This window comes from Simochromis diagramma, unplaced genomic scaffold (genome assembly GCF_900408965.1).
Source record: "Simochromis diagramma unplaced genomic scaffold, fSimDia1.1 OVJJ01000514.1, whole genome shotgun sequence".
In the NCBI taxonomy this organism is placed as follows: Eukaryota; Metazoa; Chordata; class Actinopteri; order Cichliformes; family Cichlidae; genus Simochromis; species Simochromis diagramma.
This window is the reverse complement of record NW_024387346.1, coordinates 2,876,286-2,991,411: the sequence shown is the minus strand read 5'-3', so window position 1 is coordinate 2,991,411 and position 115,126 is coordinate 2,876,286. Positions and strand designations below refer to the sequence as shown.

At 40.9% G+C, this 115,126-nt stretch overlaps 3 protein-coding genes and 2 long non-coding RNA genes across 7 annotated transcripts; 1 reads left to right on the top strand and 4 right to left on the bottom strand.

The window, feature by feature from the left end:
• Positions 1 to 518: 518 nt before the first annotated feature.
• Positions 519 to 1,403, bottom strand: LOC120718356. Its single transcript, XR_005692459.1, has 3 exons — positions 1,225 to 1,403; positions 852 to 1,062; positions 519 to 663 (listed from the first exon to the last, which is right to left on the bottom strand). It is a non-coding gene; the product is annotated as an uncharacterized LOC120718356 (long non-coding RNA).
• A 12,276-nt stretch (positions 1,404 to 13,679) lies between these two features.
• On the bottom strand, positions 13,680 to 24,811 carry LOC120718331 (CD209 antigen-like protein D). 2 transcript variants are annotated; one of them, XM_040006829.1, is made up of 6 exons: positions 24,659 to 24,811; positions 24,458 to 24,559; positions 24,255 to 24,359; positions 23,519 to 23,661; positions 14,482 to 14,585; positions 13,680 to 14,113 (listed from the first exon to the last, which is right to left on the bottom strand). In XM_040006829.1, the coding sequence occupies exons 1-6, from the start codon at positions 24,717 to 24,719 to the stop codon at positions 13,960 to 13,962; spliced, it is 669 nt and encodes a 222-aa protein (XP_039862763.1). In that variant the 5' UTR covers positions 24,720 to 24,811; the 3' UTR covers positions 13,680 to 13,959. The 2 variants fall into 2 exon arrangements, with proteins under 2 accessions (XP_039862763.1, XP_039862762.1); XM_040006828.1 differs by having other exon boundaries at positions 24,458 to 24,811.
• A 4,222-nt stretch (positions 24,812 to 29,033) lies between these two features.
• On the bottom strand, positions 29,034 to 40,665 carry LOC120718333. Its single transcript, XR_005692449.1, has 3 exons — positions 40,653 to 40,665; positions 38,306 to 38,312; positions 29,034 to 29,270 (listed from the first exon to the last, which is right to left on the bottom strand). It is a non-coding gene; the product is annotated as an uncharacterized LOC120718333 (long non-coding RNA).
• hydin (HYDIN axonemal central pair apparatus protein) lies at positions 37,812 to 94,339 on the top strand. 2 transcript variants are annotated; one of them, XM_040006825.1, is made up of 93 exons: positions 37,813 to 37,969; positions 38,840 to 38,944; positions 40,813 to 40,938; positions 41,634 to 41,753; positions 42,050 to 42,184; positions 43,364 to 43,563; positions 43,835 to 43,959; positions 44,501 to 44,702; positions 44,885 to 45,059; positions 45,688 to 45,787; positions 46,057 to 46,175; positions 46,473 to 46,696; positions 46,864 to 46,931; positions 47,047 to 47,288; positions 47,683 to 47,783; positions 48,446 to 48,581; positions 49,644 to 49,808; positions 49,904 to 50,056; positions 52,063 to 52,301; positions 52,417 to 52,714; positions 52,823 to 52,966; positions 53,433 to 53,576; positions 54,117 to 54,209; positions 54,457 to 54,671; positions 55,384 to 55,558; positions 56,170 to 56,379; positions 57,338 to 57,520; positions 57,679 to 57,853; positions 58,273 to 58,403; positions 58,681 to 58,808; positions 59,143 to 59,279; positions 60,941 to 61,068; positions 61,176 to 61,289; positions 65,018 to 65,098; positions 65,231 to 65,380; positions 65,525 to 65,764; positions 66,097 to 66,226; positions 66,339 to 66,461; positions 66,676 to 66,846; positions 66,980 to 67,153; positions 67,867 to 68,039; positions 68,301 to 68,375; positions 68,536 to 68,719; positions 68,830 to 68,971; positions 70,315 to 70,441; positions 70,520 to 70,613; positions 70,739 to 70,830; positions 71,335 to 71,454; positions 71,753 to 71,914; positions 72,076 to 72,270; positions 72,403 to 72,603; positions 72,769 to 73,001; positions 73,094 to 73,276; positions 73,448 to 73,567; positions 73,652 to 73,811; positions 73,892 to 74,064; positions 74,260 to 74,458; positions 74,573 to 74,666; positions 75,083 to 75,176; positions 75,268 to 75,433; positions 75,516 to 75,598; positions 75,808 to 75,954; positions 76,118 to 76,208; positions 76,711 to 76,915; positions 77,098 to 77,330; positions 77,430 to 77,578; positions 77,741 to 77,936; positions 78,107 to 78,203; positions 78,678 to 78,917; positions 79,014 to 79,156; positions 79,678 to 79,902; positions 79,996 to 80,156; positions 80,433 to 80,527; positions 80,685 to 80,904; positions 81,033 to 81,233; positions 81,312 to 81,438; positions 84,156 to 84,321; positions 84,839 to 84,986; positions 85,099 to 85,306; positions 85,412 to 85,633; positions 86,542 to 86,711; positions 87,933 to 88,131; positions 88,835 to 88,987; positions 89,069 to 89,239; positions 89,466 to 89,575; positions 89,707 to 89,929; positions 90,729 to 90,938; positions 91,060 to 91,223; positions 92,173 to 92,323; positions 92,404 to 92,634; positions 92,761 to 92,985; positions 93,197 to 93,478; positions 93,891 to 94,339. In XM_040006825.1, the coding sequence occupies exons 2-93, from the start codon at positions 38,867 to 38,869 to the stop codon at positions 94,098 to 94,100; spliced, it is 14,895 nt and encodes a 4,964-aa protein (XP_039862759.1). In that variant the 5' UTR covers positions 37,813 to 37,969; positions 38,840 to 38,866; the 3' UTR covers positions 94,101 to 94,339. The 2 variants fall into 2 exon arrangements, with proteins under 2 accessions (XP_039862761.1, XP_039862759.1); XM_040006827.1 differs by lacking the exon at positions 73,448 to 73,567 and having other exon boundaries at positions 37,812 to 37,969.
• Positions 94,340 to 94,743: 404 nt separating this feature from the next.
• Positions 94,744 to 105,800, bottom strand: LOC120718332 (CD209 antigen-like protein E). The gene is made up of 6 exons (XM_040006830.1): positions 105,642 to 105,800; positions 105,427 to 105,528; positions 104,950 to 105,096; positions 102,267 to 102,409; positions 96,288 to 96,391; positions 94,744 to 95,628 (listed from the first exon to the last, which is right to left on the bottom strand). The coding sequence occupies exons 1-6, from the start codon at positions 105,718 to 105,720 to the stop codon at positions 95,478 to 95,480; spliced, it is 726 nt and encodes a 241-aa protein (XP_039862764.1). The 5' UTR covers positions 105,721 to 105,800; the 3' UTR covers positions 94,744 to 95,477.
• Between the last annotated feature and the right edge of the window lie 9,326 nt (positions 105,801 to 115,126).

Below are 115,126 nucleotides of genomic sequence, written 5' to 3'. Positions count from 1 at the left end.
CAGGTCGTGTGGTTATCCAGAGGTGAGCAGAGGGAAGCAGTTTCCCCCTGATGAGGTTTATCAGCAGCACATCCACTGAGGTGGACTTTCTAGGGTCAGTTAGGATTGTAGTTTTGTGGAAGTCCAGAGGAAGTCGACACTCATCCAGACCATCAAAGATGAAAACAACCTGGAAGTCTTCAAAGCTGCAGATCCCTGCTTCTTTGGTTTCAGTAAAGAAGTGATGAACAAGTTCCACCAAGCTGAACGTTTTCTCTTTCAGCACATTCAGCTCTCTGAAAGTGAATGAAAATATGAACTGGATGTCCTGGTTGGCTTTGTCTTCAGCCCAGTCGAGAATGTATTTCTGAGTTAAGACTGTTTTCCCAATACCAGTCACTCCCTTTGTCAGCACTGTTCTGATTTGTTCAAGTCGTCCAGGTGAGGCTTTAAAGATGTCTTCTTCTCTGATTGATGTTTCTGGTCTGTCTCGTTTCCTGGATGCTGCTTCAATCTGTCTGACCTCATGTTCATCATTGACCTCTGCATTCCCTCCCTCTGTGATGTAGAGCTCTGTGTAGATCTGATTCAGAAGGGTTGGGTTTCCTGCTTTAGCGATCCCCTCAAACACACACTGGAACCTCTCCTTTAGTGTAGATTTAAGTTTGTGAGGACAAATGGCATCTAGAAGTTTAAAAAACTGTTTAAAAAAATGTATAGACTATTTAAATTCCATATATCAACATTGTTATGTGTTGTTCTATGTATTTTGAAATTAGTAAATTCTCTATTGAACACCAGCAACTTAGATCTTTAGTGAAATCCAATTTTCATTCATCCAAATGTTTAAATCTTTATAGAAATCCTCTTACTTCTCTGCAGACGGTCAGCCAGCTCATCAAGCTTCATTCTTTTCGTGAAGTCCAGGGTGATCTTCACAAATGCCTCTCTTCTGCTGCTCCTCCTCTGTTCCTCCTCCTCCTCCCTCTGACTCTCTAAGCATTCTGGGTAACCTGAACTCAGAACCTTCTGGATCTTCTTCAGGTCGTTCTTCACAAAACTGATGATGGTGTCCTCCAGCAACTGGAACAAAATACTTTATGAGTGACCCAATCAGACTGAAATCATGGAGCCAAACATCAGATTTATGTTGGACATACTGACATTCCGATGGTCTACAAAGAGCAGCATGGAGATGACTGTGAACTCAATACATGTAAAAGTAGTTGTTGTACATGTACAGACCGTAAATATGGAGTCCAGGTGTGTTTGATGCTGCTGGGCAGACTGACCACTGGGAACCTCTGAGCTCTCCTGGTCCACACTGTGGAGGAATCATGAGGAATTAGTTCACATGAAATCTGTTCCCAGAGAGACAAAGACCAGAAAAGACACAGATGCTTCTAGTGAATAGAAATTAATTCTTAAACTATACAGGGAATGCAGAATTATTAGGAAAGTTGTATTTTTGAGGAATAATTTTATTATTGAACAACAACCATGTTCTCAATGAACCCAAAAAACTCATTAATATCAAAGCTGAATGTTTTTGGAAGTAGTTTTTAGTTTGTTTTTAGTTTCAGCTATTTTAGGGGGATATCTGTGTGTGCATAATTATTAGGCAACTTAACAAAAAACAAATATATACCCATTTCAATTATTTATTTTTACCAGTGAAACCAATATAACATCTCCACATTCACAAATATACATTTCTGACATTCAAAAACAAAACAAAAACAAATCAGCGACCAATATAGCCACCTTTCTTTGCAAGGACACTCAAAAGCCTGCCATCCATGGATTCTGTCAGTGTTTTGATCTGTTCACCATCAACATTGCTTGCAGCAGCAACCACAGCCTCCCAGACACTGTTCAGAGAGGTTTTCCCTCCTTGTAAATCTCACATTTGATGATGGACCACAGGTTCTCAATGGGGTTCAGATCAGGTGAACAAGGTGGCCATGTCATTAGTTTTTTTTCTTTTATACCCTTTCTTGCCAGCCACGCTGTGGAGTACTTGGACGCGTGTGATGGAGCATTGTCCTGCATGAAAATCATGTTTTTCTTGAAGGATGCAGACTTCTTCCTGTACCACTGCTTGAAGAAGGTGTCTTCCAGAAACTGGCAGTAGGACTGGGAGTTGAGCTTGACTCCATCCTTAACCCGAAAAGGCCCCACAAGCTCATCTTTGATGATACCAGTCCAAGCCAGTACTCCACCTCCACCTTGCTGGCGTCTGAGTCGGACTGGAGCTCTCTGCCCTTTACCAATCCAGCCACGGGCCCATCCATCTGGCCCATCAAGACTCACTCTCATTTCATCAGTCCATAAAACCTTAGAAAAATCAGTCTTGAGATATTTCTTGGCCCAGTCTTGACGTTTCAGCTTGTGTGTCGTGTTCAGTGGTGGTCGTCTTTCAGCCTTTCTTACCTTGGCCATGTCTCTGAGTATTACACACCTTGTGCTTTTGGGCACTCCAGTCATGTTGCAGCTCTGAAATATGGCCAAACTGGTGGCAAGTGGCATCTTGGCAGCTGCACGCTTGACTTTTCTCAGTTCATGGGCAGTTATTTTGCGCCTTGGTTTTTCCACACGCTTCTTGCGACCCTGTTGACTATTTTGAATGAAACGCTTGATTGTTCGATGATCACGCTTCAGAAGCTTTGCAATTTTGAGACTGCTGCATCCCTCTGCAAGATATCTCATTAGTTTTGACGTTTCTGAGCCTGTCAAGTCCTTCTTTTGACCCATTTTGCCAAAGGAAAGGACGTTGCCTAATAATTATGCACACCTGATATAGGGTGTTGATGTCATTAGACCACACCCCTTCTCATTACAGAGATGCACATCACCTAATATGCTTAATTGGTAGTAGGCTTTCGAGCCTATACAGCTTGGAGTAAGACAACATGCATGAAGAGGATGATGTGGACAAAATACTCATTTGCCTAATAATTCTGCACTCCCTGTATGTCAGGTTGGGTATCAGACGCCACCTCTCTGGGGACATCTCAGGCCCTCCAAGGTTTGGAGGCCTATCTCCCCCCACCACCACTTCCCCTGCCAGTGGCGGACTCCCTCATACATCGGTGCGTTGGTGGTTCTTTGTGCCTGGGGATGGGCGTCCAGGTACACACCGGCTCACTCCTTGGCGGCCGCTTATCGGGGCCTGGAGCCTGGGGCTCGCTCGGGCCACTTCGGAGGTGGGGTGCCCCTGGCCTCTCAGCCTGGGGCTCGGTCACTCAGGCACAGCTGGCTGCCGGCGGAGCTCACGGGCGCGTCACTGCAACGCCCCCTGGCTTCTGCTCCGCGGCTGCTGAGTGAGCCCTCATCTGGGACTCTCTTCAGCTCTTTCTGGGACAGTGGCGCGGCTGCCCCTCTGTTAGTCTTCCTTGGTCTCTTGTGTTCTGGGGGCCTCTGGATGTCTGGAGTTTTGATCTCCTCCATACCTACTTCATGCCCTGGAGGACGGGGCAGTGGCCCCCCCACACCCTCTAGCAGATCATTACATGAAGGAAACTTTTAAAAAAACAAGCGCGTCCATGCTCACAGGTGTACACACGGGTGATCACACCCACAAACTACACCCTTTTTGGCTCCTACCTCAAAGCACACTGTGTTCTGTTGATCTTATGTGCTGCACAATAATGTTTAATATTTAGTATTTACTGTCATATTCCCATATATCATTGTGATGTTGTTTATTCTATTACTCTTGTTCTCTTCTGCTTGTTTTCTTTTTTTTTTCTCAACAGGTGATCCAGGTGATCGATATATGCATTTTTTTCCTTTTTTCTTTTCTGCTCATTCTGTTGGTTTTTGTCTTTTGCCCTTCTCCCCCGTCCCTCTTCTCAGCTGTTTCTCTTTCCTTCTTTCTTTCTCCCCTTCTTTCCCCCAGTCAAGTCTGTCCCGTATTCAGCAAGTGAAAATAAAATAAAATAAAGGTGGAGGAAGATCTCAGCCTGGGCGTCTATTGTCTCATGTATTCTGGAAGATGAATGGATGGTGGGGTGGGTGCAGTTTTCTCTGTGGTGGGGTTGGGTGGACTGTCCAGGGCTCTGTGGAGCCGGGGGGCGCTACTGCACTGGGCCCCGGTCTGATGGGCCTGGGCCCCCTTTCCCTGGCGGGTCGCGGAGGGTGGGAGTGCCTACTGGGGTCAGCGGGGGAGCTGGCCCCAGGGAGGGGTTACCTGCCCCTCCCTTCCTTCCCTCCCCATCTCCAGCTGCCTCCCTCTTCCCGCTCCTCCACAACCACCCACACATGCAGGGCCTTGGAGTAGGGGTATGTCACCAGGGTGCAGAGGAGGCTACCCCCCCCTCTGTCCCCTTCTGGCTGCCTCTGCCTCAATTTTATCCCACAACTTAGACATTCACATTATTCACACTCTCATTACACATACATATAGGATCTTGGGGGTGGGCACAATCACGGAGTCCAAATTACCATCAGGGTGTATACCTCACCCCTGACGTCGTTGCCCACCTCTCAATTTTAAATACACTTAGTCATTGAGGGCTAGCAGGAGGGACTATGCGCCTACCTGCTGCTCCTTGGCAGGTAGCTCCATGCCCTCCTGGGTTTTAATTGCACCTTAGAACACATATGCATCAACACTACAATGAGCGGGTGGAGGGAGGTTTGGAGTCTTCTCCCACCCCCATTCTCTGCGGCCTGCTGGAGCGGGGGGGCTAGGAGGAGGAGTTGGCCGTCCGACTGCGGTCTGGGGTGTGGGGCCTCCCTGCTGCTGCGGAGTCGGGGTGGTCTGCCTCTCCCCACCGCAGGGAAAAGGGTAACATCACCTGGGTCTGGGTGCAATTCCCCCCTCCAGGGGCAAGGGTACCTAGACCCGGTTTGTAGAGTACGCTTGGGGAGTGTGATTGTGTGTACAGCGTCTCTTTATGTCTGTCTCCATGTTGGTTGAGTGTGGAGTAAGTGCCTATGAGAGCATGAGGGTGGGAATGGATGTTTGTGTCTGTGTGTGCCTGTATATCTGTGTCTATATGTCAGGTTGGGTATCAGACGCCACCTCTCTGGGGACATCTCAGGCCCTCCAAGGTTTGGAGGCCTATCTCCACCCACCACCACTTCCCCTGCCAGTGGCGGACTCCCTCAGGTGTCGGTGCGTTGGTGGTTCTTTGTGTCTGGGGGTGGGCGTCTGGGTACACACCGGCTCACTCCTTGGCAGCTGCTTATCGGGGCCTGGAGCCTGGGGCTCGCTCGGGCCACTCCGGAGGTGGGGTGGCCCCGGCCTCTCGGCCTGGGGCTCGGTCACTCAGGCACAGCCGGCTGCCGGCGGAGCTCACGGGCGCGTCACTGCAACTCCCCCTGGCTTCTGCTCCGCGGCTTCTGAGTGAGCCCTCATCTGGGACTCTCCTCAGCTCTTACTGGGACAGTGGCGCGGCTGCCCCTCTGTTGGTCTTCCTTGGTCTCTTGTGTTCTGGGGGCCTCTGGATGTCTGGAGTCTTGATCTCCTCCATACCTGCTTCATGCCCTGGAGGACGGGGCTGTGGCTCCCCACACTCCCTAGCAGATCGTTACATGGAGAAACCTTTGGAATGCAAGCATGCTGATCCACACAGGTATGCACACAGGTGTACACACGGGTATTCACAGACGCGGACTACAGCTTTCTTGGCTGCTGCCTCAAAGCACATTGTGCGCTGTCTATCTTGCGTGCTGCACAATATCGTTTATTATTTAGTAACTATTGATATCTATGACTAGCTAGTTTATTGTGATGGTGCTTTGTTTTCTTTATTATTATGTTGCTCTTTGTTGTTTGCTGTCTCCTCTGTTTGTTTGTTTTTTGTTTGTTTTTTCTTTCTCCATACAGGTGACCCAGGAGTTTTTTTTTTTTTTTTTCTCTCTCTTCCCCCCCCTTCTCACCGTCTCTTCTCCCCTTTGGTTTTCTCTCTTTCTCTCCCTCTCTTTCTCTCATTCATTCCCCCTGTCCTATTTATTAAAAAAAAAAAAAAAAAAAAAAAAAAAAAAAAAAACAAAAGACAAAGGATGAACTGAAGCTCTGCCATCACGTAAAAAAAAAAAAAAAAAAAAAGAAAATAAAATAAAATAAAATAAACAATAAAAGGTGAATCAAATGGACCATTACGGCAAGGCTGGGATGGTCAATTTGGTAAAGTAAATCCGTTGGGCATCTTTCTTTGCCTTTAGACAATAATTCTGATGGCAAAAGAGCCAAACGGGACAGGCCAAAAAAAAAAAAAAAAAAAAAAAAAGGAACGGCGCTCGTCATAGTTTTCTCCCTTGTGCACGAGATCAAAGAGCTCTGCTTGGTGTTTAATGCTTTTGCTGTTGTAGAAGAATAGAAGTCTGGGACAGACAGATCCATCAGGATGATTAGATGTTCCGCGGCTGTGCCAAACCAGCCTCTCCAACACCATGCCCTGAACCTGCTACTCCACCCCTCCCCTGCAGCTGAGCTGCCAACCACACCCCGTCACAGGACTATTGTGACTGTCCTGGAGCTTAAAAACGTCAACAAAGTGGAAATCCTACAAAACAAAGGATGTTCATTCGCTTTCATTTAGTCGACCCAACTGGGGTTATCAAAACTAAAGTTAATGCTAAGTACTGTAATCCAAATCTGACTGAGAGAGTTAGCAGGCCAGAATTTTTTTTAAAAAGCCACAAGAAAGCACTGAGACACTGGCTGACACACAGATGAGGAATCTGAGACTAAGGAGAAAAGGGAAAATATATACGTGTCACAGGCAGAAATACAGACACCAGAAAACCATTTTTTTAATGACTGCAGAGGTCTGTCATACACCTGTAGAGAAAGATGTGTTTCAGTGAAAACGTGTTACTTTTAAAAAAGAGAAAAAGTAAAGTAAAAAGTCCTCTGGCCAGGGCATGTGTTACCTACATGGGAGGAGCATGATTCCCCCAGGGGCCAACAGCCAATCAGTGTGCTCACCCGTTCTCTCCTTGCTGTGGCAATTAAAAGTGTAGTTGGAGAGTAACGCTGCTGCAGGCAAGTTATGGACTTGAGTTGAATCGGACTAAGGCAGGCAAGTGTGCATTCATAGAACCAGTAAGTCACGTTGGGAACGTATTTTATTTCTGTTACTGTTAATGTACCAATGTAGACATCTGTTACTACTGCCTTGAGTTAGCAGCTATGCTGTAGGAATAGGTAAGTAGTAGCCTGACTCCACAGGATATTCCTCATTTCTAAGTTGTTTCAGTTATTGTGGAGAGTTAATGTTCCCAAAGATTTTACCTGATGGAGTTACTAAGTTAGCATACGAATCAGTTCTTATTTATAAAGCCTGCGTACACATGGCAGCCTTTGAGTGAGCAATTGTGTCAGGAATGGACAACTAAATACTTTTTCACAGAAGTTCGGTCAAAGGCTGTATGTCTTATTTGCCAAGAAACAGTTGCGGTTTTTAAGGAATACAACATCCATCTGCCATCACTTTTCCACTAAGCATGCAAATTATGCTAACAACCTGTCGACGCAAGAACGAATGACTACCACTCAGAGATTAGCAGCTAGTTTGCAGGCTCAGCAAAACACCTTTATCCGACAAACTACCATCCAAGAATCAAGCACAAAAGCAAGTTATTTACTGGCATTCAAATTAGCAAAGGCCAGCAAGCCATTCTCTGACGGGGAGTTTCTCAAAGAGTGCATGGTAGAGACAGCAGGTGTCTTGTGTCCTGAGAGCAAGAACAAATTTGAAAAAATTAGCTTATCACGCAGGACAGTGACTCGCTGTGTTGAGCTAATTGACGAAGACTTAACTAGCAAGCTAAACAAAAAAGCGGAGTCATTTACATTATATTCCTCGGCACTGGATGAAAGTAATGACATAAAAGACACTGCTCAGCTTTTAATTTTTATCAGAGGGATTAATGATAATTTTGAGATTCAAATTCAAATTCAAATTTTTATTTGTCACTTACACAGTCATACACAGTACGATATGCAGTGAAATGCTTAGACAACTGCTCGTGACCTAAAGAAAAAAAAAAGGAAAAGGCTATGAATAAGATAGGAAATAAATATGAAAAATTAAAAAGTGTAAATTTAACTAGGAAGGAATAAAATATAAAAAATTAAGGTTAAAAATGAAATAACTGTACAACACAAATTAGAATGAAGGGTAAATTTAACTGGGAAAGAATAAGATAAATATATAAATTAAAGTTGAAAATAAAATAACTGTACAACAAAATACACAATACACAGTATAGAAATATATAAGAATGTATGAAGAAATATAAAAAAAAAATATATATATACACACAATAACAGCAGCTGTACAAGTATTAACTGGAAATGAAGAATATAGTGACCAGTGTTGTGCAATCCACATTATGTCTTGTGCAGTGCAAATATGCTTAAAGTGATTTAAGTGATGAAGTGAAAACAATGTCCAGAATGTCCAGTGTGTGTGTAAGAACTGTATGTGTGGGTCAGTACTGTGTGGTGGTGTGATTGAGAGACCGTATCGCCTGCGGGAAGAAGCTCCTCCTCAGTCTCTCTGTGTTGGTCTTCAGGGAGCGGAATCGCTTTCCTGACCTCAACAGAGAGAACAGTCTGTTGTTGGGATGGCTGAGGTCCTTCACGATCTTCCTGGCCTTGGTCCAGCACCGCCTGCTGTAGATTGAGTGCAGGTCAGGGAGCTCGGAGCGGATGGTGCGCTCAGCTGATCGCACAACCCTCTGTAGAGCTCGTCTGTCCTGCATGGTGCTGTTCCCGAACCAGGTTAAGATGTTTCCCGTCAGGATGCTCTCTATGGTGCAGGAGTAAAAGTTCCTGAGCACCTTGGAGGGCAGTTGGAAGTCTCTCAAGCGTCTGAGGTGGTAGAGACGCTGACAGGCCTTTTTCACCACGGTGTTGATGTGACAGGACCATGACAGGTCCTGCGTGATGTGAACTCCGAGGTATTTGAAGCTGTCCACTCTCTCCACTGGGCACTCGTTGATGACAGGGGTCTGGTAGTTCCTCTCCTGCTTAGTGCTGAAGTCCACTATCAGCTCCTTTGTCTTACTGACGTTTAGAAGGAGGTTGTTCCTCTGGCACCAGTTCTCCAGATTCCTAATCTCCTTCAGGTAGGAGGAAGAGTTTTTGGCCATTGAATCCCTAATGGGGAAAACGAGGTGAGAGGACTTGTATCACAGCGTGTCGGAGGCCACCAAGAGGCACAGCCTACCTTGGAGTACACTCGCCAACAGATGGATCGCCAAATCTGACTGGAAAAAAAGTCGGGTTGCTCAAAAGAATCCAGGACAGGGTAAAAGAGGACAACCCTGTGCAGGAGGTAATTTTTTTACACTGCATAATCCACCAGGAAGCACTGTGCAAATCTGTATTGCACCTTGATCACATAGTGAAGCCAGTTGTAAAAGGCATTAACTTTATTAGAGCAAGGAGACTTCAGCATCATCAGTTTATTAAGTTTCTTGAAGAAATTGACGCTGATCACCAGGACTTGCTTTACCACTCCAATGTCCGTTGGTTAAGTTTGGGGAAAGCATGTCAACGAGTGTGGGAGCTCAGAAAGGAGATTGTCTCATTTTTGGAGCTACTTGAGAAAGATGGTGTTTTTCCTGAGCTGACACAAATTTAGCTTTTGCTGTGGACATACTGGCACACATGAATGAGCTGAACATGAAGCTGCAAGGGAAAGACCAGTTTGTACATGAAATGTACACAAACATCAGGGCCTTTAAAACCAAGCTTGTTTTATTCTCAAAACAAATGTCACATAAGTCGTTCGCTCATTTTCCCACACTGGCTATGCTGAAAGAGGCACCTCAACATGTGAAGAAATACAGGAAATCACTGGATGACCTGCATGAGGAATTCTGCCGTTGGTTCTCTGATTTTGGGAAAATTGAAAAGCCACTTCACCTGTTGTCATGTCCATTCACACAAGACCCTGAAACAGCGCCATAGGAGTTGCAGTTGGAACTGATTGATCTGCAATGTGACACTGTCTTAAAGGAGAAGTTCAACTCTGTTAAACTGGATAAGTTTTATGCATCATTAAACGCAGCCAAATTTCCAAAGATCCAGAAGATGTCACAGAGGATGCTGGTGTTGTTTGGCTCTACGTATGTATGTGAACAGACTTTCAGTGTGATGAACAACAACAAAGCATCCCACTGATCCCAGTTGAGTGATGAACACCTCAGATCTGTTCTGAGAATTGCCACAACAAATCTAACACCAGATTTCGACGCACTGTCAAAAAAGGGTGATCAACAACACTGTTCCCACTAAAAGTGAATGTAAGTATTAACACTATAATGCCTTCTTAATGTTTTTCTTTGATATGTATGCATCTGGTGCTGTCCTGGCCCGTTTTGTAAATTTTAAAATTCAGTGTGGCCCCTGAGCCAAAAAGTTTGCCCACCCCTGCTCTAAGCTCTGTTTCTGGTATCTGGATCTGTCCTTTTGTAATCTGGTATGGTGTTCTCTGTAATACTGAAGTATGAGAAATGCTAAACAAGCAAGAGAGATGTTTATGTTATTTCTTATTTGTATTAATTACAGAACCACATCCTTACTTGCCAGCGAGAGTGTGTTTGATATGGGCTCGTGGCAAATAAAGTTCTTCCACTCTGACATCATTCCCCGTCTCTGACTGGATGTACAGGGAACAGTACCGAATCACGTTTCAGAGATAGTGGTCCAGGGCGTCCGCTATAACAAGTAAATTAGATTACTTTATGAATAAAAGAATTAAAATAACACAGGTAGCACCACATTCTTTTTCGCATCAGAAGGAGCTTTTGTTATTTTATGGTTTTCATCCCATTTGTTCATTTAGCAGTGAAAATAGCAGAGGCCCACTTGTGATAAGATTCTACATGCATGCATACAACTAGTGTCAGGAGTGATCTTGGTATACTAAGTTGAGAAAGTGGTATTACTATTACTAAAGTGATATGATTAAAATATGTGATTAATACATCAGAAAAGAAATCTGCCACCACACAGTGCAATGTCCAATATTAAACAGCGACTGGGTGATTTAGGTTCCTCACAGAAGTGTAACCTCACAAATCTAGGTGTTATTTTTGATGAAGCTTTTTCTCTGGAGTGAAACTTAAATCAGATAGTAAGAACCTGCTTTTTTCATTCGAGGAACATCTCAAAACTTAGATCTATGGTGTCAACAACTGAACTTGAGGTGATAATCCATGTTTTTGTCTCTACAAGACTCCACTATTGTAATAGTCTGTTTCTGTCTAAACAAGAAAAGGCTAGCTCGTCTACTGGTTGTTCAAAACTCTGCAGCGAGACTACTGACGCGCTCAAACAAAGGAGCTCATATTTAAGTCCCGTTTTAAAGTCGCTACACTGGCTACCAATCAGATTTAGGTTCCATTTTAAAATTCTAGTTTTAACCTTTAGAGCACTACAGGGGCAGGCTACTCCCTATATTGCTTATCTGACTTGTATACATACCCCTTCTCGTAGCCTGAAGTCATCAAATCAAAATCTTTTAGCTGTCCCCCACACTCATTTTAGAACTTGAGGGGACCGATCTTTCCAAGCTGTTGCACCCAGACTGTGGAATGCACTTCCTCTATTTCTACAGCACCTGGACTCGGTAGAGACCTTCAAAAAGCAGCTAAAGACAATTTTATTTCAAAAAGCTTTTAATTAGATCAGGGATTTTATGATGTATTTATATTGTATTGTTTTTTTTGTTGCCTCTCTTGTTAAGCACTTTGTGACATCTGTCTGTGAAAAGTGCTATATAAATAAACTTTTACTTCCTTACTTTGCGCAGTGGTAAACCAGATATGGTTTACCTTGAAATCGAAATTATTAAACAGTATGTGTGCTATCTTGTAAAAATTAAGGTATGATGGTACAAATGAGCAAAATAGATTATTTAGACAAAAACCACAATTTTGCAGTAATTACTAGGTTGTGATGTTATGGTATTTTTAGCATATTTTGCAGAAAAATATTTTTGCAGTAAAATTTTTTAATATCTAAATATTATGCCAAAAATGAAAGTTATATATTGCTTCTTGATTCATGACAATTAATTGTTTCCAATAGAGAGACATGCATTTTGGAGCAGGCGGTCTATTGCTGTTGCCATTTGGCAGTTTTTCATTGTAATTCTTACACACAAACAAAAGGACATGGAAGAAAATCCATTAATTAAATCAATTTTATTATACTGGTTATACCAGTGGTTTTTCAAACTTTGTAAGAGCTAAACATCAGATTAATTCAGTCCTAATTATACACTGCCAAATCACAGTAACAATCTCCTCAAGGCACTTTATATTGTAAAGTAAAGACCTTACAAGAGCAAAGGTTTGCTGCAGATTCTTTTTTTGTCTTTCAACTTAAGAAGTGCGCTGTGTTGGTCTAATGCATGTGTGAAATGACATTAAGGTTCCAGGAAGTGATGCAAGATAATGCTAAAATATTTTCCGAAATTTTAAAAAATGATTCATTATCAAAGTATTCTAAACAATAAACACATACATATAGTATTGTGCAAAAATCTTGGGTGACCTCACATTTCTTTATATTTTGAAAGGAAAATGGAAAATCTGTTAATTTACTGAAACAAGTCCAAACATACATAGTAATACACCATGTAAAGCAAAACTAGAATCTGACTGATTATAATGATGTTGAAAAGTAACATTTGGTATGGCAATGACTGCTCTTTAAACAGCCTAAACTCTCTTAAACTTTCATGTAATTTATTTAAGTAGTCTTCAGGAATAGTTTAGATTACTTGAAGGATTTTCCTATTGCCTGTAACGATAATCCCACACTGTATTGTGCTCTGAGGCTAATCATGACTGATATGGCATGCTGTTACTACAATAACAGTGTGTTTGGGGTCACTGTCAAAAAAATAACTTGTTGCCAGTCAAATGCTTTCCAAATGGCATTACCTGGTGGACAGAAATCTGACGGTACTTTACCATGTTCACACTTCCCTCAGTGTTGACAAATTCCTCAACATCACTGGGTGAAGTGTAGCCCCAATTCATGACAAAGCCTCCACCATGTTTTACAGATAGCTGTAGACATTCGCTGTTGTAGCTCTCCCCTGAATTAAATTTGGTTTCATCACTCTACTATACATACCACCACATATTTTAACTACAAACAGTAGATAGTAGATAGATCAATGGAAGGGCCAGATATAAGATATCTATATGTGACACATACTCCTTTGCATCTTTCCTTGACCACATAACAGTTTCCACTAATGTCAAGGAACAATAATTTTTTATATAGGAGGCACGAGTTAACTTTTTGGACTATTCAACCAAGACTGCCAGAACTATGTATGCACTGATGGCTGATCTGGGGAGTGACAAACAGGAGGGAAACAAAACACTGGTGAAAGTAACACAGATGAGAACAGTCGCAAAAACAGGTGAAAACAGAATCAAGAAGTAAAACTAATACAGGACGCAAATGGAAAAGAGGAAACATGCAAACGAGAAGTAACACAGGCATGAATATAAACACTCAATAACACAGAAATCAAATGGAGAAAGGAACAGAGAAAAACTGCAGGAAATAAAACTACCTCTCAAACTACCTAATAAAAATCAATATTTGAAACAAATGTGACACAACTGAAAGAATAAAGTAAAAAAAAATTTTTTATTTAAAGACTCAATAATAGTGTCAAAATAAAATAATTTATTGGCATAACAATGAAATCAAAACAGGGTTTCTTTTAATAAATGCAAAACTCAGAACTGCAAAGCTGGAATAAAAATATAAAAATAAACAGAAAACATAACCACCTATATTTAGCTCTGCTTGTTTTGTATAATGATATTCTCCTCTGACAGTCTCCACTGAAAGGAAAAATGCACATCAGCTACAACAAAATACATACAGCTACAACTCATCATTACAGAATACAACTAACCGAAATTAGAATATAGATTTATAATCAAAGCTTAAACACAAAAACATTTATGAATAGATGATCTTTAAGAAACTGTACAGTGGTTTGGTGTTTTTTCACATATCCACTTCAGAGAAGTTGAACAGGAAAGATCATTCCAGGACTTTTTCTTATCTTTTCTGACATGTACACAGTCTTCTTTTCCACCACCATCATCAGGTTGAGCATCTGCCCAGTACCTACCAAGCCAGTAACAATAACATCAGCTTATTTTTTATCAAGTTTAAATTCAGATGTTTGGTGTGGGTATGGAGGGTTTCATAGGAAAATTTCATATGACAGCCATTTTCTTTTAAGGACATAGCATTTGTTAAACAGGTCTTTACAAAGTATACAGGCAGACAAACCCAGCAGGACATCAGGTGTGATATAATATCTTGTTTTGACTAAGGTTGCCAAAACAAGTCATCATTTAGCTTTAAGCATTTGGCCTTGTAGTTTGGCTCAACCCGCTAATATGTTGACTCACCAATGAGGCATTGATGTGTAGGTTATCAAATAGATTAAATTTACTGAAAGTAATAACTTAACCAAAGTGAAGACTTACGTCAGACTTAGTGGAGTTCCATCTACCCATTTCCATGTTCCCTCCTGTTCTTTGTCATTCAAACCAATCCAAGCTTCTTCTATGGTGATTGTAGAGAGGAAGTTCTGTTTAACATGAAGAAAAAACATGCTATTTTAGTCTTGAACCACAATTTTAGCCTATGTAGTTTATTCCAATTTTATCAGGCATCTCTTTTAAAAATGCCAAACCAGCAATAATTAAAACTTTGAGTTTTCTCGCTACATGTTTCTTGCAACATTCTTCCTCAGCTCTAAATATACATTTTCTTAAAAGCTCATATATTAAGAAAATATTAGTTATAACTGTTGGGGTTATCTGTATTTCATCTGTATTATTGTAGTACAATATAAAGCGCTTTGAGGCAACTGTTGTTGTGATTTGGTGCTATATAAATAAAATGTAATTGTCACGGCTGGGGCAGCAGTCGTGTGATGTAGTGAAGGAGGACCCAAGTTGCAGACAACGGCGGTGATGCGAGTGAGTTTATTTACAGTGAACGATAATGAACTGAAGTGAGGATAAAACTAAAAAAACTAAACTGGGGAAAACTAATGAACAAACCTGAAATCATACAAAATACGGGAAAACAGCACGGAAAATGTAGGGAAGAGATACACAGAATAACACAGACGGAGCGACGTCGAGCAGAGGCAAACACACTATAAATACACATCAGGTAATGAGGAAATGACACGCAGGATGGACACAGCTAAAACTAATGGGCATAACGAGATTTCCTGTTTTACCTTCAAAGTAAAACAGGAAATTCATAGACTGTTTTACAAACACAAACTCAGAGATACGAACAGAACACCGGGAGAGGACACAGGTACGGATAACAGAACACTAAACACAAGAACCAAAACCCTAGGAACTAAGAAAACAAGAATTAACCCGAAACATAAGATGACACCAATATTAATCACAAAATGCTGGGTTTAATGACCCAGGGTCATGACAGCAATTGAATTAAAGTGAACTGAACTGAATTGAAGAAGTCACGGCCATCAAAATCAAAACCCAAGCAAGAGTGGTCATCAGTGCTAATGTATTATGTCAGTGGACTCTTAAAAGTGTTTGTTGATGTTCAGTGTTAGGCAGTAATGGAATACATGTACACACGTTCCGTATTTAAAATACAAAATATGAGTAACTGTATTCCTTTACAGTTACCATTTAAAAAGGCGACAATTAGAATACAGTTACTTTGTTGAAATAAATGTATTACACGGTGGTCTTTTCCTCTTTCATATGTTAGGCTATCCCCTCTCTATCTTCTTTCTAATTTTGGCAATTCTGCACATTGCTGGAAACCCAAACAAAACATGCAATAAGAGACCATAATGCAATCGTCCTGTTAATGTTGGTGGCATTACACGGTGGACCCGGAGCCAGCACAACAGAGCCAGCAGTGCACGGGCTGGAATGCATTTCTCACTTGGAAATTCTGACACACATTCATATTTAGAAAAGAAAGAGATGGGCGAAATCTGACCGTGCAATGCAAACCCTGTTTGCCAGCAACTAAACTGCTCTCAGCGTCAAAAGACTCCACCTTCAACCTAAAGAAACATCTGGAAGTAAATTCTTTGTTAGCTTATTGCAACTACCTTGTTTTAGTTGTGGTAGCTACCTGGGTTATGTGCCACTTCAGTATCTTCGATGTACTATTGCTGTGTGATTTATCGGGCAAGAGATGAAAACAGGGCGTTGTTGGAATGCTACTACGCAAGTAACCCTGGCGGAAGGGGTTACATGAATAGGATGAGGGACCTATGGATTCTTCGATACCCAACATCCACAATGACGGCGAAACAACTAGTAGCTCAGTGTTCCAACATTCGAAAGAAGGGACTGCTCTCACAGCTAGAGATTGACAAGGTACAACATAAAAAAAAAATGCCAGGATGCCAGGTCAGGGGGGGGGGGGGTTACCTTCACCCCCACCCGAGATTGGGTACCAAGCCCCAAGTGCGATAGGAGAAGGATTGTTGAGTGCGAGAGGAACTGACCTGAAAGATAGGATCATGGCCAAGCTTGAAACCTGGACCCCCCCCGTAGCCGGTTACCAAGATTATGTGAAGTACCCTCACAAGGTCTGCTAGATGATGTTAATACAGCACTACGGATGATACCTACAGCCACGATTACTGACACTAACAAACTGATCTACAATATGGCAGCAGTGATCAGTGAGATGCTTGGCTACAAGTTGAACAGCCACAAGGGGCAGTACCCTCCATGGAGAAGGAGGCTAGAAGCTAAGATCAAGGTAGCACGGAGGGAGGTTAGCCAACTATCGGAGTTGCAGAAAGGCGCGATGAGGAAGGTGCCTAAGGAAGCTGTCCATACCTGAGGCCTTGGAAACTGCCAAGCAACGACTCACAGCCTTGGCCAGCCGATTGAGGAGGTACACCAGAGAGATAGAAGGCAGGAGAATAAACCAGCTGTTCTCCACGGAACCAGCCAAGGTGTACTCTCAGTGGCAGGGGAACAATATGAGAACTAGGGGTGGGTTTTAATAATCGATTCATTGATTAAAATCGATTCTGGCTTGGATAACGTGATATCGATTCATTAAAATCCTGAATCGATTTTTTTATATAAATGTATTTTGCCCAAAATGCCAGAATCTCAGGTGAAACGTCACAAAATTTCGACAACCACCAAACATTTAAGACAATAAATGAGAGCAGGTACACGGCTTCTGCACAAAGACGTAAACACAAAGCGCGGACCCGCGGATCAGAATCAGTGAGATGTCGCCTTTCTCACCCGAACTGGACACGGTTGGGGCTGAAAGCCGACAGCTCGCTGATTCTGATGTTTCGGCGGGTCCGCGCTTTGTGTTTACGCCCCTTTTGCGCTGATTCTAAAGCTGTTAGTTTGATCTCTCTCCAAACAATATTGACTGAACCAGCAGCAAAAGAAGATCCAAACTACGCTTCACATAAACATCGTCATGGATTCCCTCTTACATTTGCTGTTTTGCTTCCACCGTGATAAAATCACATTTCATGCACAGCTCTCTCTCTCTCTCTCTCTCTCTCTCTACTTCAAGGACAGTTTCCCGTCTAAAAATCTGTTTTCTGCATTATTCGCTTGCTTGTTACGCACAAGTCTACCTCTGTTTACAGCACTGTCGGCCGCTGTTTTTTCCCTTTTACATACTTCCGAAAAGAAAACTAAATTTCTGCCGTTCAATACTGAACAAATGTAAACTTTTTAAAATTATACAAAATGCAAAAAGCTCAGCGGTGTCTCTAATAAAACCGCTGTAACTTCAGAAATAATGTTCATATGTTGATGAATGGTTTTCTTTCGTTTTTGATGTACTGCAGAATATTTTTTATAAAATCCCAGGCTAGGAAAATCACCTTCATGTTTTTCTGTGTTTTATCTTCAGCTACTAGCAGACACAAAGGCATCTGCTGTGATGCTCACACCTTTGATAAAGTCTCGAAAGTGTCAGCTTCCTTTTTATAGATACAAAAATATGTAAATGTACTGATCTAAATTATAATATTTCTGACTGTCTGAGGCAAAATTTCCCAGATTCAAATCGAATTGAATTGAATTGAATTGAATCGCTTCGAATCGAATCAAATCGTGGATCGAATCGATTCAGGACCTTGTGAATCGGAATCAAATCGATTCTAGAAATCAGTGACGATACCCTAATGAGAACAGCACCACTAAGGCTGGAGATGGAACAATACGGGAAAAGCATATGGGAGAAGGACACAACCCATAACGGCAATGCTCGTGTCAGTGGATCCTAGTGGATCTGAGGACAGACCACAGCGACCTCCCCGAACAGGGTCCAGTAACCATCACAGTGGCAGATATCCAAGAAAGGGTGTCCAATATGAAGAGTTGGACAGCACCAGGCCCTGACATGGTTCACGCCTACTGGCCGAAGAAGCTGACTGCACTCCACGAGCGCCTGGCAGCACAAATGAACCAGATGCTAGTTGACGAGAGACACCCGGAATGGCTAACCGAAGGCTGGGCAGTCCTGATCCTCAAGGACCCCCAGAAGGGACCGGTCCCCTCTAACTACCGACCAATAACCTGCCTCAGTACTACATGGAAGCTCCTGTCAGGCATCATAGCGGCTAAGATGAACAGGCACATGGGTACAGAAAGGGATGGGCAAGAATACCAGACGCGCAAAACACCAGCTACTGGCAGACCAAGCATTCAGCCGAGACTGCAGGACCAGACTGACCAACCTGTGCACTGCCTGGATTGATTACAAGAAGGCCTATGACTCAATGCCCCACACCTGGATCCTGGAATGCCTAGAACTATATACGATCAACAGGACCCTGAGAGCCTTCATCAGGAACTCAATGGGGATGTGGCGGACAACACTGGAGGCCAACCTCAAGCCCATAGCACAAGTCACCATCAAGTGCGGGATCTACCAAGGAGATGCTCTGTCCCCACTGCTGTTCTGCATAGGCCTGAACCCCCTCAGTGAGATAATTGACAAGACTGGCTACAGAAACAGACTACGGAATGGAGCAGTTGTCAGCCACCTCCTGTACATGGATGACATCAAAGCTGTATGCCAAGAGTGAACGAGACATCGATTCACTGATCCACACCACCAGGATATACAGCAACAGTGTTGGTCAAGTTACTTGAAAAAAGTAATCAGTAACTAATTACTGATTACTTCCCCAAAAAAGTAATCCAGTTACTTTACTGATTACTTATTTTCAAAAGTAATTAATTACTTAGTTACTTTTTAAAAACACGATTTACAACCTGAATAGGTGATAAAGCGATAGATCTTTCAGCCCAATTCTACTTTTTCTGCATAATCCATCATACAAAATGTAATCAAATGGAAAAGTCTCTTTTTAAAACTTGTTTTATTAGTTTTAATCTTTTAACTTTATGCATCAAGCAAAAATTTAATTATATGCACCATTCTCTGACTGGAAGAAATTTGTTTAATATTTAAACCTATTTTCTGCACATTCCAGCACATAAAATATATATATATATATTTGTGTTTACACTCACTCTTTCAAATAGATGCAAGTAAAACACAGCAGAAAATAAATAAAGTCAAAGACTAGCGGTCCTTTTGCTCTATTTTCACCTGTAAAGCAGGAGCAGGGTAAGCGGAGGTTTATCCTGGTGCAGGTGTGCTGCAGCGGTCAGTTGAAGAATCTGCGAGTTTCTCTGTGAATTTCCCATTACGTCGTAGCGCACTCGGTGCTTGCTTGGAAGTTTAGGGGGTTTTTTTTCGCTGTAAAAAGAAGTTTTCTTTCCATGCACAACGGACGCTAATGTTTTTATCACTTTTTATGGAATCAAACTTAAAGTAAGGTCAGTACTTCCACGCTTTAAACGCTGCATGCTCATACTCTCTCCTGCACTCGATATATTATCCATTGTTGATCTGCACACAGCTGTTGTCACGAACGTCGCACTCGCTTACGTCACTGTCATGAGACATTCTCGCAAAAAAAAAAAATCACGTTTTAGTAACGCAGTAACGCAGCGTTCCTACGGGAAAGTAGCAGTAATCTAATTATCGTTTTTGCAATAGTAATCCCTTACTTTACTCGTTACTTGAAAAAAGTAATTGGATTACAGTAACGTGTTACAAGTAATGCGTTACTGCCCATCTCTGTACAGCAATGACATCGGAATGTCGTTCGGGCTGGAGAAGTGTAGTCGGATGATAACAAAGAGAGGGAAGGTAGCCAGAACAGAGGGGATCAAACTACCAGAAGGCAACATTGCAGACATAGAGGACAGTTACAAGTACCTGGGGATCCCGCAGATGAATGGGAACCATGAGGAGGCCGCTAGAAAAGCTGCAACCACCAAGTACCTGCAAAGGGTCAGGCAAGTCCTGAGGAGTCAGCTGAACGGTAAGAACAAGATCCGGGCCATCAACACGTACGCCCTGCCTGTGATCAGGTACCCTGCTGGGGTAATAGGCTGGCCAAAGGAGGAGATAGAAGCCACTGACATAAAGACAAGAAAGCTCCTTACCATGCATGGAGGGTTTCACCCCAAGTCCAGCACCCTGAGGCTGTACGCTAAGCGGAAGGAAGGGGGCCGGGGACTGGTGAGTGTCAGCACCACAGTCCAGGATGAGACAACGAACATCCACGAATACATCACGAAGATGGCCCCAACTGACCGAGTGCTCAGTGAATACCTCAGGCAGCAGAAACCCAAGAAAGAGGAGGGAGACGAGGAACCATCATGGAAGGACAGGGCCCTGCACGGCATGTACCACCGGCAGATAGAGGAGGTGGCTGATATCCAGAAATCCTACCAGTGGCTGGACAAAGCTGGACTGAAAGACAGCACAGAGGCACTAATCATGGCAGCACAAGAACAAGCTCTGAGTACAAGATCCATAGAGGCTGGGGTCTATCACACCAGGCAAGACCCCAGGTGCAGGCTGTGTAAAGATGCCCCAGAGACAATCCAGCACATAACAGCAGGGTGCAAGATGCTAGCAGGCAAGGCATACATGGAACGCCATAACCAAGTGGCCGGCATAGTGTACAGGAACATCTGTGCCGAGTATAACCTGGAAGTCCCGAGGTCAAAATGGGAGATGTCCCCAAGGGTGGTGGAGAATGACCGAGCTAAGATCCTGTGGGACTTCCAGATACAGACGGACAAAATGGTGGTGGCTAACAGTGTTGGGAAGGTTACTTTTAAAATGTATTCCATTACAGAATACAGAATACATGCCCCAAAATGTATTCTGTAACTTATTCCGTTACGTTACTCAATGACAGTAACGTATTCTGAATACTTTGGATTACTTAATATATTATCATGCTTTTTACAACAACGTGAATGTACTATTGCTGTGTGATTTATTACTATTACTGAAGGTCCGCGACTCCGAACTGTAGTAAAGGGACCTCTAACTAATACGGCGGGGTCCCTGTCAGCTCGTAGCTGAAAAATAGCTTTACTTTGTTGTGTGGGTCAACTTTTCTTGCGAGAGACAGAGAGAGGCGTTGAAAGGCTGCTCCAACGGAACTTATTGTTTTCGGAGGAAAACACGAACACGGTGTACAGTCGAGTCTTAATAGCTTACCTACAACTGGGCTCGTCAGGCACTCTTCTTGGCTGAAGTGGTTATTATTATATTTACATGCTTCCAGCTCCCGTTTTTGCTCGATTACAACTCGTACCTTTCCACTCCCCTTTTTCTCCCTCCTCGCGCTCACAGACCCATAACGTGTATGGCAGTCCATTCTCCCTGCAACACGGACTACACTGCCTATGATGCTACATTCTTTAGAGCTATGCTTGTAGGATTCTGCCTGTTAGCTTAGCACAACAACAACAACGAAAAGGCGCTCTCTCACCCAGGAAACACACAGTCGCAGAGAGAGAGAGAGCGTCGCCCTGTAACCATGGCAACCGTAACGCTGCCGCTTGGAACAAAAGAACGTAGCTGTCAAACAAAACCCAAACAGTCCTGACCCACGACAAAATAAAACAGGAAAGTACCGCAGTGTAATCCATTTATTTCAACAAAGTAACTGTATTCTAAATACCACCTTTTTAAACGGTAACTGTAACGGAATACAGTTACTCATATTTCGTATTTTAAATACGTAACGGCGGTACATGTATTCCGTTACTCCCCAACACTGGTGGCTAACCAACCAGACATAGTGGTGGTAGACAAACAGAAGAAGACGGCCGTAGTGATCGATGTAGCGGTTCCGAATGACAGCAATATCAGGAAGAAGGAACACGAGAAGCTGGAGAAATACCAAGGGCTCAGAGAAGAGCTCGAGAGGATGTGGAAGGTGAAGGTAACGGTGGTCCCCGTGGTAATCGGAGCACTAGGTGCGGTGACTCCCAAGCTAGGCGAGTGGCATATTAATGATACATCTTTAGAGGCAGCCGATCGACCAAGATAGTGTGCATTTGTGAGTACCTGTTTGGATACGTGTGTGAACACTTGCGTGTGCACCTTTCTGTGTGAGTGTGCTTGTGTTCATAAGGTTTCTCCATTTAAGTATCTAATAGTAGGTGTGGGGAGCCACAGCCATGCACCCCAGGACATGAAGCAGGCATGGAAATGACACAGGCCTGGACATCCATAGGCAGAAGCCACAGAGGCTGCAGCAATGAGTCCACAGGCTCCGCCTTTGTTACACAGTAAAGGTGAAAACATGTATATTATTATAATATCACTCAAAGGGTTCTTACAGGTTACTCTGGCCTTAAAAATTAACAGATACTACAGCCAGCTATGGCAGAACAGACCCCACACCCAGCACAGGCCCGACAAAGCCAGGGGAGCCAGGACCTGCCAATCAGCCACCGGGAGTGAACCAGTAAACACCCAAGCAACCAGACACAGAGAACCACCAATGCACCAGTGTTGATATGTGTTTTTCTAAAGTACATTTAAAACAGGGGAGGGGCATGGCATCAATATGGCATCCTCTGCCAGATTACAGCTGGTGTCAGCATGAGAACCCTCAATGTCTACATGTAAAATTGAGAGGTGGGCACCAGCACCAGTGATAAAATTGAGAGGTGGGCACCAGCACCAGTGGTAAAATTGAGAGGTGGGCACCAGCACCATTTCATTTTCTTATCGTTGCCCAAAATTATACCGGTATTACCGTGAACGGTATGATATGGCCCAGCCCTAGTGCCCACCCCCAAGGCCCTATATCTAAGTGTCATGATAGTGTAAGTAATGTGAGTGTCTAAGTTGTGGAAAGAACTGAGGCATAAGTGGCCAGGAGGGGAAAAGTGATTTTTAAGGGTTTCATTCAATAGCAATATAATTTTTTTTTTTTTACACTAAGATACAATTATAGTTGTGTCAGGGTTTCCTGTGTAGATATGTGCTAAGTTGAAGACTGAAAGGTTGATAGAAATGCTTAATTTCTATTGAATACTGGGCAAAGCTATCTACATAAAATAATAGGAGTATTAACTTCAATATTCATTTACAAAACAATAGCTCACACATACATAAAAACTGTACCTGTTCTTCAGGGAAGTCAATAACCACCAGATATGTTCCTCTGTCTCTGCAGTCCTTTACGGCTGCATCCCAGGAACCAGAGCTTTCAGACAGGAGATAGAAGCTATGGTTGAACCTGGTCCATCCCGCAGGACATTTTTTATCTGGAAGAAATTACCAACAAGTAATTTTTCAGCAAGTTGGTGAATGATCTTTTAGGAACTTTATAACAATGCTTATTTGATCTCTGTTTAACACACTGTACTTTGTTTGTTTGTGTGATCACTTTGTTGATGAAAGCTGGACCAGATATAGTTGATCACTGATGTGCTTTTTCATTTGCCAAATGAGACTGCCCACAAATATAATGCCAGCATACTTGGAAGATAATTCTCCTGCCTCTTTGTAGTGCTGTTTAAGTAATGAAGCACACCAAAAGGCTGTGGCTAATTTCTAAGCCTAACTAATGTCTTTAAAGTGACACGTTTATGTATATTTGATCAGAAATAATTTTTCTTCTTGTCTAAAGCAAAGTGGGAGATCAATATGTTACTGCAGCCAAAATATGAAAAGCAACACCGAAAATACATCTGAACTAAATATAAATAATGGGGAAGCAAAACAAAATATAAGACTAGATCTACTTGTTGTGGATTCTTTTTTCTTGTTTTCTTTCTTTTTTAAAAAAAAAAAAAAAGGTTTATGTGTGTTTGTAAGTTTTTTTTAAAAACACACAACAACTCATACAATGACTCACTTTGGTTGAAGAAAAAATGCAGTCCCTCCAATTCTTCAGTCTTTTCAGTGAGATTGGCTTGAAGCAGGTCTCTCTCCTCAGTCATGGAAGAAAGCCTGTGACTCACTGCAGAAACATTTGCATTTAGGTCTCTCTCCTCACTCATCAAGAAAAAGAGAAGCTTGTGATCATTAGAACTGATATCAATGACCAACACAACTCACAGAGGAAACCAAGAGTAATAAGTCCAGCCAACAGGAAAACACTCAGCAGGCTTAGAGACAGAATAATAACCAAATACAAACTGCTCTTAGAGCTCCTTTGACCTGAAAAGAAAGGAAAAATAAACAAAATAGAGAACCTAATAAAATGTGCAACAGTTAAAACACCTCTGCTTTTTCCAGTTTCTGCCACTTCTTTCTTACCTGTGCGATTTGTTGCATGTGTTGGGTTGTCATGTTTCAGATTGACATAAATTTCCTCCATTGCATGAAAGGATGTTGATCATTTATGAGAGCTCTGCAGTGCAGAACATGTAAAATGTAAAAAGCCTCAAAGGTTTCAGTTACCGTATACTTTTTTTTTTAGAATCAGAGGAAGTAACCTATTGAATATGTGGTTTTGCAGCTATTCTACCACTGAAACTTGTGATGGCCAATTATTTTTTGGGAACTGTTAGTTACCTTCCGTGTAGCCTTCCTGTTCTCACTAGGGGCCCCTGCGTACCCCAACCTGTTCTGCAATGTGTGCCTTTTCTATTTTTTTTTTTGGTATACTATATCCCTCTTGATTGTATATGTTTGTTATTTATTCCTGTTGTCTTACTATTTATACTTTATTCCAGCCCAGCTGGTGTGGAGCACCCACAATTTTGTTGTACATGTACATTGGCAATCCGGTGTTGTGCCAAAAAGTGATTGCCTGGCATAAAGTGATTTCCAATGTTTTCGTGTGTTTTTTATGTGTAATATCGTTACGTATGCTACTAAATAGATTTTGGTGAACAGGTATTACAAAGGTGTTATATATAAAATTTAAAAAATTACCTGTTTCTCAAGTATCTTTGTAACTGTGTTATTGTACTTACATTATAATCAATCAGCTCCCTATTGTCCACTTAAAATATGTTTACAGAACTATTTTTGCATTTGTTGCAATTTAAGCTGTGTTCTTGGCCAGATTACTCTTAAAAGAGACATTTTTAAAGTCAACAATTTTTTTTTAAACTGCATAAATAAAGGATACACAAAAGTCACTGCCAAAAACTGATTGCGGCTTCTACCTTGTTACAGGAATGTTGTTTGTTGCTCAAGACGACGTGATATCGTTCATGAAGGATACATGTGACATATGTTTCACATATTATAGACCAACAAGTTATTTATAGCAGTTTAAATACAAGCAATCAGTTTTTGGCAAATACCGGAAATCAATTTTTGGCAGAAAATCTCTTTTTGGCACAACACCGGTCTTTAAGTGATGACGTGACAAATCCGGCTTTTGTGTTTTTAACATATTTTAATGCTTTGTATCTTGTTATAGTTAATCTCCAAAAGCCCCTACAAATAGTCAGTGATCACTGTCGGCCTCTCTCGGTTTTCATTACCGCTATTCATTTTAAAGCTCAGTTTTCAAACCCTTACGATGTAGCCCAGCCCATGCAGCAGTACCGTATTTACCGCACTATAAGGCGCACTTAACATCCTTTAATTTTCTCAAAAATCGGCAGTGCGTATTATAATCTGGCGCGCCTTATCTATGAATCCTGGCTGCGTTTACTGACCTTGAGCTGATTTTATGTGGTACACGGCGCTCAAAAATCTGTCAAAAAATGTTTTAGTAGGACTTTGCTAAGCTACGAAGCTGCACCGCTTGATGGATCATCATGGCCTTGCCATATTGGTCCATTTGATTGACCTTTATTATAATTATGAATTTATTTTATTTTCAGTTGCTACAAACGGGACAGACATGACTGGGGGATAGGACAGGGAGAAAAAATGAAAGAAAGAGAGGGAGAGAAAGAAAACCAAAGGGGAGAAGAGACGGTGAGAAGGGGGGGAAGAAAGAGAAAAAAAACAAAAACAAACAAAAAACAAAACAAAACACCTGGGTCACCTGTATGGAGAAAAAAAACAGAAGAGAAAGCAAACAACAAAGAGCAACATAATAAAAAAAAAAAAAAGCACCATCACAATAAACTAGCTAGCAGTAGATATCAGTAGATACTAAATAATAAACGATATTGTGCAGCACGCAAGATAGACAGCGCACAATGTGCTTTGAGGCAGCAGCCAAGAAAGCTGTAGTCCGCGTCTGTGAATACCCGTGTGTACACCTGTGTGCATACCTGTGTGGATCAGCATGCTTGCATTCCAAAGGTTTCTCCATGTAACGATCTGCTAGGGAGTGTGGGGAGCCACAGCCCCGTCCTCCAGGGCATGAAGCAGGTATGGAGGAGATCAAAACTCCAGACATCCAGAGGCCCCCAGAACACAAGAGACCAAGGAAGACCAACAGAGGGGCAGCTGCGCCACTGTCCCAGTAAGAGCTGAGGAGAGTCCCAGATGAGGGCTCACTCAGCAGCCGCGGAGCAGAAGCCAGGGGGAGTTGCAGTGACGCGCCCGTGAGCTCCGCCGGCAGCCAGCTGTGCCTGAGTGACCGAGCCCCAGGCCGAGAGGCCGGGGGCACCCCACCTCCGAAGTGGCCCGAGCGAGCCCCAGGCTCCAGGCCCCGATAAGCGGCCGCCAAGGAGTGAGCCGGTGTGTACCCGGACGCCCACCCCCAGACACAAAGAACCACCAACGCACCGACACCTGAGGGAGTCCGCCACTGGCAGGGGAAGTGGTGGTGGGTGGAGATAGGCCTCCAAACCTTGGAGGGCCTGAGATGTCCCCAGAGAGGTGGCGTCTGATATCCAACCTGACATATAGACACAGACATACAGGCACACACAGATACAAACATCCATTCCCACCCTCATGCTCTCATATGCACTTACTCCACACTCAACCAACGTGGAGACAGACATAAAGAGACGCTGTACACACGATCACACTCCCCAAGCGTACTCTACGAACCGGGTCTAGGTACCCTTGCCCCTGGAGGGGGGAACTGCACCCAGACCCAGGTGGTGTTACCCTTTTCCCTGCGGTGGGGGGAGGCAGACCGCCCCAACTCCGCAGCAGCAGCAGGGAGTCCCCACACTCCAGACCGCAGTCGGACGGCCAACTCCTCCTAGCCCCCCCCGCTCCAGCAGGCCGCAGAGAATGGGGGTGAGAGAAGACTCCAAACCTCCCTCCACCCGCTCATTGTAGTGTTGATGCATGTGTGTTCTAAGGTGCAATTAAAACCCAGGAGGGCATGGAGCTACCTGCCAGAGAGCAGCAGGTAAGCGCATAGTCCCTCCTGCTAGCCCTCAATGTCTACGTGTATTTAAAATTGAGAGGTGGGCAACGACGCCAGGGGTGAGGTGTACACCCTGATGGTAATTTGGACTCCGTGTATCGTGCCCACCCCCAAGATCCTATATGTATGTGTAATGAGAGTGTGAGTAATGTCTAAGTTGTGGGATAAAATTGAGGCAGAGGCAGCCAGAAGGGGACAGGGGGGGGGGGGGGTAGCCTCCTCTGCACCCTGGTGACATACCCCTACTCCAAGGCCCTGCATGTGTGGGTGATTGTGGTGGAGCGGGAAGAGGGAGGCAGCTGGAGATGGGGAGGGAAGGAAGGGAGGGGCAGGTGACCCCTCCCTGGGGCCAGCTCCCCTGCTGACCCCAGTAGGCACTCCCATACTCCGCGACCCGCCAGGGAAAGGGGGCCCAGGCCCATCCAGACCGGGGCCCAGCGCAGCAGCGCCCCCCGGCCCCACAGAGCCCGGGACAGTCCACCCAACCCCACCACAGAGAAAACTGCACCCACCCCACCATCCACTCATCTTCCAGACTACATGAGACAATAGACGCCCAGGCTGAGATCTTCCTCCACCTCTCCTGTATCTCCCCCTCCTGCAGAGAGTTCCTGAGGAGAGGAAAGCTCCTGCAAGGTGTGACAATCTCCCCCACCAGTTGAAGAGCCCCCCAGGTGGCTCGACACACCGGCGGCACCATGCGCCAGGGATGGGCCCCCATGCACCCACCCGCCCACAACCCCGGCAACACACAAACCAGGACCCAAGGCCCCGAGGCCCGACCAGGGCCCCAGCCCAGAGACGGAGCGCCCCCAGAACCTCACGCCCATCCCGGACCCACCCAGGGGCAGACAGGCTACCAGGTCAGTAACCCACGTCCGTCAGCACAGACCCTCCCCTAGCCCCGCTGCACGCAGCCACGAGGAAACAGTCACCCGAGAGCCAAAAGAGCCCCCAACCGGACATGACCGCTACCCCGGGTTGAGCCCCCCAAGGAAGATGCCTCCGGGGAACCCCCGACGCCCTAAGCCTGTCCCTACCCCCACACCAATCACAACAGTGAAGGCGGGACCAAACTATGACCCCCCACCCCCACTAGGTGATGGAGCTGATCAAAGGAGCCCAGAGCAATTGATCTGATGTGGTGGCAGAGGCTGTATCAAGACTAATGTAATCTAATAGATAATTTCTATATTGGTTAGAATTAAGATTGTTTTTATTTTTCCAGTTCATGAGGACAGTTTTCTTGGCTATGCATAGGGCAGTGAAAACCATATGGGCTATATTCTTTTCTGAAGTGACATTATCTAAGCTGCCCAACAAACACACTAAGGGGGAAGTTGGAATGTTACATTTCAGACACTTTGATAAGTCTTCACATATCTCGCGCCAAAACTGCACCGCTTGATGAATTGTCTGAGTGTTATGGCTACCATAGTCAGGAGCCTCGCGGCTCATAGTAATCTGGGTCCAAAACTCTGTCCACGTCAATAAAATGATCAGTGTTGCTGCTTTACCAGGTGTATCAATTAAGTTAAACATCCAGGCATCCATGAAAACAGAATTTATTAAATTAAACGGAGTTAGAAGTTAGCAGGAAGTTAGTAGATAGTTAGCTCGCTGGTTTTGCTAGTTACCTTAACCTTAGTGATCGCTAGCGACACCGCTATGTTAGCATACCAAAGCATAAAACTGAACCTGGAGAATGAACGCTAACCTTTTTCCACTTTTTTTGACAAATGCAATCGCCTGGAAAATTGCTGTAAACGGACCAAACTTCAGTAGGAGAGAACAACTGAGATAGTCCAGCCACAATATGAGGTTAGTCATTAATGTAAGATAAGATAACCTTTATTAGTCTCACACGTGGGAAATTTGTTACAGCAGAAAGTGGACAGCGCAAAGTTACATAGCAAAAATTAGAAAAACACTGGAATAACATATACTGTTGTTCCAGTGTTTATAGAGCAGCTACCAGAGAATTCAACATTAATGAATTAATGGTATGGAAATGGAGGAAGCAAGCGGAATGAGTTGAGTAAAGTTTGACTTTTCTGACTGATTTGTTTCGTTAAATGCGCTTTATAATGTGGTGCGCCTTATGTATGAACACAGACCCGTTTGTCGACAGTGCGCCTTATGGTCCCATAAATACGGTATATAAATGACTAACCTCGCATTGTGGATGGATTATCTCAGTTGTTCTCCTGACTGAAGTTTGGTCTGTTTACAGCACCCTGTCAAGCGATTGCATTTGTCCCTGACCATCGAGAATCCTCACGTTAACTTTTATCGAGTGAGAAAAAGTTAGCATTCACCCTCCAGACTTAAAAACTTCTTTGTCCCACACGCCATCAGACTGTTTAACTCCTCTCTGGAGGGGAGAGGGAGGGGAAACAGGGGGACAAAGGAGGGGGGAACAACTAAGCTGTAGTGCCTCTTCACCTCACTGTGCAATACCTTTTGTGCAATACCTTTTGTGCAATACCTTTTGTTAATAGTCAATGGTGCAATAGACCTCAATACTTGAAATGTGCAATTCACTTGTATTTTTATTCCTATTTATTCTATTTATCCCCTTCGTATATTTTATTTATATTTGTCTCTGTATTTATTTATATTTTTATATATATATATATATATATATATATATATATATATATATATATATATATATATATATATATGTATGTGTGTGTGTGTGTGTGTGTGTGTGTGTGTGTGTGTGTGTGTGTGTGTGTATATAATATTCTGTAACTTCTGTCGGTGCTGTGCTTTTTGGAAACCGAATTTCCCAGAGGAACCCACCCGAGGGATTAATAAAGTTTTATCTTATCTTATCTCTTATCCAGCTTCACTGTTTATATTATGCTGCTAACAAAGCTGTGTCGCTAGCGATCACGTATATATTGTTATATATCAGCTAGCCAAACTTTAGTAACCCTACAAAACGTCCCTGCTGTTTAGTATTCTGTCTTCATTTAGGTCGGAAGTGATAGCAGAGCTGCAGGTTTTAATTTGTTTCAGAATTCCCTCAGTCAGGACATGCTATATTGTATTTAGATGGACGCTGGCGAGCTAACTCCCTGCTAACTTCTAACTCCATTAAATGTCATAAATTCCATTTTCATGGATGCCTGGATGTTAAACTTAATTGTTACACCTGGTAGAGCAGCAACGCTGATGATTTTATTACAGAATTTAGACAGTTTTTCAACTCTCAGTGATGCCACAGTGATCGTTTGACTTGTGGACCTGCAGCAGAGTTTGGGCCCAGACTAATGACGTCAGACTTAAAGACCAGATAAAGGGTTATTCTATGCTATGTATTCCATTAGAAATCAGAATTAGTTCAGAATAGGAGTATTACACAACATATTAGGTTTCTTATGATTTTATTTGCAGTTCTGCTCCTGCTAAATTGCTTTAATGAAATATTAAACATTCAAAAATCTAAATTGTGGACATTCCCCTTTTAACCATTGGTTTGTCACGGTCTGCTGGTGGAGAGAGTGAGGTGGACCCAGGAGCAGACACAGGCAAGGAGGCGGAACTGAACTTTAAACAAAAGGCAAGCCTTTATTGTGGCTGATACAAAGGCAAGACAAAACAACAAGGATAGTGGCTAAACTAAACTGGAACTTAAACTGGTGAAACTAAGAACTGTGAAAACTTTGTGCTAAGACATGAAAGAACTATGAAACATATACAAGAACAAGCGACATGAACATGACCTGCACAGAGTCTTGAAACCTGGCATGACCTGAGGGATGAAACACACATGATGTGACACTGATGAAGAAACATGGGGCTTAAATACATTGAGGGATAACGAGGGGAATGAGACACAGGAGCAGAACACAGCTGGGAGTAATCTGACATGACAAGACCAAGAGGAAGTAAAACTCAATACACTGACATAGGGGACTTGACTAGGGGAGACAGCAACCATGGAACACAGAAACAGAAACCAAAAGAGGATAAACAATGACAAAATCAAGGTTCAATAATGATACAAAACTCAAAACACTGGGTCATCAACCCAGGACCATGACATGGTTAAACAGTAAAGGTAAAAATGTGTATTATCATAATATCACTCAAAGGGTTCTTACAGGTTACTCTGGCCTTTTTTTTTTTACAGATGCTTGGGGATGGCAAGGCCACCCTGGCAAGCATGCCTTCATCTAGAGCTGGGCGAGTCTCCTACCAGGCTCCATCCAAGTTCTGTTTGACTAATGGGTACTACTCATAGGATCAGAGACTTTAAAAGGAGAGCTGGTTCCAGACCTTCCTGTACTAGGGGTGCCTGGTCAAAATCCACACTTCAGAAAGAAACTCCATTAATAGTACAACTACTAAAATAACAATAAAAAGATTTTAAGTTATTAATGCCCCGAATAGAATAGAATAAAATAGAATAGCCCTTTATTGTGAATGTACATGTACAAGGAAATAAAGCTTTACAGAGTATTTTTGGTAGTTACTTCCTCTTTTCTTTGTCAGTGCTCCAAAATTTCCCTCAGCACAGCTATTCTTCAAGGGGGTTCCTACCACAACTACCACAAAGATATGTCATGGTGATCCTTTATTTTATTTTGACATGCTTTTGGTCTTGTATCACAGGTGCAAGTCGTGCATTCTATAATTACACACAAGCGTATGTAGTATGACTTCACTATAGTCTGTACACTTTTTGGAATCATATTTTATTATGTATCGTTTCTCTTTTCTTTGTTTCAGAAATCATATTCTGTAAAATTAAAAATAAATCCTTCACATTTCATTATTGTGCCTTACAGTTTTTTTTCTCTACATTTTTTGCAGTATTCTTACCAGTCAGTAATGTTTTGATAAACATATAAAGCCATTTGGTGTCTTAAAGTGGTGGTGAAAGGGTTTTAATTCTTTGGTCACAGACTGAGTTTATGTTTTGACATGTGAAAAAGGCTTTGCTTTGTTTTTGCATCTATTGCACAGGTGATTCTAAGTTATGTCATCTTTTATTTATTTTATCAACTTTTCTTCTGACGATGCTGTCTGTGTTGAGCGCTCAGTGGATCTGCGTTCGACTACTCCGCCTAGGCTGCACTGTCGACTGCAGATCCACTGAGCGCAGTGCAAGCTAGCAAGACAGAAGCTAAGCTCGTTGCAACATGGCAAATGCCTCAACGCTACCCAAAATTGAACCTCCCCCACCGTCATTCAGATCTGGCGTTTGGAACTATCTTGGCTTTCATGTGAAGCATGACCCTGATGGTAAGCGCGTCTTGGACAAAAGTAAAACAGTATGTCGGCTGTGCCACGCAATGCTTAATTGTTGGGAACTAGTGCGTTAGCGCAGTTAGCTTGTTAACGTGTTGACGCCGTCCAGCCCCATCCGCAGTAACTCGTTAACAGAGATTTGCCGCGTTATGGCGTTAATGTCATTTTAACGAGATTAACTCTGACAGCACTAGTGGGAACACAACGAATATGACTGCACATTTACGCCGACATCATTCTCGTGCAAAGACAAGTGGAAGCAGACAAAAACAACAAGCACGCATGCTACAAACTTTACCCGAGTCATTTAGACAGCCGCTAGCACATGATTCTCCTTATGAGGACCTAATATGTTTAATATGCTGCTGAGAATATAGCCCAGAAGAAGCGTATAGTATAGCTCTTATTTTGGAAAGAGCCATTTCTCTGTAACAAACTCTCTTTTCCAAAGATGAGTGATTTCTCGATCAGATAGATTTTTTATTATTATTTTGTTGTTTCAGCAACATTAAATTTAAAAACTGTACTTTTGAGTTAAAATATATATTTATAATTTTAATAAATGACAAATTAAAATGCATAAACATTTTTTTGTATCGAAAAAATTTCGAACCGTGACACCAAAGTATCGAACCGAACTGTGAATTTTGTGTATCGTTGCACCCCTAATGAGTAGGAATGGCAATTCATAGTTTCCATTTGATGTCACAGCTCCTGGGACATGCAAAAAACAGTACTGCAGTCCTTTCTCCTCCAGTGTAATTTACATTTATTTACAGCTGCCAAAAGGGCATATAGTATAGCACCAACATGTGAACATCTCTGCTAACCCTGACTTCAGGCCAACTTGATGCTAATTTACACTATAGAAATTATTTACCTGACACTGGAAAAAAAAAAAAAACCCTCAGTCAACGTTACCATTGCGACATGGTAACGTCGCAATGTAGTGCTTGCCTTTGCTTTAATGGTGAACAGTTTCTCGTTCTCCATCTCTGACATGACAGCATTATTTACAAATCCAGATAGAAAATACATGTAGCTGTCCATACTTTGAAATCTTCCATTCTGGCAGTAGTTCTCTACAAGATACACATAGATGTCACCAAACTGGAGCTCTGGGAGAGACACTGCCACTTTCAGGGGTTTAAATGAAGCATATGCCCAAGTTCAATAAGAAAGAGCTGTAAATGTCATCTTCCGGCTTTCCTGGGTGTTTCTATTCTCCACATCACAACCTTGTTTCAACATTTGCAATCTCATTAATGTCATAATTTTTCTAGCCCAATCACCTTCTTGCCTGCCTTTTTTGAATTAATCAGCCGCCAATTTGCATAGTTTAAATTTGCGCTCTCCATCATTCTCTCTTTCAGAATCTCATTCATGCAGCCCACCTCTTCCGAATCTTCACCTCACAGACACCTTAGTCAGAACTTCCAAACCTCAGTCTTTGTCTTCACCACCACCAGCGTCTAGACCAGGGGTCGGCAACCCTAGGCACACGTGCCACAGTTGGCACGTGAAGGGTTAACTCATGGCACGACAATAGCTGGACTGGCCATCAGCCCACCGGGCAAATGATTTTTCATTTTTATGGGCCAATAATTTTTTATTTTTTGTAACGGTATAAACAATGAAAGGTGGTCGATTGGCCAGATGCTGGCAGATGTATAAAAATACATCTGCCGGCCGCCGGTCCGAGTGTCAGGTAACCTGAACTTCAGCTATTTACCCTATCTTCTGCACTTAACACTGTTGGGTTTTAACACGTGTTCACCTTAAGGGTTGTTATTGATTTGAATGTTTGAAAGCCTTACAGTGGCAAGGTTAATAAATTTAAATAAATTTAAATTTAGACATTATTAGAGTTCTACCAATTGAAGGAGGCAGTTTAGCTCAGAAAATGTTGTTTTGCATGCCTTACATATAGGCCAATGTGTGGTTTTGATGTGTGGTGACTTGTATTGGTAGAATGCTATTTATGATATGCTCTGTCTCTGCCTTGTAAACCATGCTGTCATTTCAGTCGTTGATTAACCTCATTCCTGTTTTGGTATATGCTTCTTTTAATTTGTTATCTTGTTTTATTTTTATTACTCATCAGTCATATTTGGGTTCACAGGGTTTAAGTAAATTATTTACATTGTTTTAAAACATATTCTGTGAAACATAACCATTTAAATTTTTATTGTTGTTTTTATTGTTTTTAACTTGTATTGAGTCTTTTACCTGTATTGCTATGTATCGCTTTTATTTGATTTATCTCTTTAGTTGTACAGCACTTTGTATGAAAGCGCTTTATAAATAGAGTTATTATTATTATTATTATCCATCCATCCATCCATTCACTCCCGCTTATCTAGCAATATCTAGCAATCTAGCCTATGTTCGCTAATGTTAACATAATGAAATTTGGGCATCCTTGGGGCCTCCTACAAAGGGCATAATCTCATCTTAATATTTACATTATTAAGTAATCCATCCACCCATCCATTTGTTTCTGCTTATCCTTTTCAGGATGCTGGAGGATGCAGGTGCTGGAGCCTATCCCAGCTGTCTTAGAGTGAGAGGCGGGGTACACCCTGGACAGGTGGCCAGTCTTGTCGCAGGGCTAACACGGAGGGACACAGCCATAGACAACCAATTGCTCTCACATTCACTCCCACATTCACACCTATGAGCAATTTAGATCAATCAATTATCAGGGCCGTGCAGAGATGTTTAAAGGGGCGGGTGCTCAAAGCTAAAAAGGGGCACATTGAACCAGGCTGAATAACAACAACACACATTCATCAAGAATCGAATATGGGCAACAAGGCAAAGCAAACGTAGCCTATGTTTTACCTGATGGGTACAATGTTGCTGTTAAGGTGTTGCTGCTGCTCCTGCTGCTGATAGTGCTGGAGGGCAGGGCTGTGCTGATCTGAGACTGTAGACATTAAAAAGTCCATAGGAGAGATGGTAGCTGATTAAACAAGTGTCATGAGATAATAACAAAATGCAAAAATTGGTGACAGCGCTTGGAACCATAAGGCAACAAAAAACTGAGAAATAAACTAGACTGTGAATCACTCTTTGCTTCTCTTCTTCCTTCCATCCCATCATTTCATATATCACTCTCCACTTGCTGTCCATCTGAGAACAAGGCACAACTTGCTATTGCAATAAACTATTATTTAATTATCCACACTTAACAACTCTTACACTTAATCTATAATAAAATGATGACAGAAAAATGTTATAGAAGCAAAACATTTCAGTTGTGCTTATTATTTTTGTTTATACTGGAATACCTCTCCAACAACTGGTACATGTGTTAATGTTACCTTTGCTCTTTGTAATCCAGCTGCTGAGGGATCCACTACCTTTAGTAGCCTCACACAGCTCCTACTGTTTCCTCCTCATGTCCTTACCAGCCATGTCTGGACAATGTTATATCATGAGTAATAATTAAAAAATCCATATACATAAAACACACACATGCACACACAGTGACATTTTAGACCTTTTTCAGAATACTGTATATACTGTGGGCACAAGTCTCCATCATGGTGCTGATCCAGAATCCTTCCCTTATTATTTATTACTAGAGCTACAATAATAAAGCAATGAGGGGAAAAAAGTAATAAATATGAAATAATGTATTTATGATGATTCCATTTGTTTCACTATCCACTCTGTGCAGGGAGAAAGTTTATTACATTTTTAAACTGTAGAGATACAATAATTTTGCTGCTGTAAAAATCAGCATTTTGTCTTATTTAAAATATAAATCTAATATAATCTGTTTCTTAATGTATGTTCTTTAAAATACAGCGTGTGTTTTTTAAAATATTATAATAATGCATAATTATGTGGACATGCATATTAGATCGTTTTTTAGTGAAATATAATCCCTCCAGAAAGGCAGGAAAAGCCCGGAAACTTACTTTAAAACTAAATATGTTCTAAATACTTTAAAACTAAATATGTTCCCTAAAACGGTGACAGAGCTACAGACCCATGACAGCCTTACACAGGTAGCCAGCAGCTATGACCAACACTACTTGTGCAGTTAATAAAAGGACAGGTAATGTTTGTCACGCTGTTGCACACACAGCACGCTCGTTTGTTTCAGTTCGTCAGTTGCAACAAGACAGCTTACCAACGTGCACGTAATAAGCTAATACTCCTGTGTGCTACACACTACAGTGTACGCTGTACACCTACTTACTGGTTTTGTCGCATCAGTCTGTGTCTCTGAGTTAACTTGTGTTTCTCCTACAGCTCCGGACCGCAAAAAATGCGCGTGCTCTTTGTGAGCTCGTTCCCGGCTCGTAACCAGCGCGTTCTGCCGTCAAGGGCGATCATTGGTTAAATGTGATCATGTGACTGATGCAAGCCAGATCCTTTTATTTAGCAAAACTGTGATTAATCGTTAAATATTATTGTTGAGGGGCACAGACAGGACTCCGCACGCACACACACATAAAAAAAAATAATTAAAAATTAAAAAACAATTGCCTCAACAAAAGGGCACTTTGGGCACCCATCAGGAAAGGGGCGGGTGCTCAAGCCCCTTCCGCCCCCCCCTGCAAGTGCCTGTCCCCTATCCTATAGTATCCTATCCCCACTAACTGCATGTCTTTGGACGTGGTGTTTGATCATTTTTGTCAGTTTTTTCTTAGTTATATGCTTTTCTCCCTTCCTGGGAAAGAGAAAAGTGAAAACATATATATGCACTGTGACTGATTCAAAAACTTTACAACTATGGAGACTTTGAGTAACATATAAATAAAGCTCATAATAATGCTGAATAACAACAATTAAATATAATCACTTTTTAATCAATTAGTCATTTTACTTGCTTTTACAAACTTACGTGATAGTTGTTGTATTCAAAAACAACCATGTATGAGAAAGCCTGCTTTTTGTCTGTCACAGCTCGAGCCAATCAGCAGACCCTATACTGAGACGTTGGTGAGTGTGTTGCCACGACAACGAACCAAGACAACATTGACTTGCGCGCTGGTAACTGGGTGACAGAGGGCTTGATGTAAAGTAAAAAGTTCTTCGGCACGACGGTGAGTTCTTATTAAGATGCTTGTTTGTGCAGTCTGTTAAACGATCCATTATTAACATTAAAGTGAACGCATAGAGTTCTTACTATATACTATACTGTCCTATACTGTATGTACAACTACGGGATCCACGGTTTAAGTATTGTGAAGTGCTTAAGAGAGTGAGAATATAATGAAGTGCAAAACTCAGCGAACAGTACAACTGTTAACATAAAAACAATGCAAACATGAATAAAACAGCTAGGCTTTAGAGACTGTTTATGCTCCTCTTCTTCGTCAGTGCTCCAAAATGTTCTTATTCACACGGAGCACTGCACTCCGTCTAGGGGTTTCTTAAACTTACTAGCTAACACAACGACTTCTGAATAAATGTTATGTCGTGGTCTCGCTCTCTCTCTCTCTCTCTCTCTCTCTCTCTATGTATATATACCCCATTTTTTCTTCTTTTTGGTTAATCAAATGTTTCTACGGTCACATCAATGACAAATTTCCTTTTACTGATTCAAAAAACCCATATTTCATTAAACAGTCATGAGGCCATGCTGAGAAAGCACTTGATTTCTGAAATTGAATCTAAATCTTCAAATTACTGTACCCTAAGTATGTATGACATAAACTGAAGTGGACATGGTATACCATGTCCACTGTTTGCCAGGTCTCTCTTGGAAATGAGATTTTTAATCTCAATGAGATTTTTTTACCTGGATAAATAAAGGATTAATAATAATAATAATACAGAATATAGATTTCAGTTGTTAAAGACACACCCTAATGCTACTTCTGAACCTGATATGATAACTGAAACATAAAAAATGGATGTCTAGTTTATGACTCCATGTGTTCTCTTGTGTTCTTCTGTTTCCTTTCTTGCAGGTGATTTTGCCATACAACATATTCAGAATGAGCGTCACTCAGGTGAAGAAAAAGGCGTCCCTGCTATGCAACAATAAGCGTGTGAAGGAGGGGAAAACAAGGAGGGTGAGGTTCTAACTTGCATTTTTTTCCTTTTGTCTCTGTAATTTTGAAGCTGCTTGCAAGTTATGTTGTGAAATATAGCCATATGACAGCTTTCAGGTGACAAGGAAATGAAGATGTTACAGCAGATGTCAGAAGTGGGATTTTCTGACAAATAAACAGCATTCTATTTTCTTGTCACCTACTTCTTGCACACTGTCCCATTCTTTTTTAAATAATGCTTAAAATGACACGTTGTCCTAATAATCACTTTGGCTTCTCATAGGGAACAAAATTAATTACATGACTACAGTGTTTTGTTGCATTGACCTCAGCCTAACCATTTTAGCTCTCTTCCACTTCACTTACAATTTTCTCAGGTCAGAATGTGGAATATTGAAGTCCATACTTGCTTACTTATTTGGTAAGATTGTTAAAAAGAAAAAATTAGGCTCATCATCAGTGTGAGCTGCGCTGTTACACACCTGACAGAAACTAGGTACAATGTTCAGGGATGCAGTGGAGGGATTAACATTTTCTACTCTGCATTAGTTGTCATTTCATCTCATGCTCTAAAATATTTAATATTTTCAAAATAAGTGCATCCAGATAGTCTTTAGATTTTATAAAGACTTCAATCTGTGATATTTTGAAACTAAAAGACTTAGTTTGTTACGAGAAGCCACCAGTTTGCTTTGTTTCCGTTTAGATATTGGAATCCATCAAGATTTTAAATAGTCAGATTTCCAAAGTAAAAGCTCCCTCATTAGATATGGAAAATAACATGTTCAGAAATATAAGATAGGTAATGACAGTGTTAGGATGCCTGGGTCGTTGACCCAGGGGTTTTGAGTTTATTATATTATTTATACTTTCTAGTCTTTGGTTTCTTTGAGTTCTGTCTTATAGTTTATGTCTCTGTCTTCTCTAGCTGCTCTGTCTCCCCTGTCAGCTGTATCCCCTTGTCTAGTTCGCGTCTCTGTGTGTCCTTAGTGGCTATATCCCCGTGTCCAGTCAGTGTCTGTGTCTGCCCTGGTCCCACATCTCTGTTCCCTCTGTTGCAGTGCGTGAGAGTCTGTGTCTTTGTTCAGTTTGTGTTATGTGTTTCCTGTTTTACTTTGAAAGTCCATGTCTGATGTTAATGTGTCTGGTTTTGCTTCCCCTTGTCTCGTTAGGCCTGATTTGCCCCAGCTGTGTTTCCCTCCTGTTACTCATTCCCTGATTGCTCCCTCTGTGTATTTAAGCCCTGTGTTTCTCTGTGTCCGTGTCGCGATCTACTGTTTTCTTAGCTGTGTGTTCTGTCATTCCTCCGGTGTAAGTTTATTTTGATTTTTCCAGTTATGTTATATTTGAGTTTAACATTAAAGTTGTTTTGAGTTCACATCTGTTTCCGGAGTCTGCACCTTGGGTCCTATTCCTGCCTGCACACAGCCACACCTAACAGACAGATAATCAAATCAAATTGTAAAAACTATTCTATCTGCTGCAGATGCTCGTTTTTACAATCTTGTGGCATTTATCTCTCTAACTGCATAATAAAATGAATAATAATTATTATAATTATTAATGATAAAAGCATAAATATTGCATAAGAAGTTTTGCAGTTATGTTATTCATTTAGATTTAGAATTAAGCTAAAATCATTTTCCTTCAGAGAGACTAAGTGCAATTAGTTGTTTTTTTTTTGCTTTAGGTGCACCAATGACAGAGGATTATGTACAAAATACAATACCCAAAAAATGATGCACAAAATGAACATTATTTGAGTTTATGTATATGCAAGCATTAGAGCTGTAAACTGAGCTGTTTCAAGAGCAATAGCCTACAGCTCAACGCCTCATTACTGCTGATTAGGAGACCGTAAATAGGCCTGTGTTGCTGTGTGTTTGCAGGTGACTCCATCAGTTTTCTCCCAGGAGATGTTGCAGTCCACAGAGGAGCGCCTGAGTAACACAGCTGAGGTGCACCCACCTCGCATCCTGGAGTTGCTTGACCTGAGCGCCGCTCCACATCACAAAGTAAATGCCAGCTATAATTCTGTGATATCACACTAGTTTAAAAACTTTCTTCCTATTACACACAGTGATGCGGTATAACATTAACTGGGAACCAACAATAACAGTGGCAACAGTCTACCGTAAAAAGTGCAAATTGAAAGGGAGTTCTTATTTTTAAATATTTTCTTTGATATCACTTACTCCTGCCTAGCCTATTGCCTAGCAATATGTAGAGACTCTTGTGCTGCAGAAACAGCTCAGACCCTTCAGGTGAAGAACTGTAGAAAGGCCGAGGTTGAAATAATCAGGAATTTGACTCAATCACAGCACATTTGCCTGATCACCAGTCTGGTGATTTTTCACGCTCATCATTTGTAGAGTTGTTGCCACATTATATTTTCTCCCCATAATTGATTGTATATTTTAAAATTGCATCTGCACAAAAGCTAGGACTGCATAAAAAAGAGATGATTAATATTATTGGCATCATACTGTGTGTCCATCTTTTCACTGTTAATTAGGAAAATCATGTTTTCTTTTTACTGCTGATCATTACATCAATATGAATAAAAAGCTTGTTTAAATATTTACAAATATTATCATGTGTTTGTGCTCACAAACCAGCAAAGCAAATGCACTGTTCAATACGTATTTAGTGCAAAGTATGAGGTGAATTTGAAATCTAAAGCATTGTCTCTGTATGTGTGTTTGGCTAGGGTTCTTTTCCAGATATAGATCAGCCGCTTTTTCAGCCCTACCCTTCTGAGTTGGTCTTCCAGAATTTCTCTCCTGGACAGACCTACAAGTTACCATTGCTGCTTCTCAACAATGACAAGGTATATTAATCAATAAGAGTAATGAAGATCAAATAATTTTGAAATCAGCATGACTGTCAAGCCTATATTTGAATCAGAAACATTTGTGAAACAACACCGCTGCAGCATGACTATTTGAAAAAGAGAAAATATGGGGAGTGTGAAGAAAAGGTCATTGCTGACTGGAGGAAATCTGAATAAGATACCATGATAAGATACCATTTTCAAGCAATGATTAAAATAATCACTACCTTTGTCCTTCTTGCTGTGCTGGGTTTATGCACTTATCTACAGTTTATGTTTATTTTTTTGTTCAGGTTTCACGGCAAGTGAAGCTGGAGCAGCAGAACTCCGTGTATTTCAGTGTTTTGCCTTCAAGTGATGCACGCAGCAACGTTGCACCAGGAATGTCTGCCACTTTCACAGTCTTCTTCACCCCACACGAAAACAAGGTACAAGAGACGTTTGCATTTGATTGGACTTTGCAGCACAAAAACAAAGAAGCCTAGACTGAGAGAACAAAACACAAAGTCACAATAACCACATATAGGATGAGGATAACCTCATATGATCTTGTATAGCCTTTACCAGACTTTCTGCATAAATGTTTCATGAAGTCTCAGTTAGAATCAGAATCCACTAAAAAAAATTGTCCTAAATGTTGAATTTAACTAAATTAATTACACGTAAATTTTCTGTGTAATTTTGGTACGTAAATACAATATGAAATTAATCAAGAGAATATACTTGATTTGTATACATTTTCCTTAATATTTAATTATTTCAACAAATAACCTTCTGATTTTGTCACATATATAATTTAAAAAATGTTTTTTAATTATTGGTTCATGTTTATTAAGGAAAGAATCTTTTTTTTTTATTGTTTTAAGGGTTAGGACTCAAGTATGATATTTTTGGTTTGTTTGTTATTTACATTTGAATAACTGAGCAGCTAATGGAATAAACAGCTTGTTTCTCTCACCCCAAACCTGCAGCGTCAGATGGCTGCCACTTCCTGAGCCTCATTGTGTCTGTGGTTTCTTCCTGTTAGAAGGGAATTTTTCCTCCCCACTGTCACAAAGTGCTTGCTGATGGGGATTTCTCTATATTACTGTAGGGTCTTTGCTGCCTTGAGGTGACTGTTGTTGTGAATTGGCGCTATAAAAATTCAGTGTAAGAATCAAACTGGATAAAATTAATAATGGATTGGATTTATATAGCGCTTTTCAAGGCACCCAAAGCGCTTTACAATGCCACTATTCATTCACTCTCACATTCATACACTGGTGGAGGAAAGCTACAGTTGTAGCCACAGCTGCCCTGGGGCAGACTGACAGAAGCGAGACTGCCATATCGCGCCATCGGCCCCTCTGGCCAAGACCAGTAGGCAAGTAGGGTAAAGTGTCTTGCCCAGGGACACAACGACCAGGACAGAGAGCCCTGGGATCGAACCGGCGACCTTCCGGTTACAGATGCGAGTCCTAACCCCCTGAGCCACGGTCGCCCATAAATTGAACTGCTTGTATGCCCAAATTCAGTGGCACAAAATTATTTAACAACTGATATAATAAAGTATATTGAGTTTATAGAGTTTGTGTGGTTGCAACAGGCTTTTCTCCTTGTCTACACAGGACTACCACCATAGACTGGTTTGTGTGACAGAGAGGGAAAAGTTTGAAATTCCAATCCGGGCCATTGGGCCACGTGCCATTCTTGACTTTCGAGACAAGCTTGACTTGCCCGTGTGTCCTGTGAAAGCTTCAACTGAGAAGACTCAACTTGTTTGTAACGTAGGAAACAGCAAAGCCAAATTCAGGCTCCACACAGAGAGGTGAGAGTAAAACAGTCATTCTTGTACCCAGTGAATAGTTATTTTTAAAGTTCAGCTTGTGAAAACTGATTTGAAAAGCTCAGTTAAATACATTTAAGAAAAAAATTCAGAATCATAAGTGAACAGAAAACATTTTTTACCTACTTATCAAAAATTACATAATGGAGTCTTGGGTATACCTTTAACTAGACTTTACAGTACTTATTGTTGGGTCTAGTTAAAAGTTTGCTTTTCCTCTGTCAGTTTCTAAAACAGTAACCTATTATTGCAGGCCTTTTTCAGTGACACCTGAGTTTGGGGCACTCGATGTTGGCGAGAGTATGCAGGTGACTGTGGTTTTCCACCCAATGAACACAGGAAACCACAGGCAGGATCTGTTGCTGCACTACCATACTGGTGAGAAAACAAAACTGTGACACCAATGAGACTTGTGTTGAAGACTCTTCAAGATGTAACAGATAAATACACACTGATAAGGGGCTTGCGAGAGCGGTGCGTATGTGTTTGTTGGTTAGGGGGCCAGTGAAGTCAAAGGTGACATACTGTAGGTGATGAAAGAGAATATAGCCAGTCTTTAGGGAATGAAAATTCAGCTCATAATGGCTGTATTATATCACATTTCCTGCTTGGTATGGCTAGATCAGAGGGGTTGTTTTCTCTTCTCCCTGATTTCTTCTCATAGTACATGTTACATCTTAGTGACTTTGGTATACTGCCAGAATCTGGTATTTAGGAATCTCCTGTTGTCTTTCAATTAGACAAGAGTAACCCTGTTAAATTTCACTTAAATCCCGACAGTATTCCTCCATATTTTTACAAATGACTAATCAAAACAAAAATAGACAAAAAAGGTCTCTTGATACCTATTCTCCACCACTTATGTTACCCTGTGGTAACCAGTTACTAGGTCACAAGCACCATGATATCTTCTACTCAGGTGAAGATGTGTACATTAGCCTGCATGGGTCTTGTGAGGAACTGAACATCCACCTTGAACCTGACTCCATCTGGATGGAGAATACTTATGTCTCCCTGATCAGTACACGCACAGTGTCCCTCACCAACCACAGTGGCATCCCTCTTCAGTACTGCTGGACTGTGTGGCCCAGCCAACAAGAAGAGGACCTGAGCTTACTGAGGTATTTATGCATGAGCACAAAATGTATTTATTAGAGCATGTGTTGCCAGAAATGAGCTCGGGTACCCATCACATTCTTTCTGTCTTGTAGATCTTTGTCCTTGTACTGGCCTCTTTTTCTCTCTGACCCTCCTCATTTGCTATTTGTTATACTTTTCACTGTCTCTCCCTACTTGTCTCTAGGGAGGGCTCAGTGCTCCAGCAGAAGGAAGAAGTCGAGCTAGGACAGTTGCTTAAGTCTGACCCTGCAGGGATCCATTACCTCCCGCTGCAGTCCAGAGCCCCACAGGAACACAGAAGTCAGGATGCAAACGACTACCTCTTGGCCCTTTCACACTGTATAACTGTGGAGCCTCCGGTGTGTTTGTGTTTCATTGTCTTGTCGTGTGTTCACATGATTTTCCTCTTGCCAGACTGATTAGTTGAATACTTAAATGTCATTACATTGCCCATTGTTTCTTTTCCATCAACTCTAGAGGCAACAATGCCTCCTATAGTACGTCTGCATAATGTAATAGTTTTAAGTGGGGAGAAGGAACAGGAGCAACAGCACTTGAAATTTGTTGATGTTTCCGTGAATCATTTCTTGCAGCATGCTCTACCCTCAGAGCTGTATTATTGCTGTGAGAACAGAATTCTGAAAAGGTTGATCAGATCTGATGTTAAAACTGTCACACAGACTTTGTGATCAAGACTGTTTGCATATAACTTCTGTCTGATTCTTCTGTGACATTAGAACCACAGATTAGGGCCTTTCTCTCCAGAGACCTTTAGAAAGTATGAGCTGCTCTGTCTTCTGTCCCCAACTCAGCCCCATTCCCTGGACAAAGAGATAGACAACACAGAGTTAGGGAGGTCACCTGCGTGTGTGTGTATGTGTAGAGTAAAGCCTGACCAAAAAATCTGTCGTTTTCTTCTTCTTACGTTTTTGTAATGTTTGCATTTTGTTTCACTAAAGTAATTATTGTTGTCTTTATGTGTTTCAGGAGGGGGAAATATGGCCCAGCACCACAGCGAAGTTCACCATCATCTTCAAGCCTGAGGAGGCCAGACTTTATCAACAAACCATATACTGCGATGTCACAGGTTCCGGTTTCTCAAACACACACACATACAGCAGCAAAAGATAATAATTCATAATGTTATCAGTTTAATCAGTACTTTTTGTCCATTTTAGTCATGTTTACATTGTTAAAATATAGAGCAAAATCACAGAAACACAGAGGCAACTTTTAAACTTCACCGTCACATGCATAAAATCTGTGTGATGTTTTCTTTCCTGTGGCCCTACAATTTTCCTTTCTCCGTCTTTAGCTCTATTGTAACTCTTTCATCATGGCTGTTTGTCATCTTAGGATGTGAATCACCGTTACCCCTCACAGTCAAGGGCAAAGGCATGGGCCCTCAACTTGTGCTTAACTATGATGGGATGAACTTAAAAGATTTATTCATAGGTGAAAGATTTCGTCAAGAGGTAAGAAAAACCAAGCCAGTGTGAACACGTTATGTTATTCCCAGTATGGCTCTAATGTAGAATGCTTGAGCTACAACTTTGTGTGAGTTGAATTCAGCCTTGGTGGATGCACTGCAAGGTTATAGTTCTTATCCACAAGATAACAAAACAGCATATATTGTTAAAAAAGCTGTAAAATAAAATAAAAACAAAATCAAAAGTTTTTCTTTTGACAGTTTTAATGCACAAATGTAATGCTGAAAGATGAAAGATGATCAATATTGGGTATTTGTTCTCATACAAGAATTCATTCTTCAGGTGCAGTTGTCAAACAAAGGGCCAATTGATGCCCCTTTCAGGTGGTCAAGTCCTGACACCACTTTTGGCCGCTGTTTCTCCTTCAATCCCGAGGAAGGTGTTGTTCCCTCTGGCGCCTGCCAGATAGTGGAAGTATCGTTCTGCAGTCCCATTCTGGGTTCATTCTTTGAGGAGTTGCTGCTAAGTGTGGCAGGACAACCTCAACCACTGACCTTCACTGTTGGGTAAAGTTAGCAAGCAGCGAGCCAGTTCTCTGCCAGGACATTTACATGTAACACAGCACAAATAAAAGCTGACCCAGCTGTAGTAGTGGGTCTATTACACTCTCACTGCATATTTTCAAATCTTATTGTTCCCGAGGTTTCAAGGTTTCTTTGTCTCTTCTTTGCAGGGGTTCCGTCATTTGTCCCACAATCCACTTCAGTGTTTCAGAGCTTAATTTTGGGGATGTAGCCTTTGGTACATCACTTTTGCTCTTCTAGTTTTTATAACATATATCCAGAGAATAATGACAGACATCATCTTAATATTTTCACATTTTCTCATATTTGCTTCTTTTAATCTCCCTGCATAGGTTTTCCAGTAACAGTTGGTTGTGCGCTCTTCAACCCTTCCTTTGTACCTGTGAACTTCATCCTGCGTGTCTTGGGAGACGGGCTGGGCTCTCCTAGTGTTAGCTCATTCAAACAGATTTCGGATGAGTCACTGAAAGATTGGCAAGGTTATACTGCTAGAGATCTTCATCCATGCCCTGTGGAGTTCACGGTCAGCCCGGCAGCAGGCTCAGTGCGTAGCGTGTCCGATGTTGACATTAAGGTACAGTTTATTAACACCATCCCCGCCACTGACAAAATATTCCAGCAGTCAGTGTTTTCATGTTATGAAATCGTAGGAAAAAACCTCAAATATTCTGTTTTTATTTTTATATACATGTAAATTATGTAGATTATTTAGATAATATAAAAAATATCTGGGCAATCTTGAAGGATTAGTAAATCTCATTGACATATTTTGCTGGTTTAGAAAATAATCAGATCTCTAGCCAGCAGTCATCATCATGGTGGTTACCCTGTCGATACTGGGGTCTTTAAAGCTGAAGGTGACATTAATGAACTTTCCTTCCTTTCCTTTTAACCTTAGACACTTGTTGTCCTGTCTGTGTATTGGTGTATTTGTGGTCTTGTTGTATGTCTGTGCGATGTTTGTACAGGTCACACTGTGCTCCAACACAGTCAGGACATACCAGCTGTCACTGGTGGTGGATGTTGAAGGTGTTGGGGAGGAAATTCTGACTCTGCCTATAAATGCTAGGTACATAAACATGCTTAATGTCCAGACGTACTCAAATAAACAGCTATTGAAGTCATTTCTGTCACAGCAAAATGAATCTAACATGTCATACTGGGCCCATTTACACAGATCTTTATTCTCTATTAGCCTAAGACTGAAAATCTTTTTCCCTTTGAAAAGGGAAACGTAATAAAAAATGATGAATAAGAATGAATGGCCATCCATCTGATATAGGAAAATAGAATAAAATGTCTTTGTTGTGGTGTCTTGGTTGGTGGATGAGACCCATAAAATCCATGAAACGACATACATTACTATAATTTTTCTCATTTACTTTTTACTATAAGTAGTAGTTTTTACTCAGCTGTACTTGTCATTAGAGATTAAATGGAACATATTATGTTCATTACCAACTCTTCAAGTCAAGCATCCCTTAAGGATCCCAATTAGTAGGGTGAGTGTTAAGTAATCTCTTCTGTCATCTTTTTTCCTAAAGCAATGTAGCTTTTTTTCTTCCGGTAGTCTCTGTTGCACTTTTGTTTGTTTGCATCCATTGAACTTGAACTTGGAGGATTAATAGAGTTTAGGCATGATGAAGTGCAATTACACATCTTTTATTCTCCTCACCTTTTCCTTGTTTTTCTCCTGATTGTCTGACTTGCTTTTTTCCCCTTTGTTGATAGGTGTGTTGTGCCTCAGATTTTGGTGGATACTCCAGTGCTACACTTTGAAAGGTGTTTCCTCAATCAACCCTTCGAACAGAAAGTGCGGTTGACCAACCCCAGCAATTTGCCTGCCTGCTACGGCATGCTTGATCAGGTTGGATGGACCACCGGAGCAACAAAAATTATAGAGTTTACATGTTTTGGCAGCCACTAAAGTGTTTTACACTGTACCTTTCCTTTTCAATCAATATGAAGTTGGAGCCAGGAGAAAGTTAGCTTAGCGTAAAAATTAGAAATTTGATTTGGCAGATTTCTATATCAGACGCTGTTCCTGATGCAACTGCTAAGGGATTTGTGTCTCTTCCTTAGAACAAACTGGGATCTTTCACTTGTTAGGCAAATGTGTAAACAGTTACACTGTGGAGCCATGAGCATAAAGATTGGAAATGAGCAAACAAAAGAACTGGCTTTGTCTAAATATAATCAAATGGTAAATGGCCTGTATTTGTATAGCACTTTACTAGTCCCTAAGGACCCCAAAGCGCTTTACACTACATACAGTCATCCACCCATTTACACACTGGTGATGGCAAGCTACATTGTAGCCACCAAGACCTCTGACCACCACCAATAGGCAACAGGTGAAATGTCTTGACCGGCAACCTTCCGATTACAAGGCGACCTCCCAACTCTTGAGCCACAATCGCCCACAAGCAACATTGTGTCTGATTTGACTTCATCTTCTCAGCCTAATAAACAGCTCACTCTTCTTATTTTGGAACTCTGCGTGTGTTTCTTGTATTTCACTCAAAAAATGTTTATTTGGGATTAAGTTTAGAAAGTTATGTCAGGTGGTTCCACAAAACTGTGTCATGTAACTGCTAAGAAAGTGTTTAAGTTTTATTTGTGTTATTTTGCTTTGAATTGATTTGGATTTTTGAGACAAAGGGCAACAAAAGCTTTCGTTATATAATCAGTGACTGTGCTTCATATATATATAGCAGAGATGGATTCTTTGTGTACACATGCACTGAGGCAACTTGTGGGCGACCGTGGTTCAGGGGGGCGCTTTGGGTCCCTAGAAAAGCACTATATAAATGCAATCTGTTATTACACATGCACTGAAGCAACTTACCTAAACACATTTTGTACCAGATCTGTATGCTGACATTAAAACTTAGAATTTAGTTTTTCTTTTTGCTCTCCCTGTTTTCAGGAATATGAGGAGAATTCTTCGCTGCTTTTAGGCAGTTCTGCACCCAGAGGAGTGATTCATCCGGGCAGCTCCGAGGAGCTTCCTGTGTGTCTCCTAGCTAAGGCCCCTGGAATGCTGCATCACACAATACGTATTGCTGTATTTGGGAGCTCCCAGCCACCCCTGGTCAGTGGAACTGCATGTGTGGGAGTGCAAGTTGTGTGTAGGTCTGAATACCGGCATGGTGCTTATTCTCTAATCCTACTTCTGTTCTGTTTCAGGAAGTGGCCTTATCATGTATTGGGCACGGGCCACTAGTTCACATTCAAACCACACAGCTACACTTTGGCAAAATCCCAGTTCTGATGGACATTGGCAAAACCCTGCTCCTGTCAAACCACTCGCCTATTCCAGCTCACTTTACCACTCCAATGGTACAAACACTCACCCAAGAAAATAAAAATACCATTTGTGACTTAGACAGGCAGGCGCATACTATTTACTTCATATCTGTCCAACCATAGATCTGTTCACGTATTAGCAGTCCGACTTTCTTAATTGCTGTGATTGATCAATTATCAGTCTAATTGGATATGTAATTTATGAGCTAATGATTTTACTGCTATGGTAACTCTTGAAATAATTAGTTGCTGCTTAAATTTGAGAATGAGAATAAGGGGCTTCCTTTGCACTAGTCATTTTAAACCAAATTGTGACATTTTACCAATTTACAGGGAGTGCAGAATCATTAGGCAAATGAGTATTTTGTCCACATCATCCTCTTCATGCATGTTGTCTTACTCCAAGCTGTATAGGCTCGAAAGCCTACTACCAATTAAGCATATTAGGTGATGTGCATCTCTGTAATGAGAAGGGGTGTGGTCTAATGACATCAACACCCTATATCAGGTGTGCATAATTATTAGGCAACGTCCTTTCCTTTGGCAAAATGGGTCAAAAGAAGGACTTGACAGGCTCAGAAAAGTCAAGCGTGCAGCTGCCAAGATGCCACTTGCCACCAGTTTGGCCATATTTCAGAGCTGCAACATGACTGGAGTGCCCAAAAGCACAAGGTGTGCAATACTCAGAGACATGGCCAAGGTAAGAAAGGCTGAAAGACGACCACCACTGAACACGACACACAAGCTGAAACGTCAAGACTGGGCCAAGAAATATCTCAAGACTGATTTTTCTAAGGTTTTATGGACTGATGAAATGAGAGTGAGTCTTGATGGGCCAGATGGATGGGCCCATGGCTGGATTGGTAAAGGGCAGAGAGCTCCAGTCCGACTCAGACACCAGCAAGGTGGAGGTGGAGTACTGGTTTGGGCTGGTATCATCAAAGATGAGCTTGTGGGGCCTTTTCGGGTTGAGGATGAAGTCAAGCTCAACTCCCAGTCCTACTGCCAGTTTCTGGAAGACACCTTCTTCAAGCAGTGGTACAGGAAGAAGTCTGCATCCTTCAAGAAAAACATGATTTTCATGCAGGACAATGCTCCATCACACGCGTCCAAGTACTCCACAGCGTGGCTGGCAAGAAAGGGTATAAAAGAAGAAAAACTAATGACATGGCCTCCTTGTTCACCTGATCTGAACCCCATTGAGAACCTGTGGTCCATCATCAAATGTGAGATTTACAAGGAGGGAAAACAGTACACCTCTCTGAACAGTGTGTGGGAGGCTGTGGTTGCTGCTGCACGCAATGTTGATGGTGAACAGATCAAAACACTGACAGAATCCATGGATGGCAGGCTTTTGAGTGTCCTTGCAAAGAAAGGTGGCTATATTGGTCGCTGATTTGTTTTTGTTTTGTTTTTGAATGTCAGAAATGTATATTTGTGAATGTGGAGATGTTATATTGGTGTCACTGGTAAAAATAAGTAATTGAAATGGGTATATATTTGTTTTTTGTTAAGTTGCCTAATAATTATGCACAGTAATAGTCACCTGCACACACAGATATCCCCCTAAAATAGCTAAAACTAAAAACAAACTAAAAACTACTTCCAAAAACATTCAGCTTTGATATTAATGAGTTTTTTGGGTTCATTGAGAACATGGTTGTTGTTCAATAATAAAATTATTCCTCGAAAATACAACTTGCCTAATAATTCTGCACTCCCTGTAGACAGACTAATGATAAAATTATGTAGTCTCACTGTTTGGTGTAACATTTATGCACAAAAAATGCTGTTAACCTTTACTGTTGACTAGACTTCAACTTTCATCTCTTGCTCTCTCTTAATCTCTTATCTCTCAGAGTTCATTCATAGCAAACCTTTGCAGCACAGTTATAGAAAATGCTCCCACTTGATATTTTCATGCATCACATTTAGTGCTGGAACGACCTATTGGAGCTTCTACGCTGCTTTGTGTTTTTTCCTCAGCTCATGATGTTCACACTATGAATAGACTCAGATTTTTGTTTCTGCTTCCTTAGACCATCAGAAAGCCCTTTTGGCGTATTGAGCCCAGTGAGGGGGAGGTGCCACCATGGAGCCAGGTGGAGCTCAAGGTCGTGGTGCATCTGAAGGATACAGTTCCGTTTGAGGGCAAGTTAGAGGTTTCCATACAGGACAGTCAGCCACTCACTGTCCTCCTGTCTGCCACTGGCACTGGCACTACAATTGTCAGTGACAGGCCTTTTGGTCCCAGCCTTGACCTGGGCACCCACTTCAGGTAGAAATCCCATTTTCATAGACTAAAATGGAGCGTTTCCTAGTTATTAATTCACGATGTAGATGTGGATAATACGACACTGACACTATCCTTCGTCTTTATTCTACTTTGTAAGTCATGAAGCATACCAGTACCACTTCAAGCTCTGCAACCATGGCAAGCGAGTACACCGGATGTACTGGAAGGTCGATACCTCACAGCCCACTGCAAAACTCTGCAAAGGTGGCACCTTGCCCGACCAAAGCTTCCTACCCCCTATCTTCACTCCTAAACAGAGAGATGATGCAAGACGTGGATCTTCACTCCCTTCCAGCAGGGAGAAGTCGATGGTTAGCCTCAGACCGTCTCGTCTGGAACTTTTTCCAGGTGGCTCTGCTGACATGGTGCTGACAGTCTCTGCAGACTCCCCAAAGGTGAAATAGTTTGTTGCAAGTTAAAGGTTTGCGCATGCACTAAATGACATGATGTAGCATAGTAAGCAGCATAGAACATGTAAATAATGCTTCTTTTCGACAACGCAGGTTGTACGTGAACGTCTGGTGTGCTACGCTATAGTTGGCCAGCAAGGGTATCAGGAGAAAATCATGTCTGTAGACATTGCTTGTCGCTTTGTGGCTCCGCTGCTCAGCATTTCCTCAAAGCAGCTGAACTTCTACATAAAGAAGGTTAGTCTTGAGCAAAAGTTAGAAACATTGCCTTGTCTAGAATAAAGGCATATACTGAATGCTCTCTATTGTAATGCTCTGTAAGTTGCATGTATTTTTAAATATTATCTAAAGCCTAGTTAAAGGCTAAAGTTAAATATCCATAAGCTACAACTTTGATAGATAGCTATGTCAGTCTTACAGGTGTCCTTAATGCATTTCAAGATTCACAACCAAATGCCACATAGATGTTGTTTAGTTTAGGGATATTGTGACAGGATGTCTAGCATATTCCAAACTCTGTATAGTTTAGTGAAAGCATTTAGATTATTTTAACATTCAGATTTTTTGAAAATTACAATAGTTTAACCTTGTTAAAGACATCATTAGCTCACAGTTAACAGCTAGTTGTCGGTTAAACTGCAGCAGCTTCATTCCTGTCCTTTATTGTGTTTCATTTAATTAAGGATTTGTATATGTGTTACAGGTCAAAGGGGAGAGTGTGCGGCCCCTGTATGAGAAGCTGATCTTGAAGAACGTGTCCTCTCTGCCTGTATCCATGAAGCTGTCGCTCATAGAACCTTTCTCTCTGTGTGAGGCCTCAGGGGAGCACAGTACAGCCACCACTAAGGTGCACATTGTTGTTTGCTAGTTGTTTTCGTTTTAAGTTCCAAGAAAACAGATTTCCTGGATTCTCACTGTTCTGTGATATAGCCATGCACCAATGTTTGTGAACATTTTTGTGGAAACATGTTGTGTTCTTACTGTCTTGTAAATGGGCTTTCCTCCAGATTAATGTTGTTATTTTGTTTTTGTTATTGTGTGTCATGGATATCTGTATGTGGTTGTGGGACTTCACTGTATGTGCACTTCAAACAGCTCCATTCAAGATATACAGATATAGTAGTTCAAATTAGGGCATCCATAATATGCAATTCGAATTTGAATTTGAGGAATTGCACTTTTCTGTAGTGGTGATTGAATGATCCTGATTAGAAGGATAATTCTGATAAACTTGGGTCCCGTGGCAGAATTATAATAAATATTTTATTAAATGATTTCTTTCTTCCAGGTGCAAGACCATGCTCTGTGAAAGAAGTGCTCTTACACTGATTTGCCCAATATACTGAAGTGTTATAACTCCAATAATAGTCTTGTGTATTTTTTCCAGTCTGTGGTTTTAGGCGACAAGTGTGAGGCTGAGTTGTGGGTATGCTTTAATCCAGCTTTCTATAAGGATCGAGTGTCACACAATGTGGATGAGGTAACTATGATACATGCTGTTATCTTCTTTCAGTTGTGCATTTTTGAGCAGTGCTTATTCACCTGGATTTACATTCAAATTAAATAGGCTGGATAGAAGTAACATTTACTTTTGTTTATTTTATTTTTTTTACTCATTTAATGATCTAAAACTAATGTCTTAATTAAGCTATCAGATAATCCTTGGCTTTGAATAAATGTTCACTTACTAACATAATTTTTTCCCTCTTTCTTGAAATGGTTTTCAGTATCTTGAGGTAAATTACTTGGGACACCCACAGCAGGATGTAGTGGACCTGCATGCAGAGGTCCACTACCCCAACCTCGACTTTCCCTCCACCACTGTAGATTTTGACTGTGTGTTAAACTGCACAGAGACTCACAAAGTCATGACCATCACAAACTGTTCCCTGCTTCCTGTGTCCTATTACTGGACCTTTCTGGATGACCACATTAACAGCAGGTATAGTCACACAGAATCTGGCCAAACAGTATTAGAACATATATCACATTTATAAACCAGACACTGCAGTATCATGTTGTATAATTGTAAAGTGATTGTGTGATAAGTCTTTTAAACCCAGATTTGTTCTGTTTTAGATGTTATGTGGGTCAGAAACAGCCAGCCACATCACTTAAGAAAGAGATTATAGTGCTATTACTGTGTTAATACAGAACCTATTTGGATATTTATTTTGACCAAGTAGTCTAGTGTCAAGTTTGAGATCAAGTATCTGACAGCTAAAGCAAATCCACAACAGAATCATGTGTGTTTGTATAAACATGACCAAAACATTTCAGTGAGTTAACTAATTTCTAATATCTGTACTTGTTTTTAAAAAAAGAAATCTTGGATCTGTAAGATGCCAAAGTGAGGAAATATCCTAAATATTTTAACTTCAGATCTGAGTAAATTTCTCTTAAAGAGAGAGGAAATACAACTGCACGATCAACTGATTCTGATTTTAAAAAATGAAATAACAGGTCCACTTCAAGAAGATCTTGAATTTGTTTGGGTTTTTTTCCACCAAGATGCTAAAAGATAGTATCATATTTTTCCTACTTTGCAGAGAATTTTTCATATGTTCCATTTATTGTAAGATTCCAATGCAGTGATTATGAAAAATATATTTTTAAGTTTAGGGATGCTTTATTTGACTATTTTGCTCTTATAGAAAAACAGAGATGCTGAAAGGAAAAAAGAAAAAGAAGCAGAAACTTTCAGAAAGTCAACTGGAAGAATGGAGGCTCTCCTCTGCAACTCTTTCACCTGCCTTTTCAGCTCCTCAAACCCCCCTGCTAGCTGCAGATCAACAGAGCAGCACACAAGCTTCTGTTCGTGTGGAGGAGGTAAGCAAATATTTCCATGTAGGAAATTTCTTCTTTTCTTTCAGGCGCACGAAACATAAGCAGATTTGTTATCAAAAGAAACTAGACATAACATTTATGTCCAGTTACTTATGAGTCTTTGCTAAAATAATACAACAATGCCCTTAAAAAAGATAAAATTGTTTTATTGTCACAAGCCAGTTGTGTTGTGTTGTGGCGTTCCAAACAGATTACCAACAGTGCCCTCTGGTGGACAATCCATGCAACATGAATAATGGTTGAAGGGCATTTCTCCTGTTTTCCTCATTTCTTCATCCATGAATTTTCATAGTAGATTCATGGATGTAGTGAAAGAAGGCATGCAGAGGGTTGGTGACATGGTCCGCTGTGATGACGCTTAAAGCAAGCAGCTGAAAAAAAGAATAAATCATTTGGACTCTAGTTGCAGCTATGATTATGTTCTTCACTGATTCAATCATAAAATAATTTTTTTATAATCAAATTTCATTAGATTCTTGTCTATACATTGTAAATATTTTAAATGTATTGTCCACCATCTTTCAAAACTGAGATTCAGAACATTGCTGAGAGTAAAACCTAAATAACATCTGGTTTTCTCGTTGTGTGTGTAGGTATTTGATATTTTGCCGACACATGGTCATCTGCAACCTGGGGATCAGCAGGCAGTCACGTTCTCTTTCTACGGCCACGAAAATATCAGCAGACAGGTGGTCGCGCAGTGCCATGTAGAGGACGGGCCTACATATGAAATCATTCTCAGAGGACACGCATCAGAAATCAACTACACCCTTGACACCACCCATTTGGACTTTGGCCAGCAGGTGCGTATACAAGGCACCTTAATTCTTACGTTTCTTACGGGTATCTTTATTCCAGCCAGCTCCATCTCTCCAGTGGTTAAAGTTCAAAGTGTAAGTATTTGGACTCTCAGCTTAAACACTATCAATTTAAAATAAAATAATGAAATCTACATTAAGGTACCAAATCTCAGATTTAATTTTAGTACGTTTATATTAATATAGAAAGAACTGTGTGGAGCAGTTTTAACATGAAGATAACGATAAAAGGGCTCCCATTTGACTCAGAGCCTTATAATTCACAATAGTTTACATTTAAACTGAGGTGCAAAGAGTACAAATTTCTAAAGGTAATAATGAGAATACAATTCAAAACTGCTCAGATCCAAAGCATATTGCTTTGCAAATTGCTGTTAGACCCTTCAAGAAGTGAGTTGGGTTGACCTGTGTGAATGCCTAAGAAAGGGAGGAAGGGTCAAATGATATTCGCTGAAACATTCGAAATGACACCATGTGCATCTCTCAGCTTAGTTTTGAACACTTAGAAAGTTAAACACTGTATAGAAAGACTTACATTTGCCATATTTCTATACACCAATCAGGCCTAACATTATGACCACTGACAAGTGAAATGAATAACACTTTTAATTTTTTACATCATGGCATCTGTTAGTAGATTGGATTTGATTCAGAGTAACATGTTTTTGCTTGCCCTGCTTGGGCCCTTATGTGTAAAACTATCCTTTCTCATATTTTCATAAACCTTAAGATTAAAAAATTGTCCATTACGGTCAATGCTTTTTTTTTGAAAAACAAATTGTTTTCTCTACCAAATTCAGTATACTCGGTCACTAGGTGGAGTACTTTGTCTGTTTGCAGTAAGCTGCTTGACATGATCATTAATAAAAGTAAAGGTACAGTTAACTTTAAAAGGCAGAACAGTGTTTCCTCTCTCCTCTTAGTCTTTGTCCTTTGCTTCTAGCTTTTTCATTGTGTAGGTGAAGTTGATGTAACCCTGACAAATACGGGCAAGGTGGGCTTCAAATACAGTATACACCCTCATAGAGAGGAGGAGGATGAAGGGGTTGGTGAGAAGGAAGCACGGAAGATGAAGGTCTTTGAACATGAGGTCAGACCTGGTTGGCCTACAGTCATTCCTGCTCAGGTGAGCTTATGAGTTTGCCATTTCAATTGTGGATGTTCAAAGCTATTTTATCACGAAAAGGATGGCTTTCCTTATATGTGTGTGTGTGTGTGTGTGTGTGTGTGTGTGTGTGTGTGTGTGTGTGTGTCTGTGTCTGCGTGTGTGTGTGTTTGAGACAGGGTTACCTTGATGCAGGCATGGTACAGGTTCTCCGTGTACTCTACCTTCCGGGCATTCCTGAAGTGTTTAAGAAGAAGCTTCAGATGCAGGTGGCTTTCCTACCACTGGAGGAGATCACTCTGACTGGTGTGGGAGTGTTCCCCAGGATCAGCCTGAATTTACCACGAATCCTGTGTATGCACACACACACACACACACACACACACACACACACACACACACACACACACACACACGCACAGAGATGTGTTCAATCCAAAATCAATGAGCTAAAAGATGAATATTTCGCTCATTTAAATTTACTTTAAAATAGTGCTTTTGCTCAAAATAAATAAATGATTCTGCATCAGACAAAAGGGCTGAAAGTAGGACTTATAAATACATATGATTACATCAGTGTGTTACCATCTTATAGAACTATATAAGGATGTTGTCAATTATCCTTGTGAACTCATATTTCCCTTTTTTTCTCTTTAAACCAGTTTTGTTGAAAAGCATCAAGCTCAAACGGTCCATAATAGACCTCTGTTGTGATGACAGTTCTTGAGACACAAATTCAACTTCTTATTTCTGCACTGTGATTTCTCTTACAGCGGAGGAGTGTTATAGTGACGTGTTACAGCAGGCCAGAACAGCTGTGGAGAAAGATGGAGTCAAAGAGAAGCTTATATATGAATTTACTGTTCGGGGAGGAGCAGCAACAGAGGCGACGCGCACACTCACAGTCAGTAACTTCATATTAGTGACACCTCACATTTTCTATAATTTTGTTGAGGATTAAGAACAAAATACCTATTAATATGTATGCTGACTTGATATTGTGGACATGTAGGGAATTTATGAGGATTTGTAGGGAAAATTAAGCACAAATAAAATCCCTTATTGCAGAGGTATTTACAGTTGTAGATTGGTAAGGTTTGTTTGTTTCCTCTGTTGAGTTTTGAGTGTTTTTACCACTTCTTGCATCCCCTGCTATTCTCTGTTCTCTCTTTGACCTCTAGTATGAAGATCTGCTTCACATGGAAATCGAACGATTGTTGGTCAAAAAAAATGCTCTTGCTGTGGCTAATAACTTGCTGGAGACTGAAGAACCACAAGAGTCCTTCAGAAAGTGGAACAAGCTAATAAAGTATGTAAACACAACTACACACATGCATTGTGGTGACTCTGTTTTGAAGTGAGAACTTTGTCAAACTGTGCTGGGGAATTTGTGACTGTTTAGCTTTTTTTACTTTGTGCACTCTTGATACGATGTCATTATATCTTGTTGAAAGTCCACAAATCTATAATATAATGTATAAGATACTTCAGTTCAGTATACAAAGCAAAATTATATTTAGTAAAATTATAATACATATATTCTAAACATGTTTACAGACTTTAGTCTAGAGCAATAAGTTATACTGCTAACATGCTTGTTTGTGCCCAGTGTTTTATTCTTATTATTTAAATCTTTTTCCCAGGTTCCAACTCCCAGAGTACATTCTGGATTTTGGTTTTGTCATTCCTGGCAAAGTCGTGAGTCGTGCTGTGAAGGTCAGCAATAATGGATCAATACCTGTGTCTTTCCATCCCACTAACAAACATCTTGGGGACACAGGTAATGCAATGTCCTCCTACTTTTTCAGGTCATCGTCGCTTTCTCTCTCTGTTAGACTAATTTACAAGAACAAAAGGAAAATAAACTTGATCTCTGATAACTCTAGAACAAAGATGAGGTAGCTGAACAAGTGACAGTTTTACCTAAAACCCTTAGATCGTTAAAGAAAGATTACAACAAGACACAAGGTTACAATCTTGGATGTGGATAGTTTGTTAAAGGCAGGCAAAGACAACCTGTGTTTTTTAAAATGCTTGAAATAAGGATTAGTGGGGTCAGGTTCATTGGTGAATCTAAATTGTCCGTAGGTGTGAATGTGAGTGTGAATGGTTGTCTGTCTCTCTGTATTAGCCCTGCATCAGGCTGGGAACCTGTCCAGGGTGTACCCTGCCTCTCATCCTGTGGTAGCTGGGATAGGCTCTCCAGCCCCCCTGCAACCTTGACAAGGATAAGCAGAAGAGAATGGATGATGGATGGATGGTTGGATGGATGGATGGAATAAGGATATGTTTGGAAGTGTATTTAAGACAACTGGTGCTGCTTTAAAGCAGCATCAAGTATTGATTTCTTATAGTTGTTTTTTTCTAGCTTAGTGTGTTCTGAAAGAAGATAATAGTCAAAGGAGCTTGCAAAGAAAAGCGTCTGGACTTCTTTAAGTTGCTTGAAGACGTTTCACCTCTCATCCGAGAAGCTTCTTCAGTTCTAAGGTCAAATGGTGGAGGGTCCCAGATATAAACCTAGTGGGAGTTTCCCCCCACGGAGGGACAAAAGGACCCCCTGATGATCCTCTAATCGCCTGAGCCAAGGTGTGAAACTGGGTGTGGGTCCCCATCAGCCAGAGTTTCGGGTGTGTTCATTGTGAAACCTGGCCCCACCTTATCATGCGAATTCCTGATGTCAGATGGCCCAGGATGTGAGTGGGCGTTAAGGCGTCTGGGAAGGGATCTCAAAACTGGATTATAGATGGCAGAGAGTTGGTGTCGTAAACCCCCGCCTCTGTTCAAAGATGGTCGCTCACAGTGGACATAGATGGCTTCTTTCACTCCTCTTTCAAACCATCTGTCCTCTCTGTCCAAAATGTGAACGTTGGCATCCTCGAAAGAGTGTCCTTTATCCTTAAGATGCAGATGGACTGCTGAGTCTTGTCCACTCACATCCTGGGCCATCTGACATCAGGAATTCGCATGATAAGGTGGGGCCAGGTTTCACAATGAACACACCCGAAACTCTGGCTGATGGGGACCCACACCCAGTTTCACACCTTGGCTCAGGCGATTAGAGGATCATCAGGGGGTCCTTTTGTCCCTCCGTGGGGGGTTACTCCCACTAGGTTTATATCTGGGACCCTCCACCATTTGACCTTAGAACTGAAGAAGCTTCTCGGATGAGAGGTGAAACGTCTTCAAGCAACTTAAAGAAGTCCAGACGCTTTTCTTTGCAAGCTCCTTTGACTACAATGACCTGGATGACTGAGAACCTTCACAGACATAAAGAAGATAATAGAAAATGTAGATTTGTAGCAGTTTTGAAACCATCTTCATGTCTAAAGCTTTTGTACACAGTGGTGAATTTAAGTATTCACCTCAAGTATCATTTTTTTAAATTTCTCTTTAATTTAAATGATTTTAAAATAATTTATGACTCTTTTTGGTTCCTCACAGGTTTTACAGTAGACTTTGAAAGCATGAAGAACCAACCTCGTGATGAGACGAAGAGTTTCACAGTTAAATTTGACCCTCAAGGAGTCAACCTGGATTTGGGTTATACGAGTGCTATTCTCCCCATCCAGGTATACACAGGCTTACACCTGTACATGTCCACAAACTAAATTTGTGTCTTTTCACTCTCCCTCTATATTTCAATTTGGATCTAAGAGGATTTTCTTTGCTGTTACAGGTCGCAGGTGGTCCAACGGTGCAAGTGCGACTGTGTGCAGTGGTAACCATGCCAGCTGTCACAGTTTCCAGTGATACGATTCAATTTGACACTTTGCAGTGTGGCATGTGTCAGGTACACCATGATAACAATGGATGATGACTCTGTGAAAGTTCTTTTCTCTTCCTATTCCTTTCTCGTCTAATATTTAATTTGAAATACTTAGTAAGTCAAAAATTGCTGTGCCTTGAAAATATTTTCCAAGGCACAGCACATTTCCCCCATTCTTTCTTCTAATTCCACCATAATAAGCAACAAACAATACAAAAGAGTACAAACAATATTTGTAGTGTATACAAAATTATTACAAAAATCAAGCAAACGATAATAGCGATTCAGTTTCACCATCTAAGTGTATAAATAAGGCTCAAATATTTATATTAACTCTCTGTCTGCGTTTTTTTTTTTTTTAAGCTCTACTGTTATTCCATTGCATACAAAAACCAAATTCATGTTTCATCTTTTTAATCCATCTTTTATATACTTTGTGTATAAATTGAATTTATTTTCTTCATTTGTGATTGGACTAAAAGATGTAGGTAGAATCATATAACCATCCACAGTCAGATGATACAGAGAACCAGTGGGTACATTCATTCAAATATAGCACCTTTCAAGACAAAGATCACAAAGTGCTTCACAAAAAAACAATAAAAATTTAAAAACAAAAACAGAATAAAGAACAAGGTAACTAAATGCAAATCAGAAAGATGAGTTGGGTTTTTTTTTATTATAAGAGACCACTGAGTCCACAGAGCTAAAACTTAAAGGGAGAGACCTCCAGCATCTGTGTCCCATTCTGGCAAAAGCGCTGTGTCCTTTAGTTTTCAGCTTGTATGATGTACAGTAACTGTGTCCTTATCAGAAGACCTCAGGGACCTCTTGGGGACGTATTGCTGCAAAAGTTTAATGATTTAAGCTGGTGCTTGACCATTAAGAGCTCTAAAAGTCATAACCAGATGTCACAGTCTGTGCTTGCTGACCGTGTGGAGTGTGAATAGTGGACCCAAACGCAGACAAAATGAAGCATGGAACGTAATTTGGTTTTAACAAAAACCGAGCTGTTTAATATAGCTGATGGCAAAAATAAAACAAAGGGCAAGGTATGAAACTAAACAATAACCTAAACTGAGTAAACTAGAATTAAACATGGAAAAACCCTGAACACGGCCATGGAAAAATCTGGACACGAGGAACATGAATACCTGGAACATGAAACATGGAAAGCAGGTGACCTGACAACAAATGACAGAAAACTCACTAAATACACAGAGAGGTGACGAGGAGAGTGGAAACACATGGGGAACACAGCTGAAATGAACATGACCCCACAAGCAAAACTAAACACACTGAACAGGGAACATGAGACTGTCAAAACAAAAAAGGAAACATAGGGAGACGTAGACTGGGACACGCGAGCTTGACACAAGGGTCGAGGTAAGGCAGACATGAGAGCCAGAGAGAGGGAGTGAGGGAACACGAGAGAGAGGGAGGAGGAACATAACTCAGACACAAAGGATGAGGAAGACCTAAACACAGGGTACACGACAGACTCATACACCGAAGACATGACACTATGGACAATGTAGTGGGGACACACAGACATGGGAGGAACCTAAATAGACAAGAACTAAATAGAGAAACATAGGGTTCAAACATAGAACTAATAAAAGCATTGATAACAATTTCCAGTTTAGAGCATGATACAATGGTACTTAACCTAGAAATATTTCTTAAGTGATAAAAACATCTTTGTGTAATTTAAGTTTTCTAGGCTTAAAATGATTGCATTTTGAAAAACAATACTTAATTCATTTTAACCAGGTGAACATAAATTGAGCTGATGTGCAACTTAAAAAATCAGTCGAGACAAGAATCTTTTTGTTTCAATGAACAGTGAAAATCAGAAATGGTTCCGCCAGGTACAGGTGCTTAATCCTCAGGCTGGCTGAAACAGACAGAAAAACCTGAAAACATTTACAACATGCATGACTGACTTCAGAATGCGAAGGAAGGCATATTTTTCTCCAAAACATTGACTAAGAGATAATAGATCCTGACTGAGTTAGAACAGATACTAAAATACAGTAAGTAGATGCTGTGTGTATAAAACAGTTATTAACAGTTAATGAAAGTGGTTATTTTTATGTATTTAACAAATATACTGGGTCTGCTACTTTTGTGAGTGTTTGTTTTGAAAACATTAATGGGTTCAAACATGTTTGAATTACAGTGTGGCCTTAAGACAACAATTCTGATGGCTAAAGATCCAAACGGGACACACACAAAAAAAAAAAAAAAAAAAAAAAAAAAGAGTTGCAGTGTGTTCCACTGAGATGAAAAAAATATATGCAATTACAGTAAAATCTATTATTCAAAGCTAACCACATTTGCAAATTTCTCATCTCTATATTTCTTTTCTTGGACTTGAGCATCTTTATATAATTCACAGTCCTTAGTTATCATTACTGGGCCATGGTGCAGCCTTTCACATCATCTTTTATTTTAAATTTGCCTTTTTTACCAGTTCCCCCTTTAATTCAAGTTTCTTCTGATTGGCTGTTCCTCACAATTAACAGTTTTGAACAGCAGGTAGGCACAGCTGTCAAGCACAGAGCTCTAACTGGGCTCACTGTGGTGCCCTCCTACATATAGTTACCAAGAAATTTATTTATTTTTATTTTTTATTTTATTTATTTAGGACAGTGCATGTTAATGAACATAAATGTAAAAAAAAATTACATGAATGTAAACATACCAGATTATAGCCAAGGGCTAATTTCCATCTGTTATCCTTAAGCATAAAAAATAGACATAATAATTCATAAAAATTCATCATTCATTCATAATAAAAACTCCATCACCAAACTCACACATACACACCATTCTGTTCCCAAATAAAACATTAAAACTATACAACTTATACATGATCACACGCTTGATTTGTCCATAACCAGTTTTTAACCTTTGCCTTAAACAAATTGAGTGTAGAGCATTCTCTAATGGGTTGAGGAAGACTGTTCCACAGATGGCCACCCTGGACAGAAAGGACGTTCTGCCCAAATGCTGTCCGTCTGTAGGGTATAAACAAGTCTCCTCGGATTGTAGCTCGAGTGGTCCTGTCTGAGCTTTCTTTATGCCTAATGAACTGCTTTAGTGGTGGTGGAGCAAGCTAGTGTAAGACTTTATATATTAAACACACTCTTTTAAGTTTCACTAAGTTATTGAAGTTCAGTAATTTATGTTTTTTTAACACATGACAGTGGTGGTGGGAAGTTGTTTTTTTGTCAAGTAGTTTTAAACTTCTTTTATAAATGTTTTCAATAGTTTTAAGTGTTGTTGGACAAGCAAGTGACCAGGACGTCAAACAATAGTCCATATGAGAGATGATCATTGAGTAAAAATAAGTTTTTGCAACATTCATATTTAAATTATTACGTATATGATTAAAATTTCGATTATTAAATTTAAGTACCTGGGACACTTTATTTATGTGACTCTTGAAGGATAATGTTGGGTCTAGAATGACCCCAAGATATTTAAATTCTGGAGCTAATTCAAGCTCTACTCCATCCAGGAATATGTTTGACTGCTTCAAGTTTAAGGGGCGTTTTGAAAATTACATACAGACAGTTCCGGTAAATCAGTGAATTGTCAGACCTATACATTCGAACCTTTGGTATTCTAAAGCCATGAGTAAATCTTTTTAATTGAAACCAGTTTTAACTTGCAGTAATGCGATGTCATTATATTTAATGACATATTGTTGTGCAAAATGTAAGAATTTCTTTATAACCCAACAGATGAAGACAATACAGCTGCTGAACCATGAGTCTGTGCCGTGTCACTGGAGCATAGCTGAGGAGGTTAAGCCTTTTAAAAAGGTATGACTGTTGTTATTTTGTGGATAATATAAAAATGGAATCCACAGGCCATCTGTGTCGTGCCAAGAAAGATATCAGATAGAGAGAAATACAATAAATGTGATGCCTGCATTTGTTCTTGTTCTCACTCAGATCGATAAGTTCCTGCCCCTCTACAAGCGTAAAAAAGCCTTGCAGGAGCAGCGTCCACCTCCAGTGGTGTTTGAGATGTTTCCCTCCTCTGGTGTGCTGTCCCCTGGTGAACGGGTCAATGTCCACATAAAGTTCAAGCCTGCTGATGGGGTGAACTGCTTTTAATATTAGAACAATAACTGTTAGATATAATTAGTAGCATAACATCATACTGCTTAATCATGAAAAAGTAGCAAGAGAACGCGATATAAAATATGACAAAAGACCTACTGTTTTGCTCTATTTGTCTTTCAGTGTCCTTACAACAGACGGCTAGTCGTGCGAGTCACTGACAGCACCCAGGAGGTGTTCATCACAGCTCAGGGTCAGGGTGAGGATCCACATCTTGAGTTCTGCCCTTCGGTACTCGAGCTGGGCCCTTGTCTCCCTGCCAGCACTGATGTTGAAGCTGAGGTTACAGTGAAAAACCCCTGTTCTTTCCCCATTGAGTTTTACTCCCTGGAGTTTGACACACAGTATCTCCAGGAAGAAGAGGTAGCACTTTTTTTCTATAGTTTCAGAAATATTGTTGCAAATTTACTTTAAAATGAAGTGCATGATTTTTAAAGGCAAGGCTACAAGTGGTGTAGTAATATGAAGAGATTATGTGATTTCCTTTCATTGGTAAAATATGGCATGATTAAAAAGGCATCAGAGAAAGAGACAAAGTAGAAATGCTGTGCAATGCAATTTTTTCACTACAGTTAATCTCACACAGCTTTCCTGAATTAAATTATCTGTTTTTGTCTTTTGCATTATGTGGTGTCTCTAATAAGACATTTTTTTCTGGGTTTTTAACTGCCCTCTCTTCTCATGGTCACATGCAGATTCTGCGTTTGATGCAGGATTATAAAGACAACAGTGTGTTACTACTTCCTCCACGTGTCCCGGGAGAAGGGCTTCCCTCAGAACTGCTGGACTATTACAAGGAGTATTGCTCCAAGATGAAAGACGGAGGTATCTTTAAAGATACCTAAGCAGCTATTGATAATATACACACAGTTATGTCAGCACATATTTGTTTAAATGTCTGTCATAATGTCACTTTTAATCGATCTGTGTGCCCCAGAGCTGAAGGCAGGTACGGGTCATGACGATCAAAATGAAGACACCCAGGGAGGAAAAAATAAGCCTAAACTAGATGAAGACCACCCAGAAATTAGAACTACAGGTGTGAAACCACCTGAAATGTGTAAGTACAGCAAGTTTCTTCTTTGTTGGTTCTCAGTCATCCAGGCTATGATCACCTTGAGTTGAAAGCAACAGGACTTCTTTGTAATGTCCTTTAAGATGTTTCACTTCTCATCTAGCAGTTCATAAAAAAATGCCATCAATTTTCAGACTTGTGTAATTTTCTTTGCAAACATTATTTTGCTTGTAAAATTAACATTTAAATTCAAATTCAGTTTTCTCAGAATTGACCAGATTGGCGAGCAGCGAGAGTCTAAGACAGTTCGAGATGACCCCTATCTGCAGAGCAGTTGCCCGACATATGGGTGTTGACCTGTCACCTGAGGCTCTGATTGGACGCAACTGCAGAGGCATTGCTATTATCGTATATGGAGCCCCACTGACAGGTTTAAAAACACATTCTGCAATGAAAGAATTTAAATGACGATAGTGTATAAAACAATCATCCCCTGCTGGAGTCAGTTAACTTGATATAAAAGGTGTGTGTGTGTATGTGTGTGTGTCTCTTTTTTTTTTCAGATAAGAGCAGTATAGCAGCTGCTCTGGCACTTCGGTATGGAGCAGCGTGCCTCTGTGTTGATGATGTGGTTACAGATATGCTTTTAAATGGCACTTCACCGGTTAGCCTGACAGCCAGACAACTCTTTGACTTTGCTGCTACAGAGCATGCTCAGAAAAATGCTAAGGAAGCTGGTAAGCTGGAAGCTAGAAAGCAGCTTGTGATGGAAAAATGAGTAACACCTTTAACTGGTCATTTTCAGTTTTAAGTAAACGGTTAAGAGCTGGGCTGCAGCGTGATTCAGCTGTCAAAGGAAAAGAGGGTGCGACCTGGGCAGATTGCCAGTTTATTGCATGGTCTGAAAAAAGCATCATCTTTAAAAACCGTCCCAAAACACAGATACATGTTTTAAAATCAGAAAGGTTTTAATATGGTTAGAAAACTGAAATTAAATTATGAATTTATCGTTGGTGTGAACAGGTCAAAACAAAAGACACAAAAAATAGCCTGATATCAGCCAGCAATACCAACTCTTTATAGCCTGACTCTCACATCTGCAGCCAGGCAAACACAAAGAGGACAGAAGAGTAAACCTTCTCTATATGTGATTGTTGATCTTTATTAAACTGTTTTGTTTGTTTTTTCATTTAGCTAAACACATATTAATAGTTGTACTACAAAGTGATGAAGAAAATGTACACGGCAGTATAAAAACTCATCAGAATTTAGAAAATGGTCTAAAAATGAAAATTTCCTTGGGACTAAACCATTAGAACCTACACTTACTGTATCCTCTGCAGCAAATTAAATGAAGCTTACCCCCATCCTTAGAGATATTTCAGATCTTTTACAGTAAGGAAGGATACCATAGCAGAAGAGTAACTAAAAATTACCCACCTGCTACCAGGTCTGGTCATTGAGGAAACGTCTGGATCAGGACCCACAGCACCTCTTGGAGCCTCCGATCCAAATTCATCGCCTTTTATACTAAATACAGCCAACAACTGTGAGGACAACAGTAGTGAAAATGACTCCAAAGCTCCCCTGATGACTGAAAATCAACACATTGTCCATTGTCTGGTACATTTTCTCAAAGTATCTCCGTATCTGTTGTCTTTGAGCTTTTCACAGGACTTTATTTTGTTTGTTTTTACTTTTTCTTTCTGTTTTAATGTATTTCTTTTCTCTATGAATTGGTGGTCTGGTCCTTGCTTTGCAGTTAAATAATTCATTTAAATTTCATTTCCTTTACACCTCTATACAAAACTATTGTATAAACTGTGAATACAGAGTAATTGTTACTCATAGAAAACCAATTTATTTAGTGTGATTTTGCTTCAGGGAGGAGATGTGACCACACTGAGGAGTCTGTTGCCTGAGCATTTACTGGTTGATATCCTAGCAGAAAGATTTCAGGTGAGGTATTACATGGTGTGTATATACAGAAAAGTGCAAACTGAATAACTCTTAGCCAGTGCTGTGCATTAAATTGGCACAAATAAGGAATGTTTTCTCTCATGTTTCTCTATTTATTTTGTAATTCTCTCTAATGTTGGTGCTTACGTTGTGATTACAGTTAAGCGATTGTTATCGTGGAATAGTGATTGATGGCCTGGACTCAGCGTACACTCGGGTTCCAGCGAGCACTCTGCAGGTTGTTCTCAAGGCCTTAAGTAACCACAAACGCATCTATTTGGTCAACTTATCTGACTCTTATACAGCCCTGAAGGCACGGGAAAGAGCTCAAAGCGAAGCTGAAGGTAAAATATTTACAGACAGAAATTCTTATACCTGTGAAAAGAACTTATAGTTGTCATGTTTATGTATTGAATTAGATAAATGACCAAAACTGTGTGTGTGTGTGTTTCAGAGGCTCTGCAGAAGGAGAAAGCTGCCAGGGAGGAACAATGGCTGCAGGACATGGATGAGGAGGAGTATAATGCTCTGCCACAGGAGGTGAAGGAGCGCATTAACAAAAAACACAGAGAGGAATTCCGACAGCAGAAGTTTAGGTACTGACAATATTTATTTTTTTCAGTGAGGTTTTAATTTCTAGTTTTACCAAACTGCACAAAGTCAAAACTGATGTTTTAGCTTGATGAAATGGACACAGTCATCAATGGTATGATCAACATGCCTAGTGAGGCTCAGTTCTCTGGGTGAAAATGCCTTGTTGATGCCAGAGGCCAGAGGAGAATGTCCAAACTGCTTCAAGCTGATAGGAAGGCAACAATAATTCAGATAACCACTTATTGCAACCCAAGGTATGTAGAAAAATCGGGTCCGTCCTGCCTTGTATCAAGAGTTCAGGCTGACGGTGGTGTAATGGTATCAGGGGTATTTTCTCTTGTTCCCTAAGTACCAGCTGAGCATTGTTTAAACACCACGCACACACAAGCCTTTCTGATTGCTGTAGCTGTCCATGTCCATCCCTTTATGACCACAGTGACCACATCTGCTGAGGGCTGTTTCCAGCAGGATAACACACCATGTCACAGATCATAGAGCGTCTCAAACTGGTTTCTTGATGGTCTCCATGAAATTCATTTCATTTTACTCAAATAACTTTCCTAGTCACACAGTCTCTATCCAATATAGCAGCTTTGGAGTGAAAGCTGAATCAGATATGCAGCTGACAAATCTGCAGCAACTGTTTAATTCTGTCATGTCAGTATGGACCAGGATCTCTGAGGAATGTCCCCGAATCCTTGTTTACTATGTTATGAAGAATTTAGGCACTTCTGAAAGCAAAAGGGAGCCCAACCCAGTGATAGCATTACATGCCTAATAAAGTCATCATAAATGATAAGGGAGGTACAGAGTGGTTAATCCATGGAATACAGATGATTAAATTAAATTTCATATTTAAGTTGTTAAGAAGAAAAAGAAAATATAAACACAAATTATGAAAAATAGCACATTGGACTGATTAAGTTCTGCAGTGAACACTTCCAGTTTTTAACATTCGTCTGAAAGGTGAATTTTTAATCAAAATGGCATATTCAAATAATACAAACAATAATAAATAATAAATACATAATATTTGCTTTAACATTTATATCAGTAATGGTTTAGAATATGGCATAAGCCACTATAACCACATTTTGAGGTATTTGATGTCATTCATTTTCTGCTTAAACCAGTTATAGACTTAGATTTACTATATCTACCAGGTAATAAAAGCCCTCATAGTGATCATAAATATAGAGACTTGAAACTACTTCTTGCTTCCTTCTACATCCAGGAATATTGTGCACAGTTTTATTTATGCTGAGCATGCACAGTTTCACTCAAATACCAGGAATATATTCAAGTTCAAATGAAGGTAACTAAAAACAATTCACTTGTGTGTAAGGGAGCAGATGGCGAAAGAGCTGGAAGAAAAGAGGCAACAGGAAGAGAACCAAAGGTTAAAAGAGGTGGGTGGAAAGAAGGACATTAAAGAACCATCAAGGAAGAAGAGCTTGCTGGGGGTAAAGCAGGTCTGTATCCAGTCTGAAGACCAGCAAATACAGAGAAAAATTAGAGCACTGAATTAATTTCTCCCCTTTCCTCTGTAGTCAACAGGGGCATTGAATGTGCTAAGGGCGTCTTCTGTTAACGACTCCAAAGAGCAATTAGGGGACACAAGAGAGCAATGTCATCTAAATGAAGGTGCAGACAAGTGTAAAAAAAAACATGTAATATTTTATAAAATGTAATATAGAGTAAAAAATGAAACGGTTTATAGAGTGCAGCATAATCAGTTACTGAGTGACTTCTGGTCATTATTCCTACAGAGCATCATAGCAAAGAGGCCGATGATCCACAGAAGCAGACAGAAGGAACCACAGGTTCTCCTCAACCCACAGACACACTGGAGATAGACAAGGTAGATTAGAGCTTAGCAACGATGTCAACACACTCAACCCCAGTGCATTATTTAAAATGGTAGATATGTATAGCAGACTAATTACCTACTTTGTAACTTACTGGAGTTTTTATACTGCATGTTTGGGATACATTATTTCATAAGATTGTGTAATGTTATACAACAAATCAGATATGAGGAATGATGGAATAATAAATTGAGATGAGTTCTTACTATTTTAACAACATGTCTGATTTTTTTCAAGTATGTTTTGAATACTTACTTGATTTTAATTTGAGAAAAAAGGGATTCAAGAAACAAAAGTACTTCTTGTAGGCCTATCTGTTACTATGTGTGCTGTGAAATCTTCAGCTTCTCTTACCGGTACTTTAGTTTTTAAAACCACTCAATGAAGAATTAATGATTTACTCTGCAATCCAGTGTCTTGCATTCTGCACAGGATCTAATTACATTAAAGTATTTAATTTTGCTTTTATATCTAACATGAATCATGTTTGTTGCCAGAATACAGAAACTGTAAATGTGAAGAGTGCAGGAGAAGAAAAAGAGTTGAAAGATGGAAAACAAGCAGGGGAGAGGAATCAAAAAGACAGAGCAAGAAGACAGAGCTTACCTGCTGGGAAGGTTTGTACAAATATGCCATTTAAGGGCTCTTTGTTAAGTCAATAACATAAAATCTGAGGCCTGTATTACAAAGCAGGATTTAGTCCAAGTAACTTTGGGTCCAATCCTGGGTTTTCCATACTTCTCATTCAGATGCTTCGTACTCACCTTGGTAACTTATGCTGTAAACCTAACCTGTTCTGGTGCACATTATGTTCTACATTAGAGGTTAACAGACTCACATCATTGCCTACTAACCATTCAAGTGCCACCATTCCTTCATTCTCCATTCTCCATTGCTCACCATACCCCCATTCAGTCCCGGGTGGAGAACCTGCAGTCTAAGTTCTGTCAATACGAGGAGAGCCAAGCCCTGGTGGAGCATATCCTGCAGCACTGGGACCGGCGCCGGGGATTGTTGTTGGTCCCACTCCCCACTGAAGATGCTTTAGGGTCAGCTGAAGTTACAACAGAGAAGCAGGTGTGCTAGCTGGCCAACACACCTGGTGGTCCTCCACCAGGTGGCCCTCCAATCCCTCCTTTTTTTTTTAACTTAAATGTAAGACTGCTTGGAAAATTGGAAAGGTGTGCTATAATTCTTTATCCTTGTTTGAATCCAAAATATTTTTTCCATCTACACAGTCCTCTGCTGATAAGAAGAGCAGGAGAGTCAGTAACAAGCTCATATCACCTTTGCACAGTCAAATAGCAGGACTGTCAGAAGCAGAGAAGGCAGACGACAAGGCATCTCCTCTGGACATTCCATATATTGTGTTAAATGTAACAGAAAAAGACTACATGAGCATCATAAGCAGCTCTTTGCCTGCCCTAGATGAGGTATAGCATCATTTCACAGATCTTTCATTTTTATAAAATTATTAATTATGTTTCTGTTGAAAATGAAATTGTTCTTTCATAAGTTTAAGATGAATTCCTAATCTATTTTCTTTTCTGCTTTGGTCTCATTAGGTGTTGGATGATTTAGGGATAGGTCCTAGTGGCCCTCCAATCCCTCCTTCTGTCACCTTCTCTGTCGTTCCTTTTCCCAAAAAACGAGAGCAAGCTAAACTAGAACAGACCTGTTTCACCTTCCTGGTTCCTTCAGGGCTGGATGAAAAGGACAAGGACAAGAAAGAGGACGAGCTGCAAGCATCCGTTTTAAAGTTATCGGTAATGTCTATACAAAAAAAATCATTCTTAATTTGAGGCAAAATCTGAAACACAAGCAACTTGGACCTCATGTCCATTTAACCCACACAAGCTTATTTTGGTGTTAAAAGCATGAAATTTTAGGTTTTTAAGTCAGAACACTGTTTGTCTGCTGTTTTTGTAAAGGAAGAGGCAACAGGCTCTAAAGGTCATGGCAAGGCCACCATTAAGGACAGCACAGTGGCGAAGGACAAGGATAAAACGGGCCGAGAGATTCACAGGAGCAAGAAACAGACTTCCACCAAAACAAAAGCACAGGGACCAGAGCGTCTCGGGTCACGTTCACATGCCTCCTTCCACCCCGAGGACACTGACCAGGAAGAACATCAAGCAAGCTTGGAACAAAAACGCAGCCATATGTAAGACGTACTGCAGAATCACTAATGTTCATTAGTGTTTTTTAATTTGTTGTTGGTGCTGCTTGTCTGAATGTGTGCTTGTATGCATTTAGTCTGACAGCATTTCGCTGGGTTGTGCCAGCTGGCGGTGAGATGGTACTCAAGATCTGGTTCTACTCAGAGTCACCAGGAACGTTTAAACATACCTTCAACTTTGAGATAGTCGGGACCCGGAGACTCAACCAGCTCATCTGCAGAGGAGTTTCTACCTATCCTTCCATCAGCAGTGATTACACGTCAGTCTGCATAGTGTGATGAACTAATGTAGTGAAATAACTGCAAACGGGGAGGTTGTAGTTGGCGTGTTGTGTTCTGCCTCACTTTGTAAAAATCTAGATCTATTTTTCACAGATGAATTAAGTTTGAAGCTTTTTAATAGTCTGACTTTTTGTGTGTGATTTCCACAGGACTGTGTTTCCCCACAGTAAGAAAGTCTCTCAAACTAAAGAGGGGCTTCTGAAGACCTATGTAATTAAACCTGGATACTTTGAGTTTGGACCTTTGCTCTGTGGCAAGACCAGAGACAGGTGAGAGGCAGAACGATGGCTATAAATGGTTTCATGTGGTTGTGGCTTTCTTTGTATTTACAGATTCACGTGTGTGTTTTCTAGATACAAGGAAAACAGGTACCCCGAGAACTCAGAGAAGCTGGTGATTCACAATAACTCATGTCTGGAGGCTGAGGTCCAATTCAGTTTCAAGCATGATACGCAGGCCACCACATATCTGTTGGACCCCCCAGCCATGACCCTCAAACCGAACCAGAAACAGGTAGAAGGTAGCACTAATGCTGTCTGATAATTTTACTCTACTTTCTCTACTTACATTTAAATACTTTTCCACCCTACAAGGAGTTGACGCTTTGGTCGTACCCAACAAAAGTAGGACAAATGAAGGACGGCTTGATTTGCCAGATCAAAGACAATCCTGAGCTTGTGGTCATTGAGCTTTCGTGCTGGGGCGTTCGGCCAGAGTTGGAGTTGGAAAGCAAGCATTTGCACTTTGACAGGATTTTGCTGCACAGGTACCAACATATACCGCAGTAATTCAGGGAACACGGATAACTATTGCTCAGTTTACAGATTCAAAAGTGAATTTGAAAAAAAAAAACATGAAGAATTTTCTCAAAAGAAAGGAGCTTCATGATAAAATCCAAATATGCCACAGTGGATAATTTGGGATTTCTCTCTCTTCACCCAACCTTTTTTATCCTGCCTAGGAGGGACAGCCGCAGCATTATGATGTATAATAAGACAGCTCTGCCAGTGTCCTGGAGATTGCAGGGTGTGGAAGAGTTGGGTGATGAGTTCACTGTGCCACAAGATCAGGGCATCATCTCACCTAACTCTTCTTTCCCTTTGAGCTTGCGCTTCAGAGCCCGAAGGCCACTCAATATTAAGAGAATCTTACGTCTGGAGGTAGAGTACAACCAGAGCAGTACTCATGCTGTAGTTAATAAATAACATGAAATAAATGAATATATTATAGACATGTTATACACACAGAAGTACATCATGTGGAGTTTTTTCCAGGTAGCCGATGTGGAGAAAATCCTAGGTGTTGTATACACTGAAAATATTCAGGTTACTGCCGAAGCCTATGACGTGGACCTGGAAATCAGTCCAGGTACAAATGAAACAGCTTTTCGTTTAAATGTGAAAGTGAATGTGGGCCTTTTATTGATTTAAATGCAGTAAACAATCCGATTTTGACCATTTTGAACCTGCACTTCCATTCTCCACATTTTATGCAAAAGAAGGAGTCACATAAAAATGATATTTAAGTTGAAAAAATGTAACAAGGATGTTACAGTAACTGAAAATCCATCATACAGACATTGTTATATACATTTATATTTCCTTAAATAATGAAAATTAAGTAGAGCTGCCTTTTTATCATGAGGAAATATTTTTGTCACAGAGAACCGGCATCTAACGCAGCTGAGGACCATTAACAGATAGCATTGCAAAATGACTGACTGAGTGGGTGGCAGGATATAATAACCACCAATAATGTACTACATGCTCATGTTTCTATGTCAGATGGCTGTCTTAATTTTGGAACCATCAGAGTCTTTGAGGATGTCAGACTGTCTCTCAGATTGAAAAACCAAGGAAAATATGAAGTATCTTACAAGTGAGTTTAAACTGGTAGTTTTTGCAATATTTTATTCATATAAAGGTTTTCATGGAACGGTCATTTAATTTTATTGTTCTCTTATCACAAGGTTTAATGTTGAGCAGACAGACCCAGTGCAGCCAGACCTAAACTCCATTTTCAAAGTGTCTCCTCAGTGTGGTAGTCTGATGCCCAACAAGCCCACAACAGTGAACATTGTCTTCAAACCTGATGTGGAAGTGTTCATTAAAGACCAACCTATCCTGCCTTGCCAGGTTCGATCCATAAAAAGTAAAAACTTTATTTAAAAGATTTAAATAATTGATAGCTGACACTGAGTGAGCTAATCTTTTGCAGGTGATTGAACCGAGCATTGGGACAGGAGGAGAAACTGTAGCTATCGTGGCGATCAGGGTTTCAGCCCGATCTGTTTTCACCAGGTGAAGGCCGATTCACGCTCTCACTAATTCTGCACTATTAATATATTATTTATTAATAGTGCAGAAACATTATTGTATTATCGTATTATAGTATAGAATTTGAAAAACTGTGTTTCTTTCATCTCATTTCCAGCCTCTTATTTTGTTCATATGAAGCAGCTTAGTAGTTGTTTTTTTGTTTTTGGTGTTTTATGTTCGTCTCTCTTCAGGTACAAGATCACACCTTCATCCGACTTGAACTTTGGTCCTCTGATCTATGGCAACAAGAAAAGCCAAAGCTTCACCATCGAAAACAATGGGGTCTTTGAGGCCTCTTTCACCATCTGCCGCATGATCACAGATCCCGTGAGGACAGGGTAGGCCAACAGAACACACAAAAACAACACATCCAGCACATGTTATTTTAAAGATATTTTATTTGCTCCACCATTTTTAGTTTTAGTTTTCACAAAACAAAATTTTGTAACATTTATTGTTAATAAATTGTGTATTTTTTTTCTTTTTACATTCTGGTCTCAGGGGTCCAGGTAAGACTATATCAAGAGAGACCCTTTCAGGGAGGCCCAATGCTGCCAAAATACCACCAGAATCTTTTCAGAGTTTTCTTCAGGTGAGAGAACACTGGTGAATTTCACACCAGTGACAGTGCCTGATAGATGGTCCTGTTTGTGGTTTTACTGTCATTGGACTCTTCATTAATTTTCTTAGAGTTACATTTTCTGTTTATTTTGAGATTAGTCAAGCTAATAATTACACATGAATAATCACAAAACAGTCCTGACATTTTTTCTTTCAGTTCCTTTGAGTTGTTATGGATTTACAAAAGTAAAACAGACAACATAGACATTGAAAAGGTCTATAAAGTGAATTAATAAGAAACATGATAAAACCCCTTAATTTTAACAGGGGAGCAATACAAAAAACGGTGATGATGGTCATGAAATAAAATTGTGTATAATTTTGTGTCTTTGATTTTTATGCTTAATAGTTTGTAAAGCAAAATAAACTAAATTCTGCTCTTTGACATTAAATTTGATTTCTTTTTGTAAGTACTCCTTTCAGTATTCTCATCACCTCTCCTTGCTTCTTCTGATTTTCCTGAATTCTTCCAGAATCGCCTCAGCGTGGGTATGTTCTCAGTGTCTCCCTGCATTGGGAGCCTACAGCCAGGGTCTCAGCAGCTGGTGACAGTGGACTGTGCAGCTGAACAGCTGGGCAGGTGGAGCCAGGGTCTGCACATTGACATCATTGGGCGTGACCCCTCAGACCATCCTGATGGCATACCCTACAAACTGCTGGCTGAAGTCTGCAAGCCAGGTGAGAGCTGCATGATTCTTTTTTGATCAGTAAAGCTGGTCAGGCTGAGCTCTACAGTTCTGAAATTACCAAAGGCATATTAAAAAGATTTTTGATCAAAGATCAAATTCTGTTCTAAACTTACTGCTAGCCGTTCTTTGACTTAAATCATATTATATCTAGCTCTTTTTTTTGGTTTCTAGGCATAGTATTGGATATGGCCTCCATCTTTGAGGAACACCATCTGTGCTGCAGCAGTAGCCAGCTTTCTTCAGAGCAGTTTTGCAATGCTAAAGGGATTTTTGTGCTGGATGAAAATAAGTTTATCTTCAACAAAATCCTGGTGGGTCAAACCAGCCGAGCTCGCTTCAAACTCACCAACAGCAGCAAGGTCCCCTGCATGCTCAGCTTGGCCATCAGAAGTGCTGGGCCTAAGGTGAAGTGTTTAAAGTCACAAGGATAAATGTATATAGGACTGTTTCTGTCTATCATAATGTAGGTAGAAGTTTGAGTCTAAAATATGTATGTTTTACAGTCATCCCGACACATTGAGGTCTTTGACTTGCCTGTGACAACACTGAGCATTCCCAGCCTCTCGCACGCGTTTGCTGTTGTCACCTTCACACCTCAGGCAATGCAGCATTACAGTGTTGTGTTTGAGGCCAAGGTGGAGGGAAGTGGAAGGTAAAGAAGCAAATGACTGTGTATGCCACTGCGGTGTTGTCTTTAGTTTTTCTATCCCTTTTTTATCCCTGTAACTACTGTATATAATAACAGAGTAACAGCACCGGTTGTTTTCTGCTGCTGACTTCTCCCACCCTGCTCTCTTCTCTCTGCTGGATTAAGAGTGACACCCACAATTAAGACCAGCATGCTGGAGTTTGACCTTTTGGGACAAGGCACTCTGCCCAGTGTTTGTGTGGTACGTCCAGGTCTGAGGAGCAGTAAAGGAAGCCCAGTGCTGCACTTCAGACGGGTACCGGTAGGGCGCAGACATATCCGACCCCTGGTGCTGTTAAATAATGGAAATGTTCCAGCTGAGGTGAGAAGAAGGAAAAATTCCAAATTTCGTCTGTTTATCCATTTTAAATTCAGTAAAACCAAATTATACCAAAATATAAATATTATTATTTACAATGCATTCAGAAACATAGCAAACAGTCTTGGTAGGATTTCATGAATAATGAATGTGTTTTCTGAAAATGTGTATAGGTCCAGATTGACATGCTGGATGAGCATGGTGTGTTCACCCTAAAAGCTGCGTCTGACAACATTAACACCTCCATGGACTCCACACAGCGTGCTTCAGGTAAATAAAACTTGTATTTGTGAAACAACGCCTACAGAAAAGTGCACTGTAATTTTAACTGTAATGTTTTAATGCTCGTTTTACCACGGCACTCTGAAAATACAGCTGACATTTCTTTAATCTAAGTCTGAGTTCTTAAGGCTGTAGTGTGACTTTCTCTCCTAAGTGGCCATCTTAACATTGCTGGGTACTGTCTTACATATTGTTGTAACGATTCATCGCATTAGCTGGCAGTTTTTCATAGTCCATGAGCATCAACGTGACCTTATTGCAAGAACTTCCCATTCAATTTATGTCCCAATTTATGATTTATAGATCCTAACCGACATGACTCGGTTTTACCCTGTCTTTTCTTTGAGGTCAAGTGTGATCTTGTTTTAGTTTAACAAATGCACTGAAAACTAGTGGGTGAGGCTTTAAACCATTCACACTTCCCACTCCTCAATGATTTCTGACATTTTTCCTTCTCCACAGAGCACAAATCGGTGCACAGAGTAAACCTAAAGCTGAAGATTAATGAACCAGTGGAGATTGAGGTTGGCTTCTGCTCTGATAAACCCTTGAGTGTCAAGGCAAAAATGTCACTGCAAGTGAAGGACAACCAGCAGAGCAACACTACAATAGAAGTAACAGGAGAGGCTTACCAGCCAATCGTCTCTCTAGATCACATCAGCAGGTCGTTGCAGGATATAGATCATGAAGATGAAAAAGAAGGTATGGCATAAGATTTTTTACAAAACCTCCTAATCTTGTGATTTAGTTCAACACAAGCTTGAGTCTTTTATTAAAGACCTAATTTCTTGTTTATAGGTAATTATGAGGTGCTGAATTTTGGTGACTGCCATGTAAACGTTCCATACAAAGAAAGTTTTACTATGACCAACCACAGCAGCAGCCAGGTGCTGAGGTTTGAGTGGCCCCCTAGTGGACCTCATGTCAGCTTTTCACCACAGGTAAAATATCAACAAAGTGGCAGAGGCTGTCAAAACTGTTAAATGGTGGAGCCAAAAAATACTTTTTCATAGCAGTGATAAAATGTGCATTGTCAAAGGTTGCTGGTTAGTTTGGCATTATTTTTGAAACAAAATAATGCCTCAGTGCAATCAGCATTTCTCTTGTGCAATAATTAAATAATTTGTGGTTTTAAATACGTACCAATGACTTTATATTCATTTATTTATTATACTTGCTCTTTTTAAACTTTGTATTGATGTTTTTTTTGTTTTTATATGAGCTTGTGCAACATAATTTCGTTCTGCGTTGCATATTTGAGGTAGTGCTGACAATAAAATGACAATGACAATAAAAAAAATCTTGAATCAAACCAGCGTCAACAAATAGTAAATACAGCTATAGACATTATTTCTGAACACACGCAGTTCCTTTCCTAAGACATTGATTGTAGTAATTTTTCATTTTCTCTTGCTTGTTTTACTGCCAGCTCAGGAAAACATTTAGCTGCTTATTGTTACAGGTGGGACACCTTCATGCTGGTTGCTCTAAGGAAGTGATTGTCACATTTAGCTCCAGCAAGGCAGTGACTCTGTCTCAGCTGCAAATGAGATGTAAGGTTTGCCAGGTGGAGTTCCAGCAACCTGTAGAGGAGGTAGCTGACTGGGATGACCAACACAAGACGGTACACTGGCTGAGTTCTTCAGAGAAAGCTTCAGATGCATCCAAACAGGCTGTAAAGGACAAGGTACATGTGGGCCTAGCTTATTGTGTTAGAGAGACAAGTGGTGTCAAATGCTGTATAGGGAGACAAGTTAATAAATCACATTCTTTTATCCAGGTGATAAGAACAGATCCTGAGCCTTGCTGCTCTGTGGTCGACGGCTCTCAGGTGGAGCTTGAATTACGCATCAGTGCTGTCTGCGACTATGTGAAGTTAAGCTGCAGCACAGACACCATCCTCTTTGAGAACACCATGCTTTTCCAAACCAGGCTGCAGCAGTAAGTCAGGTTTTGTGTACAACATATTCCAAGTCATCAAACCTAATAATATATAACATGGTTTTCTTGTGAAACATTATTTGGGGTTTCTTATTCATCAGATAGAAATGAAAATACTAAAGATCAAAAAGATAGCCACTAAAGGCTTATATGTGATGTATATCTAACATTACATTCCTCAACAGTGGACACCATAAATGTAAATTCAAAAATATGTCTTTCTTTCTGAGTATTTCTGAGTGTTACTTTTTTTGTTGTCTGCACACACGCACGTAGACTGCAGGTTGTGAATGAGGGAAGTGTGAAGGTGGAATTCTCCTGGGAAGTTCTCATGGATCCAAGCAGCAATATTGTCAGCTGTGACCAAGAAGGTACGACAGAAATATTATATCATCAATATTATTGGGTCAACTTGTCATTGTTGGATTTGATCCTGAAAATAAGTGCTATTTCTTTCTGTACCTACACGTGAATACTTTAAAACCTGGACTTGACTCTGTGTAAATGTCTACATGTGGTGTTTAACAGAGGGGACCTCGACTTCTCGACCTGGCAGCAGATCAGCAGGATCGCTGACTGAAGCCCGTCCTCTGGCGAACTTGTTGTCACTTCTAATGTTGAACCCTGAGCTTCCTCCTTTCAGCATTGAACCCAGCGTAGGGACCATGAAGCCGGGTGCCAGGCAGAACTTCACTGTTCGCTTTTTACCCCTGCAGGTGTCCACTTTTCAGGGAAAGCTGTTTTGCAGGTAAGGGAAGTGTAACATTTCCATGCAGGTAAACGTTTAACTAGGTATTTTCTTCAAGTTTTTTGAAAATGGCGTCAATGGTTTGGATGCTTTTCTTTCCTTTTTGTGAGTATGCACTTTTCTTCCAGTATTCAGAACTTGCAGGATGGGGAACAGGTCCCGTGTATCTCAGTGTGTGGCCGCAGCCTTTTGCCCCAATTCCACTTTGACCTGGAAGATTCAGACTACATCAGTGGGAACCGTCGTAACTCTGAATTCAGTGGCTCTCTGGACCCAAACACCAGAATTTTGGAGATTCATGCCATTGGTTTGTCTGTACCATCAACAAGGTAATAGCAAGTAAGGTTAGAACTTCTATCTCTGTCAGTGTAACCCAGGATGTTTCATGCTCTCGGTTGACTCTTTAGGTCTTTTAGTGTGGTGAACCCAACCAGTAAGCCCTACTCATTCAAATGGAGGTGTGAGGACAAAAGTAGGAGCCATTTCCACTGTCTCGTTCCATCTGGTGTCATTCCCCCTGGGAACAAAGCAGAAGTAAGAATAGACAGAGTGCAGCCACATAACAATGATGGTCTTTTCATCGTAAAGTATCTCACAGAGTGTACTACCTCATTCCCATCTTGATCTCATTTTCTCCATTTGTCAGTCTTGGGTTCTCTTCTTTTACCTTTATCTGTCTTTATTCATCTCACTCACTCCACGTGTTTTTCTTGAACTAACAGTATATAGCATTATCAATTCAATTCTTTATTTATTTGTCACATGTAGTTATAACTAGTACAACACACAGTGAAATGTTTTTTCCGGCTAAAAAGTACTCCCCCCCCGACTGTGCATCTTACTAAAAAAATATCTATATAAAAGTATAAAAATGTATAATATCGTGCAAAATATTACGCTGTAATAGTTAAGAGCTATAGTGTACGTATTTACATAAATACAGATGTAAATGATAAAAAAAATACAAATAAAAATAAGGATAAAACTCAAGGAAAATTATATACTGTGTATGGAATTGTCCATCATGTTGTCTGATTTGTGTTTTGATTGAGGAGTCTCACTGTTTGTGGGTAAAAACTCCTCCTGAACCTTTCAGTTCTTGTTTTCAGGCTACAGAGGCGTTTCCCTGACCTCAGTGGCCTGAACAGTTTGTAAGCGGGATGGCTGGAGTCGTTAGTGATCCTGATGGCCCGGGATCTGCACCTTTCAGCGTAGATGTCCTGCAGTGTTGGTAAAGATGTTCCCATAGTGCGTTCAGCTGTGCGCACGACCCTCTGCAGGGCTTTCTGTTGCTGTACTGTGCAGTTCCCGTACCACACCGTGATGTTATTACACAGGATGCTCTCAATGACCCCGGTGTAGAATCTCCTCTGGATGTTCTTGGAGATCTTAAACCTCTTTAAACGCCTCAGATGATAGAGGCGCTGTCTGCCTTTGCTGATGAGGAAGTCCGTATGTGTGTTCCAAATAAGGTCCTCGTTGATATAAACACCGAGGTATTTAAAATTAGAGACTTTCTCCACAGGGTTTCCATTGATCTGAATTGGGGTGTGAGTTTTCTCGCCTCTCTGTCTCCTAAAATCAATCACCATCTCCTTTGTTTTGCTGATATTCATGGAGAGGTGGTTTGCCACACACCACTTTGCTAATCCGTCCACCTCGCTTCGGTAGGCCCTCTCGTCATTCCCGGAGATGAGTCCTACCACCACTGTGTCGTCAGCGAACTTCACAATGGAGTTAGTGGGGTATCTGGCCGTGCAGTCCGCGGTGTAGAGGGAATAAAGAAGAGGGCTAAGCACACATCCCTGGGGGGCCCCTATGTTCAGTGAAAGGGTATGAGAGTACACATCCCCTATTCTCACCGACTGTGGTCTCGCAGTCAAAAAGCTGTGAATCCACCTGCACAAGGATGTGCTGAATCCCAGATCCCGGAGCTTATCCGTAAGGATGTGGGGCACTATGGTGTTGAACGCTGAGCTGTAGTCTATAAACAGCATTCTCACATAGTTCCCACGTCCCTCATCTAGATGTCTCAGTGTGGTGTGCAGGACCTGTGCTACAGCATCTCCAGTGGATCTATTTGTCCGGTATGCAAACTGCAATGAGTCCAAGTCGGGAGGGAGGAAAGAACTAATAAAGGGTTTCATGAGCCTCTCAAAACATTTCATCACTACAGATGTTAGGGCCACTGGGCGATAATCATTTAGGCTGGCTGGGCGGGTGTTCTTAGGGATCGGAACAATCACTGATGTTTTAAAGCAGGTGGGGACTACCTGCTGGGCCAGGGAGGCATTGAAGATGTTAGTGAAAACTGTAGTTAGCTGATCTGCACATACTCTTAGCACACGTCCCGGTATGCCATCTGGTCCCGCTGCCTTCCTGCAGTTGGTTGCCCTCAGAGCTCTCCTCACGTCATGCTCAGAGAGTATCAGTGGTGCTGGTTCAGCAGCGGGGGCGGGTGCAGGGCTCTGAGATTGAAACTGAGGCGCCTCAAAACGCGCAAAAAAAGCATTGAGTTCGTCAGCTAATTCCGGTTTCGTACATCTCACAGTGCTGGGTTTATAATCTGTGATTGTTCGTAGCCCGTCCCATATACGTCGGGAGTCGCCATATTGGAAATGCGACTCCACCTTGTCCTTGTAACGCCTTTTAGCCGCTTTCACAGTCTTCCTTAAACCATAAGAAGCTGCTTTATAGTTGGTCATATCGCCCGATGTGAGCCCCATATTGTAGGCCGTGGTCCGTGCTTTGAGAGCTCTCCTGACAGTAGAGTCAACCCAAGGTTTTTGATTGGGAAAGGTCCGAATTGTAGTCGAGGGGATGATGGTATCCACTAGCATTCCAATGAAGCTAATCGCTGTGTCCGCAAACTCGTCAATGTTTGCGGAAGTATCCTGGAATACGTCCCAGTCTACATCACCGAGTACGTCCTGCAGCGTCGCCTCTGATTGGACAGTCCAACGTTTGACCTCTCGCGTCACCGGAGCTTCCTGATGAAGCCTTTGTTTATATTCCGGGGCGAGTAAAATTATGACCACCTGCCTGATATCTAGCCCCCCACCCCCACCACCACCACCACCACCTCTCTTTTGCCATGAAAATACCAAATAACTGTGATGCACTGGGTATTCTGATACCTTTCTATCAGAACCACCATTAACGTTTTTGGCAATTTGAGCTCCAGTAACTTGTCTGTTTTCATGAATGAGTCTTGGCCACCCCTGAACCTGCTTTGTCTGCTTTGTTTGCAGGTGTGTTTTGAGTATGTTGCCGAGCAGCTGGATGCAGTGGAGTCCTTCTGGACCTTCATTGTTGACACTCTATCGCTATCTGTTCCCTTCCTATGTGTGGGCACTGCTAGAGAACCAATCACCTATCTCGACAGACCTCACTTTGACTTTGGGGAACTGCTTCTTGGTAATTCAGTTTTAATATATACAAACGCAAACGTTCAAATAATCCCTTATACTCATACTTTGTGCGTATTTGCTTCTTTTGATGGTAAAATTAGATGATTTTTTGTCTTTAACTGGCTTGACTAATGAAATGCAACAAAGAATACATGTCATTCAATTGAGCTTAGATTTACAGCAAGTGTGATGATGTCCTGCTCTGCCAACTCAGCCCCTGCCTGCATCAGTTGATGGCTCTACCAATGCCCTTCCACAAATCCAGTTGGCAGCTCTCACACAGGGCATGCTACCTAAGTTGCTTTAGCCTGCCTATGGTTGATGTGCATCTGCAAGCTGCTTTGCAACCCACTTCCAACACAGCTCCTCTTTCAGTTTATGCCTTAAGATTAGTAAATATACTGTCTCTAATGATATCTTGGTGTTAATGGCAGATGTGTTGCTACAATAGGTTTTTCTAAGAATAAATTAATCTATCACATTCTGATACAGATTACTTTGAATTTTTCCATGTACTCTTAAAGGACAAAAAGTGGAACAGGCAGTTAATTTTGTGAGTGAAGAGGAAGAACCCTTCCATTTCTCTGTGGTTCCTTCATCTCTTTTCTGTGAAGACCAGCAATCGAGGCTCATATTGGAGCCCATGACTGGCACAGTGGCACCCAAAAACAGGTTAATGACATTATAATCTTAATTAGATAACGATGAAATATGCTCCCCAATGGCATGTTATAGAAAGTCCAAGAGAAAACTGCATCAGATAATTGTAAACTGTTTTGTGCAGGTTGCCGTTATTGGTGTCGTTCACACCTTCCTGTGAAGGTTATGTGAGTTTCAAAGTGGTTCTGAGGGTGAAGAAGAAGTCAGAGCCACTCACACTGATCATTAAGGCTGATTGTTTCACCCTGAGCACTTCTGTACAAGTTGAGAAGCCAGAGGGGGGCCTCAAAATGATTGCCCCCAACCACCAAGAAACTCTGGACTTTGGGGAGGTCAACACAGTTTGATGATACAGACAAAAATATTCATATGTATATATGTACAGTCACCTTCCTTTACATGACAACTTAGAGCTTCCTGTGTGTCTTTCTGTACAGGTGGGGATTTCAGAGCAATCCACTTTTACTTTTCTGGTGTCCAATCTGTCAAGATTCATCCTGGAAGTGAACTTTGAACTAACGGGTCCCAAAGCACTGCAACAGCACTTAGTCACAAAAACACAAAATGCTGCCATCGATGCTGGGAAGCAGCTGCAGTCTTCACTGTGTTTTTCCCCCCAGTGCATTTGCAACCTCAAAGACGTCAAACTAAATATCAAGGTAATAGGCTGGTGTGGATTTTTACAGAGGTAACATGCTTTAAAGGATCAGCGAGGCTTTTAAGTCTAAAGGAAAACATCATGCTTGTAGTTCTCTTTTAAGACAAGCTCATGTACATGTAGGCAGTTTGGCTGAAGTTATCATTTTCATTAGCAGTTATTGTTATACCATAAAAATAGATCATCTTTTAGAACTAAGTCTGTCTATCTGAGTATTGTGTGATGTTTTTTTTGTTTCCTTGCTGACAGTTTAACCAAAAGGCATTTCCAGTGGAAATGGGCTGACATATCCTGAGCATAACCATGTATAATGTGGCTTTGTAGCTTATCAAGGTCGTGCTAAAACATTTTTTGACAGATTTTCGAGCGCCGTGTACTACATAAAATTGGTTTGAGGTCTGTGAGCACAACCAGAATACATAAGGCGCACAGGATTATAAGGAGCACTGTCCATTTTTCAGACAATCAAAGGATTTTAAGAGCGACTTATTTTCCGAAAAACACGGTAATAACGACGGCCCGCTTGCATGCCCTACCAAAAAATGTGCTTTGGTGTGTATCTGACGGATGAAAGCCAAACCAGTTCCACACCACTGAAGTTGCACCATTTTTACAAACCAATTCTGGTTCATCTGTTTCATTCGACGATCCTCTTTCGCCTTCTCATTCTCCGTCGCCGCCATGCTTTTTCTGCCATGTGCGTATGAAAACAAAGGCACTGCGCATGTGCGTTTTACCCATATTCTATCGCGACATTTTATTTTCTTATCATTGCCTAACACTATACCGGTATTACTGTGAACGGTATGATATGGCCCAGCCCTAGGTGTGAAAGATAATAATTATTGAATTTTGCTTTCTGGGCATTTCCCTTTCTGATGTAAATTTCTTCTTGATTCATCTCATCAGGTGAAACGTGGGCCAACATTTGCCTTTGATATAAAAGGCAAGGCTGTATCACCCAGTCTCGAATTCTCCTCTACCAAGCTTAACTTTGGGAAGTGCTTCTTGTACTGTCCTGGTATGGAACCGGCAACTCAGACCCTAGTGTTAAGGAACAACGGCAAGAGGGACATCAGGTGTGTTTAAGACTCCGAACCATAAGCATGATTTTTTTATGAACTATTGGATTAGAGTTCACATATTTATTAATATAATATAATATGTAATATTAATATTATATTAACACATAATGTTTTGCTGCAAATATCATCAAAGCGGAACAGATTTATTTTAAAATGTAAGGTAACTGACATTTGATATTTCTTATCTCTAAACTAGTTTTCTGGATTTATGGTAACTTAATGTTAAACAGTTGTTGTCGTAGTTTGAATTCCAGTTTTTCTAGGATTCAAGGTTCTTCAAACATTCAAAAGATGTTACTGGTTTTACTCTTATCTGGCTCGTTGGCTGGTCCTGTCCTGGCCAACTCGGCATGATGCGTGGGAAGAAGAGGGAGACACTGCTGTAACTTTGCCTGAAGCAGATCTTTAATTCTTTTCATATAGGGTAGCAACATGACAATATCAGTTACACTCAAACATGTGCACATTCAAAACACTTTACAGTTGATTACATTAACTTAATGACTGTGTCAGCCCTTCATGGTGGTTGCAGCTCACTGTCACATAATCTTGTCCCAGGCTTCCTACAACAGGAAGTAACATCACACAGAAGGTCCAGAAACAAGAGGATCATTTAGAGCCTGATTGATAAATTGCTTTTAATTCAATTTCGAATTTTTACTCTGCATTTTTTCAGTGTCGCAGTTTAAAAATACGCTTTTTTTAACTGCTGCAGCAAACCATGGATTACTCATTTACATTCTGCTCGAATCAGCCAGTTGTTGTATTTGTTCAGTTTATATGTTTCCACTGGGAAACTGCAGCTTTTGATGTTGCATAGTTTATTTCTGTTTGACAAACTTTGCAAAATCAACACTCAGAACTTCGTAGAAGGATGTTTCTCCTGCCTCTTCTTTACTTTTTAATTTGTGTTTATCATTCGTCCCAAATACAAATACTAGCATATCGCTAATATCGCTGATAGTGACGCCACCAATATATCAGTCAGGCTCTAGTATCATTCAGATTTTTGTTTTTTTGTGTCAGGTAACTCTGAGGACAGCACGTTGCTGTGTAGATAAACAAAAATTTGACTCACAGAATCTGATCCTTCAAATCTTGTGCTTTCAGCAGGATGCCTCAGTTCTGTTTCTCTCCACCACTCAGTTGTTACTATAATCAGAATAAATGAGATTTTGAGAGTCTAAAATTAGATTCCTGTCTTCTGCTCCTCAGCATCCAGTGCCAGTTCAAGAACACTGCTTTCTTGGAGATGGACTTCCATGCAGATATTTTGTCACCTGCTGGTGTAAAAGAGATACCATTCACCTTTTATCCTCGTGAGCCATGTCAGTACCACGAGAAGCTCACCTTCATCTTAAACAGCTGTGTTACAAAACAGGTGGAGATACTGGGGCAGGGCATCGAGATGAAGGTGAGAACCACTGTGCATGTGTTGGACTCAACAACTATATTTAGGTTTTTCGTCAAAATACAATTTTGTCGTAAAAAAAAATAGATAATAATTAAAATGATATTTAAAATAACAAAATTAGCACAAAGAGCAACAATAATAATAAAAGAGTATAAACTGATAATTAGAATTACATTTAATACAATAAAATTAGCACATTAGATTAAAACAATAAAATCAGGGTCAGACTGTGTCATAAGCCAAGGAGTAAAAATGGGTTTTAAAAGTGGACAGTGAAGAGGCCTCTCCAATGTGCTGGGGCAGATTGTTCCACAGATTAGGAGCAGCAATAGAGAAGGCCCTGTCCCTTCTGAGCTTTCTCTTGTACCTGGGTACCTCCAGCAGCAGCTTGTCAGCCTACACCTAGAACATAGATTGAATACCCACCTCACAGTGGTTATGGATGGATTAAAAGGCATCTTTTAGATCTAATATAGGCTTATATCAATATAGCATTTAACTGTATTATGTGTTTGAAAAAAGCAACTTGAACACATGTAAGATTTATAAAATCAAGCTACATATTTAATAATTTTATTGATATTAGATTTTCAAAAACCTGGATCCAATGTGAAGATGCTCTGATGTCCACTGGCTTCATAATTTGACCATAAAATGTATCAAAATCAGTATGTTTTTAATATCATATCCTGACTTTTTGTAGCTGGAAGTTGAGCATCCAAGGCAGAAGAAGGTGAAATTGGGACCTCTGAAACTGGGTCAGAAGATGAAAAAACAGGTGGTTCTAGTAAACCGCAGCAGTATCGACCTTTCTTGCACCCTAATGCTCAGCACAGATACACCAATTGATCAAAAGGTATGCAGACAGACAACACAGGCAAGATATGCATAAACAGCAGTCCACTCGAGCAGCACTTCATGTCACCCTCTCTCCCAGGATCTGTGTTTCAGTCCAGAAGGTGAGCTGAAGCTGAAGTCTAGTGGCGGGTCATGTAATGTTCGGATCCATTTCTCACCTCATCAGCGCATTCGTCCCTTCATTGCTGAGCTGCAGGCAAAGTGTTTAGGCTTGATCCAACCCCTGCTGACCATCCAAGGCTCTTGCCAGGTACATAAATTTCACTGTGAAACAGATAATCTGTTTCTTTATGTGTCTTGATCAGCATCAGCTTCTAGGAGTAAATTGTCACATAAAATATTTTTTAATAAACCTTTCCTTCAGACTTCCTTTAAAAAAGTTCTGAATATAGACTGTATTACTAATATGAATTAAACTGAATGCCATGATCTTATAACAACGATTACCGTTAACATAATTCACAAAAAACTACCAGGGTGTTGAAGTTCAGCTGGACCAGGACTGCCTTTCCTTTGGAGCTGTGGTCCAGCACTGCCAGGTCAAGAAGAAGATTGTCATGACGAATACTGGCGACAGTAGTGCCAGGTAAGGTTAGACGCTACCAGCAAACAAATCTCCACACAGACACACAGTATTGTGTTATTGCAATCAGGTGTCACATGCACAGGATTATATCCTCCTATTTGCTTTTTACTTTTCAATCCACCTTCTTACAGGTTTAACTGGAAAACAGAGGATTTTCCTGCAGAGTTGTCCATTGTGCCATTAAAAGGATTTATCAACCCAGGGATGGAAGTTTCCTTTCAAGTGACGTTTGCCCCTGTGGAGCTGCGTAACGACACAAGATATGAGAATCTGTCCTGCTTTGTGGAGGGTTCCTCCTCACCCATCACCTTTACTGTCACTGGCTCCTGCATCGCCACCTCCACCAGCAGAGAGGTTTGACTGAAGCACCTTTTCAGACAAATACAGTGTTGAGTAATATAGTAAACAAACAAAAAAAAACATCTGATTGATCATTGGATAGTTACTTGTTAAGAGCTATTTCAGGTTAACTGAATGCTTTTGAAGACCAGTGAGGATGAGAATGTGTCATATTTACATGATGCATGTATGTGATCTAACTTTTAAAAACCACTGACTTACATGTGCAAGTGATTATTTGTGCTATTGAGTTAAAAGTGAGAGACTTTAATCTTACCTTTCAGTATTCACATGCAGAGCAGCAGTGCTGTATGTATTCAGTAAACTAACGAATTCTGTTTCCATTTAATTATTTTAAATAACCACATGGCATGGCATAGTTTCAGGTTTCTAATACAAATCTGCTCACTCACAGTGTTTCCAGTAACCAGTCAATAAATTCAATAAATTTGAAACCAGATGATGGCACAATAGTAAAGATGACTGTGAGTGTTTCAGATTGTAGGAATGGTTAGAGGTCAACATCAGGCGATGTGAAACATATATAAGAGTTTTTAAAAAATATTACTTGGCTTCAATGAGCTCAGTAACACTAATGTCTACAAGAAGTCTATCTAGAGATTGAGTTGAAGGTAATCTAATTTTTTACCATAACACAGGAATTAATTTCTCATATCAGCAGATGTAGCTCAGATGTGGGAAGATTATGTTTTGACATCAGAAGTTTAAACTTCACACATCATCTGTTCTTTGTAATGTCAGCGCCTTTGAGCCATCTGTCACTGAACTGTTGCTGCCATCTCTCTGTGTGCAGGTGGTGAATTTTGTTTGCCCAGTTCGTGGCTCTCACACTCAGACCCTGTCTGTGCTCAACCCCACAAACCAGTGTTGCAGCATCGCACCTGTCATTGAGGGTGAGCACTGGAGTGCTGCACTCTCTGTGAACTTCGAGCCCCACCAGAACACGGCATTCACGATCACCTACCGACCTATGACCATGACTACTTCTGGAAAAAAACATCAGGTAGAGGAGCAGTGTCATTTTAGTGGCACTGAGTTAAATATGAAATGCATGTAGATACGATTGATTGATTAAATGGATTTAATCCCTGAAAATTGTACATTTCTCCTTCCTTTTACCTCAGGGAACAGTCTTTTTTGCTTTTCCCGATGGGACAGGCATGCTGTACTCCTTGCAGGGAACTGCTGATCCTCCTAAAGCAGAGGACACTATTGTGCACGAGCTGCCGGCAAAAACTAGCCACACCGTGCTGCTCCCTGTGCACAACTGGCTCTCTAGGCAACAGCGGTAAAACACTTAAGACCACATTTACTAATCGGGGTAAAAACACTGAAAGGTGTGGTTATATTTATGGGGAAGTTGCACTGTTTTCTGAGCACAGGCACAGTCAGTTCATTTTAATATGACATGCTGAATCAGCAAGGTTAGCACAAGGTCAAGAGATGATATTCAGCTAATTTACTAACAGGAGAAGTTTGTTAATGGAACCACCAAATATTGTTTATTTATGTGTAATAAAACTTTATTAAGGAAAAATGTGTTTTTGCAGGTTAATAATGTAATTGCATTGATCAGAACAACCACAAACAACCGCTTCAAACTAACAAACAAATACAAAACATCAAAATAAGAAATGGGCTGCTATTAAAACTTCTCGAGGCATGATTACTGTCAGGATAAGGTCCAAATTCAGCATCATCATCCTTGCATTATCTTTTTTCTTCAGCCATATTTGTTGAAATTCCTGCCACAGAAGCCACAGAATGTTGAAAAGAACCTAATGCCAAAAACTGAAATTTAAGTTTTGTTGCTGCTGATATTGTGTGTCTCCTTTAGTTTGGAGGTCCCAGGTGGCTTGGTATAAGTTTTTATCACATCTTTGTCTGGATTTCCAAATAAAGTGACACGAGTGCAGAAACGTCTCCTAAATCTCTGCAGCAGTAACTGACACATTCAAGTGTAAAAAATAATATGTGTTTTTTTTCTCCTACTTTAAATTGCATGTTGCCAATGTTAAAAATCTGTTATTAAATATTTAGCAGCAAAATATACCACTGTCTTTACCAGCTAGTTTTTTTTTTTTTTTTAAATATGTGTATGCTGCCTAAACTGACCCAGAGATAAAAACTGTAGCTGGGTGAAGTGGAAATCGAAAATTTAAATATTCTAGCACTTTAATAAAAAGTGGAGGGAATGATCTCAGTCATGTCATGAATGTTCTCATCTGTGTTCTCAGGTTCCTTGTGCAGCTAGAGATAGTAAAGCCTGATAAACCAGATGCTACAGTGTCCCTCAGGGGCATCAAGTTCATCGATGTCCCCGCCCATGCTAACAGGGACTATGAAATGTCTTTCTTTACATATACAGAGGGACAGTTTAACACCAAGGTTTGATCAAACATTACACATTTCCAGATCTGAACTGACATTTGTTACCCATCATGACATCCTTTGATCTTTTTCTTCAGGTGACATTCCGTCACCATGAGACAGGTGAGTACTTGTTCTACCTCGTTACCTTCAAAGCCACGTCTCCAGGAGTCCTGTCCACCATAGAGTTAGTGACACCAGTTCGCCGGGCGGCCTCAGCCACCGTTCAAGTAGAGAACCCCCTGACCACAGCTTCCTGCCTCACCACTGAGTGTAAAAGCCGTGATATCATTGTCCCACCTCAGCACACGGTGCCAGGCCAGTCCAAGGTGAATACTGAATGCGTCTTCCATCATACATGGAAAACAAACAAACAAACAAACAAAACCCCTAACTGTGTTTCCATAAACAAACTCTAATAGGCACTGTCTGTGAATGTCTGCCTTTCCTTTTAGGGTGTTTTGCCTTTCGAGTACAAGCCTCTGCAAGCAGGCGAGTCTACAGCACGGCTAACTTTGTTCAGCAGTGAGCTGGGCCACTTCCACTATGATCTGCTTCTCAGAGCTCTGCCTCCGGCACCAGAGAAAACCGTGCACTTTAACGCTTTACTGGGCCGTAGCCACACCATCACTGTAAAGTTTATCAACTATGCCCGCTTCAAAACCACGTACTTCTGTAAGGTAAAAACAAAACAAAGAAGAAGAAATAGCCCTCTTCTGTCTTTGTATACATTCATGCTAGGATGACTTTATATGCATTCAGTGTCAGCCTTCATCACTTCTTAAGACACCTTTTTATGTGTTCTTTATAATTTGTCAACACACAACTCAGTGTCTGTATCTTTCTGTCAGTTTTAAACAGAAATTTTCTCGTGTTGTCTCTCTCCTCCAGACTGATTACCCAGACTTTATCGTGGACAAGAGTGTGAGTGTAACTCCGGGTTTCCACATGGGCTCAGAGGCCAGCGTGGACGTCTGTTTTGAGCCTTCTCAGCTGGGAGAAGTGAAAGGCCAGCTCAGCCTGTCTTCAGGAGTTGGTGGAGAATACATATTTCCCTTACATGGGTTATGCTTGCCCCCCCAGTCTCAGGGCCCGTTCAGCATTAAAGCTGGTGGAAACATCATCATCCCCTTCAAGAATGTGTTCCTGCAAACCACAGCTTTCTCTTATCTGGTAAAGACCAAGTAGAATTTGTGAAAATGGGCACAGTGAGAAAACCAGACCAAGCAGTGGCGTAAAGCTAAAAATGTCTTATTGACATAACATTAAGTGATTTCCAACATACTAATTCAAACACATCAAAAAAAGTCAATGTTATTAAAAACAGGGATGTTTTACTGAGGAGTATTTACACTGTTCACTGTGACACCATGAAACATTAAATTTAGCCTGGAACAGATGGCAGATTTGTGCAACTCTGTTGTGCAACCCTATGTTTCAACAGATTTGACTCTTGCTTCTCTCTGATACAACTTTCACTTTAGCAATTTTTTTTAGCAATGATAAATGCTTCAGTTTATTTGCTTCACTTAATAGTGCAGCTTATTTTGATTTTATGTAACCTGAACCCTGTTTGTGCCTATAGGTTGACAACCACCATTTTATAGTCAAAGGAGGGGGAAGCATCAAATCCAAAGAGATTCAGAACATCCAGGTGTCCTTTGAGGCTCCTCCAGATGGCTCTCCAGGACCGTGGTTTGGCACCTTGACCATCTCCAGTCAGAGCTCTGAGGGCCACAGGAAGCCCTACTCATGGGTCTATTACCTGAAGGGCCACCGCCCCGAGTCATTATAGAAACATGCAAATATAGAAAGACAGAGATGCCAACATGAGTACAATGAAAAAGGCATTGATTGCCAGATTGTACGATGGTCCAGTTGCATATGCTGACAAGTGACTTATCTGAAGCTTTATTAAGATTTTATTGCCAAAATCCAGAATATCTCCTTGTGTAGTGTTTGATTCAAGTAATTAGCTGACAAACCTGTCAATAAATATTTAACAACTGACTGAATAAATTCTGCAAAGAAAACTTGGAGATGCCTGTTACTACACAAATATTACCACATGGGGGGAATCATGAGTTCATTTGAACAGTATATGTGGTCCATTGATAGGTCCAGTTAGATCACTTGACTTCCTTTTTGTATCATAATGACCCATATGTTAACTTTTCACCTAAGTGAATTCATCCAAACTGGCCTGTTTGCTGTTAGACTCATGGCACATTATGGGGAAACTAGCTATACAGCAGTAACTTTCTTATTACCCAAAGTTAGAGCTATCACATCACACATGGTGAGGAGCTGCAGTGTATATGCAAAATTCACTCTTTTTACTTCTTAAGGAAAAACACTTTGATACAACCTTTGTCAGACTGTTCCGGTGGCCAACTCTTCCTCTTTTCATGGTGGAAAGAACAAACTTAATTAATTAAACCAAAGTGCACATAAGATATAATTTACAGACTTGTGCTTAATCATTTATTAATCATAAACAATCAGCCCAGCTTTACTGCTTGCAACAACAAGCCAGAAAAAAAAAACCCACACAAAACAAAAACGCAATATCCCTGCATTGCAGCAAGTCACATGGTACAGTTGTAGAAAAAAGTTTTGAGAATGACACAAATATTGGTTTTCACAAAGTTTGCTGCTTTTTGTTTTTATGATAGCAATTTGCTTATAATGCAAAATGTTTAGAAGAGTGATCAGATGAATTGAAAAGTCCTTCTTTGCCATGAAAATGAACTTAATCCCAAAAAACCCATTTCCACTGCATTTCATTGCTGCCATAAAAGGACCTGTTGCCTGAGGACAATATCCTGACATCAGTATAACTACTAACATATTGTGACAACTTCTGATTATCCATGAACATATGACTAATATGCGGTGAGCCAGAGAATCTGCTGTAGTTCTGCTTTGGCCACTGGTTCTCTTAAAATGTAAAATTAACTGATATATCAGAAAAGGCAGTCAGCAGTTGGACCTCAGTTCATGTGCTAAATTATGTTTTCTTTTTTTACAACAGGAAGTAAATCTATTTATAAAAGTGAACAGTATATAGCTATAGCTACAACTCAGCACTGCAATGCTTTAGCTAAATAGGTATTCAGAGAGGAATAAAACAAAAATAAAATAATAAATGATAAAGGTTCAGGAGTGGGTATTATGGTATTTTTTCACAGACCCACGGCAGAGAATTCCTGCATGAATAATCATTCCACAAAGTGTTGTCAAATGTCCTGATTTGAGCACAGTCCTCTTCACCCCACTGTGGGTCTCCACCGCCATTATCAGGTTGGCCATCTGCCCAGTACCTGACAGATCAGTGAGCACAATTATTATCTTTGAGAAAATAATTAGATCTGAAACATTTATAAAAGCAAGAAAAGGATGAAAAGATTTTTATAACATCAAAGATTACAGATGATAAAATCAGTTTCCTGGCTTGATTAATCCACTGAATTTATGGATCTACAAACTCTGTAGCTGTTAAGAACAAATTGCAACAAAATGCAAAACAAAACTTGGTGAAAAAAATAAGCTACTCTGTGTTTTTTGTTTGTTTGTTTGTTTTTCCCTGTCAGGAGATGATGGTAGTGTTGGCTGGTGTCTCCTATATGTGGTTTTATTTCTGTTATTCATTTTTAACTGTGTGGTTAACACATTTGACTTACACAAATAATATCCCCAGTTTAATTCCAGGAGACAATTACCCAGGTTAAAATCTGTGCTAAATCAAAACCCTGTGTTTTCACCTGCTGTGGTAACCCCATGGGAAATAAGGAAGCAGCTAAAAGTACATTCTTCATTCTAAAATGCTTAGTTAATATCATGTATGACCACCATAAGGCTATCAAAATAAGTCAATTTTTATGATTTTCAGCGACTGACATCTAAGTCTATTAGTGAGTTTATTTGTGAGCAGCATGTATTATAAATATAATTAATATAATCTGCCAAAATGACAGCTTACTTCAGATTAACAGGATTTCCGTCTACCCATTTCCATTTTCCCTCTTCTTCTTCATCATGTAAACCAATCCAAGTCGGTGTTTTGGTGAGCCTAGTAAGGTACTCCTGTTCAGAAAGAACAAAAACATGAATTCCCATTTGGGAATTTAGTTTATACACACATTTTAATGAAATTTGCAGATTGTCTTGGTGGAGTTTAATAAACTCAGCCGTCTGCTCTTTGCTCCCTAAAATATAACACTGGACACTGGAGTAAAATCTCTACCATCTCACACTTCTGTTTAATCAGTTATCTGTTTGACGTTTATTTACAGCTATTTATAGCTGTGTGAAAACTTTCTCAGCCAAACCGATTTACTCACAAACAAAACACTGAAAAAAGCCAAACAATAACATTTTGAAGTTAACTAAGTGACTTATATATCATGTTTAACCTGAGTAGCGAAAGACCGCGGGGGGTTTGACAACAATGTGCTGTGAGTTCGCTGTTTTGGCCGGCTCTAGTGAGCCATTCATCTCCTCCTTTGGCCAGCTTATTATCCCTGCAGGGTACCTGATCACAGGCAGGGCGTAGGTGTTGACAGCCCGGATCTTATTCTTACCTTTCAGCTGACTCCTCGGGACTTGCCTGGTACTTGGTGGTTGCAGCTTTCCTAGTGGTCTCCTTATGGTTCCCATTTGCCCTTGAGTACCCCAGCTACAAGTACCTGTTGTTGCCTTCTTGTAGTTTGATCCCTTCAGTTCTACTTTCCCTCCCTTCGTTATCATCCAACTACACTTCTCCAGTCCAAACAACATTCCGATGTCATTGCTGTGTATCCTTGTGGTGTGGATCAGTGAATGTCTGTCACATTCACTCTTGGCATACAGCTTGATGTCAAATCAAATCAAATCAAATCACTTTTATTGTCACATCACATGTGTAGGTACATTGGTACAGCACATGTGAGTCAAATTCTTGTGTGCGAGCTTCACAAGCAACAGAGTTGTGCAAAATACAATAATGTAAACAAGCAAAATACAAGAATGGCTACATCTGAAACTAATAAATATATGTACAATATATAATAGTATATGCATTTCTGGATGTGTATACTAAATATTTTTCTACGTGTGTGTGTGTGTGTGTGTGTGTGTGTGTGTGTGTGTGTGTGTGTGTGTACACATATTTTACAAATTAAATAGAGTAAACAATAAATAAAATATATAAAATATACAGAGTTGAGACATGTGCAAAACAGTGGCATTACTGTACAGTATGGAGTGCATAATGTTAAAGTTCCAGTAGTGAAGCTGAGGTGTCTATGAAGTGTTCAGCAGTCTGATGGCCTGATGGAAGAAGCTGTCTCTCAGTCTGCTGGTACGGGACCGGATGCTGCAGAACCTCCTTCCTGATGGAAGCAGTCTGAACAGTTTATGGCTGGGGTGACTGGAGTCCTTGATGATCCTCCCCGCTTTCCTCAGGCACCGCTTCCTGTAGATGTCTTGGAGGGAGGGAAGCTCACCTCCAATTATCCGTTCAGAGCACCGCACTACTCGCTGGAGAGCTTTGCAGTTGTAGGCGGTGCTGTTGCCATACCAGGTGGTGATGCATCCAGTGAGGATGTTCTCAATGGCACAGTGATAGAAGGTCCTGAGGATGCGGGGGCTCATGCCGAATCTTTTCAGTCTCCTGAGAAAGAAGAGGCGCTGCTGCGCCTTCTTCACTGTTTTGTTTGTGTGTACTGACCACGTAAGATCCTCAGCCAGATGTACACCAAGGAACCGGAAGCTGCTCACTCTCTCCACAGCAGCGCCGTTGATGGTGATGGGGGTGTGTACTTCTCTGCACCTCCGGAAGTCCACTATCAACTCCTTTGTCTTTGCGACGTTGAGGGTGAGATGGTTGTCTTGACACCAGTGGGTCAGGGCGCTGACCTCCTCCCTGTAAGCCGTCTCATCACCATTGGTGATAAGACCTACCACTGTAGTGTCGTCCGCAAACTTCACAATGATGTTGGAGCTGTTAGTGGCCGTGCAGTCGTAGGTGTAGAGTGAGTATAGGAGAGGGCTCAGTACACACCCCTGTGGAGCACCAGTGTTCAGTGTGATGGGGGATGAGGTGATGCTGCCCAGTCTGACCACTTGGCGTCTGTCAGACAGGAAGCTAAGGATCCAGCTGCAGAGGGAGCTGCTCAGTCCTAGATCCTGCAGTTTCCTGTCCAGCTTCGAGGGAACGATGGTATTGAATGCTGAGCTGTAATCTACAAACAGCATTCTCACATACGTGTCTCTCTTCTCCAGGTGTGACAGGGCAGTGTGTAGTGTCAGGGCTATGGCATCATCAGTGGACCTGTTGTGGCGGTATGCGAACTGTAGAGGGTCCAGTGAGTCGGGTAGTGCAGAGCAGATGAAGTCCCTGACCAGCTTCTCGAAGCATTTGCTCACGATGGGGGTCAGGGCTACAGGTCGCCAGTCGTTCAATGAGGAGATGGTGGAGGATTTGGGTACAGGGACGATGGTGGCCATTTTGAAGCAGGCTGGGACTACAGACAGAGAGAGGGAAAGGTTGAAGATGTGCGTGAACACTCCAGCCAGCTGAGCCGCGCATAACTTGAGGACGCGGCCGGGAATCCCGTCCGGACCAGTAGCTTTGCGTGCGTTCACCTTCCTGAAGCACTTCCGCACATCCTCCTCAGACACAGTGTGCGCACTGACGTCATCCGCGGTGCGCACACTGTCCGGTCTCATGGTGTTCGCTGTGTCGAATCTAGCGTAGAATACGTTTAGATCCTCACACAGAGAGGCCATGGTCTGCGGTGTGCTGGTTTTCCCTCTAAAGTCTGTGATCGTGTTTAGTCCCTGCCACATACTCCGAGGGTTGTCAAACTGTTGCTCCACCCTGTCCCTGTACTCACGTTTGGCTGCTTTGATCGTCTTCCGGAGTTGGTAATGTGCGTGTTTGTAGTCCGATGTGTTCGCGGAGGCAAAGGCGGTGCTCCGTGCCGCCAGTGCCGCGCGAACATCTCCGTTAATCCAGGGTTTTTGATTTGGGAAGGATTTAACTGTTCTGGATGGGACGACATCTTCCACGCATTTCCTGATAAATCCGCAGACTGAGTCTGTGTATTCATCAATGTCCCTAGCAGCCACGTGAAACATTTCCCAGTCCGCGTGATCAAAACAGTCCCGCAGCGCAGACTCCGATTGGTCCGTCCAACAGTGCACCGCCCTCCGGGTTGGAGCTTCCTGTTTCAGCTTCTGCCTGTAGGCGGGCAGGAGCAGGATGGAGCGGTGATCTGATTGGCCGAATGGGGCGCGGGGGAGGGCTTTGTACGCATCCCGGAAAGAGGTGTAGCAGTGGTCGAGTAGCCGGTCTCCACGAGTGTTAAAATGGATGTGTTGGTGGAGTTTGGGTGAGACTTTCTTCAGGTTTCCCTTATTAAAGTCTCCGGCTGTGATAAACGCTGCCTCTGGGTGTGCGGTTTCCTCGCTGCTGATCGCGCTGTACAGTTCCCTGAGTGCTCGGTCAGTGTCGGCTTGTGGGGGAATGTAAACAGCTGTAATAATCTCTGCTGTAAATTCCCTCGGTAGCCAGAATGGCTGGCACTTAATCATCAGGTACTCCAGGTCCGGTGAGCAGAAGGATTTGACCGGGTGCACGTTCGCATAATCACACCAGCTGTTGTTGATCATGAAACATACACCACCGCCTCTGCTTTTCCCAGTAAGATCCTGTGACCTGTCCGCGCGATGCACGGAGAACCCCGGTAGTTGTATTGCGGAGTCCGGTACCTTGTCCGATAGCCAGGTTTCTGTGAGGCAGATCACGCAGCAGTCCCTCATCTCTCGCTGGAATGAGATCCGTGCCCGAAGCTCGCACAGCTTGTTCTCCAGAGACTGCACATTCGCCAGTAATAAACTGGGTAACGGTGGTCTGTTAGTGCGCCGTCTCAGTCGAACCAGAACGCCAGATCTTCTCCCTCTGCATCGGCGTTTGCGGCCTCCAGGGCCAGAGAACAAAGGCGTCTCAGGTGAGATGAATGGGGGGTCTGCAAACGGAGCGTCCGTGTTGCAAAACTTGAACTCCGGAAAGTTATAAGAAAGACCGTCTTTTATGTCCAGTAAGGTTTGTCGGTCGTACACAAGGAGACATGTGCTACTTGCGAAAAAATGAAGGAAAAGTAAAATTAAACACAGAAAAAAGCTGTTGCTTGGGGGAGCTCGCGACGAGGCTGCCATACTCGGTGCCATCTTGGATGTCATCCACGTAGAGGAGGTGGCTGACGATTGGCCCATTCGGTAGTCAGTATCCGCAGCCAATCTTGTCAGTGAACTCACTGAGCGGTTTCAGGCCTATGCAGAACAGCAGTGGAGACAGTGCATCTCCTTGGTAGAACCTGCACTTGATGGTGACTTGTGCTATGGGCTTGAAGTTGGCCTCTAATGTATGGGCTCTAGTGTTGTACACCACATACACATTGAGTTCCTGATGACGGCTCTTAGGGTCCTGTTGATTTTGTATAGTTCTAGGCATTCCAGGAACCTAGGTGTGGGGCATCTATCCAGGCAGCGCACAGGTTGCTGAGCCTAGTCTTGCTGTCTCAGACAACTGCTCGGTCTACCAGTAGCCTCCTTTCTGTGCCCCACTCATGTAATGAACCATAGCTTACCCACTACCATGCTTGACAAAAGCTTCCATTTGGTACCAAGGCTATGACCAGTCCCTTCTTGGGGTATTTGGGGATCAGGACTCTCCGGCCTTCAGTCATCCATTCAGAGTGTCTCTCATCGACTCAGTGAATATTCAGCCCCTTCAGCCAGTAGGTGTGGCCATGGTGAAGTCTGGTGCTGTCTAACTCTTCACTGTGATGATTACTAGACCATGTTCAGGGTCTGTGATAATCACTGCGATGGTTAAATCACAGTGATGGGTACTGGATGGATATCATCCATCTAAGTTCAGGGAGCAGCCCACTTCTCATCAGGGTGTTCTGGTACCTCAACACCTGACGCAGGCCTTGTTAATCCGGTCACGTCCGAGCCTGTATGGCTCCATATTTATCTTTTTTCGCTCATGTCTGTGGTAAGCTATACCATTATACTACACACACACACACTAGACTTCTTCCACAGTATCCAGAGTGAGATGGAGTAACAGCTGTTTCAGGGTTTAATAATTGCTGGGACATAAAAATATGTATAGTATGTTTGTTTGCTTTGCTGTAAAATGTCAGTTTTTATAGTTTTTCTCCTGCTTTGACCCACCCTCTAGTTCTCATCTGAAGATGTATTTGCCAAAACAGCTCAATTGTAGTTAACAATTAAATTTACTATATAATCGATTAAAACTGGCTGCAAAATAATTTCATATGTCAATTATTATAGGTCCGTCAGTATTTGGGAGCTGAATCTTCAGCCCTGCTGAAAGCCTAAATGGAAGCTTGTCAAGTAAAAGTGAAGAAAGGAGCATAAACGAGACGTGCAGCATACAGGAGACCGCAAAGCTGAGAGCAGAATTGATCAAATTAGGAGCTAAAATAAAAGACTGAAGTGATAGCCGTTTTTATTTTCAGCAATTTTCCATTTTTAAGGACAAAAGTTTTCAAACTTGTCCACGCCTTAAACCTCATGTGTGTTTAATCTAGTAGTAGCAAATGCATAAAAATAAGGGATTTATGAGGACACTGAATAAAAAAATTGCTTCCTTGAAAACAACATTTACAATTTAGTATTGAATGAAAATAATCTATATACAAAGTGTCTTTGAATGGCAGAGATGCATGTAGCACAGAGCCATTGCTCAGTGTCTGAGCGGCAGAACGCCAGAATCTTAGCTGGAAGCTCACAAAACCATTTCAACAACCACCACACCGCTAAAACTAGACATCTCACAAATTCCAAAAATGCAGGTTTCATCACACTCAAAAGTAATGAATGAGGGGTACGAATATGAATATTCATGTATAAACACAGTAAAACACATACATATGAACTGCACCTGTTCTTTAGCGAACTCAATAACCACCAGATCTGCTCCTCTGTCTCTGCAGTCCCTTCTGGCTGCATCCCAGGAATCAGAGCTTCCAGAGAGGAGATAGCAGCTACAGCTGAAACTACTCCATCCTGCAGGACATTGTATAACTCGAAGAAATTAAAAACAAGTAATATTTCAGTAAGGTTAATGAAAAATATTTAATGAACCTTACAACAATGCTCATTTGATTTGTTTAATTAGATTTATCTATAGTTTATTCACCTCCTGACTTTTATATTTGTTTGCCTGTGTATATTTACTATGGTGACAGTTTTTGTACTGCAACCAATATTTTAATAATCAGTTATTCCATTCAGTAATCAGATAAAAAGTACTTTTTTCTTATTAATGGGCAATAATAAATGTTCAAAAGAAAAAAATCACAGGTCTTTTAAAATGAATCCATCATCAGTTTATATTTTAGAAATTGCTGTTGCAACTCTTTCATGTATTTACAGGCCATATTAAAAAAATTCTTAGATGCAAAAATAAATATATGATGTCAAGTGCAGTAGTGCCCAATGAAATAATACAGCCTAAACTAATCATTCCAAGGTTTTAAACATTATTAGGAGACAAAAAACAAACAAGCAAAAAGTATTTTATCTCCTGGATGAGGTGTTTTTGTGTATGTGTTTTTGTGCCTGTGTGCTTTAGTTTTCTAGTAAATGTGTTGTTGTAAGCCTTTAGAGGAGCTGCAATGAAGAAAATAGAGCATATCAGTGTTCTGATATTTGCCTTGTGCATTTTTTTACTAGCCTACAAAAGAAAAAAAGATTGAACAGAGTTTTTTTATATTATTTGACTTTAAATCTGAAAATGACGTTACAAAAGCATCTTCTATTCACGTCAGAGTTAGCTAAATACATGGTTTGATGTTAGCCTCCCCCCACCTTAATGAAGAGGGTGAGCTCAGGCGGAGTGAAGAAAGCATGTTTGGTCTTGGTTTGTTGCATCCAAAACAGCAGCACTTGTGGCTAAAACTTTACTGGGAACCTGCCAGGAGTCCTAATGAAGCCAGCTGTTCAACAAACTCCACCATGAAAAAAAAATATTTGCAGCTGTTCTCATCTGACTTATTTGGTTTACACAGCAAAAATCTGCAATAAAGCTACATCCGACTAATAAAGGTAATAAAGTTAAAATATGCAGATGAACTGCTAGCTTAGCCTGATAGGATGGTTGCTTAAATCATCCTACTAACCTAAGGGTGAATCTAAGGTGGGGGGGTGGGGGGACATGGGGTGTACTAGAAAATATTTATTTCAAGTTTTTCCAAGCATTATCTTGCATATTTAGATTAATATCAAATATAAATAAATTAGATATTAATTCAGTTGTATTAATATATAAAAAAAATACTTTTTTCCTTTTCTTCTATATTGATTATATATTACATATATCTATTATATATCTTTATATTTACTATCACTACATTATATTTCTCATGTTGGGTGATCAGTGTATTACAGCAACCAAAAAAAACAAAAAAACAACAACAACCCATGACTCAATACAATAAATACAGTTTCACAAAAAACACATTTTGAAAAGTTAAATGTTATACTGTGTCAATATCAATATCAATCAACATCAATCATTCCAAATCCAAATTAGAACTTTGGCACAACCATAAACTGTAAATGAAGAAGGGACGTCTCTGAAAAGTGAGGCCAATCCAAAAGTGCTTTAAATGCCTCTCTGAGAATTAGAAGGTGAAATATTGAATTTGATGTGTGCAGAAGAAAACAGTTTTCCATGTCAGACAAATATCTTGAAAGAAAAAAGATTATTATTATTATTATTATTATTATTATAATAATAATAATATTATTCATATCATTAAATTAAATATTTTAAAGTTTTGTTTTGTTGAATGGCTGTGAAGAAGGTCTGTTATTATCAGTCTTCTGCAGGTTAACGTCTCACTATTTTTGCTGTCTTTTCCAGAGTAAAAGTAAAAAAAATTAAAGTAACCACAAAACTGCAATCTACCTAAGTTTTACGCAATATGCAAAATGCAGCTACAGTAACTGGTCCTAACTTCTAATAACTGGGTGAAACTGATAGAAGGTTGTGTTTAGAGACTCAGTGATTTGTCAATCTCTAAACAAACCTGTAGATCAGAAAGTGATGTCTCGGTGAAAAGATGCATCACAACTGAATCAAACATGACCACAGATGAAACAAGTAAAATAACAGTTAAAAAAAGATTTAAAGGGTATTGAGATAAAAAATAAGAATATGTAGTGTCAGTGTAAGGGCTATCAGCTTCCTTTTCAACTTCCTTAATGAAAATACATTAAGGATACTTGTTGTGGATTCAATCATTTTATAAGTCACTAAACACCATTAAATACATTTCACATATGTGTCGAAGAAATACAGCCCTTAAATTATTTTAGTACCATTCAGATTTGTAAATGTAAATTTGTGACAAGCATAAGGTACACTGCTGCACTGCAGCTTTATAGTGACAAGCAGTGATGCGGATAATGGTTCATATGATATTTTCCTAATGACTGAAATTTGATTTTAAAAATGTGTTAAGTCAGAAGAAAATGATTACATCATTTGTTTGGAAAATGAATCACTACATTTCCGAGAAAAACCATTTAGAGACACAACAGCTCACACAAGGACTCACTCTGCTTTTTAAGCTCTTCAGTCTTTTTAGTCAGCAGATCTCGCTCCTCAGTCATGGAAGAAAGTTGGTTACTGACTGCAGAGATGTTTTTATTCAGAAGGTCTCTCTTCTCAGCCTGTGCCGACACATGTTCAGCTGAATTGTGGTCTGAAATAAAAGGAAATAACATTGATGCTTTCATTGATTGAGGCACAAAAGATCTAAATAAAAAATATTTTTAAAATTCTGACTGTAATTTGTGAAACATATTAATTATGTAGACCAGTTTTATGCTTGCACAAGTTATTGTTGCTGTGATCTTGTCGTCTTCAAGATAATTTCAAGAGGATCTTGAAATGGAACAATCGAAAATTCCACATTGAATTCCAAATTTTATTAAAAATTACATACATTAAATTACATTAAAAAATAGCTCTTAATCATTCACATGGTGACTGATGATCAGTAGAACAACTATCCATGAAAAATCCAACTCACAGAAGAAACTAAGTGTGATACGTCCAACCAGCAATAAAACAGTGAGCAGGCTCAGGGAGAGAATAACACCCAAATAGAAACTTCTCCTAGAGCTCCTCTGACCTGAAAAGAAGACAAAAAGAAAAACAAACAAACAAACAAACAAGGAACCCAAACAAATGTTCAGTAGTAATAAGAGATGTTATAACCTCCTTGCTCTATCACTTCCATTTTACCTGTGTAATTTGTTGAAGGTGTTGGGTTGTCAGGTTTAACGCATTCATTATTGGCATATATTGCCTCCATTGCATACATGGATTTGGATTGTTTTGGAGAGCTCAGCTCTGCAGCACAGGATGAGTGAAGTGTGAAAGTCTCACTGGTTTCAGTTTATTCTCCTTTTAAACTGAGTTTCCAAGATGGCGGCGCGTGAACAACGCGAGGCTCAGTGTCTCTCCAGAATCTGCTATTTAGCGGTTTTTTATCTACTTTTAACCGGATTATTCGTCCAGAATTGCTGTGCGTTGCTGACCTACAGCAGACAAGAGCTTCTGGACATCTGGACTCACAACTCCAACAGTTTTATCGCCGATCTCCGACTCATCCCAGAGATCTCCAGAACACCGGAGGCTGCCCACTCTCCCCGGCCGGGCGGAAGTGCACGCAGACGGCGCCGAGATCGTAAACAAAGGCGAGGTAGGCGCGGAGGGCTACGGGCTAAGCTAAAGCTAACACCACACCGGCTGCCTTTACCCAGTATTTTTCTCGCCAATGTCCGTTCTCTGGCAAACAAAATGGATGAGACACGGCTCTCCATCACTAACAACAGACGGATTATGGACTCAAATGTCATGTTTTTCACCGAAACATGGCTGAACAACAGCTGCCCGGACAATGCTATCGAGTTAGCAGGACGCCACACACACCGAGCCGACAGGCTAGCAGATGACTCCGGCAAGACCAGAGGTGGAGGTTTGTGCATTTATATTAACAATGCTTGGTGCATGAACTCCACTACTACTGAGAGTCACTGCTCACCTAATGCGGACTTTTTAATGGTCAAATGCAGACCTTATTATCTCCCCAGAGAACTCACCTCTATCATACTCACTGCCGTGTATATCCCCCCCGACGCTAATGCTAGGTTGGCCATGAAAGAACTTTCTGCAGCCATTAACAAACACCAGAATAAACACCCCGAGGCTGCTTTTATTGTTGCTGGCGACTTCAACCACACCAACTTAAAGACAGTCCTCCCCAGATTCCACCAACATGTCTCCTGCCACACCAGAGGAGACAAGACTTTAGACCATGTGTATTCCAACCTGGCTGGAGCCTACAAAGCCACACCCCTCCCCCACATTGGACAATGGGACCATCTCTCCCTGTTCCTCACACCTCGGTATTCACCACTCATCCAACGTGTGAAACCTGCTGTGAGGACAATTAAAGTGTGGCCAGAGGGGACAGACGCAGTGCTCCAGGACAGATTTAAAAACACAGACTGGAATATGTTCACCCACACAGACCTGGACCAGTACGCCTCATCTGTACTGGATTACATCTCCAAAACCACAGACAGTGTCACCACCCAGAAACAGATCACCATGTACCCCAACCAGAAGCCTTGGATGAACCGGGATGTTCGTCTCCTCCTGAAGGCCCGCAACACCGCCTTTAGGTCAGGAGATGCACACGCCTACAGTACAGCCAGGGCTAATCTAAAGAAGGGCATCAAAAAAGCCAAACACCATTACAAAAAGAAGGTAGAAGAACACTTCTCCAACTCCAACCCCCGACGCATGTGGCAAGGACTCCAGACCATCACAGACTACAGGACCACCAAACCCTCCCCCGCATCCTCTGATGTCTCCTTCCTCAACGAGCTCAACAACTTTTATGCTCGTTTTGAGCGAGGGAACCCCACAACCACAACCAAAGCAGACATGACGCCAGACCACCAACCTCTGACTCTCTCCCCCACCGATGTAGGAGCGGTGCTGAGCAGGATCAATGTCCACAAGGCTGCAGGCCCTGATGGCATCCCCGGGCGTGTTCTCAGAGCGTGTTCTGGGGAGCTTGCAGGAGTGCTCACAGACATATTCAATCTGTCCTTGGCCCACGCTGTGGTACCGGCCTGCTTCAAATCCACCTCCATCGTCCCGATACCCAAAAACTCCAACCCATCTTGCCCCAATGACTACCGCCCAGTAGCACTCACCCCCATCATCACTAAGTGCTTAGAGCAGCTGGTCCTAGCACACTTCAAATCCTGTCTCCCCCCCACCCTGGACCCCCACCAATTCGCATACCGCCAGAACAGGAGCACAGAGGAAGCAGTCTCCATCGCAATGCACTCTGTCCTCTCACACCTGGACAACAACAACACCTACGCCAGAATGCTGTTTATAGACTTCAGTTCAGCATTCAATACAATCCACCCCTCACAACTCATCAGGAAACTGACAGACCTGGGCATCAGTTCCCTCATCTGCAAATGGTTACTGGACTTCCTGACCAACCGCCCCCAACATGTCCGGCTGGATAACCACTGCTCATCTACCATCACAATGAACACCGGTGTACCACAAGGCTGTGTGATGAGCCCTTTCCTCTACTCCCTCTTCACCCACGACTGCAGACCTGCTGATGGTTCCAACACCATCATTAAGTTTGCAGATGACACCACGGTGATTGGCCTCATCAGTGACAACGATGAGGCCGCCTACAGGGAGGAGGTGGATCGTCTGGCTAAGTGGTGCGACAGAAACAACCTGCTGCTTAACACCGAGAAGACCAAGGAGCTCATCGTGGACTACAGGAGGAATGCTGACCCACATCCACCCATCCACATTAAGGGGACGGCTGTGGAGCGTGTGAGCAGCTTCAAGTTCCTGGGAGTCCACATCTCCGAGGATCTCACCTGGACGACCAACTGCTCCAAGCTGGTCAAGAAGGCTCACCAGCGCCTCTTCTTCTTGAGGACTCTGAGGAAGAACCACCTGTCCTCAGACATCCTGGTGAACTTCTATCGCTGCACCATCGAGAGCATCCTGACCAACTGTATAACAGTCTGGTACGGGAACTGCTCTGCCTCGGACCGGAAGGGGTTGCAGAGGGTCGTGAAAACTGCCCAGCGCATCGCCGGAGCACCACTTCCTGCCATAAAAAACATCTACAGGAAGCGGTGTCTGAAAAGGGCTGGGAAAATCATCAAAGACCCCAGTCACCCATCGCATGGACTCTTCACCCTCCTGCCCTCTGGGAGGCGCTACAGGAGCCTCCGGACTAAGACCACCAGGTACCGGAACAGCTTCTTCCCCACAGCTGTCAGACTCCTGAACTCTGCCTCCTGACATCTGACCCACGTTAAACTCATGGACTGAACATACACACACCCACAATGGACAACTGTACCCTCAAACACACAATAATAACATGGACTGAACCACCACTCACAACCACTAGCACTTTATATAGCCTCTGTAGAAACTATCTACACCCTCACTTATCTTAACTGCACTACTGTATAGCTCTGTGTAAATAATCATTCTGTACATTCGATAATCTTTAATCCTACAACTGTTTACAACTTGCATAGTTCCCATTTCTGTATAGCTGTATATCTCAGATTCTGTAAAGTTATTTATTTCATATTCTGTATAGTTTTTCATATTTATATCCTGTTCATATCCTGTACATAGCTTGTACTCACTACAGCCTGTACATACTTATAGTTATAGAATATTCACAACATACTTCATACCGTGTACATTATAACATACCATAATAGACCCATTTCTGTAATATACTCACATATCTATATTATTGCTAATATATATTGTAATATATCTATATCACTAAAGCACTTCTGGATGGATGCAAACTGCATTTCGTTGCCCTGTACCTGTGCATGTGCAATGACAATAAAGTTGAATTCTATTCTATTCTATTCTAAATTCAGAGGAATTCGCATATTTCAGTGGTTTGTGCAGCTATGCAACCACTGAAACTTGATATGTTCTTAATTAAGCCGTATATACATGTGATAGTCATACGAACTCAAACTGCTTTTCATGGTTGTGTAAAAATATCATTTTGCTTAAGTGTAAGTAAAACAATGTATGAAAATGTGTGTGATTAATTTATTTGTAGAGATTAGTACTAGAAAGCACTGTGAATGCTTAAATTGAGTAGAAAGTTTCAATACAAGTACCAGTTCATTCATCATCAGAAATGGACAAATCGTCTCCATTAAGCAGATTTGTAAAGGTCAGATGATACACAGTCCTGAGGAATAACACCAGAACAACAAATAACACCAAGCAGGTCATGGCTTTTAGATTATGAAAATCAATAAATTACTGCAGACCAAAACTAAAAGGGCAAAATAAGAAGTTCCTCACTAGAGCACCAGTGACAGTGTCACAAACTGAATTAGCAAACTCAGAAAATTAATTTAAAAAGACTATAGCAAATAAAGTAAGAGTAGGTTAATTCAACAAGCACCACAGACAGACTCGCGCACACACACACACATAACTGAGCATGACCCTCAGTGAAAAAGGTGAAAATCAGCTTTTACTCTTATAATATGGTTAAAAAAAGAAAGTTGTAATTTAGAAACTACTGTGCTATATATTTGTGTGACATGTGTAGCTGTGAAGTACCTGCATAGCATAATTTCTATGACCATTTTTTGTTAGTAATATGTTCTTTCCCTCTCACTGAATGACAATAATATTAATATTTATTATTATTATTATAATACTGCAGTGCCAGTGCCACGCACACACACACACACACACACACACACACACACACACACACACACACACACACACACACAAACAAATGTTTTATGTCATTTTTTATGTGTATGTGGTTTTAAGTTAGTAATTTCCACATTCCTATAGGGCCTGTAGAAACCAAGTTGAACATAAAAAACAATTTACATAAAATAATAAATGATTTTGGCCTGCAATGTATTTAGTATTTTGTACCCTGCCTCTTGAACTATGACAACTAGGATAAGCTAAAGCTCCTGAATTGGATAAGAAGGATTTTAAATGAATTTATTCCTAGGTCTGACAAATGGCAGCCAAAAACTGTAGTGTCTTTCTCCACTCTTAGTTGACTTTCTTACACAATAAAGCCAGCACTGACTACCGTGTGCAAAATGTTCTGCAATGTAATAGTTCTGCAATGTAAAACTAAAAAATTAGAAGAATAAGGAAGTATTACTGCTGTGGTCTTACCACTGTAAAATGGTTCACAAGACTTGTGCAACAGGGCATTGTTGCACATGTCCAGAACACGTGTCCAGAACACACGAGTCCAGAACAGAAGTCAAACTTTGTTCTGTTCAGTTTTGAAGGAGACAATTCTTTATTTCCACAAAGATACAGAGCCCTGCAAGGCACATTGGAGAAAAAAATATGAAGATGTACTTTGCGAGATCCCGCAAAAGTTTTGAGTTCATGCACCTCCAGGTCAGAATTGAAAACTTAGAAACAACCACAGCGATGGAGGCCACACACCCATGTGAGAGATTCATAGATTTTTATTTTGAGCTTGGACTAAATTATAAAAACATTAACATGGTGCTTGGCAGTAGACCCAGCATGCATGTGTGAGTGAGAGATAAAGGGGACGTAGGAAGTGATAGAGTGGGAGTAGATAAAGTATAGTGAGAGATGAGAACAGGGCCAGGTTGAGGGAATGGAGAGGCTTGCAGGAAGAAAGACGAGAGAGGGAGAAGAGGTGGAGAGGAGCAGGGAGTAAATGAAATGAAAACTGTGTAAATACCATAATTTAGGCTACTATTTTTTTTAGGCAGGCATGTATGCACATTTGTTAAATTTATGTATTCTTTTTAACAGGATCAGCTGGATGACACTGCACAGGTTTGGAATACACACTCCATCATGCCATCGAAAAACATCAATATCCCCAGTGGTCGGCCTAATCTAATGCATTACCTGAGCTCTATGGACAAGAGACTTCCTTAATAGCCTCATAACTGAGTCCCATCTAACTACAGCAACAGACCCATATCAGGCTGTGAACTTGTACATGCATCTAAGAGAGACATGCCATGGGTGTGGAGAAGCAATCCATTACATACTTTGGCTACTGCAGAATGACCTTGTGAGCAATTGTTTCAATGGCAGGCTGCATGTTGTTCTTAGGTGGTAGAAAGTGGGAACCCATCCTTGTAAAGTGGTCAATAGGGATGGGTATTGATAAGATTTTCACGATTCCGATTCCATTTTCGATTCTGTTTAACGATTCGATTCTTTATCGATTCTTATTTTTAAAAAAGGAGAACACTAAGGTCGATTAGCTTAGAACTTTGTTTTATATCTTCTCTTTGAACAAGATAGAAATTTAGGAGTAACATGGCCTTACAAACCCAACAGTGAGATCTTAAGAGATCCACAGCCTACGGCTCTTCAATGGGGTGTCACAGGGTCCCCAGGAAAAAAAATAGTAAATGTAAAATAATAAAATAAATATTCTTCTGTAGCAATAACAAAGTATAACATAAATTATTCCGTAGCAATTACACAAGAATATCCAGTAATGTCCCTGCCCACAATTAAACACATTCACTTACCGAAAATCGGGGGCATCTGCTGTGGCAAATGGGTGCAAGCCTTTTACCACAAACTTAGTCACTGCTCGGTGACATTCGTCTATCCTGGCCTGAAAGGAGACGCTACCAGTAGACTGCAGCGAGAACTGCCAGCATCTGAGCCAGCCAGACTCTGTCTGTCTCAAGGTTATTATCGTTAACGAAAACTAACGAAATAACGAAAACTAGAAGTGAAAAAACATTTTTGTTAACGGAAATAAAAATAAAAACAAAAAAAGGAAAACTAACTAAAACTGTAATGAGTGTTCACAAAACTAACTAAAATTAACTGAATTTATAGCAAAAATGTGTTTAGTTTTCATTGATGTGTGCGTGTCATACAATAGTCAAGGGTAAAAATGAAGTTTAGTTTCCAGATTTTATTCTTGCTGTCTAATTATGCCAGCAGGTGGCAGTACGTTAGTCAAGTTGTCTGTGTTGCTGCGCCGTCCACGCGCAGAATCATGTCAGGAAAAGTTGGGAGAAAGCGCCAGGGTCCAATTTGGGATTACTGTGAATATGACTGTGTTTTGGATAAAGCAAGTGTCTTGTAGTGGAAAGAGACAAATTATGAGGGACATTTCTAAAGGGAAAAAAAATCCCACAACCCTTAAATATCTACATAACTGTGTGAGTCAATTGCGTTCAAAAAGTTTATCAATTCACTTGAACCAAAATTACGAACACCCGGTGCTGCAAGAGTTAATAGTCTCATTGGGGCCAAGATATACATTTTATAGTTGCCTGGTATCAATGGTTGTTCATCTGCCTTTATTTATTTATGTATTTATTTATTTATTTAAAGAACCCATAGGTGGGAATGTGAGTTGTCTGTCTCTGCGTGTTAGCCCTGCGACAGACAGGTGACCTGTCCAGGGTGCAGGGTATGGTAGCTGGAATAGCAACATACCCAAGGATAAGCAGAAGAGCATGACTGATATGATGAAACTAGGATTTTGTTGCACTTAATTATTGCAAACACAACTAAAACTATAACTGAAACTAATCAAAACTAAACTGAAACTAAGGATTTTCAAAAAAAATAAAAACTAAACTAAACTAGCAAACAATTGGTAAAAACTAATTAAAACTGATATAAAATTGAAAATCTGAAGTCAAAACTAAATAAAAATAAAAACTAATGAAAATTGCAAAACTATTAAAACCCTGGTCTGTCTCTCTCATCATGGTCACCTAAATGCACAGTAATGGCAGGTTTTGTAATAAGGCAGATCGCGCTAACATAATATGCACTGTTAGTTGGTTATTTATCTGCCGCATTAACGGGAGAGGACGTGCAAACGTTACTGCTGGGTTGAGATTCACGAGTCCGGAGCGGAATTAAAAACATGACATTCACTTCACTGTGCAATACCTTTTGTGCAATACTTTTGTTAATAGTCAATGGTGCAATAGACCTCAATACTTGAAATGTGCAATTCACTTGTATTCAATACTTGAAATGTGCAATTCACTTGTATTTTTATTTTTATTCCTATTTATTCTATTTATCCCCTTCGTATATTTTATTTATATATGTCTCTTTATTTATATATATGTGTGTGTGTGTGTATATATATATATAATATTCTGTAACTCTGTAACTTCTGTCGGTGCTGTGCTTTTGTAAACCGAATTTCCCAGAGGAACCCACCCGAGGGATTAATAAAGTTTTATCTTATCTCTTCATTTAAGGTTATCACGTGTTTTGTGAGCAAATGCTTTTGCATATTCGTAGTGTTTCCTCTCTAAATGAAATATCTACTTTTCAAGTATTGCAAGTTGCCCTGTTGTCATCCGTTCTCGTAAAGTATAACCAAACTTTTGAGCATTTGAGCCGCTTAGGCGCCGTGTTTCCTGCCAGGTAAATGACGCTCCGCAACGTGTTGACGTCATTCGGGGCGACTGGAATCGATAAGGGAATCGTTTGCAAAAATGGCAAACAATTCCAAGGAATTGAAACAGTGGGAACCGGTTCTCAACAAGAACCGGTTTTCGATACCCATCCCAAGTGGTCAAGCAGGTCTTCTTCATCATTATCCAATGTGACCTGGAGAGCCTTCTCAACAGCTGATCTCTCAACAGGAGAGAGAGATAGCTGAGTGATCAGGATGTCTACATCAACTGAGTCCATTCCATGGATGCAGGCTAAAATGAAATCCTGAATGAAATCCTTTGATAGCCTCACCACGATGACACAATGGTCTAGTAATTCTTTCACCCAAATCTGTCCAGGCAAATCTTGTGCAATGAAATTCAGTCCATAGTCCTGGGGACAGGACAAAACATGCACAATGCATAAGAAATGTAAATGAATTATATAGACTCAAAAATGTCTTGAATATTTTTTTACAGCATTTGTCCAATATTAGTTGTCTCTACATTCCCAAACCATGTTTGCCTTGACAATTTACATATAACATTATCATTCTTATGTCTTGATTCTTGCTTAATCACCCAAGTAAGTAAATCCCAAAAGGTTGATTCTGTTCATCTGGATGTAGCATTTTCAGTGGGAGAAATGTTTCGTCACTCATCCAAGTGACTTCTTTGACGCAGTCAACCTTATAAACAGTACATTGCACAAAGACTGAAACTAGCATCCCTGAATGAAAAATGGGCTGGGAGGTCAGTTCCTTGATCATTAATATGCAAATTCTCATGACCATTGATCAACACTACTGATCAAAGTCCATCAAAATCAAAGAAAATCAAATTTCAGAATGTACCACAATTCACGGATCACATCAACTCGGTGGACCGACACATCAAATTCACCAGGGAGGATATGAAAAGTGGCAGGTTAGCCTTCTTAGACTGTGAGGTTTACATCAGTAATGGGGGGCATCTAAAAGCTGATGTGTACCAGAAACCTACACATACGGATCAGTATTTAAGGTTTGACTCTCATCATCCACTGGAGCATAAACTGGGTGTCATCAGGACGCTACAACACAGAGCGAACACCATCCCCACAGACGCAGTGGCCAGGGAGGCAGAAGAACACCACATCAAGAAGGCCCTGAGTAAATGTGGTTATCCCAGCTGGACTTTTGTCAAAGCTGGAAAGGCACCTAAAGAAAG

Excerpts from the sequence above, each read along its gene's own strand:
- LOC120718331 (XM_040006828.1), bottom strand. The coding sequence starts at position 24,719 with ATGGAGGAAATTTATGTCAATCTGAAACATGACAACCCAACACATGCA. Across the intron at positions 24,360-24,457 it reads TATTACTCTTGGTTTCCTCT|TGAGTCACAGGCTTTCTTCC; the intron begins GTGAGTTGTGTT and ends ATGTTTCTGCAG. Across the intron at positions 14,114-14,481 it reads GGAACTCCACTAAGTCTGAC|GTACTGGGCAGATGCTCAAC; the intron begins GTAAGTCTTCAC and ends CTGGCTTGGTAG.
- hydin (XM_040006825.1), top strand. The coding sequence starts at position 38,867 with ATGAGCGTCACTCAGGTGAAGAAAAAGGCGTCCCTGCTATGCAACAAT. Across the intron at positions 76,209-76,710 it reads CTTTTCAGAGTTTTCTTCAG|AATCGCCTCAGCGTGGGTAT; the intron begins GTGAGAGAACAC and ends GAATTCTTCCAG. Across the intron at positions 85,307-85,411 it reads AAACTCTGGACTTTGGGGAG|GTGGGGATTTCAGAGCAATC; the intron begins GTCAACACAGTT and ends CTTTCTGTACAG.
- LOC120718332 (XM_040006830.1), bottom strand. The coding sequence starts at position 105,720 with ATGTATGCAATGGAGGCAATATATGCCAATAATGAATGCGTTAAACCT. Across the intron at positions 105,097-105,426 it reads TATCACACTTAGTTTCTTCT|ACCACAATTCAGCTGAACAT; the intron begins GTGAGTTGGATT and ends CTTTTATTTCAG. Across the intron at positions 95,629-96,287 it reads GGAAATCCTGTTAATCTGAA|GTACTGGGCAGATGGCCAAC; the intron begins GTAAGCTGTCAT and ends CTGATCTGTCAG.